The 127,686-nt window shown below is 39.3% G+C and overlaps 13 protein-coding genes and 1 long non-coding RNA gene across 18 annotated transcripts; 8 read left to right on the plus strand and 6 right to left on the minus strand.

Annotated features, from left to right (window-relative positions):
- The first annotated feature begins 48,315 nt into the window (after positions 1-48,315).
- Positions 48,316-50,579, plus strand: LOC143184100 (U11/U12 small nuclear ribonucleoprotein 48 kDa protein). 2 transcript variants are annotated; one of them, XM_076386093.1, is made up of 6 exons: positions 48,316-48,764; positions 48,892-49,035; positions 49,112-49,280; positions 49,380-49,442; positions 49,678-49,822; positions 49,900-50,579. In XM_076386093.1, the coding sequence occupies exons 1-6, from the start codon at positions 48,666-48,668 to the stop codon at positions 50,513-50,515; spliced, it is 1,236 nt and encodes a 411-aa protein (XP_076242208.1). In that variant the 5' UTR covers positions 48,316-48,665; the 3' UTR covers positions 50,516-50,579. The 2 variants fall into 2 exon arrangements, with proteins under 2 accessions (XP_076242208.1, XP_076242209.1); XM_076386094.1 differs by having other exon boundaries at positions 48,649-48,816.
- A 212-nt stretch (positions 50,580-50,791) lies between these two features.
- On the plus strand, positions 50,792-54,355 carry Fu (STKc_STK36 domain-containing protein fused). Of its 2 annotated transcripts, none has more exons than XM_076386091.1 (9): positions 50,792-51,393; positions 51,472-51,587; positions 51,708-51,821; positions 51,895-52,040; positions 52,136-52,315; positions 52,385-52,529; positions 52,610-53,579; positions 53,709-53,893; positions 53,977-54,355. In XM_076386091.1, the coding sequence occupies exons 2-9, from the start codon at positions 51,477-51,479 to the stop codon at positions 54,061-54,063; spliced, it is 1,938 nt and encodes a 645-aa protein (XP_076242206.1). In that variant the 5' UTR covers positions 50,792-51,393; positions 51,472-51,476; the 3' UTR covers positions 54,064-54,355. The 2 variants fall into 2 exon arrangements, with proteins under 2 accessions (XP_076242206.1, XP_076242205.1); XM_076386090.1 differs by having other exon boundaries at positions 51,475-51,587.
- On the minus strand, positions 54,227-55,676 carry LOC143184101 (seminal metalloprotease 1). The gene is made up of 5 exons (XM_076386096.1): positions 55,421-55,676; positions 55,141-55,320; positions 54,723-55,025; positions 54,484-54,617; positions 54,227-54,388 (listed from the first exon to the last, which is right to left on the minus strand). The coding sequence occupies exons 1-5, from the start codon at positions 55,605-55,607 to the stop codon at positions 54,227-54,229; spliced, it is 966 nt and encodes a 321-aa protein (XP_076242211.1). The 5' UTR covers positions 55,608-55,676.
- Positions 55,013-67,379, plus strand: Phtm (cytochrome P450 enzyme phantom). Its single transcript, XM_076386092.1, has 8 exons — positions 55,013-55,235; positions 63,850-64,311; positions 64,847-64,995; positions 65,175-65,377; positions 65,556-65,868; positions 66,457-66,612; positions 66,737-66,911; positions 67,007-67,379. Exons 2-8 carry the CDS (start codon positions 63,960-63,962, stop codon positions 67,213-67,215), a joined length of 1,557 nt encoding a protein of 518 aa, XP_076242207.1. The 5' UTR covers positions 55,013-55,235; positions 63,850-63,959; the 3' UTR covers positions 67,216-67,379.
- Positions 67,380-69,078: 1,699 nt separating this feature from the next.
- Cyp18a1 (Cytochrome P450 18a1) lies at positions 69,079-72,001 on the minus strand. The gene is made up of 5 exons (XM_076383996.1): positions 71,546-72,001; positions 71,090-71,211; positions 70,533-70,962; positions 70,162-70,426; positions 69,079-69,615 (listed from the first exon to the last, which is right to left on the minus strand). The coding sequence occupies exons 1-5, from the start codon at positions 71,916-71,918 to the stop codon at positions 69,186-69,188; spliced, it is 1,620 nt and encodes a 539-aa protein (XP_076240111.1). The 5' UTR covers positions 71,919-72,001; the 3' UTR covers positions 69,079-69,185.
- An 18,285-nt stretch (positions 72,002-90,286) lies between these two features.
- Positions 90,287-94,468, plus strand: LOC143184004 (uncharacterized). Its single transcript, XM_076385922.1, has 3 exons — positions 90,287-90,406; positions 91,526-93,075; positions 93,379-94,468. The coding sequence occupies exons 1-3, from the start codon at positions 90,404-90,406 to the stop codon at positions 93,590-93,592; spliced, it is 1,767 nt and encodes a 588-aa protein (XP_076242037.1). The 5' UTR covers positions 90,287-90,403; the 3' UTR covers positions 93,593-94,468.
- A 202-nt stretch (positions 94,469-94,670) lies between these two features.
- LOC143184011 (uncharacterized) lies at positions 94,671-95,376 on the plus strand. Its single transcript, XM_076385931.1, has 2 exons — positions 94,671-95,170; positions 95,244-95,376. The coding sequence occupies exons 1-2, from the start codon at positions 94,865-94,867 to the stop codon at positions 95,262-95,264; spliced, it is 327 nt and encodes a 108-aa protein (XP_076242046.1). The 5' UTR covers positions 94,671-94,864; the 3' UTR covers positions 95,265-95,376.
- LOC143184009 (glycolipid transfer protein) lies at positions 95,195-96,891 on the plus strand. The gene is made up of 5 exons (XM_076385927.1): positions 95,195-95,434; positions 95,527-95,582; positions 95,644-95,765; positions 96,071-96,221; positions 96,292-96,891. Exons 1-5 carry the CDS (start codon positions 95,326-95,328, stop codon positions 96,463-96,465), a joined length of 612 nt encoding a protein of 203 aa, XP_076242042.1. The 5' UTR covers positions 95,195-95,325; the 3' UTR covers positions 96,466-96,891.
- LOC143184010 (transmembrane protein 17B) lies at positions 96,609-97,558 on the minus strand. 2 transcript variants are annotated; one of them, XM_076385928.1, is made up of 5 exons: positions 97,476-97,558; positions 97,292-97,329; positions 97,118-97,221; positions 96,926-97,039; positions 96,609-96,862 (listed from the first exon to the last, which is right to left on the minus strand). In XM_076385928.1, the coding sequence occupies exons 2-5, from the start codon at positions 97,317-97,319 to the stop codon at positions 96,623-96,625; spliced, it is 486 nt and encodes a 161-aa protein (XP_076242043.1). In that variant the 5' UTR covers positions 97,320-97,329; positions 97,476-97,558; the 3' UTR covers positions 96,609-96,622. The 2 variants fall into 2 exon arrangements, with proteins under 2 accessions (XP_076242043.1, XP_076242044.1); XM_076385929.1 differs by lacking the exon at positions 97,476-97,558 and having other exon boundaries at positions 97,282-97,449.
- Positions 97,559-97,645: 87 nt separating this feature from the next.
- LOC143184012 (uncharacterized) lies at positions 97,646-98,083 on the minus strand. The gene is made up of 2 exons (XR_013002705.1): positions 97,879-98,083; positions 97,646-97,732 (listed from the first exon to the last, which is right to left on the minus strand). It is a non-coding gene; the product is annotated as an uncharacterized LOC143184012 (long non-coding RNA).
- A 98-nt stretch (positions 98,084-98,181) lies between these two features.
- Rpn6 (regulatory particle non-ATPase 6) lies at positions 98,182-100,267 on the plus strand. The gene is made up of 4 exons (XM_076385924.1): positions 98,182-98,755; positions 98,823-99,217; positions 99,298-99,622; positions 99,732-100,267. Exons 1-4 carry the CDS (start codon positions 98,435-98,437, stop codon positions 99,960-99,962), a joined length of 1,272 nt encoding a protein of 423 aa, XP_076242039.1. The 5' UTR covers positions 98,182-98,434; the 3' UTR covers positions 99,963-100,267.
- Positions 100,268-100,737: 470 nt separating this feature from the next.
- Positions 100,738-102,875, plus strand: Reg (proteasome regulator gamma). Of its 2 annotated transcripts, none has more exons than XM_076385925.1 (5): positions 100,738-101,167; positions 101,719-101,763; positions 101,865-102,185; positions 102,248-102,384; positions 102,486-102,875. In XM_076385925.1, the coding sequence occupies exons 1-5, from the start codon at positions 101,078-101,080 to the stop codon at positions 102,706-102,708; spliced, it is 816 nt and encodes a 271-aa protein (XP_076242040.1). In that variant the 5' UTR covers positions 100,738-101,077; the 3' UTR covers positions 102,709-102,875. The 2 variants fall into 2 exon arrangements, with proteins under 2 accessions (XP_076242040.1, XP_076242041.1); XM_076385926.1 differs by having other exon boundaries at positions 100,739-101,167; positions 101,731-101,763.
- Positions 102,876-104,011: 1,136 nt separating this feature from the next.
- Positions 104,012-106,035, minus strand: Dronc (Death regulator Nedd2-like caspase). Its single transcript, XM_076385923.1, has 6 exons — positions 105,694-106,035; positions 105,361-105,605; positions 105,000-105,282; positions 104,646-104,923; positions 104,233-104,497; positions 104,012-104,150 (listed from the first exon to the last, which is right to left on the minus strand). The coding sequence occupies exons 1-6, from the start codon at positions 105,829-105,831 to the stop codon at positions 104,031-104,033; spliced, it is 1,329 nt and encodes a 442-aa protein (XP_076242038.1). The 5' UTR covers positions 105,832-106,035; the 3' UTR covers positions 104,012-104,030.
- Positions 106,036-110,550: 4,515 nt separating this feature from the next.
- Exex (motor neuron and pancreas homeobox extra-extra) lies at positions 110,551-121,648 on the minus strand. Its single transcript, XM_076384975.1, has 3 exons — positions 120,142-121,648; positions 112,153-112,316; positions 110,551-110,926 (listed from the first exon to the last, which is right to left on the minus strand). Exons 1-3 carry the CDS (start codon positions 121,646-121,648, stop codon positions 110,681-110,683), a joined length of 1,917 nt encoding a protein of 638 aa, XP_076241090.1. The 3' UTR covers positions 110,551-110,680.
- Positions 121,649-127,686: the final 6,038 nt, after the last annotated feature.

Below are 127,686 nucleotides of genomic sequence, written 5' to 3' on the forward strand. Positions count from 1 at the left end.
GACTTCGTCTGTGTTCCGTCTTTCCCTACGTAGCTACACGTTTCCATCGCTATTGCCAATGTCTTCCATTCATCTCCCTCTCGCTTCCCCTTCCTTTCCCTCTTATTTTCCTGCTTTCTTTTCAACGATGACGCTCAAATCTACGAGTGTACAGTAATACTTTCATAAATAGATAGGTACTTACTTACATACTTTCCTCATTTCATCTGTTTTGCAAAGTACGATTCGAGGTATACAAGGCGTATTCGTAACGGAAAGACATCGAAATCGAGTAGCTTCTTCGTAAACTGAGAGTAAAATGGAGACGATGGCCGTGGGTCAAATATTAACGTCGAGCCCGATAATTGCGAAGTAGATTGTAGGAAGGGCGGATTTCGCAGCACGATCGGACAAACCCAGGGTCCTCATGCCCGATAACATCTCGCCCGCTCCATAAATATGTCGCAGCGAGCTTAACCCCCTCGCCTATCTACCGAGCACGAAGTAGGGGAGGCATTAACGTCAAACCGAGACGGGAGTTATGGCTCCCCCGTCAGTTCTCAATGAATCGAACGTTTTCGGTAGGAAATCCAGCCTGAAAACGAATTCCATCGATACGACTAGCGAAACGGCCCGCGATATCGCCTTTTGTTCTAAACCATTTTCTTTTTACGAAAACTCACCCATCATTCCCCGTATTGTCTAACGAAATATGTACTTTACAATATAACCCTTGACAAAGTTGAGGAAAGAGTTAGCTAACCAGAAGATAAGCGGTGAGATCGAAACGGCAAAATTTAAATACAGTTACCGCGAAGACGAATGTTGCCAATTACGAATAGTAGCGACGCAATCGCAAACGCGCTGTCGTCTGATCATTTCGTAGGTGGTACAAACAACGTAATCAGTATGCAAAAGGTTCATGCATATTTCAGAGGGGCTGCAAAGGTGGTCGGTGCTAAGAAGGGTATATGACGGGGGTTGATCCGAGGATCCCCATCAAACCGTGCTAGTCTGAATATCGAGCTAAACGACCAGGGAACAGCGAACAAAGCGAGAGTGAGTGTGTGAGACTCAGAGTGAGAGAGAGAGAGAGAGAGAGAGAGAGAGAGAGAGAGAGAGAGAGAAGAGAGAGAAGACAGGCCTCTTAACTCCTGCAAACTCATTACAATAAATCAAGCTTTGTTCTTCGAGCAAGCAAGGGTTGCTTGAATTTCGAAGCTGCCTGTTAACCCTTTTTGTTTCTTCTATTTATCAGATTTATAACTACATAGATTCCTACGACTTGCCAATTGTTTTCCACTTGCAAGCACCACTTGCTCACGAAATTTGACATTAGATCGTAATGACTTGTTACTTAGAATTATCAGATTGCTTCTATCATGGAATGTTTCAGGTTTCCGTAAATGCGATAATATTTCGATCCATTGATCGATTTTAATAATGATCTGCTTCAAAAGAGGATGTCCTCATCCTCCAGATCACATTGACGTATCTATACCTACGAGAAAGAGGAAAGTCGAGTGGAGGTTGACGGCAGGAAATCCGTAGCTCCGATTTGTAACAGAGATACAGGAAGATATCAAGCAGATGGTGCATTCTGTGGGACTCCACATACTACAAGCGCCGACATTGACTAATGACGGCACGGCATAGTGGAGAGAGAAGGCGAAAGTGAAGGAGAAGAGGAGGGAAGGAAAGAGGGGTGGTGTTGATAGTGGTGGTACAGAGAAGGACGGAGATAGCGGTGAATGTATGAGCTGGAGTAGGAGCATGAGAATAACGGTGACGGTGACGGTGACGGTGACGGTGACGGTGACGGTGACGTCGGCGATGGCAGTGGTAGCGGCTGTGCCGCTAGCGCAAGGGGGTTAGAAGAGAGGGGAAATGCAGGAGAGCCAGACTGCGCGCTCTGGAACAGAAAATTCACCCAAGTTCACGCGACCTGTTGCACCCCCTAGCTCACCGTTTAACCTATAACCTGCCCGCCAAACATGGGTTTAACCTCGCCTTATCGCGTTATCGAACTGCTCGGACCGCCTTCGCAGCTTTCACTTCATTTATCGCCTCTTCTTTTCTTTTCATTTTCGCGACATCTGCCTTCCATTGTCGAGCTTTGTAACTTTTGCATATTTCATACACACTTGGAACGATTCATGTACATATGTGTACCTATTGTCACTTCTCGCGGACCGAATGTATCTACTTACCCTACGACTGTCATTGTCAATAGAGAAAAGGCAAAAGGATGAAAAAAATATAATCGAGAGAACGATCAACAACATAGGTAGGGCGCACAGAATGTTAATGATAGACCAGGGGAAAAAATTCAACGCCATATTTGAAAATCTACAACTTACAAATTAAATTGACGGTTACATGTTTACCGTTGTGTAGACGATTACACGTAGGTACATAATGAAGAAAAAGTAAAAATACTGGCGAACGTTATACTTACTTAGAGTTAAACGATCGTAGTATTCAGATAATTGATGTATTTATATATTTAGATAATCACGATTGTGTCACGAACACCGAACACTTTTAAAAACTTTGAGATATTTGCAGAAAAGACTTTTCTTGATATTACTGTTCTTTCTTCTTGATTCCAGCACCGAATATGTACGTCCGAACATTCATTAGATTATCGCGGTAAGATATCAATCGACCGCGAAGGATCCGACAATGAGAACATTGGACACGCCTTCTACGTGCTCTTCCTTATTGGCCATCTTTCTCGATGGCTCCGAATTCACTTTGCCAATTATCCTGACGCTGTTTGAACCGCAAAGAAGCATTTCGTGATTTTCGTGCGACCAATAATTCGATCCTCAGGAAATCGATCATTTTAATCCGCCTGATGTTACCCGCCATTTTGACCAAGACCTCTTCTGGTTTTGGTCTTCGCATCGAACAGACTCAGTCAGTCGTAGGATAAGAGAAGAACCGGAGGTGAAACGTTTTAAAAGCAACTCGGCGTACTCGTGCCTTGATGAATATTCATGCCCTGCTACTATATAATAACATTTTTGAGCCACTGTTTAGCTAATCCTCCGGACTCATTTATCGCGGGAGGCAAGGACAGCAATAATTCTTGAAAACGTTCCAACGGCGTTACTATTATTATTATGCGAATAAATACCCTGGGATTAAGCGAGACAGGGAAGAGGGCGGAGGCGTTCAGCGAGAGGTAGATTTTATGAAAGCAAGCGTGGACTAGTTTTCGACGTACATACCTATGATTTTCCATTCCGGGGTTAAATCAGTTCCTATCAACATATATCGATCTCATGTGTCGCACACCCCATCACGCAGCTCGTTCGACGCAAATAGGTAAGTAGATACTTACGCTGTTTCTTCGTTCACAGAAATAGCAAAACGAGAAGACTGCTTGGTACTTATCAATTTTCGGGTTAAGGGACGTACGTTGGAGAAAGAAAAAAGAAAAGTTCAGTTTCCCGACTGCGATTAAAGTCCAAATCGCTTTCTCATCTTTACCCTTTTTCCTCTTCTTCTGGATTTTTCTGCTTCTCTCCCGCATACGTATACTATTTTTAGATTCTCCTGCGTCGCGTCCTACGTAATAATCTATACTCGTATAGAAACACAGAGAGCACGTCTACCCGTTTAATGTTACCGCAGTCGAGTCTCAAAGAGATTATAATAATCTCGGTTTACGTAGCATCTCTGGAGTCGGTTAATTTGAGAAGGAAACTTCTACAGTTCAAGAGCTTCGCGAACTTCGCTTCTCGTCGCGTCGCATCGCCCGTTCCTTCACAATTACATTCCACTGTGCTCCTTCGACTCTTTCCCTTCTCATGATTGTACCTATACTACTCGATCGCTACAGATCGAATTGATCAAAATATAATTGTACATAAGATACAAGTGTTACAGTAGCAGCTACGCATAAGATGAGATCAGAAGTTTCTTAGTTATAGATAATCTGACGTTATACTATTTTTGTGACTTCATTCCTCCCGAATATGTAGGTAATTATTATACGTTACCAATCGACAACGATGTATTCCATACGGCCAGAAAAATCATCGAACGACCACACATCTTGGATCGGTTTCTCTATAAAGATTCGAGGTATCGTGGATCACGTTATGTAACCTCGTGGAAAATTTCAAACAAGCTTAAGCTTGTGTCGCGAAACGATATGGCTAAGAACGAGGGAAGTCACGCAATCAAGTGATATGTGTCAAGTCCATGATATTCGGCCACCACTCTGCCAAGTAAATGTTGCATCCGCTCGTGCATAATTGTGAGTATGTAGCGAAGTACTATGGAGCACGGATGTGAACGTAATGACCGTCTAGAAGCGAATGTAGAATAGAAGATGCCTATCAGAAGGAAAATGCTTTCTTCGTTCATACATCAAAATCGAAACCATTTTCTACTTTTACTTTTTTTCCTTTTCTTTCTATTGCAACATCTTTGATTGCCGAAAGAAGCATTTAGCGACAGGTGAAGATCGAGAAACGTTCAGAATTAGATGTTGTATGAAAGTTACGAATCAGTGTTTATTTGATGCAGTGATTTTGAGGCGAAATGAAAACTGTAAAAGAAAAAGATTGGGTCTGGGGTGGATGAGCCTGTTTAGAACATCGAAGGGTAGCAAGTAATCATCCATGGATGAAAGAGCTGTCGGAATCGGTCGAAGCGAACGAAAGGTAGCAGAAGGGAACGGCACGAAACAGAGCCACTCTCTGCTTTGCCTGGTGCTCTTTCTCGTCAGCTACCTACAACCTATCTCGTTTCACTCGCATCCACTTTTGCTTTACCATCGAATGTTGGACCCCGCAGGCTGTCGTTTTCCCTTGTTCCTAGTTGATACATATATAGGTAGATACATATCTTCTCCCTCGATTCTCCACCGTTTCTCCATTTGGATCGCCACCGCGCCGCCACCGCGCCGCCACCGCGCCGCCGCCGCGCCGCCGCTGCGTACGTCGCCGTCATACCAAAGCCAACCCCATTCTTCGTATCATCGTCTTACAGCCCCTTTAACCGGTCAATCGGTCCTCGCCAACGTTTCCCCCTACAGCATCAAACATATGTCGTGCGCTACTTTATGGTAATTAATCGGTAAACTTCACACACTGTTTTCAATTTTATTCGGTTCTCGTTAATCACGTACTGCAGCTCTAACGCGGTTGTTTTGCAGAAAATCAAATTCTCAGAAACAATGAACGAACTCTTCAGTTAAGAAAGTCCATACTTCTTTTTTCCATAGTGTCAAAGGATCAAAGAGAGCAGTGCATCGCGTTAAATGCTGTCGGTGATCGATTATAACGGTAAAATCGAAGAAATTACCAACTGTGTATTGCGGTATTAAGACTTTGAAGTTCAGAATTCAGAACAGAATCTCTTAGGGCTTAAAGTCTTGGATGAAGACTGTTGTCAAGAGGAGAGAAGAGTAGGGTCACGCGTTTCGTGCGTGTTGGACGACGAGAGGTGGTCGGCGGTAGTCGTGCGGCATTCTAATTATTCAATGGCGTACAGCTTACTGTAGGTCCATGCACAAGGTACCTGCTAATAATGGCTGTCCGGCTTGCGGTTAACGTAGCTAGAACCCGGTACTCGAGAGGTTCGTGTAATCTCTCTGTGAGAGCTCACCCTTCTCTGTACCGGCCAAGTCGAGGGTGACAGTACACCTACCATAGCGCACAAGTCCCCGTGCTGCTTATGCTTCTGCTCTTTCGGCTGCTTCTACTTTCCGCTTTCGCCTTTACTTCCTCGAAACTGACTTCAAACGGAATTATCAAAGGCTCATCGGCTAACTAAGAGTAATATTATTCCCTCGTTACAGTACATGTAGATCTAATCTATACAATTGGGTATTCGCAAATTCTTTTAACGAAGAATATTATCAATCTCCAAAGAGTCAAACTGTAGGGGTGATACATATTCCTTTCATTTCCTTTCGTATTCAGTTGCATACTAATCGTTTAATAAAACTGTTACTGCCACCAGAAAAGTGAGGATACGACTACTCATATCGAACAATATTTGAAACAGGGGCGACTGGGGTTGAATAGGCGGAGAAGAACTGCAACCTTCTACGTTCTGACACTACAACTTCTTTCGTATAAGTACTTTTGTTTTCGTGTACTTTTCTTATTTGAAAAAGTGATGACAAAGCAACCCATCGTATCTGTAACTGGTCGAACGTTCGCATTGCAGATGGCAGCAGTGACTGCTAACCAGCAAAGTGTCCATCCCCTTCTCGCTCTCTCGATGACGCGAACCTTATACTTGATTAAAAAGGTATACCAATTTGTGAAAACCTACAGCTTTTCCTCCTCCTGAGAAATCGGCGTACGATGCGTTAACGAATCGTATTGTTTTCGAGCAAGAAACGACCTTATCGGAACGAAACGAACGATTGCGTCTGAATTGAGCGAATAGGGTTGTAGAAGGAGAGAGGGAAATTGCAGGACCGAAAGATCGCGTCAACCGTGGCCTCTCGTTTTGCTGGCTCATATATAACTTGAATGTTTTAATATCGTGTCAGCACGGCCATTCGAGCAACGTGGTGTCTAGATCGTTATCGATGCACTCTGCGCAATGTTACTCTCTTCCTTTCTTCCATTCGATTTCTCGTTAGCTGTTATCCACTATGCGGAGGTGTCGAAAGGAAAGCTGGAAGACAAATATGAAGAAGAGAATTAAGATGGCCGAGGAGGAAAAGAAATATTCTTCGGTTACGCGAAGCATTTAACGTTAGGAAATAAATGATTTGCGACTAGGTGTTAGGCTAGGAACGAATCGGAGGGTAGTCATATCGTTTTACCAATACATCTACGGATCGATGGCTATAGCGGTTCGTACATGCAGCAGTGGAAAAGAAAAAGTAGGTACGCGAATCACGAATTGTATTCTCGCGGCTCCTGGTTCGCGGACGATTTAACATGGGGCCGATAACGACCGGGATAAATCAGCGGCCGTCCGAACGAGGCGCGGTCCGAAATCAATAATAATGGGCAGGAGCCATTAGTAAAATTAATAAATTATGCCTCACATTATGTGCGCATTGTGAGTCGCGCCCGCTAGCACGTCGGGGTAATACGTCGTAAATCATATTAGTGAATAATCCGCATCACCATAACCAACCGCGCGAGCAACGAGCCACGAGTGCGTTTCGCCCAGAGGCAAAAGTCGCGTCGGATCCCTTTATACTCTCTGCTGACCTCGCGCTCCATTGCTCCACAACTCGCCGATTCCTCTCCGCTCCCCCCCCCCCCCGCCGCTGCTATTCGAATTCTCCGTAAAGTAGGAAACAAACACGACTGCTTTAGCAGTCTCTCGTATTTTTTTCGAATACGCAACAGAGAACGTAGGTTAGTGCGAAATTATCGTGAATCAGATCGTCTTCCAAGCGATCGTCGCGTTTACGAATTCAAATTGTCGACCAATCGACCAAGTCAATGGGGTTAGGTATATATATCGGTAAACGCATAGCTTCCTATTAACGGAGCATTTCCTACGAACGAGATCCTAGCCCGCTTCGGTTCTCGGGTTTCGCCTCACCTCTCCTAACCACCACCATCAGCAGCGATACTAACACCACCGGTACCACCACCACCGGTACCACCACCACCACCACCAGCAGCAGTAGTAGCTGCACCACCACCACCACTACCACCGCCACCACCACTACTATCACCACTACCACTACTTTCGTGTCTCTTCACCGTTTCGCGCCAAGCCGCGTCGCGTCGCGTCGCGTCGCGTCGCGTCGCGTCGCGTCGTGCAGTATCGCGCCGCCACGCCGTGCCGCGGCGCGCCGTGTCGCACCACACCGCCCGCACCCGTAGGCGATATCGTATAAATGTGTCGTTAATTACTTACCCCGCGGCCGCGACACCACCCTTCTCTCCTACCGCTGTTTCTCCTCCCTCTAACCATTTCTACCAACCTCCACTACCAGTACCTCCTCCACCATCACCCTTCTGCTCCACAAACCCGTCACCTCTACCGACCTACCTTCCGACTGCACCAACAGTCTTTCCCTTTCCCTCTCCCTCTCCCTCACCACCTTCGACGCTCCGCTCTGTCTCGCTCTGCTCCCTGCCACAACCCCGCGCCATCGACACCGACACCCTCGCTCGTCCTTCGTCCCTTTCGCTAACGTTCACCCGTTCTCCGTTGATTTCAACCTCCCTATCTTCTTTCTGCTATCGACTCTTCCTACTTCCCCCTCTTCTCATCCTCCTTCTCATCCTCCGTCTCCTTCTCTTCCTCGTTCCCGTTCTCATCCTCCGCCACGTTATGGCGCCGCGTGTTAAGGAAACTAATGTTTATTTGAAAAACTAATTGAACGGGACTCTCGCGTCTACAGCCGGCAATTAAACGAGATTACTGCAGTAGCGCTGGAGCTCCCGTGGGGATTAGATAGCACAGTAAGATATGGAACGCGTAATGTTTAACTACGGCTGCCGTCAGCCCTCTGAAGCGCCGCCAATAATTAATTGTTAGCTCGATACCCGTACCACCGTGAAAACCAACCGATATCAAAAAATCGGAATAACCGCTACCAACACCGCCTCCAACACCGCCACCACAGCCGGGACACTTTCTCTCTTACACTTCCTCCACCTTGCCTATCGTTCCCTTCTGTACCTCTCCGCGACGGCCGCGACTCCGTCCCTCCATCTCCCTTTCCCAATCCCTGATCCCTGCCGGCACACCACTTCCCTACCCCTATTCCTCTCCCATTCCCCTCGTTCCGCACCACCCACGTCGTTAGTATGCTTGGTTTCTTCGTTGTTTCGCTTTGATCACGATTCGAGTAATCTCCCAAGATGAAACTCTATGCGTGTATTGGTCGTTTCGCATTTTCAAAGCTCTGTGCGAGGACGACCACTAATTGCAAGCGAGACGTGACTATCGCGACATCGAATGCTATTCATTGCAGCGAAAGTCTGTTGCAAAATCGTTAAGGCTAATTTTCTATAGACTCACCTTCCTCTACCAATAATGAAGAAATGTTCAAACATTTGTCTATCTTCTTTCTCTCCGTTCATCCTTTTATTCCATAAGCAAGGACGTAGAATTACTGTATTCGTTATTCTAAATGTGCACCTGTTAGAGTTCTTTAAGGTATAATATGTACAATTATACAATTTATATTCAAGACTCCTGACATTAATCCATTGTCAAATGACAAAGACAATGTCTAATTTTATCCAACCCCAAAGTAGAAACAAAGTTAACCTTTCCTCTCTCCTATCAAGAGAAGCGATGCCGTAACCCACTCGAGGACCGGTGTCTGCCGATACTAGCTATACGGAGATTAATGCAACGTAGTAACGCGATAGTGTCCGCTCGTCGAGCCGCAACCAGCACTCTCCTCGCAACCTGTGCTATCATAGTCAACCCAGCTACCCCCTTCTTCTAAACCACGAAACGCCGACCCTCGCAAGTTCCTAACTTATAATTATTATCTGGCTGTACACGCTCGAGCTCGTCCGTAGCAGCATCTAAGGTTAAAGGAGTACGATACAATCCCCTCGCTAAATATTGCTTATTGTATGTACCTACCTACCTACTTACTACCTACTTACTACCTACTTACTACCTACTTATACCAGGAAGAGACATTTTTTCGAGTCACACAGTCACAATTACGTCTTCTTTTTCATTCTTTAATCGGGTAGGTACGTACGAACAAACATACCGAATGTTTGATCTTCACACCGTGTCTACATACGCATACCTGGTACTTTCTTACCGGCCATTGGACTTCTCTGCGCGGTCTGACCATGCACGCATCTGCATCACTGCGACCGGTTCAAAGTACGTACGTACGAGCCGACGTTGAATCAAGCTCAATAAAATGATCAAGTTATCGAGTTATCGAGTCCGCACGAGTTTCAACAAGAAAAAAGAATGCGGTTAATATTGCGGCTGACTACATGTCAACATATGTATAGGTATATACGCATTCGCATAGGTATATACGAATACTTAGGTACTGTATTTTTCCGCACAGTGCACGCCATGCTGAATCCAGACCGCTACATCCAACAGAAGAAGAGTGGGAAGCTCATTGACATAGCTTGAGTAGAGAACCCGGTATTATAGGCATAAAACAACAAGTGTCTAACCAACGTAACAACGACCCTGATAACGAATGGAAGCGACTCATTGGCCTGCGATTTATAATCTCTCGCACATAGTATACACACGCATGTGTCGCATGCGAACAAGCTTGCTAACCTAACTAGCCGGCTAGCTACTATAAACGAGAGAGCGAACGACACGTTCTCCTCTCACTCTTGCTCGCTCATTGTCTACCCTTACCCATGGATCTAGAGACGCTTCCGCCAACATCGACATTACATTCCACATTAACCAAATTATGATTTAAGGTCTGCATTGTCGTCCTGCCGATTGTTCACGTTCAAACAATCCTTGTTCAACGCCGCATATATAAACAATAATATGCGAGCGATTGCGTTGACTCCTGTTGAGGGTAGCGTTCGTGATTGGTATCGATGCGATATTATCATAGCGAAAATTGTCTCCAACAATGGAAGGGAGTTTCATATTGTTGTACGATTAGTATCTACTGATCGTACTGTACCTATGTACCTAAGTACGTAGCCTCATGCGTTGTCGTTTCTTTCAACAGCTTTTCTTTCGAATTGGCGATAGAGCGTCCCGATGCGACGTTTGGCACAATTGCCATTTTCGTTTATTGCGTTTATACTATATATCATTCACATTTATAGATGCACCAAAGACGCAGGTGTGTAGCGTTTATTCCGTAAACGTTGATTCGCCAAGCAGACCGTTCAATCGACTGTCTCCCTCCCTTTGTAATTAGCGAAAGTAGGCACGAAACAGAAGAAGAGAAACGGAAAAAAATGTCACGGAAAGGACCGCGAACTGGAAAAGTGGCGAGAAACAGTGAAAAAGGAAAAGAAGGTGATGGGGCTAGTGGTTTCGGAGGTTGGGGGTAGAAATAGGCAGTCGGTCGTTAGATGGGTAGTGCGAAACCTGGTCGGTAGAGAAGGAGGAGGAAAGTGGATGACGAGGAGAGGGTGTATGAGGGGGCGAGAGAAGGAGGAGGGTGGAGATGGGGGAGGGAGGAGGAGGTGGCAGTGGCGATGGAGGAGAAAGGGCGACGGTGGAAGGGTAGCCATAAAAGTTTATGCTCTCCATATGTTGTAATATAGTCGGTAGCAAGCGGCAGGGCGCGGGGATCGGTAAAATATGCGGGCAATAAGTATGGATTGTTATTAACACGGGGCGCGCGGTGTCCGCCGCGTTTCTGAATCCATTACCTCCGCATGGCGGCTGAAATACCGGCCGATATATCCGACCTGGTGTGTACATCGCCGCACCAATGGCGAGGGAAAGAGTGGAGGCAGGAGAGCTAGATAGCGAATGCGAGAATGAGAATGAGAATAGGAGAGTGAAAGAGAGAAGAGGACTCGGAGAGAGTATGAATGGATTAGCAGGTACGGCAGGCGCGGTGCGGCTAAAATTACGATCGGATTTCACGTGCCGTACACTCAGACCAGACGTATACGTATGTACGTTCCGGCATGCGTCGTGCAACATTCACCATACAGATACATGGCTAGGTATATCTACCTATCGTACATCCCCTCTAACGCCAAGAGAAACCCTTTGCTCCGTTCTTTCCGTCGAATCGCTCCCTTTTTTCAATTCATACCTATCTGTAAGAAGCCTCGTCCAGAAATTGCCTACCTAACGCACCCATACCTACTTCTTTAACCTTTACCGCTTTACCAGCTCTCACAATTTTCGACTTCGAGAACAGAGCAATCTCTTGTTCACGACCTTTACTCTCCTCTTTGGACTCTTAAAATGGAAAGACAAATAATCGTGGTGGAACGAACGCGGCAGGCGACTGATGGGTCTGGCGTGGCTCTAACTAGACGCAATCAAGCGAGGAGCCGTAGTTTGCGGCTGCTTACGAGAGAGATGGAGGGGAATGAAGACTAACAGCGCGTCGCTTGGAGGCTAACCAGAAGTAATGCTACCTCGGATCAATCTCCCCGGTCCAGAATCCACAGCTGGGAGACCAAGAAGAGATCAAGGAAGGTCTGATCTCGATGAGACCGCGAGTTACGAGATCGGTATCGACATCGATATCAACTTCGATGTCAACGCTCCAACTCTCGAACGAAACGTTTCTGTGTCTTTCTATTATTTTTATCGCGCACATCATCCGTTTCCGTCTGTCTTTGTGGAAACAACGCGGCTGAAAGCGAACGGAGAGATCAACGATAACGAGGGAAAAAGTGAAAAAACAGGACCTGTTCAACTACCTTTTATTTTTCGATTCGATTTTATTTAAGCTGCAAGCTAGATTTAAACTAGAACCAATCTGTTACGGAATTAGTCATTTTCTATTGGTGGTTATCCTACACCAACGTAGCAAATTAATCTAACGAGTATTTGAACTGACTGTTGCTCTATACAGATGAGACGCTGATAAGTAGAATGTGATTGAACGTGGATGGAATGTAAATTATTCCTGTATGAATCATTTTTACGACTGTTCCGTTTAATCGATAGAATGAAACTGAATGAAACTGAAAAAATCGTAAGTAAGGGTAGAAGGCTTTTAGAAATGTGATACTCTGTCTGAAGACATCTGTCGCACGCACTAAACAAACAAAATTTTGCCTTTTATCGACAGCGTCAGAGCTGTGAATCGAACAGTCTGACAACGTAAGTAAGACATTGTTCAGCAACGTAGCCACATTTTAACTGAGAAGAACTGTTGGTGTTTGCCGGTGACGACAAAACAGCGATCATGTGTACGTGGCTTTCTTTCAATAGAGCGAATGAGAAAACGATAAAACAGAAAATATTAAACTTACGGTGCGATCAGCTGTTCATTGAAGAGAGAATCGCGTAAAGGTTGGAGAGAAGTGGTGTAAAGGCGAGTAGGCGAGGGTTGCGCGACACAACCGAATCGACACGGTATTTATCGCTATCCGAAATACATTCATTTTCATTTCGAACATTACGCGCTAGTGGTGGAGAAGGGTGAGGTGTGTGTGGCGATCGAAGGGTAACGAGGAGGGAGAGAGGAGGGAGAGAGGAGAACGGTGGAAGAGTAGAGTGGGGTGGAGTAGGGTTGGGGAGCGAAGGGAAGCATCAGCAGCACCGCCAGCAGCCAGGGTATTACCAAGAGCCAATGATATAGTGACTATTACCGTCACTACATACCCGTGCACGGAGTGATGGCGGGTGACTGCGTGCTTCGATAGCGCTAAGCCTCGGGGCAGTAAAATACATTGGGCCGGTAGCTGTGATCCGGCCGTATCAATGCTGCTCGCCCGTTATGTGCGCGGCCCGCCGCCGCCGCTGCCACCACCACCACCACCGCCACCACCACCGCCACCACCGCCACCACCACCGCCACCACCGCCACCACCCTCGGCGCCTTCCACGAGGCCAGCGTGCATTTGTGCGGCCGTACAGTCTCACTGGCAGGTCCATCATGGGCCCGACGATTCATCGGCCCATCGAGCTACTGACCCAAACGGACTAGCTACTATCGATCTTTCTTTTAACCAAACTTCCACTAAGTAGTAATAGTCACCGGTTGGTCAGACACTTGAATCATTTTCAGGGAAACAGAGCTTCTCTTGGAAACCCATGGAAGGAAGAGCGAGGATCGCTTTTCGCGCGCGCGGTCTTGGCAACTTGTTAAATATGTATATTTCAAGAAGAGAGCCAGACAAGACTACAGCATGAACGAGGGAAAACCGAGAGAAGAGGATTTCTCTCGGACCGTCTTCCTTAATTATCACACGGTTGACGATCTAATCGCGCGTACACCACACCATCGCGGCTAAACGAAACCTTTGGAAATGGAAAAGCTTTGAAGCGTCTTCCTTTGTCTTAATACCACTGCCTTAATATGCCTCCATTCTGAATTTCATTCTACATGCTATTTCGTCAGAACGACTCGACCGCGAAAGGAGAAGATAAGAAAGGTCGGAGAAATGGCGTGTTCTACGACGCGATGCCACGCCGCGCCGTCGTCAGTCACGCTTGGGACAAACGTCAACGACGCTCTGCGTCGCGAATTTCTTGGGATCCTTCAAGAATCGTTTATCGGATTACATGTACCTGTTACTCGACGTTATTTGAATAATTCTCACTACGGTTACTTTTACATACGCGAGACGAATCGATTGCAACCATTCGAAGAAGCTGCGTCGCTTTTGTATGCAATTTCGCTGAAATTCCAGCATGGTTCTATTCTATATTCAACGTAACGACATCAAAGGAGGCAAGTAACGTTATCCGTCGAATGATCAATGTTGCCAAACTATTCGCCGCAATTCGCCGGTCACAGAATCATGAAATGTTGATGTCGATTTCCCAATGTTCACTCTAGCTTATGGTTCTCGGAAAACAAGCGCTACTGTTCAGTTTTTCAGTCACGTGCGTAAGACTGATTAGTTACATTTTGTAGAAAATCTTTGCAACGTGTCGTCCGAAAGAAAACAGTTTTTGCCGTTACTGAATTTTCATTATGCAATTGAACCGCGTCAATCGAATAGCGAACCGTACGTAATTGAATGAACGGTTGTTCTGCGTTAACCATAAACAGTTCTTCGTTAATAGCGCTATGGATCCTGCCGGTCAAGTGCACTGACTGGATTGGGTATGGATTGGGTATATCGTTAGGTAGGATGGGTGGCGAGTGCTGCGAGCCTCGTACATTCGTAGAACAGTGTAGTCGTACCAGTAAAATAGTAACAGCAGATGGTACAGTAGAGAGGAGAGGTGCCTCGTTGCGAGGGCGGCGTGCATAGAGGAGAAACAGCGAAAGAGAAGGGGGAGGAGTAGCTAGAAAGGGTTGCCGGTTGGCTACAACCTCGGTACCGAGGCGAAGCAAGTTGTATCTCACAGATCTGTCGCGTGATTAAGCTTATTAAACGCTTAACTCATCTTACCCTGCTCCCTCCCTTCCGTTTTACGCTCCCTTCAGCCCACTGCTATCTCTATCTCTCGATTATGCAGTCTCTCTTCTATACGGTTGATTATAACCTAATTTCAACTACCAATAGTTTCTGCACGTTTTGTCTTCCTCTTGCCCCCCACCCTCACCCCCACCTTCACCCCCACCCCGCCCACTGTCTCACACACTTCTCTCTTCTCCTAACAATCTCTCGCTTGCATCAATATGCGCACGATTTTATAAAATTCGTTGGATCTCTATGCTCCTTTTTTCCGTCTTATATAATCTGTAAATATATGTACATACATATACATATGCACATCTCTCTCTCTCTCTCTCTCTGTGTGTGTGTGTGTGTGTGTGTGTGTGTGTGTGTGTGTGCGCGCGCGTGCGTGCGTGCGTGCGTGCGTGCGTGCGTGCGTGCGTGCGTGCGTGCGTGCGTGCGTGCGTGCGTGCGTGCGTGCGTGCGTGTGTGTGTGTGTGTGTGTGTGTGTGTGTGTGTGTGTGTGTGTGTGTGTGTGTGTGTAAGTTACGGTGCGTATATATGCTTAAAATATAAAGCAACATGATAAAAATCAAAAGGTCAATATCGAGCAAGCTGTTTATTAAGAATTTCTGAAGGGACCGACAAAGGTACAAGACTAACAATAAGAAACAACGAGAATCGAGCGAATCGAAGCGTACGATTGTTTCATCGCGGTAACGGTGACTACAGATTAAACTGTGGATTTTGCGAACCGCAATGCTTGTTGCGAAATTAATCCACGCAGTTCGTTATTGCGACAGTTACATCGGTGGTACGTGTAATCTGACCGTGCTTTTGTTGCTGAGCACATCGAAACCACCGAACAATTCTTCTTTGTTAATGGCGTCTGTTTACGATATAAAACTGTTTGTCCGCGATAATGGCCGTCGCAATGCGCACCAATAATTATTTCGAATTACGAAATCGCGAAATGGGCTTTTACACGGAGTTACGAATTGCAATCATTCTCACGTGTATAAACGTCGATCGAACTGCATTGCAATTGCTCCGAGAACGATCGATTCGTTGAGGTAACCGCCAACCAATGAAAAAAACAAGATCATCCGATCTGATTTATACATGAGCGATTCTTCAAAAACTTTCCACCGTTAGCGTAATATAGCCGAAACTGGCAACGATTATGCAAATTTTTCGAACTTTAGCACGATTACGAGTATTCGAATAACTTTGCTGACATTACGCACCCAGCTGTCTCTCTTTTCATCCCGCGCCTACCTTCTTCCTCTTTTCACTAATAGCAACAGACGAATAACGGTTGAAAAACGTTCATTTTTACGCTCGGGTCGTATCGTAAGACCTGAGGTTTCCGGCACAGTTTTCGAGGATAAAACACGGACATGCTTTTGGAAAATTTGCTTCTACCAACAGTATCTGGATTTTCCATGGAATATAGCATCGATTAGTCGTGCCGCTACTCGATAAAATAATTTATCGAATATATTTCAATTTCACGCGTATTATGCCGCCCCGAAAGAGTAATTCAATGGAAAATATAAATATTCATTTGTGGGGATTTAAAGCGAACGGATGTTCCCTCTCTCTCCCCCCTCGCCGCCCCTTTGCCCCCCCCCCCCCTCTTCCCCCTCTCTCTCTCCTCCATACGCACCCCCACCTCCTATGTCCTGTCCATCCTCTTTCCTCTCCCGTACCCTGCCTCTGCCACTTCTGGATTCTGCTCTTGCTCGCTCATTTTCCTCCAGCCCTACCCTCTCTTTCCTATCCCCTCTTCTCCTCTCACTTTGCCCCTCATACTCATCGAACCGATGATTTATACCAGCAAAATAATAATTTAATTTCACCGCAGTTGGGCACGATACAAAATTGCACGACAAAAATAATAAATAAATTTTGTGCCGACCGGTCATGTCGATTTCAGCTCGCTACATTGGCCACCCTTATTCACCTACACCTGCACATAACGGCCACAGAGCAGTTTTGTACGTGCCTTTTTTCATTGGCACAAACGCCTGCAGGGTAGGACGGCGTTACGTAGATGTATGGAGGTGCATACGTGGTACCCACTGATTACATCAGCGGCCTCCAATGAACGATGCATCCGTTACTGGTTGTTACATAATAGAAATTCCAAAAAAGAAACAAAAAAAAAAGAAAGGTTGCGCTTAATATCCTCTTCATCAATAATGTCGCCGTCGATCATCTTGCATTATCCAGGAAGAAACCGAATGTAGGTACCTACTGATACAACTGTTCGGTGCATTGCAAACGAAAAACTCGGAATCCTGAGCATAATTGAAATCACCACCGTACGTTGCTCACCTAAAGACAACGACATTTTGGAAAGATGTCAACATTGTCTACGATTTCGTGTGTTGTTCTACCATCCTCTACGAGAGGAACGGGCATACTCATTCGAAGGTAGACCCCATATGCGTGAAATGGTTTTGTGCGACCCGGTTGGATGTACTGCTCCAAGCGAAGCGCTAATGGGCGTTGTACAAACATTCATTACAACCCCCTTCTACCTTCACTCTCAGCCCCACCATCGCCCCCTCTGTCCCTTACCATTTCCCTGTTCTTCTGATCGCTTGGTTCCGCTGAGAGAGGAGCGAGAAGAACGTTGGTGACGTGAGGATGCAATAAGGATTGCACGGTCGGCGCCGGTGGTAGCATAGGTGATAATAGCTATGCTACGTATTGTTGGTAACGTTAACAATGTCGTTTTGCCTGACATCAAAGTAGTTATATATTTAACATACACGTTTCATGAATATCTATTGTACATGTGGAAGTAAAAGTAAAATGCAATTAGTTATAAAAAGTGTAAATTGATGATTCGATAACAATAGATAACTACCAGTTAGTATCTTTCATCATGCACAAAAATTGGAATCAGTTTGCGAATAAAATGTAATAGGTTGTAATAGATTGTTTCAATTCGTTCCATCGCTTCTCAAGCGTACGATTTTAGTGTTCCTATCGTCACTTGCCCGAAGAGACCCGATTTAGTCGTCAGAGTATGTATTTCAAAATTTCGAAGGTGCACGTGCACGGTACTTAAAACGCTTGACGCTATTAATGACACCAATCTATCCAGTTGAAGGAATTTTTGTATTACTCTCCCTCTCCTTGTTTCATTCAAACGTACGTATTCCGACTTCCTCTACATCTATTTAACACACACTATTTCATACTTGTAGTACCACCTATTCTACATATTTGTCATCGAATTTTATCAAGTGTTTATCGTTAGATCGTTTCAAAAACTGATCCCCTTATGGGTCTTGGGCATGTATTAGTGTTTCACGTTGCAACATGGTAGTCATGTTTAAGCGCTGAAACGAATACGCACTATTAACGATTAAAAACTAAAAGGAAGTAACAACACAATGAAAGGGAAAAGGAAGAACAAGTAAACGGTAGAAAAAGACGAAATATGAGAGCAGTTAATAACACTTTGCGGGAAATAATACTGCGAGAAAGGCCGCTTACTGTGACAAATAACGAGTCTCTCGTTCTTCCCACCCCGAACCCTTTTTACCTCCCCCTTTCCGTATTCACGGCTCGGTACACCGAAACATTTACAGTATCTCGTCCACGCTTTTACAGAATGCTATCTGCCTTCATCCTTTCTCGCCCCCCACCCTCGTCGTCGTCGGAGGAGGCTCTTCCCTCTCCTCTCTTTCTGTTTCGATAAGTAGGTAATCGTCTATTCGTCCATTTGTCTGTGTTCAATCTTGAACATCATTCTAATTCTCGTGAATGCGTAATGACTAATTTTGTTTTCGTCACCGAAGAAAATTCAGCGTATATTATCATAGATGGAAACTCGTATAAGAGAAACGTTATGACATTATAGATACATGTTTAATCGCGAAAATCTTATGTGTTCATACCGTGATCCGTCACGTCGCGCCTACCTAAATCTCGTTTTCGTCTATTCACTTATAGATTACATACTTCTTTCTTTCTTTTCCTGTCAATCCAACGTCCGAGCTCACTAGGTCGCGCAGCAGTGTCAACTCGATAACAATGTCAAGCTAGATTCAACGGGCGCCACCCGTCACTACTCGAAACATTCACAGTTGACAGATGTCGCGTGCTGACCCGCGTCAGAACTGTCACCTGTCAACCACCGATCCGGACGAATTACGCGCTACAACGAGCACACGTTACGTCTCGAATAATGTGCGACGGAAAATTTCAGCGAGCCAGCATTATACATATACCATGGTACGTGGTTTCTGGTATCGCTGACAGAAAAATGATGGACGCGTAACGAGACAGAGTACGGTATCGTTCAAAATAAAAACAACCTTATTCGTTTCAAGTTTCTCGTGGATTTGCTTATTCTTCAAGTTAATTACGAAGCATCGACGACGACGACGACAATAACAGCATATTTCGATTTTTCTTCTGCCTTTTACTTGCTATGGACAGCTTTTAGGTGTAGGTATAGAACATATGCATATAACATTACGCGATGTATACTACTTATCAATTATACTCGCAAGTGAACCTAAAGAAACATTGAGGTTGTTTACTTGGAGGTAAAATTAAGACGATGAGAAGAGATTTGCGAAAATGAAGTCAAGTATTTAAGGAGAAAACATGAGAACGCTACTGGAATCGACTAAAATTGATTTGATTCGACAGAACTCGAACAAAGCTGATGCTAAGACTGAATAAAAGAGGACAAGGCGAGGTGGAAGCCTGTTTCGCGAATGGAAAAATATTTCTTCCGGCGTTTACGAGTCCGCCTACTTCGGACTTCCTCTATTCTTTCCCCTTCTTCTACTTGCCCTCTTCAACTGGCATTCTCTCCGGTGCTCGCGCTTTTCCTGACTTTATTTCACCGGCGAAAAATTATCGTCGTATTCGCACGCTTTGCTCCCGAGATTGCGCGCGTGTGCGCACGTACGTGTGCAAACGACGCAGGAACAATGGTACTGAATTGGCGTCTAACCGGTGAGCAATAGGTCCATCCCTTTCGTCCGAATAAAGGCGCGCCCGTTAATTAATGGCATCCATAAATCAGCACCCGGAATAATACCCAAGGAGACAACAGGAATAGTTTATAAAGCGGCTGTGGAGTGCCGATGCCTTTCCCGCGCATACATCCCGACGATCTTGTCTTTTAATGGCGCACAATCGAGTCCTAGGTGGAGGGAAGGAAAGCGAGAAAAAGATAAAACAACAAGCTTAAACCAAGTTCATAAGTTACACCTAACAATAAGACAAAAACTAAGGAAGTAGGAAGTTGGACATTATAGAGATGTATTAAGGGGTCAGTAGCTTTCGTCTATCATACAGTCCCTTTCCTTTTCATCAAGCGTTATAGGACACGCCCTAAATCGTCACTGGATCTCGACTTCCATGACAATTTCAATTCATATCATTATGCTCAGAATACCCAAATATTTCTTTATAAAGTGAAAAAGATCGCAAAATGCAAGAGAAACAGATACTTCGTAAAAAGGAAACGACGTGGTTGGTTTTTCCATTCGTTTTCCCTTCTAATTCGTTCCTTCGGGCAAACATCGAGAGAACGACGTCGAGGTGGGTGAATTTATCTTAAACGTAAAACGAACCAAACTCACTTGCTTGATATACGGTCGCGTAATGTCTATATTTTTATTATTTACGGGCTGCGAGATAAGTGAACAGGCTCCCTCTTTCACCGCTCCGTTTACCTCTCTGCTCTCTGCCAGCTGGAAGCAACCGCGCTATGTATGGAGTACAGTGATAGAGTCCATGCTGCAAGAAACACGGACGTTCGTTCTACTGGTTCGGTACACACGGCTAACTTCTCAACTCGAAACCACCCTCCTCTTACCCTATACCCTTCCTATCATACTTTTTTCTGTGTTCTATTTTTCTATGTTCACATTGCGTTATTCCCCTTCGTTATCTACATATATTTCGATACAACATTCCATATCTACTGTTATTTTAACTAAATATCAAAGGATTAGTCAATCCTGTTGAATCCTGAGTTTACATTTTTATTTAAGTTGTCCCACTGCTATTTGTCGGACATGAAATACAAGGTTACGGAAGGCATGTTCGTAACATGTTCGTCAATTCGTTTGTATAATGACAACAATAAGAATAAATGTGTAGACGTATCGAAAGGAAAGAAGCGACAACATAAAAACAATAGAGAAAAGAATCCGGGGCAGCGAGGGACAAGAGAGCAGTAGTGGAAAGCGTAGGGGAAACCGAAGAGTAGACAATAGCAGTACAATAGTGGTAGTAGTGGTTCTGACGATGGTGGTGGTGTTAGCGGTAGTGGTGGTGATGGTGATGGTGGTGGTGGTGGTGTCGGTGCCGGTGGTGACGATGGTGGCGGTGGTGGTGGTGGTGGTGGTGGTGGTGGTGGTGGTGGTGGTGGTGGTGGTGGTGGTGGTGGTGGTGGTGGTGGTGGTGGTGGTGGTGATGGTGGTGGTGGTGGTGGTGGTGGTGGTGGTGGTGGTGGTGGTGGTGGTGGTGGTGGTGGTGGTGGTGGTGGTGGTGGTAGTGGTGGCGGCGACGGCGACGGCGGTGGTGGCAGGAGTAGTGGTGGTAGCGGTAGCGGTAACGGTAGCGGTGGCAGTGACGGTGGCGATGACGGTGAATCAGGAAGAGGAGAAAGGGGATAGGAAGGGGTAAACGGCTGTCGACCCATCGCTCATACCACGTTTCTCGTACACACGCTGATCTAGTTGTATTTATGCCGGCAGTGAATCACGTCGAAGGTTTGATTTGTCGATGGCTTTTATGGACGGGAATTAACGCGTGCAGTGCTTCGCATTTTGTTACTGCAAATGCTGTTCCCTCGCTTCTCTACACCCCCAAGCCACGTCCCCCCTGTCTCCTGCCGTCCCGTCTATTCCCACCACTCTTGGATGGTTCAACATTTCCAAATAACCGGTAGTCGTTCGATGATTTGTACTTCCACTATAGCAATTTTTTAATGTAGAAACGACGATGACCACTACCCATCCTACTGTCGATGTCAGCACATCCGTATGAAACAAAAGAGACGGTAATTTGTTTACTACGAATGAATATGTATGTATCTGGTATGTGTACGTGTACCTACATGTATACATATGTATGTATATACATACTTTGACTTCAGCACATATCAGTCAGAGCACAAATATTTTTCGTAAAAAATACTGTTTCTTTCGTCGTTCAGTTACTCTTGTTCGTTCTGACTACCGCCGTACCTCTTCCCTCCCCGTTTTAACCGTCTTCTACAACAGGTTTGAAAATATTAAATCATGGTGCGGTTCGTTCACGCTTTTAACGATGCGTTCTTTTAAACAGATTTTAATCTTTTGAGAGGAAACGTTACTCTGACACGTGCGATTTAAGTTGTTAATTTCTCCGCGTTGGTAATTTGAGCAAGCGGATAAGGAAGGTAAGCGTGGTACCATCGACAACGTGGACCGTAATTGTTCGGGAAAGATGGCACTTTGCTCGGCATTTTGTCGCCTTGGACCCCTAATGGCCGGTGGTTGATAACGAGGTTAACAGGCTAGAGACAACGCTGCCCACTGAGAGATGTTGACAGCTGCTTTCAACCTTCCCGTCCTGAAGCTGGCTCAATCCGTAGCTGGTTCATACGCGTTACGATTTCTCGATTCTTCGGCCAAGCATTACAACTTGGAATTAGTTTATGTAGATACAGTTGTCGTTTCTAACCAACTAATTTATCCACAGCTGACAGGAAGTAAATAATAATGCAACTATTATATTACAGGCAACGAGAAAAAATGTATCTGTACACGTACATATGTATATGTATACATATACACATTTACTTAGTTTAGAAAGATATCATGTGGTAAACAGTTTGCCTACTGTACACCGTATATCGTGTACTGTAAACATGGTCAGACGCGTTAGGCGACACAAGAAGAAGGCTTTCCTGCTAATCCTCAGTGCGGCACTAAACGAGGTGGTGGATTTGTTGGAAAGAGCTTATACTTACCAAGCGACAGAGAAAATGTCCCTCTCCTACCTACTAGAATCCGAGAAACAGGAAATAGAAGGCAGGGAAAAGGTGCAGCAACGTGGCTTCTGCTCGTGAAACTACAAAGCTCCTATCCGCACGCAAGCTAACAACAATGAGATGATCCTGCAGGGATTACGCGATCCGACACGAAGGAGAGGCCGACGGCTTCCCGTTTTGTTACCGGTATTCAAGTGTAACCATACTCGTCGTACAGTTTAGCAACCCTAATACATACATACTATAGGATATTCCAGTTGTGTCCAGTTTCCGCGAATCGCAAACTCTCATTTTGAAACCCGTTCACGGTTTTTATTGTCAAGAAATCTGTGCCTCCTCTACATACCTTTACATTCTCCTAGTTATAACTTTAATTTTAGCCTCTTCTTCTCTGTATATATCCGACTTCTTTACTCTCGACTCTATAGTGTATCAAAAGATTCATCCATACGAGGCATTTGTATACTTAGTTTCATCTTTAGTCTCGTTTTGGTACTAGATACGTAATGGTACATATGCGCCAACGATTACAACAAACGCTAGCGTTTGAAATTACACTCATATATATTGACAATGAATGTAGATAAGTGATGCTACTGACAATCGGTAGTGCGTTCGACACGTAAGGACCAATGCATCATCTCGTTGCAATTATGTGTTTTTTTTCTCTTTTTTCTCAATTACAAACAGCGACTACAGACATATGATCGCAAAAATATTGCTCGTTTATTGCCTATACATAAACGGTACATAAACGAAGACTAACACTAAGCATGCTTGAGAAAAGAGATTGGAGGGGCAGAGAGAGAGAAAGAGAGAGAGAGAGAGAGAGAGAGAGAGAGAGAGAGAGAGAGAGAGAGAGAGAAGGGGGAGGGAGAGCTGGAGTGGTGACGTTGACTAATGATGGCGGTGAGAGAACACACTCTAGTCTAACCCAGACCTGTTGCACTTCCAATAAACCCCGTCAAACGACGGACCACTAAATAGGATCGTGCCGTGCATCTCGATCTTAAAGTTTGCTTTATTCTGACAATCTGAAAAGACATAGAACAACCTATTAAGTCTGTCATTACTTATGTTAAGATCTACATATACATGTATTATAGATATCGTTTTCATGCTTCGATCGAACTTTCTTCTTCTTCTTCTTCTCACATTTGTTGTGCTATTTAATCAAATATTGAAATTTTATTAAATATTTGTTGATAATGTATACCTATGTATTCATCTAAAGAGACCAACCTAGATAAATAAAATGCGTAGAGGGTGTTCAATCATAAGTGCAGGAAAGTTAATAGCGGATGATTCTAATCCTAAATTCTGATCGAATATCGTCGAGGAACTTGGAGGAAGTACTTCTTTACTCATTAGATAAATAGTTAAACGAATCGCTCTTAACAAGCTTAGGTACCTAAAAGTAGAATCGTGACTTGATTATGTTACTGAAGCTATGTAAACGTAAACCTTTTCGCTCGACCTGATCCGACTACACCAGAAAACAGAATACTTGAAGTCTGTTTAGACGCAACACGCATTCTGAATGATCCGATTGCTCTCTCTGCCTCTTACTTAACAGACATAGTTCGTTTTCCACGCGCTTTTACACGCTTTCGTTGCTTTATGACCGTCGCATTGTTCTGAAAATCAAGAAATATGTCACCGGCAGTGGTAAGAGGGTAAAAAGGTCGGGAACCAAGCGTCGTCGTGACAGTGTCACGGCCAGGAAAGCGTTACTCTCCTCGCTCTTTTGCGTCTCCCATCTCTCGTTTCTTCTCGAGCCTAGAAACTCACCTTCTTTCCTCTGCTTTCCATCTCTCTCTCTCCCTCCTCTCTCTCTCTCTCTCTCTCTCTCTCTCTCTCTCTCTCTCTCTCTCTCTCTCACCTCTTCCGCTTCGTCTTCTTTTAGATTCTAAACTCTAGTCCTCACGATTCGTCTGTTCGAATTAGGTACCGTGGAAACGCTCTAGATTGGAAAATCAAACAAACGTCGCATTAACATTTGATCGGTAATTTAGGTATCTTGAATAGTAGATAGAATTTACGGTACTCCACAGGGAGAACTTTTCAACGCTACATATGCAGGATCTTAAAAAAATGAAATATGAATTCTGATTCTTGGCTTATATACTTAAGTCCCTAACTGTTCAGAAAGAACTGTTACGAGTTCTGAAACACATTTGTGATTTATGTACATCACTTTGACTGGTTTCTTAAAAAAATATGTAAATACTAGCCATGTAAGATCGGTTGTGTGAAATGAAATGAAGTGAAAGCAAAGTGAGCCGAGTAGAAACGAAGCAAGGGAAAGCGACGCGAAGGGAGGCTGAGGCGAGTAAAGCCGAGAATCGGAAATTGATTTCACGGATGCCGGTACGGTCTTCAGTGAACAACCAACCATCGGACGTTCAACTTATTGGTAATCCGTGCAAGAGGATCCACATTCGATTTTATTTCACGGTTTCCTTTATGCGAGAGACGTAGAATTTCTATTAGCTTTGTACCCCGGTTAGATTGAATAGCCGCAGGCTGTTGGGGCATACGTTCATGACTGTTTCATTTACAAATGTATTTCCCTTTCAGACAAAACTTTCAATTTAGTCGAATGCCTCGTACGATAGCGGAGAACGCGTAACCTAACTCGTTCCATACACACGGTCTATCTGCTTAGGGCTTAGAACTTCTCTTCCGATAAACAAATCACGAAACGATGCGACGCATTGGACAAATTCTTATCTACGATTGGTATCCTGTGAAATCAACTTTGTTGGTTAATACCACAGGAACGCTCATTTCTTTACCCTATCGTAAGAAAGAACAACTAGAATTAGATATCTCACAGCCCACGGGTACCACACTCTCTCTCTCTCTCTCTCTCTCTCTCTCTCTCTCTCTCTCTCTCTCTCTCTCTCTCTCTCTCTCCATCCCTTCTTCATCGTCTGTAATCACTCCGACGACCTGTCGCGTCGATACGTTTCTTCTTTCTCCCACGACATGGTATTGTACGGCCGAAGAGATAAGAGAAGAAATTACGGTTACTAATTTCTGTATTTCCGATAACTTCTCCTGTTCCACGTATGATTGCACCTGTACCAGCTTTCGTAACCGCGTGCCTATGCGTACGCATATAAACGTACAAACGTATAAACGTGTAAACGTACAAACGAAGAGACAAACACAAAACGCAGTTGCTTGCATAAATGCACATATACATGTTCGCGTATCGAGTCAATAATTAACACCAGTTACAACTTGTGGGAATAGTAACGGCGTTTATGCTCCTGGGGACGTCGTATTTCAGGAAAATGTGCTCGTGCCGTCGCGCTGCGTTGGTCCGCAAGAGCACCGCACAGAGGATTTGTCGTCGGCGAGAGGCAAGTTCGAAACGTCGGAAGTCAAGCGAGAGTAAGATGCGAAATGCGAGAAGCAAGAACGAGAGCAGAAGGGGTTGCGAAGAGAGGAGAAAGAGAAAGCGGGAAGGCGCGACGCGGCGCGACGCGGCGCGACGCGGCGCGACTTGGATCGGCTCGGCTCGATTCAGCTCAGCTCAGCTCGGTGGATCAGAAGGGAAGCGGAGGGAGAGTGCTAGAAAGGAGAAGGTTGCGCTAAACGTTTCTACCGCCGGTTAGGTTGGTGGTAGCAGATGAACAGATACGGGTTATGGGAGGTAGAAATATAGATTTAGGCTAGAGGCGACCGCCACGCTGTTCCCCCTCGTACGTTCTGCTGGTTACACGAGAAAGCTAATACAGATTGCTAGGTATAGAATAGGATAGGTTTACACGAGTAGGTATATGTACGTGTATACGAGCGTAGAGAAGGAGAGAACTAGGAAGAGGATCAGAGATAGAAGAAGGATGGGGGTGGACTCGTATGTTGGTGAGGTTAAACGGACGGAAGTGTGTGTGTTTGCGTTTGCGTTTGCACGCGCGCGATAGAGAATCCGCGGTTCTAACCGCCTAAGTCCTTGGGTTTACGCCGATTACGGATTCGCGAACGATCTTACACCAACCACTACTGTCGGCATTGCTAGTACCACCCTCTACCAGACTCGTTCGTTCGTACGTTTGGCTTGAGTTTCGGGTTTGCCGCCATGGTGCCCGAGCCAGAGAATCCTGAACGGTAAAGCGTGAGAGAAGCAAGTGGTAAGGCGGATAGTCGGGCTGATTTACTGCCGGCTTATAGGGTGTGAGACAACGCCACGACGACGTTAGATCGCCTATGAGCAAGTTAATGGAGCAAGTGAGCCGCACTACTCACCAATTTTGACTCTCCTATCCTAACGACACAAAAGCTTTTTACCATTCAATTTATTCTCCTCTCAGTTTCATCGCCTCTCTATCAAATTATGCTACTCTTTCTTTCCCATTTTCCGTTTCTTTTCCTTTCAAGCATTTCGTCGTTTCTCATAATAACGATCAGTCTAATTAATAGATAGGTAGATATCTAATTAACGGCGAATGACCGAAACAATGATTGGAATGGTCATATCAAGTTGTTTATAATTAGGACGAATATTCCACTTTGTATCCAAAAACATGGATTGCGTCGCGTAGCGTCGCGTCGCGTCGCGTCGCGAGGGAGCAACAAGGAGGTTTGTGGTAAATCGGAACTATGCTCGTTAGCAGAAGATGCGGGGTCTAATTAAAATAAATCTTAGAAAGGAGTAATTATACGTGTATTAGCTGGTTCCGTTGCGGGTGTGATGGACGACGCAGCAGCAGGTGTACCCAAACGGCTCTTCATTCCTCGATTTCCCTTATTGCTAGACGGACGCGTTGCGACCAACGTCTGCTATTTCCAGACACGCACTCAGTTAGTCTCTATGAACGATGCACTTTGTGCTTCTCGGCCAAATAGTCGAGGAACCGTCCGACACCGTCACGGCTTGACTCGAGCTATGACCTACCTACTCTATACACGCGTCTAACGAACAGCTGCGGCTAGCCGATGCCTCGAGGCCCAGCAAAGATCGCGCACAGTCTGTGCATCGTTTCAAATTATCTGATATTGCTTCTACCAAAATCAATTCGACGAATTATGCCCGTCCCTGGCTTTTGAGCTCATCGACAATTAGTGTTTTGCCCGGCAGTCCAATTAGTTCCCTGATCAAAGTAGCATTTATCCACGGCTCTTTACTTCCGTTCCCATTAAGCTCATCAGTGCATCGGATGGGCACGTGTTCATGGCGCGATATTAATTTACCTTTGAAAGCAATCGAACAGACGCGATTCACAAATTCGAGCGGGAACTCACCGAAATTTCCAATAAAATAACCAACTTTAGCTACCCCTCTCGATACTGTCGCTACGATCGCCTCTGCCTCCGCTACCACCACAGCCTCCACCCCCCGCCCTCGAGCCAGCTAACGTTGCTATTCTCCTACACCTCTCTCCGTTGCTCTTTATCTGTCAGCTTACTCTCTATGCCATATACCAAGTGTACGTAGGTACACGTTTACCCTTCTATTTTTCTCGCACTCTACTCGTTACCGTGTAGAGACAACCCGTCGCGTTTGTTCGCGTCTGTTCGCGTCATTGTATACGAATCTCTTCCTCTGGGCCAAAAATCGCTGAACTCATTATTACGATAAACTCGTACACACATTTATCGCGATGCATTATTGCTCTTTGCCAACGGTCCGGTGCGGTCATCGATTGTGAATTTCATTTTGCAACTTAATGTACCGAATAGTAATGTCGCGTAGAGGTACTTTTCATTAACGCGCTTCCTGTTTACGGCATTAAGTCCAATTAAAATCCATACCTGATACAAACGTTAAAACCAAATCGTTATCTCGTTGCGCCTGCTACCATATACATACGTATTACTAACATTCTCAAACTGAGCAGTCCTCCACCTAACGATAATCTTCGTATCTAACGCAATCATACGCATACGCAATCGCGTATCGTCTTTCGAAAACGCATTTGTTCAATTCTGTTTCTGCCTTCCTATAAATGCCTGCCGTAGCTACGATCTAAATTCGGGTCCATTTGGTTAGCGCCAGCTGGACCGATCGTTACAGTTAATATCGATAAATTCACAGGTGCGCTGCGCAAATACCTAACATCCTATCCGCATCAATTTTCAAGAGCTTACCGTGGACGAGGACGTCCTCCTCCTGCGCAATTTCACTCGATTCAGCATAACACCTGCTTTGTCGCTTCATTTTCAATCAAAATTTTTCTGCTCGAACTCCTCACCGTCTTCATAGAGCTACACAAAGCATAATTTCACGAGACATTGCAAGTTCTACTCCGTTGATTCTCACAGTCAAAACGTTTTAACATCGTAAGAAGCCGTACAGAGCACTAATCATACCACAAAATTTGTGTTGGTACACTAACGACACGCATGCAACACGAACGAATGTGTATGTGTGTAGTACACGTGCGTCGAATGGTCGTCGAAGCACGCCGACTCGTAAACTGACATTAACGCTTACCGGACAAGCGGTCGCTTCGATCTGCGAGGTTGTGCTGTCGCATGGTTACGGTATGTACATAGGTATATTGAGGATACGAAGTGGACGAAAGGACATAGGGGCGAACACGGTCACTATGGCATCCGAAAAGAGAGATCAGAGAATAAGGGAATAGAAAAGAATGGGAGAAATAGGGAGAAGACAGAAGCAGTGGAAGCGAAGGGGAAGTAGAACAGGGAAATAGAGAGAAGTGAGGAGAGGAGAAAGCAGTAACGAGGGAAGGAGAGAGAGAGAGAGAGAGAGAGAGAGAGAGAGAGAGAGAGGGCGAAAGAGCGAAAGAGGAAGAGAGGGAGTGAGAAAGAGAGCAACGAACGAAGCTCAGAGGTGAGGGAGACGTTATTGTTATCTTAGATTTATAGTCATAACGGATGGTACTACCTCGCTAGCCAGCAACCCCGAGCGGTCTTATAATCACCCTCCCACCTCCACCTCCTTCTCCTCCTACTTCTGTTCCTCGTACGCCTTCTCCATCCTCTGCACCCTCGACTATCCACCATCACCACCCCCTTCCCACTCCCTTCCTTTCCGAGAGTCGAGCTTGCCCTCCACCAGCCGCAGTTTAAGTGATTTGCGACGCGGTAGAGCCGCCATGCAGATCCTTTTGCCTGTAGCTGCCCCCTCATACCCCTCTCCTTTACCACCGTCACCGTCACCGTTACCGCCACCGCCACCGCCACCGCCACCTCCTCTTCCACCTCCGTCTATTCTACAGCAATCCCACGAGCAAAACGAACATACCTAACCCCCGCAGCTTCAGCGCCCGCGAGGGATTAAGTCACTGCCTGAGAGAGACTCACAGCACCTACGCCGAGGAAAGAGAAAGTGTGAGGCTGCGACGGCAGGACGATCGCGGATCGCAGGGCCAGCTGAATGCGAGAGAAGGAAAACACGTCTACTGCATTGGCCAGCAAACAGGCCAACGAAAAAACATTTTCTTCTCAACTAAACAATTAGGATTATGCATAAACGGTCCTCCACTTACGACAGTTTATCGAATACCTACGAATTTCTTAATCTTATGCACGTGGCCGCGCCGCCATTCACGCGATGCCAGCCTTATTTGAACAGGACCAAATGCGACTAACTTGGCGGCTTATTCTACTTGCATCACTATATTGGATCTGACTATTTCATCTGCATTATATGTACCTGCATGCATGTAGATGTGTAATATATATATATATATATATATATATATATATATATATATATATATATATATCTACAACAATTAATAACTCTGAAACGAAACTTGAAGCGCAGTTTCGCCATTCTTCATTTTCATACATTTTCACTTGTAAAATCATCCCTTGAAATGAAAGATAAATGCGGGGGAGCAAAGATGAGAACTTGAAGAATAGAATATGTGGTGAAACGTAAGAAACTTTCGAGTAAACTGTTGTGACGAGCACGTAGGTCCGCAGATAGAGCCAATCAAGGAATCTTTGACTCAGCGAATTTTGCACGTGTCGCTCCTTGGTTGTTACACCCTTACCCTCCTTCAACGCTTCGCTGCACGACTGCTCTAACCTCCCGATCGGCCAAGTATCGCAGTCAATAATCGCTCCTTCCATCACTTTCCGCATCAAAATATTCCAAATCAATGAAATGACAAGAAAAGTGACAGACAAACGTTTCCAAAGCTACGGGTACGTTCCTTTAAAAGTCATTGCGGAACGCTTACTTTCTCAAAAAATGTAGAATAGTATATAGCATATATTCAACTCTAATCGAGGAGAAATTTTGTTAAAGCAAAGAGTCCGCAAAAACGTGGCTATCTTACTATCCTGAGTGACCCTTTTTCTTACGGAACAAAAGTAACCGCGAAAACGCGCTCTGTAGGAATACACAGAAAGAAAATAACGTGGGTCCGGGAACGCTTGGACGGAGACGCGACGACCCGGTTAGGACGATAAGGGATCCCGTAGAGCTTGATGGAATTCCATAGATCCACGTCGGCGTCGAGACAGAGTCGGCTAAGCAGCCATTTAAATGCAACCGATGTGTCTCGGGGAGCTATTACATCTGATGGACGGTTATTGACGCGCACTGGCTTATACTGAGCAGCACCGCCAGTGCCGGCAGCCACCCCCACACCTACACCCACACTCCCAACCCTCTCCAACCGTCGTCTCCCTGCACTCGACTCAACCACCGCTTCATTCCTACGTAAACTCTCTACACTAGCTCGTTGCTCCTGTATCCGTTTGCCTCTGTTCTCGCACGCCCTCACGTCCGTACGCGTATTTATTCTTTCTGCGGTTATGTGCGTGCTCGGTTGCTCACATGCTACCGTATACTTTCCTCTAGCTAGTAGCGTCTATATCTATTCAGCACTTGTATTTATTCGGTTGCGTACGAATGTAATCATAAGCACAATGCTACGATCAAGGGAATAGAAGAACTCTGTACTTATAGATTTAGTGAAGTAAATGAAATGCTATTGGAAACGAAACAAGAACCTAGAAGAAGGAGTTATCCGAATATATGTGTAGATGTAGATACCGCCATCTCTATTATTTCTTCGTTGAGAAGGTTATTTGACTAACACATAAGTAGATACTACAATAGATATTTACAAACAGAGGTTTCCAACTTTTGGATTTTGAATTAGTCGAGTCGATTCCTTTATTTAAAACGACCAAGAAAATGTTATGTTCATCGTCAACGATTGAAGGATAAGTAAACGTATGATGGAAGACTGAAGAAGAGGAACGAACGAGTAGACAAGTATATAGACGACAGGATAAGGAGCTTCTATTTTTGCAAAGAAACTGCCAGCGTTGGAAAATGCGACATTATCGTTGTAGAAATATTACTCAGAAAATTGCCAGTATGACTCCGAGTAGCCTCGTTAATTACCGTGAATTACCCATAATTATAAGGAGCATAAAAGTTTTTACTATCGCCTTGGGACAAACCAGGCGCATGGCTATGATGCAGTGTCGCAATGGGCCCACGTTGTCTGTAAATTCACCAAAATGTAACGTTTCCTAACTTACGTAAGTATGTATCTTTTACCTGTATGTATGTGTTTACATCCGTGCGTGCGTTGGTTTCCATCAACTGCTTTCCCTACCCACTCCCCCCTGCCCAAAGGTGTCGCGTTATCTCGTCTTACCTTTCCCTGTTACGTCAACACCGATCATACTTCTTGTCTCAACCGAGAGAATTCATTTCTGTTGGATTAAGAAATTTCAAACGCTTCTTTACAGAAAATACTTAATAAACAAATTATTGCGAGGTACAATTTATTTCGTGTGCATATATAGCAACACATGCTACGTGCTACTTGGACGCGCTTAGACTCCTATTACGTGTACTTTTTATAATTCGTCAACAACCACCGCACATATCGTGTTCAACCCTGTATTGATACGACTGAACCAACAAATACAAGTATCTAGGTAATGCATACATACCTACGTACGTATATGCAATCAATTAGAACATTGTTTTTTTTTTAAAAAACTACTCGCATTCTTAGGCACAAATACGTATGATGTACCAGTCTGTCGACAAGAGAAATCCAAACGATCCAATAGACACTGTCGCTCGTATTTAAAGTCGGTGCGTACAGACTGTGTGCGTCACCGTTACAATGAACCTGAACATCCATCAGTCAATGCGAATACACTCGTTCGTTCTTGATAAACGGACGTCCACGCTTTATGGGCCACCTGTTGCACCTATGCGCGTCTCCTCGTTCAACTTTTAGTCTTTGCATTCGGATACGCAAGAAAACATGGTCGACGACAGCATTCTGAACTCTCAGTTGTTGACGTTTCGTATAAAAACAGTATAAAACAAGTTAATCGAAGAAAAAAGAAGGAAACATGAAAAACGTTACATATCAATTATAGGTACCTATTTGCAATATCCTGTCTAAGTGACACAGAGAGAAACCATTGCTTGTAATCTCGGATAGAAATGTTCGTAACAATATTTACAATAATATCGAGGTACATACTACTAGGTAAGCTGACGAAACTCAGAACCGAAATTCGCTGAGACGTTAAACCACCATAAATTATTGACAATTTTGATTTACTCGTGTTTACCCATTGGTTTCTATCACTTCTACTTAATCTAGGACCAAACAATGGTAATAGTACAAGACCATCTGATACTTCAATAACCAAACAACCCTTGTGGTTTTATCGTTTTCAAATTATTGGATAACATATTTTCAAATCTCCTACCCTCACCTCAAACCCTTTTCTCTTTCCCAGCATTCCTGCTTTCCGATTATTGTCGATACATAACCATTTTTTCTATCTTCTGGAATCTACCTACTTTCTATACACTATACTGACTACCCGTTGGATTAATCGTTTATATCATCGAAAAAATAATGAAAAAAAGTATTTCATACTTGACAAAATACGTACGCGAATGAATATAGGTATAATAAACCTACTACAAACGACTATAACGCGGTCGGCGTAAGCAGCATTGTATAACGTTTCTATAAGTACAGAACGACTACCGTTACTAATGACTGAAAGTGCAATTTCTCTAACGATTTACAAACACTATTTGGCATTAATAAATTCTCCCAGTGAATACAGTATGCCATGTGACTTATTTCAACATGGATACGTCAAAAAGTGAGAAAGAAGGAAGTTCAATGACAGTGGGAGCGTTAGCAACAGAGACAATACAAAAGGATGATCACATTTATATGTGATACGTGAGAGAAAGAGAGCTTAGGTTAACAAAGAGGAAATATTTGAGCAAAATGAATAAGCTAAAGAGAGTCACAGATAGCCACGAGAGTGAGACAGACAGAGATACAGCGACAGAGAGAGGGAGAGAGAGAGAGAGAGAGAAGGGGATAGAGGGGCGGTTAGACAAGGGGTTGGGAAGAGGAAGAGAGAAAATACATGTATAGAGGGACAGCTCGACGCCACACGTCGCGGGCTACAAATCAACCGTTCCGAACAAATTATGAATGATATATACGTTGTGCCCGTTTGATATATGCGTATCTCCCGTCGGTGCCGCCTGACTGCAATGGTGGCAACGTTTCGAAAATTCGTCCGTATTTTTCAGGTAAATGCACGTTCAATGAAAAAATCACTTCGCTGCATAAGTCGATTCACTGATTGTCTCGTTACTCGTAATAAAGGAACTTTCTTCAACAAGGATCATCAGCATGCTGCTATCGCATAATAAAAGAAGTGGCATATACATACCTACAATAAAAGTCCGCTGGGGATTACTAATAAACGCAAACGTTAATACAAAACATAGGAAAATATTGAGAAAAACAATATCGAAAAATGAAATCTTTATCCGGAAAAGATAATTATGTAGTTAGAGAGATTATCGAGCGTTTCCTGTATCTAAGTTACTACATACACGCTTACGTATATTTGAGCTTGGTAAGTGATCCAGATCATCGAAGAAACAACGAAACCAATAAGGTGAACGTGTTTGAAACACTGTCAACATATATGTAGATACCGTACTGAATTTGTACCTAACGCGCATGCAATAACTTGCCGCTATAAAAGCCATCGACAAATCAAATTTTGACGTGATTCACTGACCGACATAAATTCTAGGATTCAGGCAGAAGAGACGACGCGACGGTGACACGGACATGTGTTCGTCTATCCTCCTCACATTCTCTTTCCAACGCAAAATTGCCGCCTTCCTCTTTTTTCTGTCTATCGCGTACATTGACGTGCGTGGCTATTTATCGTTTTATACACCCAACAAACAGACTTTGCTATCGCTGCATTCGAATTGTTCACGATCATTTCTCGTTGCTTTACTATGCACTACTATCTTTTCTGCTTTCTAATTAAGGCAGAACATTTTCTTCGCTAAGTTGAAAAAGATCTTTTCAATGTTATACTGCCGAAAGGCGTCCCAGGGGTTCTCCTGTAGAACGCATACACTTCTCTTTTCTTACTTTCGTCTTGTATACCCGCGGCAAAATCTCCAATTCGAGGAGTAAAAGAAAACAGAGGAAAAATCTAACTCGGCTCCCTCGATGACTTCTTCGAAGATACTGCACAAAGGATTGTTGCGTCTTTGACTCGCTCTTCCTTCTGAAGTTAATCAAAAGAACATGAATAGTACACCAGCTTCGTTTCGCAGCAAAACATACATACCTACATTTTCCGTTCGCTATTAAACAAAGAACATCCAAGACTTAGATAGCTCCTCAAACAATTTTCGAACTTTCCCAACTTCAAATCTATTATTATATTTTAACATATTTACTTCCAAAAGATCAGTAAGAGAAATATGAATGCGAAAAACATCGAAGAGATCTGGGTCTGTTAAATCAAGAATACGTAACTTTGGTCCGATATCATACTTCTTCATCGTACGATTCGTGCCGTCTACCTGCATGATATTTTACATAGGTGGATCCATATGTATACGTATAGCAAATCTATCTATACACATAGATGCTTCTACTTACTTTCTACCTACTTACTACTGCTAAATAGTATCGAAGGAACAGTGAACGAGAAGGAGGAGAAAGATGCGAAGGTGCTGTTGCCAGCATCAGCTTCGGCACAGCACTGCCGTTGTCGTTACTCTTACTTGTTAGCGTTGGTGCAGCGTGGTGCGGTACGATGTGATGTGATGCGATGCGATGCGGTGCCACTAAAGTTACCACCGCCGCTGCTCTGCTGCTGCTGCTGCTGCTGCTGCTGCTGCTGCTGCTGCTGCTGCTGCCACGTTGCTACTCTGTACCATGTGAAAATGAGAGAGGGAAAAGAGGAAAGAGGAGCAAGAGGCTGGCTGGCAAACGGCGGGCGAGGGTGAAACGTTCGGATTATCACGGGAACCCCGTAGAATCCGAGGCACCGTGGGGACGGAAAACGGGAGCGGACAGATAAGAACTGGTGCTGGTTTGTCACGTACTGCTTTGAGTGTGATGCCCGTGCTCTCCTGCTTCTCCGTCTCTGTATTCCGCTCTTTCCACGTTTTCCCTCTTCCTTCTCATCCTTTTAGCTCCAGTCCTACCCTCGCTCTTTCTCTGTGCCTGTATGTACATATATCATATACCTAATACGATACAAAGCGAACATCCTACAACACATGCTATGGGAATACGATTATTAACGCACGATCACGAACATTAAGTTCGTCAACTTTAATGATACGAAATTCTCTTAGCAATACTAGGCTTTTCACTATCCATTAAACAAAAATAAGTATTTTCTCTGACAAAGTTATCATTTTAAACAGTAGCCATACATTCAACCTTTACTTTATTCAATTGGCATTGTTTAGCAACCCTTTCCATCTGTTGTGTTTCTAATGCAAAATGCCAGATGAGCAAATTTTTTTCACTTCTTTGTTTATTCTCACTTCATTTCGTAGAGGATTAAGCGAAAATTCAACAGAAACTGGTAGTTTGCGCGCTTCGAGTACTGTAACTTAGCTTCGTTAACTTGGAATATCGTGGAAGGAGCGAGGAAGTGCGCTAGGGTTATGGCATTCGAGATAGTGAAGCAAAGCGAGGGTGGAACGGGGAAAGCAATCAGAACTTGCGCCATTGCTGGATATTACGAAGACGTGAGAGGTGTCTCCTCAATCATATTAATTGCCAAGATAAACGCTGCTTCGACGGTACCCACTAATATTCCTAGTTCACCTTACCAACCAGCTCTCTTCCACTATTATTCTTTTTATAATCTCTTTCCTAATCTATTTCTTTACTCCCTTCCTCCCTTCCTCCCTTCCTCCCTTCCTCCCTTCCTCCCTTCCTCCCTTCCTCCCTTCCTTCCTCTTACGACTTCCTCCTTCGGCTTCATTCTTCTTCTTTAGCTTGTTCACTTTGTTCATTAATAAATAACGCATTCCATTACCCTTCCTGATTATTTATTGTACCTTATTATACAAGTCCGAAGTACAACGCTTTCGAAGATTCTACTTACATGCTTGTAGTTTCATCGAGGAACGTAAAATCTTGCAAACTCTAACAATATTTTTTGCCTCGTGGCAAGAATCACTGACGTATGCAACAGGTATTGCTCTCTTTCGGTCGCAAATAACTGCTGAATCTTCGTATCAAGTCTAACAATAAGTACCATCGTCTGTAGAAGGATACGCGAGATCCTTGACGATCGTTGAATCATCGATAAAACGCGACAAGTCGTTACCCTTTAGTCACAAACCAACGGAGTGTGCGTCGTGTTACTTACGATCAGAAATCTGCTAAGCAAATTGATGAGGATATAGGTATAACCGAATATCAGCCTATACAATTTTTCTAAAACATTAACATTTCTTACTTTTACCCAGTTAGAATTAAATTCGTATAATTCCTGCTTTCGTTTAGCCATAAATATAGGTGCATATTGCCATTATTATTTTCATCATTATTGTTGCTGATACATAGATATGTCACCATTAATTGTATGCGTGAACACTTGTAGGTATCGATCGAACAATGTGAAATAATTTAAATACATATTGACATATGTACATGTTGAAGAAACAAGTCATCAATGGAAAAGTTATAGCCGAAAATTGTAGCACAATGAGTTGTATCAACGCAACAATTGAATCAATTTTATTTCCCAATAGTTAACTTCATGGATGACGGAGAAAAGGAATTGTAAAGATAATCGATACCGATGACAAAAAAAAAGAGTCGTTTGTTTTGTACAGAACAAGATGCCAATCAAAGCGGAAGAAAACGTTAGTGCGTCAGTAATGTTGGAAAATATGTATTTGCGTTTTATTAGGTCGATAGACGGAGGATAATCGGCGACAATCAAGTTTCACGGCGGTGATTGGACGGCCATAGTGTGATGCCAAATGCAGCTGCATATGCATGACGCAATCTCGTATCCACATCCGCAGGCTCGTGCGGGACAGAGAAATGAGAGAGAGTAGTGGCACGGGAGTCAGCAATGTTGAACGAGGAAGGTAAAAGAGAGTGTGAACAAGCGAGATGGCGTTAGAGAAACGAGAGGTTGCGAAACAAGGCGAACGGCGCGTTTGGTAGGTTACATCGATTCCCACCGTGGCGTGTCATTACTCGTCATTATCCACCCATCAAATCGCTCAGCAATAACTATCTGAGCGTTACCTGTTCTATAGCACAGAATAGCTTCGGTCCCGTGCCGCGAGCCGCGAGTCGCGAGCCGCGAGTTGCCAGCCATGATCCGTGAGCCACCACGGGCCACGAAACTCGAGCTTAGCTTGCGATTAGAGCAGCATTCAAAACGGTTACTATCTATTTGCAACTATCATTCTTTCATTATAAATAAATACAATAGCGTAGAAAACACATCCGAAAAGGAGTCGAGTGAAAGATGAAGCATCGCTAAGCCATACAAATTTCCGAGCGGAGCTGCATCTTTATGCCATTGAAATAATGTCATTGAAAGTAGAGTGAAATCATTAGTCGCGATGATGGATGTTTGACAACTCCTATTTTGGTTGCTTCTCTATTCTACCATTGACAGTTAGCAGTAAGAAATGGATTTGTTTCTGTATAATCGGTATACATCTGCATACGTATGCTCGCGTAAGTATGACGTAGGTACACAATGGGTATCTATACGTATAAATAACAACATTTTCTACTACTAACCCTCTACACATCTGTCAAACATCTCTCTTTTTTCACTGCTATCCATATCACATCCCCGTATACATGTTACCAAAGCTTCGCCCAAAGCCTCTCCCACTAACGTCTAATACTTTACTCGTTATCTCTATTCCATATACTTCTCTTTCGCACTCCTACCTTTACCTACTCCCAGATTCCCGTCCCCATCCCCATCTCTACCCCCAACCCCGTCCCTATCCCCATTGTCATCCTCATTCCCATTCTCGACCACATCCCGATCTCCATCTCCCTTTTCGTCCCCGTCCCCCTTCTCATCCCCGTCCGCGCCCCTGTCCCCGTCCCAACCTCGTTCCCGTCCCCACCTCCCTTAAATCATTGATTGTTGCATTATCTGTTATTGGCAATGCAATTAACCCCTTACGGTAAAACAACGCTAACTTGCTCGCCTGCTCTCGCCCCTATCCTCCCTCTCTTTCTCTCTCTTTCCCTCTGAGTACATCGTGCAGCTTGCATCGTGTAACTACTGCAACTGCGGCCGTGAGTACTATTACAATTGCAACTGTAACTAGATCCGATCATTGGTTTCGTTGCATACATTAGATATCTATATGCATGATATTGCGCATCAAGAAAATGTTATGTGAAAAGTAATGCGAACTGTTTTACTATATATTTTATTATAATTCGACAAAATCGACAAAATCGACAAAATCGACAAAATCGACAAAATCGACAAAATCGACAAAATCGACAAAATTCGACACAGGTAAATCAATGGCTCAGCTAAAAGGGGAGAAAAAGAGAAGCGTAGAGAGAGAGAAGACGCGGATGATAAATGGAATATGTGAGAAATAAAATATTTCTCGTCGTGCCTAGTCGATCATTGAATAACTCTGTTTTTATGTTGTAACTTGTAAGTAATTGCCGAACTTGACATGTCCCGTACTAGTAACCACTCTGCTTAGATCTCAATATTCCAGCACGAACCATCGAACCTATTCCATCTCGTATAGGTATGTATTCCGTCGTGACACGCGATCAACTGCAATCATCAACTTAATAATCGGTGCAGTTAACATGATTGCGTTATAAAGTTGGTACAACTACATTATGTTCATTAGAATCGGCGGAAAGTTTTTGTCGCACCTTGGTAAAGTAGTACCTACATATGTCCTACGTATATGTACACGTATTCCTATAAAGATACCCACACATAAATGTTAATTCTATAATCTAAGTAATGCAACAACATCGAGCTTCAGAAAAGAAATAGCGTTCGTAGTACTGTATCTGCATAATACTCCCCGTTCTTTTCCATCAGGCATGGTTGCGAAAAGGAGGAAGAAATACTTGAGGGGAGAATTAGCAGTACAGAGAGGAAAGCAAAGGGCCACGAGATACTCGCGGTCCGTGAAGACCGGCTTAAGGCGCGTTGAATCATAACGAGGACTTATGCCGAAAGCCTCCAACGAGAAGCCGCTGGGCTTTTCCAGTCTCTATTCTACTTCCTTCTTCCTTTTCTATGTATGTATCCATCTGTCTGTCTCTATTCGCATCCATTAACCTTCTATTCTGCACGGATGCTAAGGCAACCGCCTCGAGCATCCCGACTGTCCCGAACATTCCAACCCCTCGGGTACATCATCCTCTTCTCTCTCGCCCTCTTTGATTACGTCAAGTGCTTTTCTTTCTCAAACACTATCGGTATCTTTAACCGGGTCCACGTCTAGCGAACGACCGCGAATGTAATCTGTCATTAGTCGATGAACGTTTCCTTCTTTACATGTGTCTACGCCTTTGTCCACACTTGTTTCTACGCCTATATGTAGATAGAGACATATAGACTGAAAAGCCACGTACTTAGAGTATATGCGTGTGCCTGTTTCCTCTCACTCCGTCTGCGCTTCTTCACGAAGACTCTGGATCGCTGATTCGCTACGTGTATGTAGACGCTTACGATAGCGGTTGTATGGCTCGTAAACGGATTGAACGAGAGACAGACTGCAAGTTTCTTTAGAATCATGGTTAGGATAATGAAGCAGAAGAAAGCCCAAAAAGAAACGAAATGCAACAATAATAGATCGTACCTTCATCGGTACATTGCGAATACCTACCTAAACAAAAGAGGGAGAATAACATCAAAGATTGATCGTTGCTCGACTGGACTGTCTGTAATTGTGTTCGGATACGATTGAATAAACGTATTTAGCCTACGTATTAAGGGTGTTCTCGCTATCGGTGGACCTCTACATTTGTTTTAATGTGCGCGTAGATAATTGGCTCAACGCTGTTAGCTAGTTCCATTAGGAAACATCTTATTGGTCTTAAGGCGCTTATTACTGCTCTTAATTGCACGAACGCGCGCTTTTACTCTTATTAACTGTCGGCGACGAGTACCCTAATAGGATGGTGTTATAACGTGGATAATGGGTTTTCACGCAGATCTTTTCCACCGTTTCTTGTTCTCGTCCAGAGCATTTCGCTTGCGACAAGAACACACACACACACACACACACACACACACAAGCAAAACACAAGTAAGAATAGAGAAGAAAAGGAAAGAAAATGTTTATAATGTCATTTTTGTAAACTTTATAACATATTAATTGTGTACGTTGTTACTCGGTTTTACTAATTGTAAGTACTACATGCATGTAAGCACATAAGTATGTAGCTATGTATACCTTATCAGAAAACAATATTTTCGACATAGGGAATACATACGCAATTTCAGCTGTATGTACACATTTTACTGCGTTAAACACTAATGCATTTCAATAAAAATAAAAAGTGAAAGAAACAAAAGTAGAAACAGTTAGATAAGAATGCACATACAGTACGGAGCATATTGCTCACTTAGATTCCATGGAAACTAGAAGAAACGTATGCCACGCGACAAACATTATGCAAAAAAGGAAAGGTAAAGCGAATCGACTGAAACGGATGTACGAAAGATCGAGACTGGTTTCGGCTTCGACATTCGTTGTATATACCGAGGGGTATCCATTAGGGACAGAAGTATTCGCGCGCGAGATATATCGACGTCGCCCTGGAGGATTTATCGTGACAGCGGCGCTTGAAGGGATTGTAAATCCCCGTTTGAGGATCGCTGATACCAAGTTTTATGTGGGACATTAGTTGGGTGGGGCGTGGTTGAATGGTGCAGAGTCGAGAATAGCGCTAGAAAGACAAGAAGGGGCATAGAGAAAGAAAAGGAAAGAAAGACAGGGAGACCTGAACTGGGGTAGGTGGTGTAGAATGCAAGGAAGTAAGAAACGCTACGAGAAGACAGGGGGTGAGAAGGGGCGACAGCACGTTTGAGCAGGAGGGGTTAAGAGAGGGGAGAGCTGCTTGGGCGCAATAAATTAGCCCGAAATGAAAGACAAATCGCTTCGGAGCTGTCCGCCCGTTCGCCCAACGTGATAGAAGTGCGCGGACCTAGCTGATGCCGACTGCTACTACCTCCTCTTCCACCTTTCCACCAATTCTTCCTATGTCTCTTCTTTCTATACTTTTCTTTCTCTTCTTACTCTTTTGCCTCCCACCTTCTGCCTCACGCCTTCCACCTCCCATCCCCCACCTTCTGCCTTCCACCCCACCTCCCACCATCCACTCCTTTCGCTTATTCCTCTCCCCTTTGCCTTCAACTCTCGATAGACCAATTCTTGGAACGAAAAGAGAGAGTGACAATGAGAGATTTGCTTTCTCGGACCTTTTTCCCTTTTTCCCGTTCACGCTCCATGTGTCACCTAGTAACTTGACAGACGGCTGTCAATCCACAAGAGACCTACCTAGCCTTATCGTTCACTTAACGAGGATTTGATCAAAGTTCAGACCATTCTTGACTCTTTGTTATCCCATGTTTCTGCATTTTTTTGCAACTCTACCCAACAACCATATCCTCTTGCTATTTGAACGTGTCATGTTTGTCTGATCTCCTTCGTACTTTTATCATCGAACGAGATTGACGAGATTGAGTAAACAATTGAATAATTATCTTTGCAAATTGGATCAAAATAATAAATAATATACTCAACTGTGAGTGTGTACACATGTTTTTATAGATAATGTAAATACAATAGTGGACACAGAAAGATACGAATTTTCAACACAATCGAGATACTGTAATTTCCCAAAAAGCTCTCCCTTCTCTTTCGTCGTATCGTGCAAGGGTTGTCCAGAAAATAATTCACAGAGCAATCGCGGCAACAGCAGCAGTAGAAGTAGCAACAACACTAACAGAACGAGCACACTGTTGCCGAGTGTCTGCGGCGAAATGAACGTTTTAATTCCCCTCCATAAAAGCCAACGACAAATCAAACGACTTTGACATGATTAACTGGCGGGCATAAATATCGATATCAATGCACGTGCACGTGCAATGACGCGTTGCACTGTGCCTCCCTCTTTCTTTCTCTTTTACTGGCTATTTATCTATCTACCTATCTATCTGCATATCTGGCTATCTGTAGCCCACTATTTAACTATTCGTTTGTCCACTCCTCTGTCTCTGTAATCCATTTGCATTTTCTTTTATTTCTTAACTTCTTTATTCTACTTATGAAGTCATACGTACAAGCGTCTTTTGTATTTAGGTATATATACCTACATATAATATTTTTAATTTTCTTCTATTCGGATTTCCTATACACAGATAGACTATACAGAAGCATGTCTTTGATTTTATAAACAACGAAACACATGAAATAACTGACACTTTGTTTCACGTGCAACTTCGTTAAAACTCTAAGAACTCGAGGTGTGCACGGAATCATCGTCAGAGCATGTCTGAATGTCTGTCGTGGGGAATTTCGGGGTCGGCTCATTCAGCTAAACAGTGGCAGTACCCATAACTGCACTGATATATAGGTATATACACGTGTGAATTAACGCTATTCATATGTATATTAAAGATTTAATCTGAAACACTTCAAAATTGAACAGGTCTACAAATTTATCAACGTATCACAAGATCTTGCACGTACTTAGTCGCCAAAGTTTCGAAAATAGAACCTTTACTGCACCGTTGCGTCATCTTCTGTTAACTCACTGAATCTTTTACCATTCACGCCACTCTACCGTGTACCCCAAAGTAAATTTCACCAGATAAGGTGAATTCTGACAAAATTGAATAAAAATTTATTCTAAAAAAATATAATAAGGATTCATCACGTTCAAAATGGAGTAATTTCGTGTAACGTTTCTTTCATTTAATGTCTTGTTAAAGGTAAGGTGTAGCACGTGTTGTCCGCAAAATTATACGTACGAGTTACACTATTTCTGGAATATCATGTGAATATGTTACATCCTATATGATATCATAATATCACTTTTCTAAACGGATTCTAAACAGTGAAATTGTATCTATTTAATACAATTACAGTAATCAAACAATGATTCTATGTATAGGTACACCGTTTATTCATTCTAAATTTTGTTAATGATTCTTGACTATAAATGCTTTACACTTAGACGCACTGTATGGCATCGTATTCCGTATGTTACATGTCTCAACAATTACTTTTCTAGATTTATCATTGATAATACTAGTGAAAACATATTCGCTTTGATAATTTTTCATTTCGCGTGTGCATACTTCTTGTTCGAATGCGCTAATACGCGAATGCTACCAGTCGAACGATATTTTTCACGAATGTATACATCACAGAAGTCAGGAATTCCTGAAAAGTTGAAAAACTTTCCGGTTGGTATACATAAGAAACTGGGTTACGGCAACAGGTGGTTACTAAGGTAAATATCTATACGCACATTACATCTACTTCTTAGGACTGCAAAGAAATTTTTGTGTTTCGATTTTTTACATCGATACATACAAAATACACTATTAAACTCACTTCAGAGAACCTTCTCCTGTTTTCAGATTTATCATCTACATATGTACACATGAAAGAGAAGGGTGTCGCTCGTTGTGGCGCACGCTGTTCAAATTTTCGTTTACTGCTTCTCGTTTTATTTAATACTCTTACATTGCACGTAAATACGAAACATGAAAGTGAAAATAATAGTAGTAAATTTAATGCGGCAGATTTTGTAGATACCTATGAAAATAAACATGGAAACATCCATCATTAGCCGTGACAAATTGACTCGTTCTGTAACGGCAATTCAGAACTATTTCACTCACATCCCACATCACTCGTTTCTTTCCTCTTTCCTCTTACCTTTTCCACGCAGATACTCAGCTACACAGCAAATATTGTCGTAAATAAGATTACTATTACAAACGTACGACAATCTTTCACCTTGTTAAAGAATTATAGGCACATTGGAGTTGTATCTATAAATAAGTATCTACCTTTATGAGATTGTCGCAAATTGCCTCTTAAGGCACGCTGCAGACGAGTATTTTTTCCTGCCGCCGCGCCGTGCGTTGTAACAACAAGGTCAGTTCCCAATTTTCAATTATTGAAAACAAGGAAAAACATACGAATACTGCAACTTGGCGGTACGTTTGCGTATTTTCAAAAGAACGCAAATTCAGTTTCACCGCCTTGCGTGAATTTGCTGCTAAATCTTGTCGCAAACGTACCGGCAAATTGTCGCGTTCATGACTTTCGTTGTTTACCATAATTGAAAATTAAGAATTGTCCTTGTTGCTACAACGCGCGGTAGCGACAAAAATACGTTAGCTGCAGCGGACCTAACTTTACCAGCACTTTTGTAATATTATAAAATGTTGTTCCCAAGTTTTGACATGCCGGATTTAACTCTTCGAATATACTCATTGACTCTTAATTAACTCTTCTCCATTGCATAAATTCATACATGATATGCAGCCATAATTTCTATTTCAATTGAAGAATGAAGAAATAGATACAAACTATCCATAAATAAAATAGACACAATCGATTTCGATCATTCTCATGTTTCTGAATCATTGATATAATATCGATAACGAAAGAACACCGATCTCGTAATGAGGTTTAACAATTTCAGAGTTTTTATTTCAATTAGGCATCAGATGAAAATCAAAATAAGCCCGCCGTCTCATGAAACTTTGTAATACGTAATTTGAAATATGTATCAAACTAAACAAAATCACTGGAGCATTATTGCGCCATCTATGCATTTACGAACGGTGCCTCTGAGAAGCACGACAGATGAGTCATTGACAAAATAAAAGCAGTGGCTATAGATGGCTCCAATCTACCCAACTGCCTGTTTTCGAGGCAGTCATGAATTTCGGGAGTCCCAGAGACCCCCGTGTAAAGGTAGGTCTCTACCCACAGAAAACTGCGATATCGACAGTCGTGCCTGTTTTATCAATCATATTTGCAACGCAACTGCATTATCCAATGTGGTGAAGAAACGTATATATAGTTTTACCACAAGGAAGTTACTACGAGAGCAGGTACGCAGAGAAATAGATGAAATCAATATTCCACAGATCTCCCTTTAAAAACATATTAAAAAAATCTTCTAAGAAGGAAACACTGATATCCCTCGGCGGATGCGATCAGCGATCTTCAGATAAAGAGTAAAGAGAAAACCATCGAAATATCCCAAGAGTATCAAAAGAAATACACCAATAATTGAGGGAGCTTCCCCAAAAACTAACAAGAAATGATAGATCACCAACAAAAGAAACAAGTTACAACACTATGCCTATCTTTAGATCTAGTACAAAATACACAGCCATTAGCACGGACAGAGCCGCCCCAGGTCTCACCACGAGGAGGTTGCTGTGCTGGAGACCCACAGGGAGATAGAGGGAATCAAAGTTCCATGGATCGCCCTTTACAAAAATTTAAAAATTCAAACTTATGACTCGTAAGACAAAGAGATGATTGAAAGACAAGTATACGAAGTAGAAATAGTAACTGGATTACATTGAATCGAAAATTTAACAGTAATATATAGATAAAGCGCAACACTTCACCCGGAAGGGGGCAGGGTACACAAAAAAAAAAAAAAAGGAGGAACCAGAAAAGAGGGGCAACAGTAGAAATAAATTCAAAATTTGAGCAAAAACTCACCATTTGTCCAAGATGACCACTGGTCAGGGGTGTCCAGGGGTCCAGAGTGGTCCAAGGCCCAGGAGTCCCTCCAGGATCCCCAGGGAGGTCCTCACCCGCCGGAGGATCCGCGACGAGTGAGACACTCGTTCTTCTGCAGAAGATGAGAAGATGAGAAACCAATCAGAGGAGTGCTTCGGTTCATTAGAATTTCGAGACCGTTCTAACGAATAATATTTGACGAGAAATTGATATTTTTCATAAAATACTCACCCGACCAACAATTTCTGGCACACATGTTGTTAATAACAATCACACACAGTGTGTATTTGTGTCTTCTTAGTTAACAAATGTGGAAATTATTAACTTTTCGTATATTATTTATCGTTCGATTAATCTCTCAATTCTTGGAAACTGCTTAATATTTCTTTAACTAACAATTATAAATGTTAATAACTTGCATCAGTCACTGCTTGCGATTGTTATTAACTCTTGGACGACAAATGCTGGGTCAAAAGTGACCCTGAGACCGCTGACTCTGTATATGAATGTAAAACAATCTACTGTCCGAGGGATAACAATCTTCTGGTCAGTCGCTTCGAAGTTTCCAGCGGTGTGAATCGTCCTGGCGATCCTCTGGAAGAACTTCCTGGATTATCATGGACTACCTTGGGTTACTCTCAAACACTCTGTCCACTAACAGCTTGACCGTTGATCAGATGTCTTTGGCTTACCAGTTTAGACTTCAGAATTCAAGATTTTTGCGAATAAAGATCGATGGGCCCTCAATTTTGTCTATCTCCCCATAAGCCTCCGTGGTTCGTGTACTATCTACCTTTAAAGTTTTCAATCATTTTTCTTTGCCACTTTTACTAAGCCATTCGTATTCTTTGCTGGAATTTCGTATTTCTTGGGTGTACCAAGTAATCCGAAGCATAACTTGATTAATATAACATAGATGCAACTATTTCGGAATCAGTGAATGCTTCTTAGTACTTTTACATAAAATTCCTTATTCCACTGAATTTAGCCATAAAAAAATAAGCATCTTATTTAGAATAAATATCATCACTCTGGTATATATTTTCTGCAACAACATATTTTTTGTAAATAGCATTTTCGCTTATTATTGAAATTATAGGGATAAATAAGCAGCATAGTTTAATGGGACACCTTATATATTGGGTGGTATGGTAGGAATATTTTCTCGTTTGCTACATCCACCGCTCAAAAATCGCAGAGGACGCTCGAAAACCAGTGGTTTCTCGAGCCGTCGGTATTTCAGAAGGTGAGACACGCAAGTCCATTGAATGTCCAGTCCATCCAGTCTATCCTGTACACTCGTTTGTGGCTGTATACATACTTTTTCACCAGAGAGGATAATGTAGTTTTTCTACATACAAAGGTAAAAGATGGACTGATAAAACAGGCACTTTTCTTTTACTGTCAAGCTATATTCGATTGCTACGATGCGAAGTGTTTCATTCTTTTATACTGGAATGGATCAGATGACGCTTGTTCTCGAAGCATAGATTCATGACCCCTCGAAAACACGGCGATGGGGAGTTTTAAAAACATCTATAGTCACTGATAAAAGGATATTATACTTAGTCAATGGACGAGTATACACGATAGACTGGAAAGTTAATGGAGTTTCGTCATAGTTAAGTATACAGGATAAACAGGACATTTAATGGACTTTTGTGTCTCACGTTCTGAAATACCGACTTCTCGAAAAATCACTGATTTTCGAGCGCCCTCTAGGATTGTCGAATGGCGGATGAGAAATTACGTTTGTATGGACACATAATACAAGCATACACATATACGTATAAACATACAATGTGTGTATATGTAGCATATTTGCCTATATGTAGCTTAGAAATTGAATTCTTTTCTCCTTGTAAATCTATTTTCAGTATCAACTAAACATGTTAAACTATACATTAAACCAACGTGAATATCGATATCAAAAATTAAACGACTTTACAAAAAATGTTCGTCAAGAAATTATAGACATTACGTGTAATCTAGGTTGGACGGTACGAAGTATAGAAATCGATGTAAGTACTCATAAACTCGTAACTCGTAAGGTTGTTTCGTACACGTATGGATAAAATGATTTTACTATTTATCTAGAACGATAACCATCTCGTTTGTCTTTACAATTCATCTCATCGAATTGGTAAAAAAATGTTGGACCATCATCTAGAATCCTGTCAGTGGAAAAAGGAGGGTTACAATGAATTTGATATACCATTATCAGATCCAAGTTTACCTGTATGTTCACCTTCATCTATAAAATTGGGTAATTCTTACATTTTCTTCAAAATGAAACTTTCATTCAAATATATATAAATACATGTTATATTTAATATACAATAGATAATAAATTTTTATATTGCAGATGTGTCACTACAAAACAATATCTTACAAGAAGCAAACAATATAAATTCAACTATGAAATTCGGTTAGTATAGTGAAACAAAACTAATAACCATGTCTCAACACATTTTAAATTGTTTAATTTTTTCCAGAAAATTACAAATCTTATACTTGGCACAAGCTCTATATATCCTTTTACATGTACTTTGTCAAATAATTCATATAATGTGAACATAATATATCATTTTTTATTTTTATAATTAATATAATTTAAGCTTTTTAATTACTTTCAAAGCATGAATTCTTAACACTGATAATAGGTATGGGTGAGCGATTAATTCCACGAACATCTGACAGAATCTTCGCAGATTTTACTCAAGATGAAAGAAAGACTTTATATGAATACGTTGTTTCTAATACAGTTAATAGAAACGTTAGATATGATATAACGGACACTCACAAACTGTAAGTTCGAACAGGTGATGTTTAATACTTTCAACTTCACATCTGGAACATTATGTGATATCTGTTTGTTGTTTCAGAATACATTCAGATGGAAAAGAGGATAAGAAGTTATCTTTCATTGAACTACTTGTACAAGAACGTAATTTGAAGAGACGTAGGGCTAAGCACAGAGGTGTCCATACAAATAAAAAGTCTCACACAGAAATTCTTAGAGAACTTATAAATCAACAGATGGAGTTATACACTGATTGTGTGACAGAAACATGTGCAATTAATCACGGTACAAAGACTGTGAACAAACACCTTGATGACACAACACAAAATTCATCAATATCATTTGGTGATTCTTCATTAAAAAGTCAAAATTTCTGTTCTGAAGATTCGCAAGAATACCGCAAAAATTCAAAAGCTCAAAGTAACGAGAAGTACAAACAATTTAGAACAACTAAAACTCTAGATTCGAAAGATCGAGAAAAGCAAGATAAATTTTCCCAATCTACTACAACGAAACCGATGGATTTATGGGAAACTCAAGAACTGCGTAAGCGGAAAACGTCTCGTTCGAAAGAACACAACACCCATAAAAGAAATAAGCATTGCACTATGCAACAAAATTGTAAAAAAGATAGTATAAAATTTCGTGAATCATTTGATAGTAACTATTATTCCAAGTATACCTCTAATCGCCGATGAAATGGAGACATTAGTGTCAAACATCAAAATATAATGAATGATGAATAAATTAATATTGAACAGCTTTCTCGTGTAAAATTGTTACCTGTGTTTCCTACATTTTCCACATTGTAAAACAACGTATTAATCTTATAAAAATTACACTGAAGTTATAATTAATATCTTACGATTACAGTTAATATAACCACTTCCATTTTCATCCATTGCATAATTTAACTAGAACGTATTGTATATTGCTTAACTATTATGAAAGGGGGCAGTTTGAAAATTTATCAAATTTCTTTTTATTGATAATGTAAGACAAATTATACATGTAAATTCTCAAATTTTTAAATATAAGCTGATAAAACTAAAATGATTTACGCATATATCATGTTCGCTACCTAAGCGAAGTAGGTGGTACTAAGTTTTTCCATTAACATGTATACTTCTAATACTATTTGTATTCTATAGCTAATTTTTTTTGCAAAGTAGTAGTGCACGTGGTGTATAGCTAAAAATTTTCATTGATTTGTAATTCCTGTTTCGTATTTTTTACTATGTAGGTATTATAAATTATACGACGGAATGAGCATTACTGTAAATCGAGATACTTCAATTTAGTATCATCTACCTCGCACAGGCAGCGCATATGATTTGTTCTTAAAGATGGTGGAGTTTAAACCATGGATCCATGGTATAAAGTATAAAAGTATAAACGGTCACTGCTCGGATAAGCTGTATCCGCATCGTGCACATGCATGATTCTGTATAGGTATGAATACACAACAGCCAGTTAGTCAAACGAGTTCAATGGTAGATGGTAGCTGAAAGCAGCTGAAAGGTTGAAGCTGAAACTAACCTTACGTTACCTGAAAGAAGTGCCTTATCATTTTCAAGTACGTATCTATTTATTATTCTATATATTATATTGTGATTATTTTAATTTTTTATTTGTGGTCTATACATTCGGTAAGAAGCTATGGAAAAATACGAGGTTTTAAAAAAAGTAGGCGAAGGCTCTTATGGACAAGTGTACAAAGCTAAGAAACGATGCGATGGTGAAATTGTAGCTTATAAAGTAATTCAAAAGGTAAATAAATAATCATAAACGTAATTACTTTTAGTAATAGCTATTTTGTTCACCATTATAATTTCATTTCATTTTCGTCTATGGTGATTATTATATAATAATAAATATGTAACGATTTAGCGTGGTAGATCGTTAGCAGAGTTGAAAAGTTTACGTCAGGAATATGAAATTCTGTGTCGTCTTCATCATCCGAACATAATACAAATGTTCGATTCATTTGAAACAGAAAATGAGGTACTAACATACGTTTATAAGAATATTTGAGTTTTTAATACTTTACACTGCATATAAGTAATTCTTTGATTAGATAGTTGTTGTGACTGAGTATGCAGGTATGGAACTGTACAAAATATTAGCCAAAGCAGGTCGTTTATCTGAAGAAGCAGCGCAAGCTATAGCTAGTGATCTTGTATCTGCACTCTATTACTTACATTGTCATAATGTGTTACACAGGTTGGAAAAATGATGCTATTTTATGCTATATATATTATATATACTATTATATGCTATATATATATATATATACGCACTAATTGTTCTTCCTTTAGGGATCTTAAACCACAAAATGTACTTCTTAAAAGTAATGGAGTGGCAAAGTTGGGTGATTTTGGATTTGCTCGTACCATAAGAGCGGGGGCAACAGTATTACTTTCCGTAAAAGGAACGCCATTGTATATGGCACCAGAAATTTTCGACGAGGAGGTTTACGATCATAAGGCAGACTTGTGGTGTGTTAGCATTATAAGGAAAACATTTCAAATATGACATATATAGTATATAAAAGTTTGAATTTTCAGGTCCCTTGGTTGTATAATTTATGAACTAGTCGTAGGTTCTCCACCTTTTAAGACAGATTCTATTCTACGTTTGGTCAGATTATTGAGATCTGAAGAGATAAAATGGCCAGATTTTGTTTCTCAGACTTGTAAAAGTTTTCTACAGGTCTTAATACACTTAATATTCTTTGAATTTTATATTTCCAATCAGATGTATCCATTAATAATAGATATATTTATAAATAGGGATTGCTACAAAAGGATTGTAAAAAGAGGTTAACTTGGCCTGCCCTTTTAAATCATGATTTTGTTAAAGATAGGGTTACTAAAATAGGTAAAGCTAGGAAAGGTAAAACCAAAAAAGAAAAACATGATCAATTGCAAGATTCAACAGGATGTCATAGAGACAAACCTCTGAATAAACAGCTGATTAATGATAGATCTAACTTGAAACAGCGAACCATTTCATGGAAACGTGAATCTAAAGTGATTCATTGTAAGAAAAAACAAATAAATATGAAAGGGAACGACTCGGGAAACAATAGTGTACCATACAATTATGAATTACCTGGTTCGGGAAATGCAATCGAAAATGAAGAATGGATTGCATTCTTACAGCGAACTATGAAGGAAATTATGAATGGCGAAGTAGACATGTTGCTTACGCCGCATTGTATCTCAATATTCATGTCCCCTCTAAAAGGCTTAAGTATTAACCATTTCGTCTTAAAACATATTGCATATGTATTGTCTTTATCGTTCGTCGTTCCAGCGACCACTGATCTCCTTGATGAGATTCACCGTTTATACTTTGATCTGAAGGTCATAACACATCTTGTGAACGCTGTAAATATTTTGATGACGATGCCGCCGTCTAAACTTCTCGAAATGGATAGGAAACCTAATAATGTGGACCAGGCAAACACGATTATTAGATTACCGTCTACGTTAACCCCAGACGAACTTGATACTCTAGAATACACAATGCTCATACTTTGCAGATTGGTTCATTGGAATCATAGTTCTGCTATTGAGTTCTGCCACGCTATTTACGTCACAAATGGAGTGGCAGTTTTACAACAGTTGTTGACTCTAGAAAATATGAAGGCACGAATAGTCGCAGATCTTGTTGCAATTTTAAATTACATATTAACTGTCTATACTGCCTTTACAGCTCGTTTTGTAGAGAAGGTTATTTCGTTTTCATATTTATCAGGTAAGTCAGTCAACACGAATATTTGACTTATCTTTTCCATTAACAAGACATACCCTCTTTGCTTTTTCTCACATTCTCAATAAGATTTTATCAATGACACAAGAATAATGTTGTTTCGTTATATGGAAGGGTATCCAATAGAACAGTTCCGTAGACTACTTACACATGAAAAGGGAGTGATTAGAGCAAGAACCTGTCGTCTGATCGGGGTGCTAGCAACACACTCTAGCAAAAGTTTAGAACAAGTGGGATTTGAATCTTTGACAAATTTAATAGAAGACTTAACCAGTGATGATGATCAGACTGTAAAGTTCGTAAGTAATGAAATATTTGATGAAACTAAAAATTACTATAAAAGATATCAACAAGTACATATATCGAGCATTTATAATTTTAGGCAGCTGACGATACAATCAACATATTAAAGCAATTGATATACCATAATCATCAAAATTCTGCCATCGAACGCACCTTCTTAGAATAGTTTTAAGATTTTATCATGTATGACATCCAACCACATGAAATCATTACTTTTCATCCAGAAAACGTTCTCATGATATTGTTGATGCAAAAGCAAAAGCGATATACTTCCAAAAATATTATAAATTAAAACTCGAATCGAATTAATTTTATGATAAATTAACTATTCAATCAATAGATATACTGTTGTCCAATGTATCAAACAAATCATTGCTTACACTTTTTTCAGGTTTGGGTGCATTATAACACTCTTCTTTGTACATTTCTTGTAGCTTTAATATATCCTTTTCGCTGAGTCCTTTTCGTTGTCCAATTGTTACTTTCTTTTTCTATGTAAATGCAAACATTTAACATGTTGTAATTTACACAATCGTATATACAAATTGTTTGAAACACCCTATACATTCTATGTGTAGATACTTACTTTCGGTGTGATAGTCGGTTCGTCATTTTTTGAAAATGCGTGAGAACTGTAGTGCATTATGCTTCCATAATCATAGCCGATCCCATAATCAGTGACAGTACGATTATCGTATTTGTTGAAATTGTGTTCCTTCCCTGTGATAAGTGACAAGTGTCGTCCGAATATTGTTAATATGTTGATGTTAAAGAATTGAAGAATTTGCCTATTGATTTATCGTTCGAAAATGGTTAACCATTTACCTGGTTTTATATTGTTCCAATTTATGGTAACCCACTGATCGCGATTTGCGGCACTTTGTTGGTGATAAAACCCTAAGGCGTGCATGAACTCGTGAACGATCACACCATGTTGTATGCATCCTGGATTTTGTAAATTTATTACCTGTCCTTGGTTATGTCGACCAACTAAAGACCAGCAACCCGACCTTTTACCCTCTATAGTAATATAGTCACTATCCGTTTTCTCGTAACGACGAAAACGTAAACATGTATTTTCATGATACTCCTTCATTGCATTTTTGATTAGCTGAATGTCCTCTTCGTCTACGATTGTGAATATGAAAGTAATAATTATGACGTAACTATTATTTTTTGTTACTCTAGACCTTGTCCGTCCGTTTTTGTACATGAGTGTACAACTATGTACATAATAACGTACCGAAATCTTCTTCCTGTATGTAATAAGGTATAATCCCTCTGGGCCAACGGGACGCAATTTTCACTAAACCATTTTTGGAGCTATCTTTCTCTTCGGTAAGCATTATATCTCCTTCGTACAATCCGCTTAGTTCCCAGATATTCTGTTTATCTTCATCGGTCCAAGATTTTATACGATTTGCTGTCAGTGTTAGATGAAGATAAATATTCAGCAAAATTTTGATAACTGTATAGTTTATTCATTTTTCTCCACTCGATCAATTTTAAAAGATTATTCCTACCTATGGTTTCGTGTAGATGAGTTTCGTGAAATTTGCCTTGGAATTTGGGTGGCGGTGGCACGATTATTCTCTGATTAAAATTATGATTAACTGTTTCTGAATTTGTTCCGGTTGCCATTACAGCTAACACAATTCTAATTATCCGTGTTAATATAATATTTGTTTTCTTACTCTTGTATTGCATCATTATATACAATAAGCAACAATTTAAGTTTTTATTAGCCTTTCCTAAGGAATACTGGGAACGTTGAAACAACATAACATTTCATGGCTTCTTATATATATATATATATGTGTGTGTATGGAGTCATTATAATTACTAATTGTAAGTGTATTTTACATTTATCTCACGTATCTTATTATCAAGCTGCGTTTCGAGCCTAAATTCGCTTGTAACTGATATGCACAATTATTTCCGTCGAACCTGCATCTAATTTTCTTTCCGCCGTATAATTTAAGCGTACATACAATGCATGAATGTGAATTATCGCCCTATGTGCACCATTTTTCTGTATTAATTTATTTGAGATATTAAGTCGAACAAGTTTTCTACCTTCAGATTTGGGGACGTTTTTTATCTCTTGCATATTAACATGCACATTAACATGCATATTAACCGACAAAAAAAGGCGTGTCAAATATTTCCGGTTATTATGCAAACCTACAAAATTTCATGAAAGTTGGAGGTCAATACTTCGGCATGATCCCCTGTAAGAACTATTATGTAGTCTATTACCATGAGGCTATTTTGTAACGTGTGGTAATAATTATTGGCGCAATGCATAAACGAAAATGATATACATAGACGAGCATGTTATGTACTTTCGAATTGAATTTTTCATACACCGAAAGTTTCAGATGCTCGAGTCAACGTCGGGTTGATCACTGTTAATGTCGTATGTAGGTCAAAATAATTCAGTAGTTGGTAGTCAGCCTGTAATTCGATACATCATTTTGGTAACATTCATCTCGTTCATTTCAACCTTTTAGCCTTTATTTTTTATATAAATTTTATATTTTATTAGATTATTTGTTACTTGTTAAGTCGGTGGTTATCTTCTATTATTACTATCGTCATCATAATTGTTACATAACACGTAAGTATTTTTCTGCATTTATGTAGAGAATAAGTGTTTGTCTGTACTATCAATATACTATAGATGATGACGAAAATAAAACTGAATAGTTATGTACATTTAAACTTACCAAAAGAAATGTTTTTATCCCGAATGCGAGACACAAAATTGTTCCAGCATTTTTATTTAATACTTCGCGACTGCTGTGATATGCAATCATTGACACGTTTATAATGGCACGCTTGGAAATGTCACGAATAAGTATCGAAGGTAAGGTCGATGACCAGCCTGTTCCAGATTCAAGTAGGGTCTCCGCGTAGCCTAAATTCTAACCGGACACTTCTTGGTACCGCAAAGAAACAGAATGGTCACTTCACGTTATGGTCGACAAAGTTTGCGCAAGTACCTACATGTCTAAGTCCTACCTGCGTGACTAAGTCGTTAGAGTGATTCGAGATGGGAACTATCGTTATTACTAAATAATCATTTAGTTATCAATTTAACTTAATGAAATGTTTCCTTGTCAACATAGTCTTGTTTCGGGTATGTATATTATCGTAATACTGCGATTACAAGACAATCAATGTATATACTTGAACTTATAATTGAACATATGAAATCTTTTTTTCTGAACGGCGAACAACAAGACTTATGATCAGTTTGTATTATCAAGAGATCGAGCACGAATTGATACTGAATTTGCTTGTTCAATCCTTTTTACACATTCCGTCTTGGCAATATTTTTTTTATTGTCATATAATTACGATTACGTAAATGCATTGGGATGATCTTGTAGGAAGCAGTGTTACATACATTAATTAAGTACATACCAATGCGTATATACAATATGTGCGTACTTATTGGTAAAATGATGATGCATTTTTACGATTTACGGTACATTGTGTTGTAGTACCTTTCTTCCTACCCATCTCCTTAACCAACCGCTATCGCTACTTCCGTGTTCATTCCAGAGCACACTGCATATTTATCTCTTTTCTTTATCTTTACCATTTCCTCCTTGTCTTTTTTTCAGTAGACATACCTATTCGTTCCAGTACTCGTTCCAAAAAATGGATATATTATATCAACTACTTGAACAACTTTATTCACTTTATAAATGTAAGTGACTTAGTTAATTATTGTTTAAAATCAAACGTCGTAGTATTTAAAATAATGACAGTATACATACATAATACAATTGCTGCTTACGAGTACACAAACGTTAGACAATTGTAAATAACGAACCAAATATATCTAGAAATGGCATTATTGTCATTCTACATTCCACACCGAATTTGTTGCAATCTTTCTATCTTTGTATTTTGATTTTTTCTCTTCTCTTCTTTTTTCTTCTCTTCTCTTTCTGTCTTTCTTGCTCGTTTTCAGTATCCCCTTTTTCTTCATATCTGCCACTCAACCTCTCCCTCTTCCTCTTATCCAGTGCAACTTCTTTCATTCTGGTAACAAACAGTTACGAGCTCTCGACTCGGTCACACACCTGTGAGAGTGAAAGTGTCTTCCATCCCCACCAAATTTGATATCGCTTAGCATGGCTCGCAGATGCCAATATCAGCATCAGTACCGAATTGATAGCAATATTGGTATCAGTGTCAACAATGATTACCATTGCTGTAGTCATCGCCATGTTATCGTAACCGAGCTACACTTCCCATTATTTCTACCGTCATTGTCACTGTCGCTACAATGTTAACAACACTTATCCTTCGCAAGTTGGCTACCAACATTTTTTGTTTGTTTTATCATCGTTATCCTAATTTTTCTTTATTTCTCGAGAAAAGTTCAGAGTATTTGTTATAAGATAAATGAGAATATGTACTTTTTAATAAAATTTCAAACCCTACCATGGCAACATTTCTAAATAGTCATGAATTCGTATTAGAAGTTTGAAGTATTCAATACTGTGAGGAATTCATATGCAAATGAGACGAGAAAGTTTGAACTTTCGAGTATCATGTTGACCCATGATGATCCGTACTACCTATCAAACGTCTCTTACTCTTTCGTATCCGTTCGCTCATAATTTTTAATAAATAACCTTTGTCATATAGAAGAGTTCATACATGTACCTAATCATTGAAAATAGATACAAGGTATCTTACAAATTTAATTTCTAGAAAGTACATATTGACAAAAGTTGAGTGTGATTTTATTTTATTTGTATCGAGTACTAACAGTATTGTAATCAAAGTAACGCAAATTCGGGAAAAAAGGTATGAGAAAAGTTAAGATAAAGAAAAGTCTCAAGTTGTAAGCATTCAGTATATGTATTTATGCGGGAAGGTAAATACATTTAAAAAAATATAATTCGGGTTTGATGAATACATCCAAATTCTTTTATTGGTAGAATAATATTAACAGGAAGAGTGGTAAAAATTCGAAAGGCAAATTTCGTGAAATTACGACGTACCGTACTTTTCTACTGATGACCACGTTCAAAAAGGTACAGACCACTTACGCAGTACCAACTCGTGGTTATTTGCGATCAGGGAGAGGTTGTAAACCCAGAAACACCAGTCGGGGCCAATACACCCGCCTCCTTTTAGAGGGCAACGAACTCTGTTCTCACACTGTATTAAAAGTAGTGTCACTGCGTGTAGCATTTGTTCACGTTCATGTTGTTTTGGAGAAACCAATTGACCGACCAAGCAGCCGATCGACCGACCGACCGACCGACCGACCGACAAACAAGCCATTCGACTATTAAAATTCGGTAGTTGATTCTATTATGATTTTTCGATTTATTTGAGTGACGAATTAGCATGTACATTTAGTTTCACTGCTATATCGTATAATAAATTGTAACACTAATACGTGTACATAAATGGATTGCTTCATTTCGATTAAGTATAATCGCTCGTTTGAAGTGGTAGTTATAGTACCATTGAAATATTCGTCTGACCGTTTTACATATTTTAATTTCACGTAATCTTATAAGAAAAAACAATTTCTTACGTTCGCTGAGGACATTACTTTTCTTCACCGTCTCGCATATCCGACAGCAAACGGTAAAATGGCACGTCTGCAAGGTACAGGAGTCGTGAAAATAGTGTATTAACGAAATTAACATAAGAGGAGAAAGTCGCGGTCGTCGACCGCTCGACCACGTTCGATTCAACTGCCGAATCTGCAAATTCTCGTGTGAACGATTCTCCCAACAGGAGAATAGTGGTACATATAACACAGGACGTAACTGAGCAGACGATCGAGTGACTTCGTCCACAGATCAATGATATATAAATGACGATGAAATAAGATACAATATACATGTATGTAAGGTAAATGTCCCAATACCTAAACGCTTAAGATGTCAAATGTCCGAGTAAGTAAACAACCTAAAACTGTATGTCCTGATATTTTAACTACGAGGTTCCAGAAGCTATGGATGTCATATTATGACAATAGTTTTGATTTTTAATTAGACTACGTTAGACATTAGGTTTTAAGCCTAAAATTGGATAAAATTAACGTTAGTGTTCAGGTATTGGGACATGGTCAACTACTAGGACATTTACCTTATGTTCGCGAAGAGAATAAGTAGAAAAAACATGTTCAAGGTAGAGGATGGAAAATCAAAAAAATTGATTTGTAGTAAATAAATCATCAAATATTTTCACTCGGGGGAATAAATTATCAGTGCTGGCGAGCATTGATGCAGTAACTATTCTTTGCTGGTTTATACTTTCTTGAATATAGCAGTCTTGCTTTCTTCGCTCTATTTCTCCTTTCTCTGTCTCTCTGTTTGCCTGTCTGTTTTATTCTACAATTACAATTATTCTAAAGGATTAAAAGATTACTTACAAAGACACATAAATGTACGGTACAATTAGCAAGGTCCAAGGGGAACGATAATGCTTGTGACTCAAGAAAAGGATTCTAACCTTGGTACCTGGATTGAGCCAATGACCTTAAGCAATCATTACTCCTTTGACTGTTATCTAAGTACCTGTTTGGCACAACGATTAGAGGAATAATGTGATTGATACATGTACGCAAATCTGTAGATATAAATAGGTATCTAAATATATGATACCCCAGTGTGACATAATTATATAGATATAAACATCGCCAGTAACGAAATTGTATAATATGTGGATGATAAAATTGCGTAAATTGAATAACCAGCCCAAGTAAATTGTGCAAGATGGAACAACTCAACTTGTTAATTACGGCGATTTCATTCCTTCTTGCTCATCCTCAATCCCTTTCACTTTTTTCGTTTTCGGTAAACGTAGTTCGATCACAATTGCGCTTATTTCTAAAATATTTTAAAAACATCAAGGATATGACTTGCATTAATTACATATTTAGTTTTATTTACGATTGATTTACATAAGTACGTATGTACATATGTTGTTATACTTATCATTATGTTCGAGCTGTTTTTAAAGACGAATCGTTTATGATTTATAAATATGTATTATATTCCTTTTTGTTATGTAGATTGTACAAGTGCAATTTGATCCTGTGTAGAATTGTTATATGTATCTTCTATTTTCAAGAAATTACTCTAACTTGTGCGATACAACGGAAAAGTTAGACTAATTTCTTTAAATATTACTTTATCTTAGTTAATTATTGTCTAAATATCTAATAGTTTACATCCTTTCAAACTGTAATACCTATAGTAGATTTGTTTGTATGCACATGTGCTCGTATGTCTGTGTATGAACGATAGAGGAACAAGTGTAAATAAAGAATATCGAATTATTGGAATATAAGAAGTATTAAGTAAAAAGGAAGAAAGTAAAATGTCGAGTTCGATTCGACAAGTCATAAAAGATGAAAGAGGAAAGAAATAAGTACAGAATGGATGAAAGGTCGTGAAGAGAAATCACATCATTTGTCCATGAGGATCAACGTGCCACAGAGTTCATTAGACTTGAAAGGGGATCGACAAAAAGTCACCGTCACCAGCGATCCACTCGCTGTTCGAAAACCGGCGGTCCTTGAAGAAAAATTCGTTTCATCGAACCCGAAGTGGTTGTCCTTAAGTTGAATGAAAAATAATTTCATTACCCCGCAGGACGTTGCACGCCTTCTTATAGGCACTGATTTAGCTTGAGCGAGATAGTATACGTATACATATACATACTTCGTTCATCAATACAAGTCCGACTGCATCGGCGGGTATAGGTTAAATCGAAATAAATCCATGCAAAGTACATATGTAGGTACAGCCTACCTATTGTGCTTTTAAAACCACACGAAAAAACACAGTTTCTATCTTTTTTCATATTGCATTCTTTAGTTTCATCTTCTTCTATTATATTTCTTTCTGTTCCTCACGTAGTTTTCTGCATTTCGTTCTCCTGCCTGTCCTCTTGTCTTTATTACCTTCCTTTCCTTTCAGCTTTGTTTAAGGTCCGTTGCAACAACCTGTGCTGCAATCATGAATGAAGAAATAAGTAGATAACAAGTAAACAAGTGAATAATGCTGCGTACGCAAAGATAGCAAACGAATAGATATTCAAGCTAACATAAGAGTGACCTTTCTCGGTCGTTGCACGTCTCAAAGGATAGAGGCGGAGGCACGTTGTGCCGCGCTGCACCGCAACGTCGACACGTTTCGTATTCATTACCGTTTCTCGTTTAGTCAATGTCTGCAACGATAACGATAGCTACTGTTGTCAAGGCTGCATCAGAAACGCATATTTCGATTGATAGATTTGGCAGTGCGCACAATATACAACCGGAGGCTGAACTAATAGACTTCACCTGCTGTGCAATAAATATTTACCCCCCACGGGAATCTTTTCAATACTTGCAATTGTAAGTTCTTTATTTTGCAACTACATTCATATCTCTATATCGGTTTAAAGGCCGCTTTATGCATCCATTCTCAACAAACTAAACAAAGTTACCAACGAATTTTCTTTCGTATGCATTGAATTACAAAAACTTCATAAACGTTATGTTTCTAACGACTGGCTACTAATGGAAAATTCGTAACACAATAAATACCACATTCCCAGATCTTTTCAGCGACCCCTTTCCTATATCTCTTTCTGTCTTCTCAACTTTTTCTTCCAGTTTTATCTTTCGTTCTTTTTTACGTTGCCTCTTCACTATTCGATTCTGTCGTCATTTTTTGCACAAATTTGAGCGTACCTACTCATTTAACGCTTTTGAATATCAGTGACCGAATCTACAAATTATTCTCTGTTGAGAAATTTGAATTCAGCGTAGACAACATTTTAGTAACACTTTGTCTTTTTATTGATATTTCAACACGTTATAGTCTGAATCAGTTGAAAAGAAAACATGAAATTTAATTTTATATGTACCTATCTGTACATATGTATGTAGCATATTCTACGTTATAAAAGTTAACAAATAAACCAGTGCTATAAAAGATAAATGAGAATAATATCGCTTTTACTTACTCTCTTTGGTTAAAACTGTCTATCGTTAAAAAAACTTCCATCAAGAAAAAAGAGGTCAGACGGGTTTCGAAATAAACATAGATGTATCGAAAGGTGAAAACGAATCGAGAGATTTCGGCCAGGTAGCAGGTAGACAAGTTGCTAGGTGGGTGGGTGGATGAGTAGATAGGTGTAGTAGCTAAGTTGGTACTTAAGTAGGTAGAATAGGTATACAGATAGGTACCTAGATATGTAAACACGTAGATAGGCACCGGGTATCTGTGTAGAAACCTGGATTCGGTAGATTTACGATTTGAAATGTTCAGAATAAATAAATTTTAGTCGTGTTGGTCGTATCGATCGTATCACTGGTACGTTCTGCTTGTAATACAGCTGATCAACGATTTAACAGATCACCCAACAGTTTCTTCATTGCCGTCGCGTCGCTTGAACCAGACGATATTTTCTCTTTCGGTATCAAATCTATCCTGTAGAAAAACAGAAAATACGTTTCATTTTGACATTTCCGTAAAAATATAGGCGCTACATTTATTAGGTAAGTCAATTTAAGTTGTCGATGTCAAAATGATTTCTGAATAACACAATATCGTTTGAGATGAATTCTTTGGTAAAAATAAATTCATTATATCTTTATCATTTATTTCTAATTTTTGTACTTCTCTCTTCGATTTTTTTCTCTCTCGTTTTATCATTTATGTAGGCGGCTTTCATTGTCTGATAAATTACAAATTTCTCGGTTGTTACTTCTAAAATGCAAATACATGTTCTTCGGCCACCGTCACGAAAAAAAAAAAATATATATATATATAAAATAGACATTTATATATATATAAATATGTATATTGCTATAGCGAAGGTCTATTTTTCATTTTTCCCCGTAATGTACATGTTATCTTATCATATTATAAACAGACTGTAATATAAGATTTTGGGTTGTTTCTGTTTATAGCAAAAAGAATCTGCAAACGTCACGAAACGCTACTTCGGGATACCATTTTGGGAAAAAGATATAAGACATAAGAAGAAGCATACGATCCAGTATTACAGCCTGTGTCGAAAATGCTGTGTTGGAGTGAACTAGGATTCGCAACGAAACTTCTCTACATAGTATTTTTTGCGTTCCTTTTCTGCTTGATATATGTCTTGAAGAAAAATCTTAAGCTGCGTCATTTCCCTCCTGGACCCTGGCAACTTCCAATCCTTGGCTATCTACCATGGATCGATGAGGAGAAGCCACACGAAAGTCTCACGAAACTAAGTAGAACTTACGGTCCTATATGTGGAATTCGTATGGGTTCCGTTTACACTGTTCTACTCTCAGATGCACAGTTGATAAAACAGGCTTTCGCAAAGGATGCGCTTACCGGCAGAGCACCACTTTATCTTACTCATGGAATTATGCAAGGATACGGTAAGGTCAACATTATAAATTAGTATTTATAAACTATCAAACAATATTAATATCAAGAAGGATAATGTAAAGTAGGTACCAAATATGTATTATTAAGAAGGTATATCGTTGGAATGTGAAATATTGTTAATTTTAATGTTATTAGATATCTGTTAGAATAAATGAAAGAACGCGAAGAACTATGCGAATCGAAAAATCGTGCAGCATTCAACGTGTTAATGAACTCGACTTTGCTATAAAGTAGAAAATAATATCAATAAGTGATTCCATTTCTAATATTTCAGAAAGTTGAATAAACATTCATGCCATAATGTGTTTCTAATGTAACACATGGTTTTTCTACAATTCTTCAATTTTGCATTTTCAACAGTCGAATCGAATGTGTCATTGTTCAACAATAAGCTCGAATACGTTGAAAATGTTTGAAGAAAACACCAGAAAATGTGGGGTTGGAGCGACGAATGAGCCCGATATTAAAATCATATATGCATAGATATAAGTAATAGGTACGATATTCCACTATTCTTTTGCGTAGGCTTAATTTGTGCCGAAGGCGAACGATGGAAAAATCAAAGAAAATTCGTTAGTAGCTGTTTAAGAAATTTCGGTATGGTAAAACACGAAGGGCCAAAAAGAAACAAGATGGAGAAAAGGATACTCGATGCTGCGAACGAATGCGTATCGGTACACTGAACATTTATTATTACATACTTGCTCTTCTACTGCAAAGTTACAATCGAATCCACTCTAGTAATCTGACACCTGACACCATATCTACTATATATTCTCTTTGCTTAAAAATCTAGAGGAAATTTTGACTCTTTGTGAACATGAAAACGACTTTTTGTACATTGATATGATAGAAACTCGGACAGCGATCAATGAACGGGCCATTCGATCCATTGGATACACTTCATCATTGTATGGGGAATTTTGTGAACAGCATTGTATTTGGGAAAACATACGAGGAGAACGAACAAGTTTGGATTTGGTTGAGACATTTACAAGAAGAAGGAGTAAAGCAAATTGGTATTGCAGGACCGCTAAACTTCTTTCCTTTTCTTAGGTAGTTGATGCTCTTTATTCTATTTCATGAATTGCATTGAAATTATACTGTCAATAACTGAGGATCAAAGATGAAATCTAAATATTTTTTTATACGATCCTCGAACTTAGTTCAACAGTCAGGTATTACTCTGAAACATAGATATCTATAACAAAAATAAATAATAAATGCTCATTAGATTCCTACCGCAATTCGGGCGTATGATACGATCGATCGTTGATGGAAAGAGAAAGACGCATCGGATATATCGCGAGATACTCGAAGAATATCGTGCTCAAATCGCTGGACCATTGAAAACTACAGAAACCAACGAAAGTTTCTTAGCTGTATTCGACGAACAGATGAGAGAAGATAATAACACCGATACAAGTTATTTTACGGAACCACAGCTATATCATCTTTTAGCAGACCTTTTTGGCGCTGGAACTGATACTACTTTGACGACGTTTCGCTGGTTCCTCCTGTTCATGGCCACACATCCAGAAGAGCAGGCACGTTAAGAATACGAGTTCGAAAATACATACCATTTAGTACATCTTAATCGTATAGGCCAAGCCATAGACTCTAGGTTAATTCCGGGAGGGATGACCTTATGAGTGAAATGACTCAATTTTAGATTTTATTGATATATTCGAATTTTACGCTATGTACTGTGATCTTAGTTAACACTGATTACAAGTCAACAATTGTTCCTTTTCTTGTTTAAAATCGAGAAATTAGGTAAGTTATTTATAATACAATAATTGACTACTCCCAACAATTTTCTTTACGAGATATTGTTGGTATCATTATACAATAAACTCTATTAACTAATAGATTATCAAAAGAGTCATCTTACTCGGACAGTCTGGGTGAGATGACATTTTGCATATATTGTAACTTCTTTTTTTTCTTAAACCAAAAATTATTTTTCATTTGTACATGCATATTCTAATTCTACACGTATTGTCCTTTAGAAATATATTTTTGTATTTATTATATAGCACAACACTGAAAAAAAGTGGGTCATCTTACCCAGTATTACCCTACCTACACAGTAAATAGAATACGAGATTTAAGTTGTGTCTCATAATTTTTAGAAAAAGCTTCAATTAGAAATGGATCAATGCTTGAAAGAAGAGGAGGAACCAACTTTAAAGGATCGGGAATGTATGCCTCGTCTTGAAGCTGCTTTAGCTGAAGTGCAAAGGATCAGGAGCGTTACACCACTTGGAATTCCTCACGGAACGCTAAAGGTAAGCATAGTATACCTATGTATATTATGTAGATATCTTCCTATTTTACTCAGAATCTTTACAAAACGATGAACAGATATAGATAATTAAAAATGAAACGACACCATTGATGAAATTTATTCAGGACATGCGAATAGGTGATTACGACGTACCGAAAGGTGCAATGATCATACCAATGCAATGGGCCGTTCACACCGATCCTGCACATTGGTCAGATCCCCTCGAATTTCAACCTGATAGATTTTTAACCGCAGATGGAAGATTTTTTAAGCCAGAATCTTTTCTACCCTTTCAAACCGGTAATTCAATTTCCAACTTTCTCTTTCGTTCAATTATTCTGCCTACTTGTTTATACTCGATGTAGTACTATTTCAAGAATTTTGTTCGTTTAAAGGGAAACGCGTTTGCATTGGAGAAGAACTGGCTAAAATGATACTGTTCCTCTTCGCCGGCAGAATACTACGTAAATATGAAGTGTCCGTGGCTTCGGACGAAACTGTTGATCTTGACGGAGAATGCGGTATTACGCTCGTACCAAAACCTCACCGCATGGTATTCGCTGCTCGACGACCGAATTGCTTCTCTCTTCCTAGTTCATCTTAACATGAACGGTTTCATCTTAGTGTATTTAATGCAAAAGCCGTTTCTCATTTAATTCTTTAAATAAATACCTATATATCGCTATAAAAACTATTCGCAATACTTTCATGAAAAGGGTTGATCATTTAGATTTTAAAGAATGTATATGATCTAATAATAAATGTTAATTACTCTTTCATATTGTATTTCTACGTTTTATCTTTGAACAATTCATTTATATACTGTGTACTTTTGTTCAATTTAGCTTATAACGGATGAACATACGCACACACACCTTCTAGAATACCGACTTCCATCCGCGTCTACTTTTTCTTCCTACACTCTCAAGCCAAAATGCATCATACATAGAACAGTTTAATGGAGGTATACGAAAATGATAGCTTACGCTATTCAAAGCAAAACTCGTAAGAAAAAAGGTACACAAGCTTTAATCGTCTTTCGATTATAGGTTGAATGAAGAACGGTATACTTAATCATTAAAAAAAGGACAACATTAAATACGTAACACAGATCCGCAATCGGCGGGTGAACATATTGCGGTATTCCGCAGTTCAAGCACGTCACACATGATTCTCTTACTATCGAACAGCACAGGCGAAACATCGATCCTATATTCTTTGAAACAAATATACCTACTTATAATTAGGTAGATATATTATATAGGTGAATTGAAATTGACGATAAAGAGAATAAAAAAAAAAGCATAAAGTCGACAAATATTGCGAAAAACTGTGCCGATGCTTCGTCAATGTGCTTAGATACGCAATACAAAGTCTTTGGAAATGATTTTATGATCGCGATATCACAGGGATACTGAAAATCCCACGTCCTAAATTCGAAGTTCACAGCCTTAATCTTTGCCCTCGCCTAACGGATCAAATTCTATGCGCTACAGAGCTAAATAGGTACGTTGTAAAATCGCAAAGATTTCGTTCTAACTTTCACGAAAATCGTAATTTTAGGCTAAAAATAGTATTCGCTCAACCTACAACCTTAATATCTAATTGATACCGATTCAATTCGATCAACACTTCCAAACGACATACTTCCAAAAGACATTGTTGTACCATGATTATTATACGTATTAAATCGAATTATATCATCCAATCATACTTCGTACATACACGCATTTACAAATTTGTTACGCACCTTTTATCAATTCGTTCAGCTGTCTAAGCAATACTTATCCTATTATCACTATTAGGTATACTATAGCTAATACTCTTACTCTTTCTCTGATCTCTATTAATATCGTTCTCCTCGTTACCGTTGCAATTAATAATACTACTATTGTTAGTACCGTTTCTATCTCTGTTGTCGTTATTACAACTGTCATTGATATTGTTCTTTTTTGTGGCTATACTGTTGTCATCATTGTCGTCGTCGTCGTCGTTCGTCGTCGTCGTCGTCGTTGTCGTCGTCGTCGTCGTCATTACCATCGCTTTAATCGTTATTTATAATTCTTGTCTTCTGTTGTATTAGAAACAGCGTCATAATTGTGCTCTTCGAAATCGTTACGTATTACCTTCACTCAACAATCGTGGAAAATAAATTTCGGACCAACGTTAAAAAGTTTTTCCGCGAAATAGGCATGAAATCTAATATTGTTCAACTCAAGTTAATAATTGAATAAGTACAAATACCGAGTACAGTAAGCATACTTACGAGTATCAATAACGAACGGTGCTGAAAGGTAGGTAATACATATTTTTAGAGAAATAGCGCCGAACAAGATGCAAGTTAGTATACGAAGATGAGGGTAAGAATCAAGTTTCGAGAATATCTTTCGATATAAAACACAATTAAGTAAATAGAATTAAAATTGGTCGTTACATATAGACGAAATGAATGGAAAATTGAATGGATTTGCAAGTATCGTGTCACGTCGGCGTTGGGTCGCGGTATTAGGAACGACTACCGTGCTCCGTTGGTCGTTTTGGAGCGTTAAAAGAAAAAAAAAACACCGTGAATTTTCAGTGACTGCCAATGTTCCGCAAAATGGCACCTGAGGAGGTTGCATCGTTACTCGCATCTTCGATGAGGTCTAGATTTCTCGGCAATAAACAAACATCGAATGGATCGGGTGTGACGGTGATACCTGCATTACCGCGTAAGCTCGGCAGAGACGCACCCTCCGGCAATCTTAATTCGAATGTGTGCATCAACGAGCTAAAGAACAGGAATAATTCCATGCGTGCCAACACATCGCCCAGGCACATACGTCTACCAACACCGAAAGGCATAAAGTATTCCGGTTTCTGGACTTTACCTTCGGCCGAGAGAAATCGACTCGGTCGAAACTCTTCAGGCTTCTCCCAAAGTTCCGGATCCATGTGTACCGCGTGCAGTAACGGCACCACCTGTGACCCAGCCGGTATCCTATAGCCATGTAACGTCACATCCCTGAAATAACCGTAAGATTTCCAAAACCATTACCTAGCCATTCTTCTTGTTTCCTTCCCTTTCATTATCACCGTCTCTACTCCATCGTCGTCGATCCCCCACCAGTCCCTTTTCCCCCGCCTTTCCACCTTCATCCACTTATTTCTTTCTCGATTCAACGTTGTTACATACACATTCACTTTTCGTCAGAACGTATAGATACGTATCATACAGAAATATGTAAAAACAATTTGAGAAGGGGCAACTATTTCTTTGCCAAAAGACATGTTTTCAGCGAGCAAATAGAAATGTGAATAGACAACTGCTTTCACTTTTACCGCTGTATTTATCACCGCCTATTCGAATGCCATGGGTTTCGACATAAAATTTGATCAAAACCACGGTTACTAAATTGATTTTAGTTTTCCGTCTATCACCAGTAAACAAGAAGTTGGCGAAATGAGAAGGGAAAGGAATAAATTGTACTTACAAATACCAAATAAAAGAATCGTCAAAATCGATCATGAATTGCGTTGCATGAAAATGCATAAGAGTAAAGCCCATTACCGTGTGGTTGCGTGAGTGGTTCCCAAGGGTACTATGCTCGACCTTCGAAGAACTTCGAGTATAGTAGCTTCTGTAACTGGAAGAAATGGGAGATCTTCTAGGCCGGGCATCCTTGACTTTCCAACTATCTGATCCAACTCTTCTCGTACCGCAATTGCAGCTTCCGGATGATGAAGCATTAAGATTATCGCCCATTCTAACGTAGTCTTCACAGTTTCCATGCCAGCCGAGAACAAATCCCCAAGAATTTGTTGCATTTGACGATCTGGTGATGTAAAAACAGGATGAATTGTAGGATAGATGCTACAGATGATAAACTTGTACAATTCCGTTGTGTTATGATTCAAATTTTCTCAAAGAAAATTGCTCACCGTGATTTTTTCCTTGAAAAAGCATCGCCGCGCGATCTTCTCCCTTCGCTTTCTCGATCTCGAGTAAATACGCGTCAACTAGGTCTCGCACAATATTTTCATCAAAAGTTGCTCTATGTTGATCGACTGTCTCCTGAAAGAAATCTGCCATTTCCGCACGATTCTCTGATATTTTGTTTCGAATCTTTTGGAGACAAGGCAAGTAACGCATCACGGGTATGAAATTCACTGCAGCCATGCTGCCAAACAGCTTAAACCCTTCCTCGATCAAATCCATAAACCTCTTGAATCTATTATCCCCATGTTGAAAGCGAACTCCCATTATAATGGAGCAAATTACATTGCTAATCGACATTCCAAGAGAGGCTGAAACATCGATCGGTGCACCCCGCTGGGACGTTAGTCCTCGAAGAAATGTCTTAACTTCACGCTAAAAATGAACGTATGAGATAATGGTTAACGATTTGTGCACGAAATCAGTTGTATAGAAAGAACAGATAAAAGAGGAGAAGTTAGAAAAGTGGAGGAGTATTAATTTGTCAACGTAAATCGCTCACCATGATTTTCGATTCCATAATTTTCTTTCCACTGCCCATATAGGTCATACCGAAGCTTCTGAGCTTATCGTGAAGAAATTTTCTTTGTTCTTTCCACATAGCACCTTCCGTGTTGATAATACCTACAAGAGAGAAAACCTCTTGAATTCTAAAAGATCAAAATCATGAATAATTGAAAATGAGCACATGATAAGGTATTCTAAAGATGACTAATGTGTACCTAGCATTACTCATGTTAAATTTTTTTGCAAATAATCACGGAATCGAAAAAGTCGGTGATACGATAGAAAGTTGCACGAAAAGGAGAGATAGAGAAGAAGAAGGAGATAGATAGATAATATATATTTTGTTGTTCGTATGAAGAAAAGGAAGCAAGTAAGCGAAATGACGAAACGACCAAGTTCCGATAAAGCAAGTTATAAAAAAGGGGAATATAATATGTAGATAAACACTTACCATATCCACCGAGGATATTGATGAACTCGGTATGCGGCCTTCCAGTAAACTCCTCTCGACGAAATGTATCACGAATAGTACGATGATCGCTAAGCACGACCACCAGTTGTGTTCCTAATCGAGCACTGAACATCGAACCGTACCTTTTTGCAAGTTCACTGTATTGTAGGTGAACGTCACCTTTTAGAAAGGGCAAATAACCAAACACAGGTACGCCCCAAGGACCTGGAGGCAAGGAACGCACGTACTTAAGCCATTGTAAGCACCTTGCCACTAATAATACAACGAGGAATACGAGAAACGTGCAAAGGACCTCGATTCTTGTACCACCCATAGCTTGCCAGGTCCACTGCACCGCGTGTTCCACTAGCATTGCAATACGTATCTAATAACAATTCGCAAATTTTATGTTTCACGAACCTGACTGTGTCAGGTCTTAACTTCAATATGCTGTCTTCTTTTCTAGCTTCGATCGTCTCGTATTTGTCCCCTTCTTTCTCACTTTTCTAGCTTCCCCTCTTCTTCATTCTTCTCCTCTATCCCTTCTTTCACACCTTTTTCCTTCTGCCGTTTTTCTATCTTCTTTCCCTCCTTTTATCGTAATAACCACTTTATCTACTCTTTTCAACGTCTAAACTTGTAAAAGATCGTTTCGTTCTCTTTTCCTTTCTTCCTCTTTTCCTTCTCAATCTCTTTCTTTATTCCTCTCTATCTCCTTTTTCTTTTCTTCCCTTTTCCTTTGCGTTATATTCGTCCGTTTTGATAAAAATTCAAATAAATGAGAAGAATGTGCGTAGTAATATTGCCTCAATATTAATTTGAATTTTACTTCACAGTAATACGAGTTTCTTCTTAAAAATTATACTTTCAAAATTTTCGGCTTCAAACATTAAACCAAACGGGGTAGGTGGAGTATAATTTGGAGGGAAGAATTCGGGAGGAATGTATACCTAGGTATATGCTTGCATGTATACGGCAACCGTGAGATTGGAACAACTTAGATACTTGGTAAGATGTACTGAAAGAAATCTTATACGAAAAGATTTCGTTGATATTATATACGAGTTCTGTGTAAACGAATTTACTGTTCTATAAAGGGAAGAAAATTACGAACAACAAAGACAATTATTAAATCAACTATAATAGGCAATTATAAAAACTGATGAAGATTTGAATTGATGTGAAAGGAGGTAAAACTAATGCAGGAAACTGAGAGAAATACAGTATATAGATTTACTGTACGAATAGGTAATTTAGCTTAACACTTATATAGATAGGTAGATGTATACGTAGACAGGAGGGAGTTATTAATTGATTTGTCCATAAATAGGTAAACTGGTATTTCTTCTCAGAGAAAGAGGAAGTGGAAGAGAAAGTGATAGATAAAAGGAGGTGGAGGAGCAAAAAGAGCAGCAGGTTGAGAAGAGGAGGAGCAGGAAGAAGAGGGAAAGAAGGAGGAGAAAGAAGCAGAAGGAGAAGGAGAGAGGGAGAAGGAGGAGGGGGAGGAGGAGGAGAAGGAGGAGGAGGAGGAGGAGGAGGAGGAAGAGAAGATGGAGAAGATAATAGAAAAGAAGGAAAAGGAGTAGAAGGGATAGAATGAAAGAAAGAAAAAAAGTCGGTCACCGCCGCAGCCGAATTTGCCGGCTCGCTCGCTATGTCGTGAATCCTGCGAGCCACGGGAAGATTGAATGTATACTAACATACACCTTCTTGTCCTTGCCCGTCTTATATAGTGAGTCATCGAGTATCGGCCCCCCAGCGAGTCTAAACGGTCCCCCGGATGCCACTCAAGTGCCCCCGGCAGTCTCTGGACATGGTGGGGCAGCGGCATAAAGAGGAGCAGAGACGAACGCAAAAGAACGGAAGGAGCCAAGAAAGACGGTGGACCGTTGAACAAGTTACCGTGAAATCAAACTCGGTGGGGGAAAAGCGTGGGTTTTACCTTCAGGGTGGTGGATACTTCCGCCAAGGGTGCGAGGGCGGGCTCTCTTGTTCCTTGGTCTTGTTGGTCAGAAACCACGAGGTCTCCTCTCTTGCCGGATTGGTGGGGGATTCGGGCCCCCTGCAGGGATTCGAAACCATTGCTCTGTAGTAGGGATATCACCACCACCGACCCCAACAGTGCAAATGCCCCTTCATTTTACACGCAAAGAATCTTTAGGTCAATTAAGAATTAAGTAGTCCCATACTCTTTTTCCTCCCTTCTCTTTACTCTACAAATTTTCCATTTTTCCTCTGTATCAAGCGAAATGCATATTATATAGGTACATGTCTATGGAATACGGAGAACAGCAAGAGACTACGGCGGAAATAGGAACGGAGTCATCGAGAAAGGGCAGACCATAACTATGATATTATGCTGTACTCAATATCAAAGGAAACAATTGGTTTGAACGATATTCAAATTCCTAATCCGTTACGGTGCGTAGATGTCGTCAAATTCACATCGGCTCACCAGATACAACGCGCCTTCTTTCATTGAAATTTAAAAAAGTGTAAGTAAGTAATTATACAATATTACTACAAGAATCATGTATATAATGCGACAGAATCTTGTAAGAAAAAGTTACAGATGATCAAGCAGAACATTTTTTATGTTTGAACGAGACTCATTTAACGGCCCAAGCTGACCCAGACCTGGCCTCCGCAGAGCAGTCGCGGTTCTTCAGTGGCTGGGTCATTGACCCAGTTCGTATTCTTTCTCGATAGCCACGTCCGGTTTTCACCAGGGACGGTACCAGAAATATCCCTTTTGCTGTCGGGGACGAGCATTCTCCGGATCAACGCCCTCGAACTCGAAGGAAAACGCGTCTCATTCGTACGATACGTAAATACGTACCTTACCTATAGTAATTTGCCGTGATTCGTAAAAAATATCATAAGCACCATTTACCAATTCATCAAACTGTCATACACTTATACACAGTTCACAGTTGATTGACTTATCGATAATATTCATATAGTTGAACGTTTTACGCTATACACAGTGAAAAATTTTGATGTTCTCATCGATGTAAAAATGATGAAGATTTGAGAATGAAGGAGTATAAGTAGGTACTACATGAAGATAAATTATTACCTACTTTTCCAGGTTTTCTTTTTTCTAGAAAAATGTACAAAAATATGGACGAATGACTGAACGAATGAATGAACGGGCAAATTCGAAATCGAAATCGTTTGGTAAAATTCGATTCCAACAAATTATCAATAATCGAAATTTTTTTTTAAAGATTGCTATTCACAACAATTTTACGTTGAACAATCGGATGCAGTGTTAAATACATATGTATATGTATGGATATTGAATTGTAATTATTATGCGACGAAAAGAAAATGATTCATCGATTGCTGGTAGTAGGCCAAATTAACAGGCGGTTTCTCCGAAGGAAAAACCACCACGCCAAGATTAAATGCTTGTGAACGGAACTGATATGTTGTAACATCGCGTGAGCCTTAAGATAACGTTTGACCTTCGAAGGCTACAAAATACGTACATACATGTACATGTACTTACATGGCATATAAAACTGCAGTTGCTAGCCCTCGCTACATGTATAGGGTTACCAAATTTTCTAAAATAAATAATATCGATATAACAACTAAAATCTGAAATTAAAGTACTAACTGTACATCTATAAAATGATTTATGGACATTCAGATATTTTTACTACTTACGTAAAAACACGCAGGTCATGCACCTGTCAATTTCACATTTTTCTTTCGAAATGCGTTCTGTCCTTTTCAGGAATAGACTTACAAGGCCTATAGGTGTTAAAATACTCACAGATAACTTTCACAGATTATAACTACTCGTTATAACGTTAAATAGGAGATAACATTCTATTCTGTTAAGCAAAAGAGCACTACAGCGTCGCTCAATGTCGTTGTGAATAATATCTGTGTAGACGAAAGTATAACTGTATCATACTCCATACGTATGAATGTATGTATGTATGTATGTATGTATGAATGTATGTATGTATGTATGTATGTATGTATGTATGTATGTATGTATGTATGTATGAATGTATGTATGTATGTATTTATCTACGTATGTATGTATCTCAGTGTTCGCAACGAAATTCGCAGTTCCATCACTGATCAATGAATTCTGCAGTCACGTTAAAGGATCACCGTTCCTTGCGATGGAATTCGATTCCAACTAAAATAGTATGCTTTTTGCACTATCTATTGGTACATACGTGTCATCATCTACTTCCGATCCCGCATAGATATTTCGCCCATGTGTATGCATATTTCGATCCTGTTTTAGACGTAATATGTACATACATATATGTACGTAAGTATACACACATATAGGTATATCCATATCGTAGAAAACAGCGTAATGCTTGCGGTTCGTATTATAATCCACTGTACAATCCGTCATAATTGAATTAACGACGCTACTTGTTATTCGAAACAACTAGAGCAACTTCACTTAGGCACGGCCTAGTCACACGCTAAAATGCAGAATAAAAAATTGTAGTAAGTACATAGATAAATTCGTCTGCGCTTTACATATACCTACTTCAAGACGTACTCTTTAAAGATCCTAAAAAATAAAATCGATATCTATTTCTCATCAATACCGTTACTAATATTTCAGGCGCTTCGGAAACTATTCTCATGCACATAATATATACCTACATAACATATATGTATCCAGTTACTAGCTTCTAAATTAACAATATTCGATGCAAATCAAATGAAAATTTAGTAAATATGTAACCATTGGTTAATAGGTTAATATACATGCAGGATGTATAAAGAGTGTTCGACATACTCGTGTTATTGTAAGTAGTATTATAACCGTTACGTTAGGTGTACCTAATAGTGGGTACGCGTGCATGCAAACGTGATATCAATTTTCTAAATGTATGCATACGCAAGAAATAACTTACTCGCGTAATCAAGCCTGCAATTTCTGATTGTTTACATGCGAGGGCATTGCCCAGATGCCGTTTACCTTACGTACATTCCAGGTGTTACCACTCCCTCCTTCACCACCTCGCGATTCCAAGCTCCAACCGCTTTCAACGAGCATACGACGGCGACGCGCGACGCGTGTACGGATCACACGCGATCCGCGCGTACACGTTCGCTCTCTCACGCCTATCAGCAGGAGCAAGCCACGAGACGCATGGTTACAAAGTGTACGCAAGATTGTGTAGGAGTACAGCTAACTATGTACATAGGTACAAGCTGCGTAGGTACCGATTCGGATAGTAATGTTCTATTCATTCTACTATTAGATTCAACGTGAACTGTGACGGTGATTATGTTGCGCCTTATCCATATATATTATACATAATAACTACATTAACGGATCAAATCTCTATTGGGTATATGTATGTACATAGTATGTATAGTTGAGATTAGATTGAAACAACTTAAACACTATAACCGAGTTCAAAATCACAGCGTAGATAATCAGAATTTGCCTCAACATAGATATATGTAGGTACATGCATGAACCGATTGCCCATTACTTTACAATTACCCATTCTACTACATACGCACTATATACTATATGTATGTATCCTTCTGACACACATGTATGTATGTCTACATGTAGTTACTTACATGGACCTGCGTAGTTTGTCCATGCTAAATATGTACGACAAAGTAGGTGACATAGATGGTTAAACCGAGACGGTGAGAGTTAGAAAGGTCGAAGAGCACGTAAAAATCAAAGTTTAAAAATATTTTCAAATATTGCGATAGAGTAAAGAGATTTAATAAGAACGTGAACCGATCGATACAAGTTGAACAACCGGCAGATCGCCATTTTAATTATTCTTGATACAAAACAGATCAACTAGCACTAATGAAGAATAAAGAAGGAGAAGGAGAAACCAGGAATGTCAGAGAATTTTTAGCGAGCTTAACGCGATATACTGCGCGTGTACTATTCATCTTCGAACGGGTTTCCTTTCTAACGGCTAATAACGGGGCCTGACCAGTCAGGTAGCATAAGGCCGTTTTTGACAGTCCGTTATTCTTCATTCGGACCGTTTCTCGAATTTTCTGTAGAAGCCCCCACCCCTTCCTGTGCCCTTTTCTGATCCGTTAGAACCCACGACGACGACGAGCATTAACTGTGCAGCAAATCATATACATGGATATGTATGGATATCCGAATTAGAAATTCAGATTGACACGCGAATTTGCGAAGGAGCACTCAGCAATACGTATTTAGATATCATCGTGTGTTTCCGCAATTCGTTTAGTCAAATTTACTTCTTCCTTCATCTTCTTACTCTAATTCATTCACTCTACAACACTTCTGAGTTTGTTATCATTTCGTTACTCGTACCATACACCTTGCAGGCACTTCTCGAAGCTCGAATTTTTTCGTCGCAGGCTTCTTCGAAAAACAATGAACGGCGCGGAATCAGAAAAACGGGAGTCGAAGTCGAGAACGCGTAGATGCCACAGCCGTAGATGAAGAGTGTGAAAAAGTGCGTGCGACGCGTATTGCAAGCACGTGCAATACGTGCGAGTGCGTAACAGTGAGGATAATGTCAGGTGAAGGACCGAACGATGCGTCGAACGGATCAACTGGTTGTTTGATTGCCCGGTTGCTCGGTTGTCCGGTTGGTCGCATGCTCGGTTCCTCGATCGCTCGCCCGTTACCATCACTGACCACTGCCAACGGGTCGATAACCCGAGACCTCTTTCGCAGCCGAATTTTCGAAGCTCGTTCTAGCGTGTCGAATTCAATACCTACACCGCACAATCTCTCGCTCTTTCGATCTCGCCTACCCTTACCCACCCTCATCTACCCTCTCACCGCTCTCCCTCCATTTCGTTTCATCTCTTTTCTCCGAATACAAAAATTTAGGCTGACACTAAACCAATAACTCTTATCGAGTCTCGTGAAACTGAAAGGTGTAACCACCAATTCCTACTGCATCAATCATCGACAAAACCCTACGTAAGAACGACAAAACGGAACAACTCAAACAACTATATGTATAGCACCTCCGAGTTTGAGCTCGAAGGAGCGCGAAGGTGAACGACCGGCAGAGTGGTATAAGGTATAAGTGCCGTACAGTAATACACAAACGCTGTCTCAACCTATAGTTATCTCTCTCAATTCGGTCCTTCTTTTTCGAACGATTCGTTTCACCTTGTAACTGACCAAAAATTCCATATCCGCTTAGCAGGGTATCAGGCAGCACTGCGTAACCATGATCATCTCAATCGATGACACGGTGAGGTCTGTATTTTCCATACATATATATGCGGTGATATCTATGTATCTGTATCTGCAGGTACATATACAATGTGTCAAGCTCAACGTCGACCTACCAGGTGTAATTGATAATAATTTACTTGAAGAAACCAATGAGCAACCATCTGAAAGTTTTCGGCAATTACTTCTCAATTATAACTTTCTAACTTACCTTACGTACTTAACTTACCAGCACGATGCGATGTGACCCAACGCGGTGTCAGAGAAACAAATCTTACAAGAACGCACTGCGTTCTCGTGCCTTCTCGTTTTCCTTTATGCAGACGAAAGGGAGAGCGATAAAAGGCAAAAAGACCACAAAGAGTTAGTCAAAGAGGCCAAAAGAAAAAAAATGCATTATAGTAGAAACAACAAGAAAGAAAAAAAAATCAAATAAGTGACATTTTTTTCGTACGTCATACATTATTCTGCAAGTAGAAATGCACGTGTGAATTAAAGCGAGGAACGGTCAATGCTCGACTGACCTCAACAACAGTAAAAGTGACAAACGACTCGACTTCTCGTTCAAGTTAGCCGCGGAACTTGATTTCTCGATTCTCTTGCCCCATAACTTACTGATTGTGAGACAATCTAGTCGACCGCACATTAGCCTTCGATCTACTTTCCGTGCGAAATTCATTCTTGCATATCTTAAAGAGGGAAATGTTGACGCCGTTCTGGTGTGATCATTTCCAAATACGACACACCACAAGAACGTCAAATTTCTGTTCATTTTTTGTAAAGTCATAGTAAAAGGCATTCAAAGGAGAAGGAAAAGGCTAAATTTCATGAGGAAACAACTTGTGAAACGATAATGTCGTGATCGATATACGTACAAACAGCACCAAGAAGAATTGCAAATGTGACTGCGGGGTGATTGGTTGGGAATGGCTTGAAACGAGATCGAAATATCAACGCAAGTCTCTCAAACAGGAAACCTCGTTGGTATCTCTCGAGGAAACATTCGTGTTCTCCGAGTCAGGGCCGTATTAAGTCGAATGATTCGTCAATGGTAGGGAAACACCTTTATTTCTTCTTATTTTTTTGTTTTACTGTTATTTTATCGACGACGTCACGTCTCATCAGGAACGAATCTAACAATAACATGTTACATTCTCTCGTTTTTCTGAACGGATCGCTGTCGTCGCATTGTTTACCCGACATAGGTAGGACAAATTGAAAAGCGCCACACGCGTATTTCTTATTCACAAATACTACCTACATCCTTACGATTCGTTATCGATCGCTACTTCAATAGCTGACACCTACACGAAATTTTTTATTCTTATAAAAGTACTTGAAATTTTCTTTTTCTTTGACAAGGTTAAAGTTAGTTGATTTCGAACCCTCATCAATCCGTTCCTGTGAGACCAGTCGTTTACATCGATCGATCGGTATGCGTCGTACTGCGCACTCGCTCTTACCTTTCGGATCGCATGATCCAAACCTTCGAAAGGACGTTGACCGGTGGTCTACCAAGATCGTAACAAGTGTATCAAATGCTATCGCAGCCGTATGCGAGATTATGTTCGATGTGTGTTCTATATACCTACCGTGATTTCATGGACTAGAGGAAAACGTAATACCAGTCGAACAACAGAGAGAAAGGGAGGGCGGGGGAGAGAGAGAGAGAGGAAGTACACATAACAATAATGAAGGAACGTTTCTTTCAAAGGAGAAGGCTAGACTAAAAGCGAGGTATAAAGAGAGAATTAAACTCCTGCTTCGTTTGTCCAAAGTTAGGTGTAACTATCTACGTACCTACATACATACTTTTATTCATAAAATGTTTTATTTGCTTCACAGTTGTTAGATGCGTTAGAAATGGAATAAAAGAGTACGAACAAACGAAATTTGAAACGAATAAAAGCCGAGGAAATATGGTGTCTGACTGCACGATACACCCGCGTCGAACGGTCGAAAGACGCCATCGATGCATCGTCGTCGTCTCATTATAATCTTCGTCAGCTTAATACGAGCTCCTCCGTTACACTGTTCGTTTCTTAAACACCTTAAAGTCGTAAGCTGAAAATTAACACTGACTAACAACGATGTATGTAAGTACGTCAATGGTATCGTCTACCTACATTCTACGTGACAGAAACAACCTTTTCGTCCAAAACGATAAGAATTACTAACACTTTCTGTTTATCGGTCATTTACGTATATCGTAACGTTGCATCTCTCGTACTCGCTCGAGAACTAAATTACTTCCATGATCCACCATTTCTACTAACAATAAGTTATCGGTAAGTCAAACTCTAATACTTGCTTAAAATCTCAATTCTATACGATCAAGAGATTCATTCTTTTGGAATTAAACCAATACAATTGAATAAAATTCCATTCAAGAGAAATACTGTACCGATCGACCATGAGAAGCCAATCGTAATTACGTCATGCTGGCAACAAATATAGAATCACTGTCACTCTCAATGTAAACTGTAATATGAACATGGGTCATAGGCCTCATCTTCTCGCTCTTACGTTTCATTGCACAATTACTTAGGTACATAGGCTCCCGATTTTTTTCAAATCTACTACAACCTCGATCTCAACTGCGACATACAGCCTCAATACCGTTATTTTTTTATACTCGAATTTTCAACTCACTTACATTCTTCTCAAGTATTCCTCTTTTTGTTCACAAACGATACCAGTATAGTTGCCATTAATTCCAAGCAAAGGAAAAAACTAAGATCTACCGAGTACTTACCTAAATACGCAAATGACGGAGGGAATACAAAAAAGAAGAAACAACTAAGAGTAAGGAAATAAGGCGGTAAGGGACGAGAGAAGTACGTAGAAGGAAAAAGCGAAAACAAGAGGAACAAGAAGATGAAGTGCAAAGATTCGAACGAAGTGAACGGATAACATTTTTACTCTTCTTTCCATCCGTGACGCATTTACGTTAAACGTACAAGTTAAGAATTCTTGTCGCTGCTGCACCCGTATAATTCCAGGGTCAAGCTTTATCTTACAGAACCGTTTGTTTCTCAAGCTTAATGCGGAAAGAATATCTATAGTTTCTTAATAAGAATACCTACTCGTGTCTTGTGTCAAATACAGTACAAATAGGTAATACATTCCTATTTTTAACATTTACGGAAAAGTGGATAGTATTCTAAATAGAAAGTTGGAAGAAGATGAGGATTTATTACATTTTGCCAAACGAGATTTTTCTTCATTCTTTTTCTAATTCCTGCAATCCTTCTTTTCGCTAAGTTTTCGAGACACTTGAATCGTTTGTCACAATATTCGATTCGGTAGTGTACAGAGATGACTTCGAAATATCGTTTCGAGAGCTTCCCGAACACAGTGTCAGGTAAAAATGGTCGAATAAAAATAAGCGGCCCGCCATAATCGTATGTATCTGGGTATTTGGGTAGTCTCCGTTTGGTAACCTTGGTTATAACCTCGTTTCGAGAGTATGGCGCACGCATTTGGCTGTTTGACCACGAATCACGAACAGCATTTATTCGGGACTTGAGGTTCGGTACCCGATTTTTGTTATTTCCGAAATCGAAACCGTCGTCCCTGAATAACGAAATTGGTCAGTGCTTTCGTACCGATTAACGGTCTTACACGCGCGCGCGCGCGCACACACACACACGCACACACACACATATCTATTCATGCTTTCGAAATTTATTGCTTCTCCCTTACGCAATCTTCCTTCAACTTGCTTTTTCTTTCGTTATCGTTACTAGTGTTACTTTCGATCGTTTCGTTCTCACGAACTAAACCAACAAACTTCTTCAAACTTTCGTAAACGCACGTGCATCTTTCATTTCCTTCGTTACAATTTTCATCGAAAAATGTGAAGAAAAAAAAATTAAAAATCAGGTTCTTCTACAAGATCGCAACAATAACTCGATAAAAAGGAAAAGACAAAAAAGAAAAGATAGATGTTAGCAACTTCCGTACGAATACATATATAATCGAAATCATGCAGTTTGGTTAACTCACGTCTCACGTCCAACCTTCGATCGCGAAATCATAAATTTCCTATAATAATATTGACTAATTTACGATTGATGGTGAAAAAAGATAGTATTTAGTTACCAGAGCATCCGACAATCGCGCAATTCTTTCTAAAATAAATCTATTTTGTTAAAAAGGTAACGCATTAACCTATTTTATTAATAGAAAATACTCCACGCATTGCCAGTAATTCTCTAGTTGATTCCATAGTGTTTAATCAGCGGTGAGAAAGAAAAGACTAATGTCGAACTGCTGGCAGTTATTTAGTAACTGTGGCGGTGGATACTGTATTAGTACCAATGCCGATGCAAACGGTTACGACTGCAACATTCAACAACCAACATCTTCCGAAAACGTCTGTCCCGCGAGGTCTCCCCGAACAATTTGCATCGTACCACCTTTTCCTCAGAGACCTACATGGAAGCCTTGCTGCATTCGGAAATTTAATTACCCGTGCACAACGCATGCAAGACCTCGAACCTTCATACGCTTCAATGATTTTGATTTGGCTTCACAGTACTAAAGATACCGTTGTGTTTCTAGTAAGTACATAGCCTATGGAATATTCTATTCTCAATCATATATTTTCAACCGTTACGTTTCAAAACGTAAACTTAAATATGGTTGTAGTTACTAGTGAAAATGTTTTAATAGCATTGGAAACAATTTTACGCGTTACCGTTATGATTGGTAGCCGAAGAATACTACTTTTTGTACAGCTTCGCTAAAAGTCTATAAAAAGCAACGAATAAAAATGACTGTTCAAGATAGTATGCATTTGTATGTACGTTCAAATTTTATCGTCTAACTGTGATATTGTCGCATTTGTATGCACTCGCAAATTATGAACTGGCGTGACCTAACCAAAATTATTCGATTGTCCTATACATACAGAAAAGATTTTTAAAACTGACTATCGCTGTGCTTGTCGCAGTTTTATCTTTGTGAAAGCAGAGACGTTAGACGCAGCTACTATCTTGAAAATCGTCGGGAAGATCGAGTTTACCCGACATATGAAACGTCTTTTCCTCTCTGATATGAACGAACCGTGTATAATATTGTATAACAGACACGGACGTTTTGCTGCGTACAAATCCGGAGATCACAAATTAGCGGCAACGCGCGGACACAAATCATCTACTACTACTTGTTAATGTTTGCCACAGGGTTGATGCCTATCCGTCATATTAGAAACTGCTTTCAAATCTCAATCAACGATTCGTCACTAATTTCTAATAGAAATTTTTTTCTACTATGATAATATTTTGCAATGATTTTCTTTTTTCTCCTTCATTTTTTTTATTTGCCTATTTCATTCAAAAATTTGGAATAAAATAATTAAGACACTTCTTTCCTAACAACAATTACGCCACATGCATTTCATTACGTTTGAATGATTCTGAAACCTTTTCGTTGCTTTCTCCAGCAATATGTTCATTGTCAAGGGAAAGTCCGAAATGGATAACTTGGGAAACAACACGAGAAGAAACATTTAGGAAATATATGTATAGAAACAACAGCGGACGATGTTCTCCAGTTAACCTCGACAAACCACTTTCCCTTTCCTGAGCCGCATTTTCGAACGGCCGCCGCTTAGTTAGTGCGGAAGCTTTATGCCAGTACTTAACAGTAGTAATTCATCTCGAACAGATTCTTTTCACCTGGTTGGTTCTCTATAAATTATTTTGAACATTTCTAACGAATGAAGAAACATTTCACAGAAAACCGGATAATTAAATAGCTAAATCAATTTTGTATTTCAGATACAAATTGTATTTCAGATTCATAAGTAATTTTTGGAAATCCAATCGCATATTGTATTCTTGTCTATCATACACAAATATACATACATACCTACACCGTTTTTTATCGTTAGTTTCATGCGTTTCTCTACTTTCTCAAAATATTGACATAAATGATCTACAATATTCAAGACTAAAGCAATGACGAAAAGATCTGATCGCACGATAAAATATTTTTCTGTTCTTGGGAATAAGCAGCAACTAAAAAACATATGCATATGTATGCATGTGTACGATGACGTACACGCAATCCTCTTGCTTAGCTTCTCTCTTCGCATCGGTTTATCTTTAACTGTAAAGAATTTTACCAAAAATCTAACTATATAGCTGTTTAGCGCCTAGAGAGTTCGCTTTCACGCCCTCCAGGCTTTTGCGTCATTAATGCGACGAATTTGTCGATGGTAATTCATAATTAGCTAAGAAACTACTTCAGAAATATAAGTTAAACCTGTTCATACGTATTGCGAGACTTTGTCGAAGCCTCGAACGTAATCGCTTTCGTTCGTCACACGCAATACAAATCAAGAAAAAACGAAATTTTTCCATAAGCGTGCAGAACGTTGACCGATGAAAATCATGAATTATCAAACAGGAATTACATACTCACTGTACCTTTCAGAATAAAATCGATGATTACAATTTGATAACATTTATTCATTTTTATCTGACCAAGCTACATTTAAACTCTAATCTATAAGCATTTACTACCTACCCTTCAACCATTATAAGAATAATAACAAGAGTCGTTACGTACATAGGTACCGAAACAATTGAATTCTGTATAAAAACGCTGTAAGGTGAAAATACCTGCAGTCCAAGGGTCGAAACGGCTGGCGCCAACAACTTATCGAACGGTTGGATGCCGCCGCGCCGTACGATGTTCGTACTACCTACCCCATCAACCATGGTCGTATCCTTAGAAACTCGGGCAAATGGCCAAATACAGTTCCGTTTCGTTCACTGAAAATCTCTGCATGATCAAATCTTTGTCAGCAAAATATGTCCTTACCACTTCGTACATACTACCGCAATACGCAGCCGAATTTGTAAACGGCTTTTTTACAAATTAATTTAGACTGCAACACTCAGCTGATAAACAAGTGATAAATATACAGGTACGATCGACCTGTTAAAGTAGAGAAAAGGAAAGTGTCGAGTACACCGAAATCAAACCATGGGAACGAGAGAACAAATTCTTTCTTTGGTATCTTCTATAATACCTAGGTACTTATTATGTACATATATACATGTATGTATAAGTAGTGTACAAGGTAGTAGGGTACATGTACATACAGAAACGAAAGTTAGGAACACGCATTTTCTACTGATTTCTTTTCGCACCCTTACCGCAACCATTCCGTATGGTTACCTACATCTTTAAGATCACTAAGAGACTTTATTTACAGATTATATTTTATTTCTGTTTAATCATGTTCAGTCACATTGAGTCAACCCCATTAAAAATTACTACCGACATTGATGTTTACGAATATAACTAAATGATGTCGATAATGACTATGACGACGATGACAAGGATATGCACTACTGTACCCGTACCAATGCTGATGTGAGTTTTGGTGTTCACGATGATACACCTACGACCGATTGCGTAAGACGTTAAAGTTAGCACGCGCGGGCTGGGTCTCACTTTCAGCGTGTCAAGGACATCAGCGACAGACCCAGTCGGCCTAATTCCGCAAAATCGTTACCAAGACATCAAACAGATATCAGAGGATCTTGCAGTAAAACGATACTGTTTCCTCCACTTTTCCAATTTACTTTATAACATTTTTGCGTCATACCTTTTAGTGTTCCTTATCATCGCTACCTTTGCCCAACTGGCTATTTGTTTTTTTTTTCACAAGTACAGCACGATCGCAGTGAAACTATTAAATCATATCATCGCCTAATCAAATTAGATAATTAGCGGTGGGAAGAAGAGAAGGGAAGCGTGTGGAGGTTGACGACGGATAGTAAAATGCTCGGGGAAGCTCAGAATGGCGTTTACCGCAATGTTTGCATCACATACATATGTCAGAAAAGGAGACAATTTTTCTGGTTCTCAGATAAGTAAGTAAGTAAGTAAGTACGGGATGATAGACGGGTTGTCCTTGACACATGGGTATGTTGCTGTTCGCTGTTGTCGTTGTCTCCAGTACTCGAAAGAATTTTACTCTTCGGTCGCCGAAAGTGAAACACAGGCTATTTAGAGACTCAACGTGACTGGAACAAAATTTCCAGTAAAACAATTTATCGATCAATCTGCAGTTACAATAAGAGAGACATTTTCTCTTACATAAAACACACCTCATTATTCTTCTTCGTATTTTATCGTATTAATCCAACGGTAGATGCTTTCCAACCATCAAAAACAGTTGTATCTGGACTTACAACTCACAAATGATTTACCTACTTCGATGAAAACTTTTTTGTCCGCATCCTTTCATTTACTACGTACGCATTTAAAAAGTATTTTACGCCATAACTTTGAATCTTCTTATGCATAATGCGTTTCTTCATCGATTCTACGTGTCGCACGATTCAATGCCAAAATCATTTCAAAACTATTTATTCGAATGTCGCAAGTCGCGTCACTTCTCTCGATCTTGAATTCGATGCACGACGTTCTCGCGTGTGAGCTGATTTTCTTCCTTTTACCTACTCATTACCGATTAACGTCCCGCGAACTCTCTGTATGAGACTATTTAATATGCATGCACTGTGTGTCACATCGAACTTTCTCTATTCCACACATATTTCATATGTATTCATGTTATTTATCATATACATGTTCGACAAGTATGAACACAAGATCACAATTATTTGTTACAGTTTTTTCCACTTAGGATAAGTAAATGTGAACAATTTTTAGGAAAAAGAATATGAAGAAAGGAATGATCCAATGAAGGAGAATTTTACCTTCATCTCCCTCAGTTATTTATCATTTTTTCATTCTACTAATGATTATTTGGATTAGAATCATCCTTTATTCAGCATCAACAACACATCGTCATCCCGCAGTTCCACCGTTGCATATTTATCGTCAATTGCGCATGGCATTGATCCACATAATCCGACTGCAGGTCATTGACATTTGCATCATTTCATTAGCATACTATCCATGAATGAACAATGACTTTTAAGAAAGTAATGTAATCGATATAGCTAATCGAAGGCAGTAGTAGTTTCGATGGATTGCAAAAAAAATATAGTAATAAACAAAACTATTATCTGTAACATGAGGCTACGATCTTTAACCGTGAGATATCGAATCCAAAGTCCGATGAATTTCGTTCTTCGAAATTAAAGCTTGACAAAAGAAGGAAATGAGAATGAGTTAAAAGAAATGAACACTTAAACGAATCAGAGGAGACAAATTGGTAATCGGTGCAACTTGTTTCTCTGTTTTCACAATCAGGTTTGCTTACTAGCCGTGTCGCTGACACTGGCATTGGCCTACTCTCTCCGATGTGGTTCGCTCTCCTGGCTTACCTTCGTAGTCTCGCTTTCTTTCGTATGTCTTCGTCTTATCCTCAGATGCTATCCCTTCTCTTTATACGCAAAGAAACAAATATCGTTAGAAATTGAAACTAAAGATGTTATACTACTTCCGTAGCAGTATTACTGTAGTAACAGGAAGAAAAGGAATACAGTGAGGTAACCGAGGAGAAAGAGCGCTGAGAAGAGCGCTAATACCAATAATAATAATTGTGACAAGTGTAAAACTAACGTTAATTACATACAAGTCGATAATAATGCAGTTCTGCATCAATCAAAAGAAAGTAGTTACTCTATAAAAAACCCTACAGAAACAATCAAGAGTAGGTACCCGAGTACGTGAACGAACTCGGCAATCGAATGAGCAGAAGCATGAGTTTACACGATATAGAAGAGTGTATAAATGTAAACGTAATTCACTTGTACACGATTACAAATATCCCCTATATGCCATAGCAAAGATCCTCTTTCTCTTTAAACTCACACTTACAGTCTATCTTTTCGAGCTCTATATTACGAAAGTACCGCATCGTAAGTAGAGCGTGAAATAAACCCGCTTAAATAAAACTATATCTTTGTTCACGCGATGCATGGCATCGTATCGTATCGTATCGTATCGTATCGTATCGTATCGTATCGTATCGTATCGTATCGTATCGTATCGTATCGTATCGTATCGTATCGTATCGTATCGTATCGTATCGTATCGTATCGTATCGTATCGTATCGTATCGTATCGTATCGTATCGTATCGTATCGTATCGTATCGTATCGTACTGAGAAAAATAAAAAGCACAAATTAACGCTGTGCTTATGCATTTGTTAGTATAGTACTTCGCTCCGTATTAGTACGTATTCGGCACGAGAATACATACATACATATGTAACGAACATTAAACATTGGTTATTGATCATATTGATCAATTTTGATGCTTGGCAAAAAGAGACTGATATTATCTTCTTTCGTGACACACCTTAATGTCCGAAGAGGATTAAAAGTCTAAAATGGTCGAAGAAACCGATATGCAGTGCAACGACCGATCATCAAGTAGGTCGGTTGTGGGCGCACGCAATCGTCGCAACGATTTTGAAAAACTGTCGTTCTACTTTTACATGAAAGCACTTTCACGGTCGCTTACCACAAGGCAATAAATCGATGTACATATCTACCATGTACTTACTCATCAGAATACATGTAAGTATGCATTTTGTATCTTATTGTATCACAAGAAATGCATAGGTAGGTACATATTATGGTCTACTACGACCATAATAGATCGATCTACCATGACTTAGTTAACGAACTATATTACCTATAGCAATAGTAATAACACCATCATATTTGCCCTCTCTTTTTTCACCCTTCCATTAACACTTTTTCTTATTACTGTATCTCTGAACTATGCTTCATTTAAATTAAATCAGATCATACAATCAACTGTGAAACGTAAATTGTATACCTACACATACCTATGTACGCACTAGTTCGCTATCGTACTGGAAACTTATAAAAATGCAAACTGTTTCCCGAGTAACCTTCGCGAAAAAGTAGGTCATCGAGGCTATCGACGACGGTTTTCCCGCTCAGTGACGAACTTACACACATCTGCATAGTATATTTGCATTCTACGCAAAATAAGAGCAGGTGAGTCATACAACTGAACTCAATTCGATTCGATTTAATTCGATTGATTGCTCGAAAAGTTTTCGATATTTTTCCTTGAAAGATTTCCAATTTCTGCGAGTGTTTCTCGTGTCTTAAAACAAAGATCGTGTAGTGATTATCACATGCTGATTTAACTACAATAAAGCTATAGCAATTATTGTTATACACTCGCGTATCATGTAGCTGTACACGTGTATATACTAAGTAAGTGCATATCACACGTATTACCAGACACATTCATCGTATTATAATTATGTAATAAATTGAATCAAACCCGTCATTTGGCGATATAGTACGATTATAGTACTATAGTACAGTAAAATATAGAAGATTAGTGAATGAGCTGAATAAGGTACAACAGAAAATTGTTCGAAAATGGAAGGTCAAGAGAGGAAATGGGGAATGCGAAGGATGGACGCTTATATAAAGGGTAGAAGAAAGTCGGAGAAGTCTTTAAGAGAAAGGAAGAGGGAAGAATAGCACAAGTGCGGGTGCGCGACTGCATGCGTCGCTGCAGCGACGCCATAGTACCGCAACCCGCCGTCCACCACCGTCTCGGCGCCACAGTCTCTCCGCATGCACAGAGCCGGCTGAAACATCGTTCATCGTAGCTTCTTCTTTTCCTCCCTTCTTTCGAACATCTATCACTTCGGCAGGCTTCTTTTACGATGGTAAGTCAAGTAATTCAGATTAAAACTGTGAATTTTTGTATCCACCTTTTGTCTGTACTCTTCCCAACATGTACGTACTTACACTCTCGTCGGTTCAACAAAACCATTCGAATCGTTATTTATTATGTGAAATGACACTTAAACATTATATTCATTTGGAACATGTTGTCTACCATTTTGCATTAACCATAAAATACGTACCTAAATATTGTAGTCTTAAAACTTGATTGATTTTCTTCGATATTTTATTCCATCATACTTCACGCTCCACACAAATACCTATCTTTCCAATTGCGTTTATTATTCTTATTTCATGAGAAGTCTATGCGTGTAGACACAACAAATGCAAGCATATATGTATGTATGTTGTACCTGCATATGCAGAAACAAAACATCGGAAATATGGAAATTCTATTCGATCAGAGTTTTTATAAATCGCCACGAGATTGCAGCACCTCTTGGAGTAATCACTTAGCATCGACAGAACCATCCTTGTGCGAAATAATTATCCACTAATTTTCTACCTTTCCAAAAACATATCTTACATTTTCGACTACATGCATTGCATTTGACCAGTTGCTTCGATCAAGACGATACATTTCTGTTAGAGAACAAATTTTCTCTTATTCAAATTATTCCATTACAGAATAGGTACACACGTGTGTACATTCCAATTATAAAAAAAGTTAAACAGAATTGTTCTTATTGCGGTAACAATCGTCTCCATCCTTGTTTTGTCATTTAACTATCGTATCTTCAATACCACTGTCCTAGTTATCACAGTTGTCCTAGTCGGTATTATTATCATCTTTATTAACATTTATTATCATCACCGTCACCATCGCTATCGTCATTATATCCCACTGCTCATTATTATCGGCATCGCCACCAATATTGCCATTGCCATTGCCATTGCTATTGCCATTGCCATTGCCATTGCCATTGCCATTGCCATTGCCATTGCCATTGCTATTGCCATTGCCACTGCCACTGCCACTGCCCCTGCCCCTACCCCTGCTAGTATTATCGTCATAATCACTATTGACGTTATCGACGTCGTACCTACGATTACTTTACAATAATCTCCAAACACTGCCTAAAGGCACGAAAATTTCATAGGTACTTGCAGATACAAATCTATCAAATGTTCGCCACGGACAAGAGCAGCAACAGCAACGACAGCAACGACAGCAACAACTTCAACAGAAATATCAACATGAAAATAACAGGCAATTGTCGCAGGATGGAGAGCAGGAAAGAGAGAAACCGAGACAGAAATCGATGGGAAATGGAAATCCGGAAGAGATATCGGTGTCAAATTTAGCGGATGGAGAAAGTTTATGTTATAGCTTAGCGTTACTACGGGGTCATGCTCCAACAATATGCAACTTTGTTACGGTGCGAAATCAGAGAAACTACAGCTCCGAATGGCCTGTCGTTGGAGGTGAATTTCGAGCCGTAGTAGAGCTAATACGAGGCCCGAACAAATTGGAGATAGAAGCAAATGGGAAAAGAAAAGACCTACTTGTGATCTATGAACCGAGAACGACAAGATTGCGCGTAACGCCAGTCTACGTAATTTGTTCCGGTCATGATGGTTACTTTCAAGGTCCACGAGGAGAAGATAGATCACCGGAAAGCGCCGCGACAAGAATAGGTCTCGGTGCTCGGCTCTTGCAAGCACTCACCGCGGAAAAACTCGAAGAAGCAGGTTACGGAAGGAAAACGTTTCAATTGGAACGAGATTTGGATGGACCAGAATGCCTGGTGATGCACAGTATGCTCGACGTTGATAGAGCACGAGCGATGAATCAACGAGAACTTTGGGAATTGATCGGCCGAGAATTGATGACTGGCCCTTTAGCTTCAAAAGATCGTAAATACCTTGCATTTCTCTCTTGCACAAGGTATCGTGGAGCACCGAATCCACGTACTCATGAGGACACCCTCGCAAGAACGCAAGGCCATGCTGCGCTTGGCGGTGGTGGATTAGCACTGTTTGGCTCGGCTTGCCTTCACACCTGGCCTACTTGTATACCTCAAATACTACCGAGGTTCCTCGACACCACTCCCATTGATACCGAACATCTTATGGACGACAGCAATTATCGTGGTACGCACGCTGGGTGTTTTGCCACCACTCTCGGCTCGGTTCTCCATGAGCTAGGTCATACTTTTGATCTTGGTCACACTCACGAAGGTATAATGGGCCGTGGATTTGACTATGTAGACCGAGTGTTTGTCGGCGCAGCCGGTGTTGACTTTAATCGTAATCCTGTTTTGCGAAGAGATCCGCAGCATACGACGATTGCGTTGAGCAGACCGCTCAGTGTAACGGTCACAGTGCAGGAACCGTTCACACTTTTAACTAGTCCCAGAAGAAGTCGTCTGCTTTCCGAAACATCACGGCCTTCACCATCGCAAAGTCCTCCACGATTACTCGGGAGACTATCTGCACCAGCTAGTCCAGAACTCAATAGATCCTTTTCTAAGAGTCTTCTGCAATCCGCCTCAGCACAACCAGAACAGACTCTCTTCATCTCGCAAACTGACCGAACATTTTGGACACCGTCTTCCGCGGCCTTTCTCGCCTACCATCGATGGTTCAACAGTGAAATGAACAACGTTTCCAGTCGGCATTTTCACGACATCGAATACGATGCTAAAAGGTAATAACCATCAGATAACGACACTTTTTCTTCTTCCTTCTTCATTCTTCCTTCCTCCTTCTTCCTTCTTTCTTCTTTCTTCTTTCTTCTTTCTTCTTTCTTCTTTCTTCTTTCTTCTTTCTTCTTTCTTCTTTCTTCTTTCTTCTTTCTTCTTTCTTCTTTCTTGTTTCTTCCTTCTTCTTTCTTCCTTCTTTTCTCATACTACAATCTTTCTCCTTATGTATTTTCTTCTTCTATTTTCTTTTTACTTACAATAGGTCTTTCACTTTCTGTCTATTATTCTTAATATTTATTTAACAACAGGAACGTTGTGCGATCTCATTTCGGAGTACGAGTAATAGAGCTTAGGGAAACATCGGGTGGAATGGTAGTTGGTTCTCGACAATTCCCGGGCTCTCGACCACCTCTGGAAACGCTAGTTCCACCAGCACCGTCTCATTCTCTTGCTGCGTTAACTCTCGTTGCCGAAGACTCGGCTGGCAATCTACTCAAGTATCCACTTCCAACATCATTCTAAAACTCCATTATCGTCGTATTCCATGTCTTCGGATGGATACACAACCAGTGCCAAACGATGCGAATTGATACCAGTGCAACAGTTCCTTGTTTTCTCGTCACTGTACTTGTATATAAACAATTGATAACTAGCCTCAGCCTGAACGAAGCTAATATTCAGTATGTACTAATCTCATAATCTACAAATAGTCCTTGGAAATTCATTTCACCAACATGCCATATTTGAAAGCGATCTTTCCAATTTTTATCAATTTGTGCGAATATTGCTACATTAGAGCTTTTTACATAGAATACAGGGACCTTTCGATCGTGTTTAAACAAGATCTTTATATAACAATAAAGCACCATAGTGCGCGCGCGCGCGATAGAGAGAGAGAGAGAGAGAGAGAGAGAGAGAGAGAGAGAGAGAGAGAGAGAGAGAGAGAGAGAGAGAGAGAGAGAGAGAGAGAGAAATTTTATACAATATTGCGAAATCAGTATCTCAGAAATTATTATGATATTCTTTGTAAATATCATTCCATTTAAGCAATTTTCTGATGCAAACTCGAGTGTACTTGTCATGAATTAAATCAAATATGAACGTACGAATGATGTATGTATAAATGTATTTACTTAGATATATGTATACATACAAGAACAAGTGCTTCAGTTTAGTTCCTTATATAGAATTTATAAAAATACATGTACAGTTTAGTTTAATCGCAGAATTACTTTAGTGAACCTTTTAGTTGGTGATATATTAATTTACAAGATACTATTGATTTGTGACATAAAAGGGAAGTCATAATATAACTAGGATGCCTTATCGGTGATAATAATATGTATTACAATAATAATATAAATACAATTTATCTAATAAATATAGCACTTCGCATTACGATCTACTACTAATTTTGCTCTAAAGGTACGAATACACTAATCTTCGTGAACAGTACGGAAATTAAATTTCCTAGAAATCGTCTGTTCACGTACTGTCGCATACCTGTCGCGTATCTATCGCGTATCTGTTCGCATACTTTTCTTGGTATTCGCGGAAAAATCGAGTAAGGGCGATAAAAAGTTTGCAAATTGTTTGCAAACGTTGTCCGCAAACAGTATTCGCAAATTATTGACTGGTGTAAACCCAGTTTCAAATGCCACACATTAAGTGGTAGAGAACACACATATATAGATATTCATTATTGATTGCCAGCAACTCATGGAGCTGCGTCATTCATAGATACTACAGCTTTAAAATGCGTCAACAGCTGTGTGACATTACGCACATACATGCATGCATGCATGCATGCATACATACATACATACATACATACATACATACATACATACATACCATTCATACATCATGCATAGATACATACATACATACATACATACATACATACATACATCATGCATACAGACGATATACATACATATTATTATCGTAATACTCGACGAATCAATATCACACGAATATTTATTATACACCGTTAGTTATCGATCTCAAAAATTAACTATACTTCGTAATAGTGTAATAATAATAGTGCATTCTGTAATATACATACACATATTACGAACAAGTGCAAAGAAAACATTTGTAAGATTATTCGCGATCAAAATAATTATTCCAAATGTCTATAAATCTCAAGGTCAAAATATTTTGGTCATAGATCACTTGTAGACAACACTGAAATGTCACTCATTTCCAAATAGAATACCATACCGTTTCTCACTTCGAGTAACTAAGAACCCATGGATACGTGTCAAAACGAAATTAAGGTTCTATTTCCAGAAATCATTGACGGTAAAATAAACACTGCGGAATTTCTAACTGCAGCTCGTGGTATTGTGAGAATTGTAGGTAGGTATATTAATCTTTATTTACGTAAATATAACCTAGAAAAATATAATGTCGATTATATCCAGACCAAAAATTGTGGGACAATCTTTCAGATAAACTAGGCAAAGTTTTTGCTCCTGTTAAATATGACATTCAGGGTAATATTAACGTAAGTATTCCGAAATATTTGAAACAATATAGAATAAGTAACTATTCACGACCAATTATAGAAAATCGCCACGAAATATGCAACAAACGTAGAAAGATATGCGATGCTCCAAGATATGATTTTAATGGAGAAAGCTACCGAAACTGATTTAATTACTACAGATGCTTTAATGTGGTTAATCAGGTAGGCTTATTAGATTCTTTGCTACTGTTTTATTCAGAATTGTCTCGTTTCTACGCATTCAATGCAATTCGACTCGATTCGATTCGATTCGATTCGATTCGATTCGATTCGATTCGATTCGATTCGATTCGATTCGATTCAATTCGATTCGATTCAATTCGATTCGATTGGAATCCACACAATTTAGTTTTTTTTATTCAATCCATTGTATCATTTGTATGCATCCATAATATAACTTGTATTATTTGTTTCTTTATGAATAATTTTTATAAAACAGTCTACATTGTAAAATGTGCCAATTACAGAGGATTACACATGATTTTATTATTTTTTGAGAAAATTGTTGAAGATAGCAAAACGAGTACACCAACAGAGGATTTAGTGGCATTTTTAAAAAAATCTTATAAAGAAGCTTTGGAACGATATCACGGATGGATGGCACAACAACTTTTCGATGTATGTGCACATTAATTAAAGATACAAGCTTATATAGTTATTATATTTTTAATAAACTTTTTATTAACAGCTTCTCTCGCGTATGGTTCCTACACGTACTCAACTTTTACAAGCACTTACCAATGAACAATCTGATAAGAATGACATTATAAATGACATAGAAATTTACTTAATCAATCTGCGACAAAATGTTTTTACAATACAATTGTTTTACAAAAACCATAATCTTTATAGCATAACGTAGAATGTTAATTACTGTCATTAATCTGCATTGTTTATCATGTAAGTTTTATTAAAAATTTGCATTTAAACACTGTCAATACATATAAACATTAGCTGAAAATTTAAGGTAAACATTATATGTATATTCTAATAATAAAATATGGATGATTTTATTGTCTTTAAGATTTATTGCGTATACCGTATAGTTGGACCATATAAAATGTTTTAGCACGTTGATCTGACAAATTTTTGAGAGCATGCATACCCATAATGACTTCAATAAAAAGGAGACAAATCATGAAAGAATTGATGATTATATCGCTGTAATGCAATAATATCCCATGATCAGAAAGAAAAAATACTTCCAGTGGAAACTGTATCAATATGGAAATTAACCAAAAACTGGCCAACTCTGGAATCTAATAAAAACTTTCTTTTATTACATGCAGTCAATGACTGAACTATATACAAAGTACAATTACCTTTCCGCCAAGATTTCCAACATATCCCAAATATAATCTTAAACATTCCAACATTGAAAATATCAGAAATGTTGCTACTATTATTACTTTGTAAACACTGGTTAAATTATGATACTGTAAGATCAGAAAATAAAATTAACTAGTCTTCTAAAAATTATATCAAAAGTATATAGTAAAAAGTAATACATTTACTTTGATATCTAAATTTACTGTAGTGATCAGTAGCCATACTGGAAAAAGCCAAAGATTAATGTATAAAGCCATTTGGAACGGCAAACTAGATTTCGTTTTATTTCCTGTAAATTTTCTTTTATTATAAAAAACTAGAAGGCCTTCAATAAGTAAAATGCACTAACTTTAACTTACGATCGTAGTAAATCGGTTCATTAACCATTTCATTAAACCTATTTTTTAAAGAGAATCAATACTGATTTATTTATCTTAGAGTTGTAAACATTAGAATTATTTAAACTGTTAAAACAGTTCATACAAACAATTATTTATTATGTATAAATACACATAATTGAAATATTTAAAATTTTATCCTTACTTTCAATTAATTTTGAATAGAATTTATAAATTAATGTTATTCTTTCGAATTGTGTTCTAACGCAAATACATTACTAGTAACATAACCTATGATTGGTTCTATACATTTCTTCCGAATCCATGATTGGTCAAATTAATAATGTACCTGTCTAAAGATTAGAGAAAGAAGGGGGGGTATTCTTTGACCAGGTGCAATATGCACCAGCATGTAGGTGCATATGTATGTATGTTCATACATATATAGGTATTATACAGTGTCTAAAAAAAAAAGTATTTTTTTCCTCAAAATTATATTTCTACCTATATCATATACATAGTAATATATAAATGCGTTTAGAGAGCATACAATATTAATTGTACTTGACATTAGGTATGTATATATTGTATACACAACCCATACATACTTCTTGTACTTTCCAATGCATTGCTATAGCAATAGCAAATAGTAATACACCCTACGATTGATCCTACACATTTTTGGCAGCATATATATACACATACATATATACAAGTGTAATACATGCAGTTGATCAACTTGACAATGCATTTATATCTAAACCTAGAATATTTTTTTGTCGATTTGTAGGTAGGTGATATGCGCATACTCATTAACTTTGAAATTTACTACAAAAAATTAGTAAGTGAATTGACTCACGTAGAAACGTGACAAGAGTTTTGTCGTTTCATAGCCAACCGGTTAAAGAAGAGGGTGACAGCGTATACCACAGCTGCATTCTCCAATACAGTAATCGTGAAATCTAATTCTACCTCTGTGTGCAAGTTCATTTGACATAAAATACAGTGAACAAGTTGTTTACTCATAACTTTTAATCGAACGTTAAAACACTTTAAATACTTGATAACTTCGTCCAACGACAAATTTTCACATTCTTTAAGGAAGAAAAAAGAGGTTATACATTCTCTAATCTCGAACCTGTTAAAATAGTATAAACATTCGAAATGGCCGGTACGATGTTGTTCGAGCGAGCACAAGCCGTTTCAATGACAAATCGTAGCGAAGGTATTTCGCTTTTAAATGAAATTGTTTCGGATCCAAATATCGGTACCACAGAGGATGACGAAGACAATATTCGGGTAAAGGAACAAGGTATTCTGCACCTTGGTGAACTTTACAAGAAAGAAGGCAAAGCAAAAGAACTGGCTGAATTGATTAAAGCCACCAGACCATTTCTTAGTTTAATTAGTAAAGCCAAAGCTGCCAAACTTGTACGATCATTGGTGGACTTTTTCTTGGATCTAGAAGCTGGTATCGGCATAGAGGTATTAAGACCTCCACTTATTATCATATATTTGTTTTCAATTTTATTACAATCCTTTCTTTGTATAGGTCCAATTATGCAAAGAATGTATAGAATGGGCAAAAGAGGAACGTAGAACATTTTTAAGGCAATCATTGGAAGCACGTTTGATAGCACTATATTTTGATACTGGTATGTACAGCGAAGCACTGCAATTAGGATCTGCTTTGCTCAAGGAACTGAAGAAGTTAGATGACAAACAACTATTAGTGGAAGTGCAATTGTTGGAGAGCAAAACTTACCATGCGTTAAGTAATTTAGCAAAAGCTAGGGCAGCGCTTACTAGCGCTAGAACAACTGCTAATGCAATTTATTGTCCACCTAAAATGCAGGCTGCATTAGATTTACAATCTGGGATTTTGCATGCTGCAGATGAGCGAGACTTTAAAACAGCTTATTCATATTTCTACGAAGCATTTGAAGGGTAAGTTATTTTTTGGGTAAATCATGACTTTGGAATCAATTGTTATTTGTTTAATTTTATTCATTCATTGTTGCATTCAGATATGACAGTGTTGAAAGCCCAAAAGCTTTAATAGCTCTGAAATATATGTTACTATCAAAGATTATGTTACGTACTCCTGAAGATGTTCAATCAATAATGTCTGGAAAATTAGCTGTTAAATATGCTGGACGGGATTTAGATGCGATGAAAGCGGTTGCTGAAGCGAGTCATCGACGTTCCTTAGCCGACTTTCAGACTGCTGTTAAAAAGTATCGCGAGGAACTTGAAGACGATGTAATTGTACGTGCTCATCTTGGGTCTCTTTATGACGCGATGCTCGAACAAAACTTGTGTCGCTTGGTTGAACCTTATTCGCGTGTACAGGTATATGACAATCTACGTTAAATCAACTTAAGCAGTCTAACTGATTACACTTTATATCTCTACTTGATCATTAATACTATTTTCTTTTTCTATTTATGTTTTAACATAGGTCAGCCATATTGCAAGTAGTATATCATTACCACTCACACAAGTGGAAAAGAAACTCTCACAAATGATATTGGATAAAAAATTAAAAGGTGTCCTGGATCAAGGTGAAGGTGTCTTAATCGTTTTTGAAGATACTCCTCGCGACAAGACTTACGAACTTGCATTGGATACAATACACAGTATGGGAAAAGTCGTTGATACACTTTATCAAAAAGCGAAAAAGCTTACTTAGCCTTGTTTCATATATACGTATTTCTGCCAGTAAATTTTGTTACAATTATTCTTACCATTAACTGCGTTCCATATCGTTAAAGAACAAATTAAATTACATTTTTCGATGTTCAGCCTCAAACATTTTTACCTTCCTTATAACGATACTACTATAAGAAGATACTTCTTTCATTGCATTCATGCGCTTATTCAAAACATTTCTCTTTTTAATCCTTGAACTTACGCGTAATAAATCCTTATTTGAAAACGATTTTGAAAGATAACATAATGTATATTTGAAATATGAAATACAACCATATAAAGCAATATCCTAATTCATTTTATTCAGTCATATATCCTAAGCAACAAACATTTCCAAAAAATAATATCTATGTACATGTAATACACGATCTTGACTACAAATTTCTTATTTCACCTACTTTTTTGTTACTCATACATGTAAGTACATACACATGCACGTCGATATCAAATTTTCTGATTAAATGCACGTATGATGTATGTATACACGCAACACACACGTTCCAACAGATGTATCGCTTTTATGCGATACAAATGATACATTTCGAAAAAATACGTTTACCAAAATATACCTCATATTAAACTGCTTTATGTTTACTATTTGTAAATCACGTTCCCACAATTGTATCACTTTTATGCTATATCAGCGATATGCACTCTACCATTGTTATTATTTAATTATGCGTATGTGTATGTCGTGTAAGTAACAATCGGTAATAACTTATTTAACATAGTTCTTAATTTTACATGCCCTTTAGACTTCATTCTAATTATATTGTATAAGCACTTATTATAAAACCTACTCCATTGTAAAATTCATTATATGTAGGTAGTATCTCATAGTCAGCCATTCGATGCATAGGGAAGACGTATAGTTGACGTAACATTTAGCATCGTTATATTGGCTTTGCGGGAAATATTTTCAAAGTTAATATATGTTTACGATTTTAAATTTGACTCTAAAACAAGGCGTAACTTCAAATTATTTATAATAAAAAATTCGAATTAAAACAAAATTTTCGCGACTACGTTAACGTTACAGATTCTGATTTGATGGCGTGGTAGGAATATGCATCGTTACTTCCTGTTTGAAGTTGTATGTACGTTACAACAAAGAGACAGTGTAGTTATATTTCAAAAAGCTTTTTTTTTATGGAGTGTATAATGGCGGATATTACAGCACAGAAGGTAAAATGTTTTACGGTATGATTTTAGCTGCAGTCAATAGAAATGCTAGATTAACTTGTTCGCGTTATTTCTTTGAGTAATTCTTAGTAGAAAATGTTTAGGTTAACGTAGCGTTTAACATGGACCGGCGACACTTTCATTAACATCGGATTTAGTTTTCTTTTAGTAACCAATTCCGACAAATTCGTAATCGTACCGTTATATGTAACAAATGCAGCAATCGTATAATTGGTTTAGATTTTTAATCATTATGCTTCGTTAATGATCTGATCTGAATACTTGTGCATAAGCTATATCTATGTATGTGCATATATACGCATGTATGTATAAGTAGTATTATGGGATGTGTGATCTAATTTTTGATTCGAAATTATAAACTATTTGTTACATGTACTTACCTAATGTTCAAATTATTATTGTAATCCTACAGATAAAGTTTGCTGATTAATTTAGAATAATTTACTAAATCTTGCTAATAGCAATTAAGTAGTAATTAGATACAGATTTTCAATTAAATATGACCATCTTACTTAATGTATTTACCTTTCAAGTTTGTCTTACAGGTTCAGGAATATAAGGATTCTCTTAAGACTAAGGTAATTGTTCAAACAATGTTTGACCATTCATTTATATGTATGCAAAGTTATCTTGTATTTTGTATCAACTATCGTAGAATACATGATATGTATAAATTTAGGCCGAGCAATTATTATTGAAAGGGTTTCCTGAGAAGATTGTCAAGTTAAATGAATTACTCGAAACACCTGGGTTCTGTAACAGAAAATTATCAGATGTTCATCAAGACTTAAATGTGCCCATTCCAGACCCCATAGTTTTAAATCATTCCGAAGATGGACCGACTATAAAGAAACAAAAAATAGATAATAGCATAGATAATACTAGTGGAACCAAAGTAATGGTATTGCCAAATGGACCTGTACCTTGTAATAAGCCATTGTGCGATCTTATTCACATAGTTAAACCATACATACGACAACTTTTAGAGGATTCTAACTTGGTACGTATCTATGTATAAAGAATGTATGTTCATGTCATGTATATTAATTTTTATACGTTTAGCTGAAAATGTGGGTTTCCTTTTTAATTCCAAAAATTGAGGATGGAAATAATTTTGGTGTATCTATTCAAGAAGATACACTGGCTGAGATACAGTCCGTTGAAAGTGAAGCTGCTGCATATTTTGATCAAATATCTAGGTATGGGGTGTGGAATTCCGTTTGTTTTTAATACTTTATACTTTTCGTAAGTAAAAAATATATCACATTCATTTTAATAACCCTGCTCTTTTACTTGACAGGTACTTCATCTCTAGGGGAAAAATCGTTAGCAAAGTTGCTAAATATCCACATATTAGTGACTATAGAAGAGCAGTTCAAGAATTAGATGAGAAAGAATATATAAGTTTGTGGCTAGTTATGTGCGAAGTCCGTAATCGCTATTGTTCTCTGCACGATTTGGTAATCAAGAATTTGGAGAAGATCAAAAAGCCACGCTCTTCCAATACACAATCTTTGTATTAAACACTATACATGTGTAGACAAATACATGTGTTGTGTGTGTGCTTGCGCGCGCACACAAGAGTGCGTGTTTATACATATACGGAGTATTCATTCTAAAGCGCCACATGTTCTTTCAATCATTTGCGATCATATAACAAAGAAGAGTAATAAACCGAAACTGATGTATATCGAGTGCGTAAGAAATACCGATAAAACTTTCAAATATAGTTTGTTCGCGTGGCGAACTCAAGGTTTTCTTGAGTATTTTTATGGAATGACATTTTTTTCATCATTACATTCTACATTCAGCTTTTTTTGTTACTTTTTCAACGTGAACAGAATCGAAAAGTCAAGTACTTACTACTATTCCCAGATTTTCATCAGTTCACCGTGAACTTAGTATTGTATAAACAAAAATTCTTTATGATACGATTAAAAGAAAGAAAAAAGAAATTCTATCTACAAAACTCCAACTGACCTTTGATTTGCTACGTCAATAAACTGTTTTCGGAGTTTTTATTATCGCCACCTGTTATGCACTGAAGATAAATTTTCATTTATATTTCGCGTTATAGTGAATACTCTGTACATATATGTATATATATACACATTTGGTAATGTACAGGATGATAACAACAAACAAAAAGAGCATGTACAATGGGGAGAATGTTATTCTCTATCCTTCTAGTGGACAAATAGAATTGTTATTACTTTTCTTAATCTGATCACCTTGATAGTAATTAATTTAACTAGTATTCAAAATAACACGAAGTAATAATGTAAAAATTGAATCATACTTTAAGTTGAATTTGAATTACACCAAAAATGTTTTCCCTATTTTATTACGAAACACTTACGAAAAACATTAATGAGTATGAAAGTGTTGAGATACTTATCCTATTATCTAATTAAAATTAGAGTGTAGTTAAGCATGTAATTTGTAATTTACAGCCCTAAGATCATTAGATTGTAAATCAAGATACAACACAGATGGTATTTAAAACGTCCTCTTTCTTTCTATACGATACATAAAAAAGAAAAAAAAAAAAGACGTAACTTTATCGTTATGACAATATTTGATTTTTGTCACATGTTGGAAACTGTACGGAGCACGAAACGCTTACATTAAAATAAAATAAACTTGTAAGAATCTTCTACTCAATACCATACATCGACAACATACATTGTGCTTTTTAATGAATTTCATATAAAAGTATTAAATAAAAAACATCAAAACAATTTGAATTTATCAAATAAAAATTCATCCAATTTTTTCAATAAATCATATATAAATATTTATGATAAAAGTATTTTAAGAGCTACTATGTAGTTAATCATTTGAATTACGTCTCTTCAAATAGACCGGGATTGAGGTAACAATGTTTATTAAATCCAATCGATGTTACTGTTAAAGTTTGACACTCTTCCTTTATCGTTCTTTGTATTTTCAAGCGTTCGTCAACCTGTAAAACGTCACTTAACAATACATGTTTTAACTTGTTTACAAAGCAGCACAAGCCTAATGTTTTCATAACATTTATTTACCATATTTAACAAGTCTTGAAGATGAGTCTTGTATGCATAGTTCATAAATACTTCGCAAAGAATCTGTATGAACCAACTGCCAGTTATTTTATCTCGGAAAGCAACATGTCCAGGGAGAGTAGCATAAGCAACAAACATGTCTTCATAATTCCTCAGTGTTTCATTTCCATTTCCCATAACACTGATCATTTCATCAGACGAATGAAAATTACATGTATCCGTCACGTGTCTTGGTTCTTTTATCGATTTTTGTTTTCTATCTCCTCTGAAAGACATTTTAACTAAATGTTACAAAACAGTTCAAGCATTCTAAATATATATATATGTATGTATACACACACATTTAATATTTATGTATATTCAGTATCTAGACTTGGTTTACAGAAATATACTTTAGACATTGCTATACTTGCCTACATAATTGAAAAATGAAAATTTTTGGTTTTCCCGCAAGATGGGGGCAAGCTTCTGCAGTAAAACACTCTAATATATCTGCACATAAAACAGTTTTATAATTTGGTATTTTAGAATTACTTTTTGAGGTACCTCCAGAATTATAATCTACACTTTCTATTTCTGTGACTTGATACTGAGCATTTCTTGTACCATGACTGCTGATGATAACAAAGCACGAATCAACCGTCCGTAAATCTTTAGATTGAGAAAATTCTCTTACTTTCTCTATTAATTCCTTGTGGAATGAAAATTGTTACAATTGAAATTTTTATACTTCTTGGATATTAAAAAAATGTCATAATGTTGTGTACCTGCCCTGTTAGATTAATATGAGAAATAACTCGGAAACCCATTTGTTCAAAAAGTTCTCTTAAATTTTGTTCATCATGTGCAGCTGAACTTCTAGGCACATCATCTGAGTTCTTATAACAAATATTTGTAATTATTAAAACTAGTCCACGAGGTTTGCTTCGCATTGGGTACCTTTGAACATTTTCGTAAATAGGTCCATCCAAAAATTTTGTAGCCTTTCGTACTTGGATTTGTAAAGGTACCTCTGACAGTTGCATATTGTGAAAGAAGTTATCTTCTGCCCTATTCAAAAAGGAAACAACGGTGAATGAGATAGAAGCATAATCGCAAAATTATTAGTTGTAACATTTTGAACATTACTCTTCTTCCTTGGTCGCAATCAAATTTGTTTCTCCTAAAATGACCTTGTTCGTGGCATTATCTTGACTAAGATGCATTTGTACTTCATTGGTAAAATATTGAACATTTTTCCCCTGCAGAGTATCAGCTAAATCTTCATGTCCACTTTGTCTTAAGCTCGCGAGGAAACGATTGAAAGCCAACGGTCCCCGTGTTTTTATGGTAAAATATATGTCTTGTGCGGTTGCTTCGTCCGTGAGCGCTTTCTACATAAACCAGTTTTAGAAATATAAATCACTCAGTCCAATATATGATTCTGTTAAATTATTAAAGATTGACATAAAATATCATTACCTTCCATCGCGGAATATTTACGTCGTCTCTGTTGAATACTTTGTTTTCTAATAATTTTGGCCATAATTTGATAACATTTAATCTAGGTACAATATTCTCGTAACATGAGTCTATCGCTTCTCGATGTTTTTGATTCATGTTAAATAAAAATGAATGGGATCCATTCCCTCCAACGAAATAATGCTTACTGTTCCCAAAACTGACGTGAGTGCTCTTTTGTACCAGTTTAGTTTACGCCATGTTTTCAAACGACTGTCACAGATCCTGGTACACTTATATACATACTAAATTGCTATAAAATGATTCAGTACGCATTGCATTCTTAAGCGTGGTTCTTTGTTACATGCAATTCACGTACAGCACATACAACACACATTCATATATACATACAAATAATTCCAAGCCGTTTTAAGTAACGTTTACAATAAGCCACGGTTACATTAGGCAATTTTTGATTGGATGACTTAAGCCGAAATCACACAAGCGTTGAAAATATGAACGTTAACACGACGGCGACGGACGTCGAATATATATATATTGATATTAAGAATCGATAAAACGTTTGAAATAATCAATTAATTGAATATAGATACTTATTGTTAATTTAAAGAATATTGATCGTCAACGGATAAATACGGAATCTACGTGTTCGACAAAAAAGGAACTAAATAACTAACAAAATACATATGTACGTGCGTGCGTTGTTTCATAGAAGTCTCCAATAAAATATTTAACGTTACTTATCATTTAAAAGTAAATGGTTATTAATAGAAAGTATTCTTTACGTCATTTCTTTATGTTTAAATTGTAAAATATTGTTCCGATAATTGTTTGCCAAGTCAGGCGGTTATTGTTCGCCAGAGGTAAGTATGTATGTACATGAAAGAACTTGCCTGACATAATGGACGCTGTGATCGTTTCCAGTAGACTGTTGATTAAATTTTCGTTTTTGAATGCGTACTCCATTGATTGTGATGCACCAAAAATCGAGTCTATCACAGAATAAGCAGGTACCAAATGACTACATAAGTACGTAGAAATAATAGGAACAGCTATTTGCATATAGCGTAAAGATATTTTAATTGTAGAGACCAGTGTTTCACTTTCCTAGGAGGTAATATCTACATGTAAGGGAATATCATATGAAGACCAGAATGATCAACGATGGTAGCATAACTTTATCACGCTACTGCATTCTCTGTTCTACGTTTCCGACGCCAATTCACGTTGATTACGATGTGGTTACCTCCTTCCCATTTTCCTACCGTCTTACCTGTGTCTCGTTTGAAATTCACTCTCTTGAGAACTGTATCTCTATTTGGTGTTTCATGCTTTCCTATCATATTACGTTGTGCCCCCCCCCCCCCTTTTCTTTCTCCTTTCTTACCTCTTTCTTTCTATCTGTTCTTTTCGTGATAAATTTTTCGGCTTTTCAAATTTCCAAGAAAATTTTTCTTTTTTACTATTCTAGGATGTATTACGAAAGAAAAGTAGAAAACCAAAAGTGGAAATTTTAGTCAATAGAGTTATGTATATAGGTACTGGTAGTGGGCGAGGACGAGCAGATAAAGATGTGGACATAACGTGGTGGACGTCGCGTCGCCTGAAAGCTCGTCCTATAGGTTGCATCGTAGCGTTCTCTCAACATTGTCCTTGGAGCTGATTGTCGTAGATCTTATTATCCCCTCTTGTTCCAAGGAAGAGCTGAATTTCAGTTGGGGAGTGTATACGCGTACATATTCCGTATGTTCATTCGTGCACGTGCTTCAGCGCGAACGCGTGTATACCTAGAGGTTAGTTCGACGAAGGGTGAGGTCCCTGTTGTAGCCTGGGGACAACCTTGTTAGCGCTAATGATAGAATTTGTTGTGAGATGCACGGACGAAATAAGTTGAGCGTCGAACCTCCAGACTTTGTTTTCCATTAAGTACCTAATTATTATACCAACGATAAATGACATATTAGCTTTGTTCTGTTCCTTGGTGCCATGGACTAATATCAATTGGCGATAATTAGACCTAGAAATTTCAAAAATTACAATTGTATTCCGAGATGATAATTCATATGCAGTCATATATGTAAATACAATCATGTTATAATCGTGTTTATTGAGGCATGGTTTTGAACAATTCAATCAGAAAATGATGCATTTACGTGTCATAGTAGTAGTGCTACTGATTACCTATTTATTGTCCTGTCTTGGGCAAACAAAATAAAGATAGTTAGAGAAAAAAAGTAAGGAATATGAAGTAGGGGATAAAGAAAAAGTAAATAAGAATAGGGATGAGAAATTCGGAGCAACCTCAGTCTCCGTTAGTCTTGAAAAGCCATTAGACCGGAAAACGAGGTAGAATCGTAGAACGCAATGGCGTCTAGAAACAAACGACAGCCGATAGGAGCGAACAAGCAGTGAATCACCTAAGCACTTGTTTACCAAGGGAATCAAGAATTCAGGGATGCTGTTCCATCCTCGGAATCCGGCCCCATTGGTTTTCCACCTCTCCCCTCCCACTACTACATAGCGGCACCACCTAGTAGCTAACTCCGTTTTCTCGTCTGTGAGTTCGTAGTAGGAGAACAGTAACCACCACGATAACATCCACGCGTCGCGTCGCACAGAGTGAAAGGACGAAGCGGAGAATTGAAGGTTTGGAGTTGGAAGTTTGTAGTCGGGAGTGAAAAGCGCGTGAGGGGAGGTGACGATGGTAGCAGTAGCAATAGCAGCGACGGCGGCGGCAATGGCAGCAGCAGCAGCAGCGGCCGATGGTAGACTCAGGAAGGGAGAGTCGGGAAAGCGGCACTAGAATCGCTAAATGTAATTCGGTTAAAAGGGTTTTAGCAATACAATGCATATAAACATGAGTACCCCGCCTCTGTGTTCGTCTACACGCTTCCACTCCTGCGCCACCCCCTAGTCAGCTTCGCTAAACATCCCGCGACCGTTGTACTCTTCAACTTGCATCAAGCAAGATTTTCACTAGCTACGTTCTTTAATGTGATCAAATCTAGCTACGCTACGCATTCGTATAATTACAAATATCATCTAAAGCAAATAACTGTCCTTCTTTCAAGGTGTATTTACCTACATATCTACATATCTAGAGATCTAACTAGATACCCATACATAGATCAACCTATATGTATGTAACATGTATGTACATAGGTACATTATGCAGGTAAAACGAAAAATATGTAACGGAATATTAGGTACCTATAATTTGTGGAAATGGTAACTTCAAGGAGAAGTATTTTGACTGGTTGTATTTTTTTCTCTTGACATGTATTTTCTTACATCGTATATTTATTCGCGAGGAAACGTTTCGGAGGGTATGCTGAAACAAACTCATAAATTTCTTGGCACGGAGCCAGTGGTCCTCTTATGCTCGTTGCAATGTGGCTGAATACGATTCCCTAAAATCAGTGAATTTTCGTAATGTTTCGTCGAACGTCGGTAAAGTAGCCATTAAGCGAATCACACTTTCGCCGTTACTTTTTATTGACATAGGTATTATGTATACAAATCGTGTACCTAGGCGAACGTTAATCAATGAAGAAGTCATAAACCTATAAGAAAGCAGAATCTCTATTTAATAGTTTCTGTTTCTAGATGTATCCCAATGCAAAATCTATCGAATCTCGTTGTTAGATTAACGATCACGCCTACCGTCGTTTAAGCATAGCATAGTAAACGATCTTTTGGACCGATTCAACCGTATTTGCTGAATACAATTTTTCCTCTTCTTTTCGTTTCCATGCCTTCGCTGGCGTCTGGTTTTCCAAACGGGTGCCTTTCACTGGCTGCAGCTCGTAGAAGCATTCATCCGTGAAACATCGCGGAATTTGTAACGGGGAATTAGCATATCATAAATACTGATGGTCCTACTCGTGCACGGTAAACGGTAGAAAGCTTATGATCGCGTCCCCTTTACCACGATACCAATAAAGGTTTTCAAATGCAACGATTCGTTTGCGAGCAACACATAAGTACATAAATTTTGTATAATTAACTACATACTTAGATGATCGTATCGAATTAAGATTGTAAAGATGACTTGAAAATCTAATAATATCTGTTTGAAGTATAGGATAGGAAATGGACTTCAGAGGTTCTCCTTTATCTATAATTTATTTTAGGAACTTGTTGCGACATGTAGGTAATATGACGTTTTCCTCGCATCACATTTCACTACCTTAGACGTACAGGAATAGAATATTTACAGTTACCCATCGTTTATCATAAATAGGTACGTATCTTTAATTTAAGTAGCTTAGATCTAACAACGTTGCGACAAAGTTGTAATCGTTATCTAATTGTAATACAGAATCCGTGACGCATTTCTTCTTACTTCTTTTTATACAATTTTCATCACTTGTCATACGCATGATTTCCCTGCTTTTTTCTTAAATAAGTATAAATCGTAACATTCTTGTAACATGAAATAGAAATGTATTGCATGTATTGCATGCGTAGTTGACAGTCCGATCGCAAACATCTCAGGCTAGTTGAAGAAAAGAATCCTCGTCGATAACACCGTTTTGTTCCCTATATTTACATGCAAGTTCCGCAACGTTACATCGGTGTACATACTATGCATTTAACGTAGTAAGTTTGTACATGCACGTGACTCGAATTTCGAATTAGGTACCTATGTATTTAGGTACATATCTACTGTGTATGTAGATATTTTCACACTAACCGATCATGGTGGGGTTTAATTTAATATTTCGTATGATAGATATGCATATCTCTCTGCATCTTCATATGCATATCTCTCATATCATCAGATATGCATATATATAGGTAGTAATTCTCGCGTGATATATGTTCGGGTGATGATCTATTTTTTTTTGAGAATGATCAAATGGTTTTGATAAATATTAGGTACATGCGGCAAGTCATTAAACAGGAGTTACGTGCAATAACAACTTACAATATCGCCAATTCTTGTTTGTTATGGCCTTACTTGGTAATTATTTTGACTAGGAATTTATACCACATAAGGTCGGTAAAGCGGTTCCTGAAGTTCGGTTGAGCTTCGCTGCGTTTCTTGCAATGTTGCAATTTTCGCATCATCCTGTGGACTGGGCGAATTTGTATTTGTATCACCTCCAGTTTCTCTCTCGCTGCTTCTCGTACTTCCTCCTTCTTCCACTTTATTATTTGTGCGTGCTTCTTGTTGCGCTTTCTTACTTCGCTTCCACTTCATTCTTCGATTTTGAAACCAAATTTTCACCTAAATCCAAATAAATCGATCATCTGTCGGTTCATTTGTTATGACCAGCAAGTTACATACTAGGTACCTATTCATAGGCACAATGGGAGATTAGGGAGAAGAAAGGAAAAATGGAACACCTACTTAATATTTCGCTTCGTCAGAATAGAAAAACTGTTTCGATGATGTAAACGTTCCATTCGAATCGTTCTTAACGAATATAGAGACTCGATGTTTCTTTCCCCAATCTCATAAGAAAACGATGTAAATCTTTCGGGCAACATATCATACGCTTGAACCAACCCGCCTCACTCCCGACCCGATTACATACATCTTCACCCTTCGGGGGAACGAACCTCCTTTTCGCGGTAAGAAAAACATACACATGTAAGTATCTACATACAGTATGAGTCTCGGAATCTCGAAATATTGAAAAAACCACTGGTTCGAGTGGAAAATACGAGTTATCGAATAAACTGTTAAGAAAATTGGACAAATTTTTGAAATGTTATTATACGCTGCACCTCTATTTAGGTATTAAGGTACCTATGCACATGCACTTACTTATAATAGGTAGTTACTTTGCCATTCTTAAGCGTATATCGATGGAGTCTATAAATAATTAGGTATTCAAATGAATAATCTATACTCTTGAACCTTTCTGTTCCACGAATAGATGTAAGAGAAGAAGATGAAATGAAATGGTAGGTATAAGGCGTATGGCGTCCTGAAGCATAGCGTTTTAACATTTTAAAGGTACAATTTCTAAGTAAAATCGGTTAAATATCGGAACAAATCAAGGATTCAGCCTGCCATAACTCAGACTTTTGTCGGTATTTGCCAAGCGATCCGTCAGAATACGTAAGCTTCAAAGTTATGTTTAAGTTGTTGAACTACGCGAGACATTCGTTTGTTCAGATTTCACCTGACAAAAGAAAAAGGTATAGGACTCTTGTTCCATGGGTTTCTTTTCATTTCGCTTCCGCTCTCCATTATTTTTTCACCGCGATCGTGTTTGCGATCGCCTTCGCAATCAAATGAAATCATTATCGAAACAACTGTTGACGATAAATTCTTCTTTGTTTAAAAAACACAATTCTAGTATATATAGGTATAACATACCTATCACAGACACATGTTATTCATCTTTGAATACCTACATCTATGATAGACATATAGGCATGAATATGGAGCTAGTTGAAATAGCTAGTATCTATCTAAGTACCTATGTAGCGTGAATGCTTTACCTGTGTTTCCGTGAGCATCAACGATGTGGCCACTTCGAACCTTTTCGGCCTACTAAGATACTTGTTCTGCCTAAATTGTTTCTCCAATTCAAGAAGCTGCTGAGAGGTGAACGCAGTTCTTGGTCTTCTGGTTTTTCCAAGAAGAGCGTGCTGAGCAGCGCAACCTTCAAGTAGAGGAAATGATTAATGATTTATACTGTTGCACAGATATTGTAGGTAGGTAAAACTATAGTGCTGGATAGTCAACAAATTCTTATCAATAAAAGGAAACATACGAAACAAATATAATAATGAATGTTATCAATATGTGTTATTCATAATTTAGTCTTATTGTATTATCTAACAGCAATGGTGGAACCAATAAAAATCATCGAATGCTAATGCAATTATCGCGCGTGTAAATCCCTATGGGTTGCGATAGGATGATTTGGGGTTGGGTATGAGGGTCGAGAGGACTAGGGCGGCCGCCCTAGCGATTAGCTCGATCAACGACTCTTGGTCACATTCGAATTTCTCCCCTTATGACTCTACAGGCAGAAATTGTTTTTAATTGTATCGAAAAACGTTCGAGAATGTGATTAATATGATTTCGGTTCGTCCATTAGCCATTATGCATCATGGCCATTAGCCACAGAAACAAAAATTACACTGAATATGTACATATACGTATAGCTAATTCTAAATAGGTTATAGCATCTCTAATTAACAATAAATACCTATCTAATAAGAGGTAATAAAGCGCGATAATATCACGATAAAACAGTTAGTTGGGTTTCTTCATTACCATGCAAGCACTGATTTAATCGAAATAGGTTCTCAGTCGGGCTTAATTGATTAGAAAACAAAGTCAGCATTAAAATCTACAAAGCGTTAACAGAGAATATTCTGCGATTTATCATATCTTTTTCTACGGTTGTTTTTAGCGTACCTACGTACAATGCACCCCACCGACTTAACTAGCAAGTGTGTGACCGGCTGTCAATGTTTGTACACATGGCAATGTTTAGCCGCGCGTACACTCCGATTAATCTGGCACGCGCGATACCCTTATGTCACCCTTAATCAGCCGCTTAATCAAACGTCGACACCAAGCCTGTATTTTACTTTTTCCGTTTTGTTTATTAGGAAAGTAGCTACCTACATAGCTTATGCATCGTTGTCGAGGCAATCGTATTGCTCGTCTTAGGCGAAATGCAACAATAGATACCTACCTATGCATTTCCGTAAAGAATATCTGAAAGTTTAGTTTAACGGACATATGTACATTGTGTGTCGTATCATTTCTCTGTACGAACAATTGACAGTTTCGCTTCCGTTGCTTACGCTTACGCTATACATACATAGGTATTAATCGTCTCCCCAAAGGGTGGTTTGCCACCCGCTGTGCACATATGGTCCATTCGGCGATTTCCTCCCCGTCGCCGCGTCGCGCGTCGCGCACGTCGGGTCGCGTCGTTTCATGACAATTACTATTTGGACGATTGCCTTTATTATCTACATATCGGTTCGCTATGATTTACCACTATATGTATAGCATATTTTACGTTAGATATACCTGCATATACATATCTATATAATCTATCATAAGCATATTGTTACTAAATAATTATTTGTCTACTATAAATTTATTATTTTGCTGAATTTTATGTACAATGCGTAATTCAACGACAGCTAATAGCAAAACATTTTGAAACGAAACTTTTACTAATCGTAACAGCCTCATTTTCTATCCTGTAACATACGCTCGATTCATTTTGAAATATCGCAAGAAAATGAAATCGAAGAACGTTAGCCAAAAGGAGAAAAGAAACGGCTATAGGTAGCTCTTCGAACTACACGCGCGTAAGTATGTATTAGGGAGAAATGATGCAAGTTATGACAGATGTCGGTAAACAAGAAGGGCGGCACCATCGAGTGGACAATCACCACTTTCGTATTCGTCTATGTGGAGTAAAGCAATGGGGTGCCGTTAAGGTTACCGCCGTTTTCACCCTGCCCCCTACACTTTTATCATGATAATTTAATTTATTTGGGGTCCTATTAGCCGTTTCACGCCAGATCACCCTTAAATCATGCTGATCACCGTGCCGGTAAACACTAAGTATTATCTGTACTTAACGCTACTTTCGATTCTCCGCCTTTATTTCTCTCTTTTCCTCTTTACTCCTGCTTCATCTTCCTGATTTCTTGCGATACAAATTGTTGCGACAAAAATAATGGCGAAAAAATAAATATTCTAGGATAATAGTTACTGTGCATCTACGTATAGACCTATTATGTAGACTAAGTTCTGAGCAATATACAGGTGCTACCTATAAGAACATCTAAATAAGTACTGCCTACTATGTAAGTATGTACTAGTAACTGAATACTTGTATTTATAAATATCTACATAATATACATAAAATTAATAGCGTGGAGAACTGTTTTCATGAACTAAATCTAATCTAAAACCGTATTTAAATAGTTGCGGCTAATGAAATATATTTTATTAATTCAAATGTATATCGATTGATTCTCGTGATCGGGATCAAGCACAATTACAAGTAATTCTATATCTTTCTATTCTTACACTTTTCCTTCCTTCTTTATATTTCACTATAATCTCTTACTTTCTTCCTTATTCACTTAAGCCTACTTTACACAATGAGATTTGCCTCAAAACATGTTTCGCGACTAGCGATGGGAACGGATTACTTCGATTATTCTGGTTCTTATTCGATCTTGGAAAAGGCAAAGAGATTCGAAATAATTTCAAACGGTTTCAAACTCATGACTTGTCTCGAGACATGTCGCGAGGTAAACCTCATCGAGTAGTGTAGGGAATACTTTAACTTCTATCTCGACTGTCTTTGGTGTATAGATTTTGAGGTTTGACACTCTTATTTCTACTCTTAATTTCTCATTCTCATTCTCATTCTCATTCTTATTCTCGTTCTCGGTCTCAGTCTCAGTCTCGGTCTTGATTTCGGTCTCGATCTCGGTCTCGGTCTCGGTCTCGGTCTCGGTCTCGGTCTCGGTCTTGCGTTTTCATTCTCTTCCTCAACTTCCATCGATGGGTGTGAGCGAACGCGTGCGCGTGGGCTTTCACGCGAAATCCTTCTCCCTCTCCTTGCATGGACATAGTGGTGGAAGCTCCGCCTGTTACCCCCGAGTGTTTGAAATGACCCGCCTCCAAATTCTCAACCCCCCGTACAGAAAGCCAACGAAGGTAAGCGAGGGTAACGTTGGTACTATCCCACCATCTCTCTACACCCTCGATCTGTGAGACGTCATCGACTCCTCTTTCTCTGCACCAACACGGTTGCGGGTCCGTGGCAGCAAAGGGGCGGGCAAGCAGAAAAAAGTTGGCTAACTTTCGTCAGAGATTATTTTCTCTACCCGAAATGGTTGGATTTAATTTCATACTCGCTTCGCGAACTCGCCACAAATCACGCCATAAACATCCAGAACATTACCATTTACTTTTGCTATTGGACTGCTAACTGGCATCGTTTCACATTTTCTTTCCTTCTTACCCTACCATTTACTGCCAAAGATGCGGCATTGCTTCTTTTCTCGTGCATAATCGTCGAACGAGTGATAATCATCATGTATGTAATCTGGTTTATGAAATATCTATTTCAAATATCTAGTTATATCTATGTATATTTAGTCGGTATATGTGTGATCTATAGAAACATTAGAGAGCCCTCGGTTTAGATCTATGAAAGATGCATAAATATGTACCTATGTATTTTATCATATTTTATCATTCAACAGTAATCTGTATCCATAATATCTATGTACGATACAAACAACGCATGAAATGTAATCGCATTCACGCACGATACCATTCATACCGTCACGTGCAGTTATGTTTCCATGCATCGTCGTGTGCGTGGGTCCATGGTTACGTTGCGATCAAACCAAATCATACAGGTATAGGATACTGCGTTTGGGCGAACGTGGAATGTTACACATTGGGTAACCAAGATCTGTTTGCTTGCGGCCGGCCAAACTAGCTGCCAGCTAATTCAGAAACACCATTACCGCCTATATGCCTATAGATAGGTAGACTGATGCGACCGCCACTCTGCTACCGACATGGCACCATCACTGCCACACACACATCGCCTGCATCACCTGCAACGCCACCGTTGCTGCATCGACAACTCATCTTCAATACGTTTATTCATCTATCAACATTTGTTTGTCTATTTATATACGTATGTATTCCTAAATTCAAACAAATACCTACATGTTACAGATTTCTTTTTTTCTACTTTCAAATGATTACACTTTGTGTCAAAACAAAGAAATATCTCTGAATTGTTACTATTTTTTAGAACTATATAGTTATGGTATAGTTGTTTAGACATTAGACCAAACTTTATGTAGATACGTTTCCACGTTGCTGACTTTTTAGTAACTTTCAACAATACATTTTGATATGATTACCTTTTACTTCGATAACTACTGCGTACATAGATATTTCGAATGAATTATAATATTCGCAAAAAAACTACTTGTAGTTATTTCCTTTTGCTGTTTCACTTTGTTCGATGATTTTTTCGCAAATACATACAATTTACATACGTATATACATACTTCTACTCGATCGTAAGCAAGATAAAATCTCCTTGTTTCGAAACCGAAGCAATTTGTGTTCTTAGATTCCTCCAAGGATGAACAAAATTAATCGTTGGAATCGTCTGAAAGTTCGTGGAGTTTCCATGGCAACTCTAGAACTCGGTACCAACGCTTTACTACCATCGAGAGAAGGGCGAAGGGGATGAATAGACGGATGAATGACGCACAATTAACTAATTAAATCATCCACCAACCCTTCGCGTGCTTCATCTCTCGGGTATCATCCCCTTTTGTTGGTAGATCTCTCCTACCATAGCTTCGACATCTTTCGACATCATCAGTTTTCCACGGTATCTTACAAACTGAAGGTGTAGGGGAAAGTAATGAAATCGAAAAGTAAAAAAAAATCGGGATGGGTAATAAAGGAATGATAAAATACGTTTAGCAGAACACTGTAAAGAGAGAAATTCTTTCAGAGAAGTAGCAGAAAATAAAATAAAACGTAAGCACCTTAAGTAGATACCTACATTGGTACCTAATAATTTAGTTACGCGGTTTACGTTTCTTATTTCGTAAGGGAAAAAACTTTGCTTATCTTGGAAAATACCTAATACTTTAACTACGCAATTTGATTAAGTTAATATGATATTAAAATATATACCTACATTTGTAACGTGTTGGCTTTACAGGTCGAGATCGAATATGCTCGAATGGGAAAAGTTAAAAACGTTATTTCGGTCAATTTCGATTGATCCGAATGCAAACTGTCACCGCGTGAGATGCACTCGCGGTGATACGAGGAACAGTTTTCAGTGTACACGGGGCAGAGATATCTGGATTCGGGATACACCGAGATCTAAAGGTCGCGAAGTACGCATGGTCACACTAGTTAAATTTCGATACAGTAAAAGCTCGACTCGAAATAGATGAAACATGGTGTTGTCGCAGCGTTGCCACGATCATAACGTGCGACAAATATTCCGCAAATAAAAGCTCGCATCCCTTGCTTTCACCCTATCCCTCTGTCAGCTCACTGTGTTGAGCTGGTGAGTCGCGCACTCACCATTATTTACATAACGTCGAGGGCATGCGAGAATGCAAGGGTATGAGAGGGGGGGGGGGGGGGGGGGGGGGAAGATTGTTGAAAAGGAGAGGCGTAGAGTGAGAGTATAGGTGCCAGAGTGCGACGAGGGGAGGGGCGGGGGAGATAAAGAGTAAAAAAAAGTCAAACAGGACAGCGCTTCCAACGAGCAATTTTTTAACAAGTCCAGTCCGTGTTCTCTACCGATGGGATAACAGCCGCTTCAGGTGAGGCTGGATGCAACTGTTTTATTTTATTCCGCGAGACCGCTCTTTTTGTACTCGTTGCTCGTTTTACGCTATCGGGTTTCGCCTTTTTCGTCGACGTTGGATTGCTCGGCAACTACCAATCAGGATCATCTGACAGAAGGTACCCCGCACTCCACCCCGAGCATCACTCTCCTTTCTCATCTCTTTTTCTCTCTCATCTCTCTCTCATATATATAGCAGCATTTACCCCCTTCCCCGCCCCTCGACACTCTCCCTCTTCCTCTTCCTCCCCCTCTCCCTCTCCCTCTCCCTCTCCCTCTCATTCTCCTCCTATACTTCCCTCTCTCTCAATCCTGTCTGTCTCTCTATCTGTCTCCATTTCCCACTCCCTTTTTCTCCCTCTGCACCTCCGTTCCCCTTTATTCGAATTCGGTCCATCTCGGCAACCTGGACTGCTACGTTCACCAACCAATTTGTTCGATAAAAGCTCTCGACTGATTGGCTGGACAACGCGGCCACGGCACTTTTCCCAAGCGTGAAATTTACCGTGGTAACCGACTCTTCTTCTTCTATCATGCTTGCATCTATTCTCTAGCTAGGTTAATCCCTCCGTTTTTCCCCTGACTTTTTGCTCCATTTCGTTACACATGTTTTTACATTAGGAATTTTTATGGTAGGTAGGTACGTAGAACTATGTATATGATGATTAGCCGCTTGCGCGTACCTACCTATGCGTCTTTCGTTTGAAACTTTACCTTCAATATAGATACTTCCATAACAAATACCTAAATAAATAGTAGGTACATAAATACAGTCGAGGTAGAATTCCTTGTGTTTTGATAAAATAAGTTCATATTACGTATAGGTAAGCTATATATCGGTGTATCAACATTACCTATATTTCAAAACAATCTATCGAACATATGAGAAATTTTCTGTCTGACTTTAGAATGCTGAACAGCCGACCGAAAATCTGGAGTAGAAGGTCAATATAGTGCGTTAAAATACTGCATTAATCGTGTAAACACTTGCTATCTGGCCATCATACGTCCAATCTGTCGATCCGTTTCACGACGATGCTTCAACTTGGACAATCAAAGACAGATATTATATGTATAGCACACAAGAGCTATGTACATATAGCTATGTCTACGTATACCTACGTGTACCTATTCCGTTAACCCTTTGACATCGAAATCATATACTTTGCACTGGCTTAGCGTGTTCAAAGTGTGTTATTTAGAAAGTGACAAAGTCCATTAATCTGCCTATACTCAACACGTACATAGCTGTTCCTTATTGAATAGAATGTTATAAAAATAGAAGTTGAAACACCGCTACTTAAATTACCTACAATTGGATACTATATAGGTATAAATTACCTAGTGATATCATTAAACAATTACATGTCGTCGAATTGTTCCGTAGTGTTTTCGGTTTTCTTTGTTTCTAGTAGTTTTTTCAATGAAAGGGTAAAAATATGGCATGTCTCTGTAGTTCGTGTCTACGAATTCGAGAACAGTGATTGTGGCAATGAAGAATTTCGCAAACAGTAGGCGTATTGAATCGTACAAACGTGTTTTATGGCTAAACTTTGTTCGAACGTAGAGAAAATGATCGGATCGAGTTCCGTGTCAATCAGAATCGCTATCGCATCGAACGATGATGGTTATCGCGCGAGCTGAATTACTTGGCGAATCGTCTTCGAATTATTAATTTATCTAAAAACAAGTACATACCTAGGTAGTGCGAGAGAGTGAAGACTAAAGTGACAAGGGAGTGAGAAAACAAATTAAACAAAGGAGGAAGAATATAAAAAGGTAACGGAGCAAGACGAGGAGGAGAATAATGAAAGAGTGCCTACCAATATTAATAAATGGTAGATACGTAAGTAAGGAAAGTCTTTTAGATAACTCACGTCGCACAATAATTTCGAAATTTCACCGCAAAAGTGAAAAGACTATTGAATAATGTTGGTCGGAAAATACCTAGACAGCGGTTTATTTGATGGTATACGGACAGGCATTTAACCGATGAAATAGGACAATTGAGCAATCAGTTTATCGCGATAATTATTAGGAAAAAAAGAACATTCGTTTCGAAAGTTAAAATAATTTTAGAACTCACCAGCCAAATCGGCAGGTAATCTGGGATATAGCATTCCAGTCCTAGCTAACCACTCGAGCTGGAGTGGATGAATATGATGTTGTTGAGGATGAGGTCCGGCTGTTTGCGAGTGTCCGACGGGTTGGCCTTCTTTGTGTATCGAATGAAACGCGCTACCACCAGCAGGGTGATAATACAATCCACCAGGGTGAATAAGAGGGCCGCTCGGATGTAAGAGAAGAGCTTGATTCTGTCGAGTTACTCCCGCACTAGCCAAAGCACCATAATGGCCGCTCGGTAAGTTCGAATTGACTGCAACACCGTTGCTACTAGGTTCTTCTGATCCCGGAGAAATCGGAGGACTCGAAACAGGACTATGACTGGCATTACTGCCAGAACTGGCGCTTCCCGTTCTTGTCGCCTCTACCTCCACTGAACCATCGTCTTCGATGTTTTCTAATCGATCTACTCGAAATCCTCCATTTCCTATTCCGATGCTTTCAGCCTGTCCTCTGAAAATTCCTTTTCCACGTTGGATCGACATCGTATTCCTTTGTTCTACGGATTCCACGCGAATGTCCATCAAACGAGTATCTGGCGCAGATTTATCGCGACAATTTTGTCGATCGCTTTCATCGCGAACCAATTCGAAACCAGGTGACTCCGGTCCATGCTGGACAGATCTATCGAATGAATTTAAAAGGGTTCCGGAACACGAGGTCCTTTGCTCTTCTGTTCCACCTGTTCCAACTGTTCCTCCTATTATTGCTGCAGCTTCTATTCCATTTCCACTGCCACCGCCACATCCAGTTCCAGTCCCAGTTCCACTCCCAGATCCAGTTCCAAGACTACAAGGGGATTCTCGCTCGTGTACGCGAACAAAAGAATTTCCTACGGAATGGTTTCCGTCTCCAGCGAGATTCCTAGTGGGAAATAATAGTCTTTCGTTACGTTCCGATCTATCGTGATCGAGTTTTTCCTGCTTTCCTGTCGCACGACCGAGAAGGGCATCGATACAGAAGGATGTTTTGCCGAAGGATGCGTTTCGTCTATCGGACGAATGAACGGGATATACTTGCGGAGAAGTTTGGTCAGGCGAATTGTTCGAACCTCTGTAATGATTTGCTACCACGGACACCATATCCTCGGGAAAACACTTTACATCGGTCTTATCCGAATCTCGAAAGAAACTAGTTGGCTCGTACTCTTGCTTCGAGAATGAAGATCGTTTTGTATCGAGTTCCTCGCGATACCTCGACATTCGCAGTTCGTTCTCGAACTCCGACGGGGAATCGTTTCCTGCAAAACACACTTCTTCCAATGATCCGATCGTTTCGTTTCCCGTCTCGACCGCCGCAGATATCGTTTCTTCCGATGTCGTCGGACAACTCTGATCTTCACCTTTTTGCCGAACGTTCTGCGTGTACACAACTATATGCTGACCCGTTTGCTGTACACGTTGCTGATGATCTTGTTGTCGTTGCCCTGTGTATGAGTTTTCCAAGACACCTTGCGCCTCGTAATGCATACCTGATCCGTGGGAACGCAATCGCGCTCGTTTATAAGCCGTTTACAAACTGTTAACGCATGCTTAATCACTCCGACATTCCTCTATAACCACTGACTATTTAACCCCGTGTCAATTACGGCACATGAAAGTTGAAATCAGTTCACCGACCGCGACCGCTCGAAATTCGAGCATCCACGTAGGTATAGATGTTTTCAAATAGGTGCCAGCAGATATCCAATCAGTGATCGATCAATGGCGGATCGATGGTCGATCGACTTCCGATCGGCGTACGGGACCTGATCGAGTTACGACCGCCCGAACGACCGACCGATCGACCGTTTCAAACGGCTCACAACTGTTTAGCTACCGATCAAACTATTCGCGCAATCGTTTCCTTGATTGCGATCTCTGTCCCGACCGATCAACGTATTTTTAAGCCGAACGATCAAACGTCAAGATTCCGATTTCGCGGTAACACGAGCGATTAAGCTGACGCTGGCCTGCAAAGTGACGTCGCGAGGAACCGCGTGTCTGTAACGAGAAAATCGCTCCCCTCTGCTGCTGCGTTTCCGCGGTCAGTCGATTCTGCCACGCCTATCGCGGCAAACCTTGCGATTCCGCCACGCCTACGGCATCCCCCTTCTGCCCCTCTTTCTCCGAGCCCGTCGCCTGAATACCGACTCCGGAGTTCCGATTTCCGATTCCCGATTCTCGATTTCGAGACCTGAGTGTCGAAGCTCCGGTGGCTCCGAGTCTCGCGAGTCCCTAGACCCAAGCCCAGAACCTCGAGCCCCGGCCGACGGATTTGTGCAGTTTCAAACCAGAATTTAGGAGAGGGAGCATCGAACCTATACCACTCCGTATGGACAAATTATTCGAGTAAGTGGGACGGGGAGGGGGGATGGGCGGAAGGTATGAGAGAAATAGAGTGAGGAATACGGGGGAGGGGAGGAGAAAGCAGACAAATAGAGTCGCGACATGGAGACGGTAGGAGAGTAATCGAGCAAAGGAGAAAGTACGGAACGAAAAGAATATCAAAGGATTGGATTGGCAGTGATGTTACATATTAGCAACTGCAACTGAAATGAACAAAGAAGAACAAGATTATTTCTTTCATCGTGAATGAGAATCGTTTGACCCTACTACGAATGCGGAATGCGCGCTCAGAAGAACAGATACGTAGTACCTACCTATTGAAGCAGTTGATGTGACATAATAAGTCAGGAAAAACAGAGATGGTGAAACATTTGCAAGCTTCATTGTAATGTTATTACATATTTAGATACACGTATCCATCTATCTAGGAATTTATCTGATGATAAGGTAATTGAATCATTTTCGCGAATTGGTAAAAGCACCTACTTGTCTACTTAAGTAAAAGAAGTTCAGTACTACTTACTTACTTACTTACTTACTTACTTACTATCCCCTTCGTCTCTGATATCATAAAAGAGAGCCAAATAGCGCTACATAGTATCTCTTAAAAATAATAACAACTCGGTCTTCTTTTCGGTGCTTAGAAAGAATTCAACAATCAAAGCATATCGTCGCGTTAATGAGAAATTGTAAGAAGATGTCACAAACTATAAGAATGAATATATAAATACTACGTTCTATTTTTGCATCATCATCAGATACTATAATTCCTTTTAGTTACATTCGCATCGCCAAACATTATTGTCGGTACTTTTAAATAAGTCACAACACGATCTTGTTCTTACTATATTGGTAGGTATTTAGTATATGTAGCTATTTCAATCGATCGTAACCCTCCTTAATGAAAGATTTCTGATATCTGTAGCTTTATCGAGCAGTTAATAGTCGCGTAATAGGTATCACGCCTAGTTTTCGAGTAATCGACCTGCTATCAATTGTCGCGGACGATATTTTATAAGTATTTATCCTACGTCGCATTTGCTTATCTAGCAGATAAAGTCTTCCCGCTTTCTAGTTTCACGTTTTAGGTTTTCTCAAATATCGTTTCTTATCGGAAAAATCATTTCATTTTTTATCGGATTTGTGAACGTGAAAAGCGAGGAGAAAGAAAAACACAAACATAACAGGAAAAGAGTGGGTGAAGAGTAGAGAAAACGAGAGGGGGGAAGAGTGGAAGAGGGGAGAGGTGTTGGGAGAGAGAACATTGTATAACGTTTCTGGAAACGATGGAATTATAAAAGAGATCCCCCTCCCCAAGTGAATTTGATTTCATCAAAGGGACCGCAAGAATATCTAAGCTACTTCGAGTGCAGCTTCGATTGCAATTTTTCTCTGTCCGTATAAAATTTTGGATATAGGTACCTATGACATGACAGCATGAGTTGAAGGCAAACGGTACAAGTCCGTTGGTCACCGCTTTTTAACCAAATAAGATAGAGGGAACTGTATTTACTTAAGGTTCGAAGCACGTCCAGTATACATACACATAAACGGGAGAAAAATTTCTAACGATTTCTACAATTCATCCTCGTATATTTTTACGTACTTAGTAATATTAAAATGATGTAGTGCGATTTTGAGTTATAATTTGTATCTACTATGTAACTATCTATTAGTGTAGGCTTTCCTATGATAATCCGCTTACTTGGAGGAAAAAAAATAATTCAAGACGTATCATATTTTTGACTTTTATCGTTGATCGAAATTTCATTATTGATTTGAAACACGATCAAGTTTTCAGTTTGTTGTATAGAAGGTATGAAGGTATCTGTGCCAGGTAGCATACCTTCATTTTGACAATCGAGTAAATATAAAAGACTTTCAACTTCAGTGATTATGCTCCGTCACGATAAGTCAAGCTTGTTTCCTCGTTGCTTCTATACAGACTTTACAGACTGTGCCATTACATTAGTACAATGCCATTTTTTAGCATCATAGGTGTAATTCGCATGTATAAGTAGTAAATAATGTTTTATATATAGACCTACAAAAAGTTTATTGTAATAAATCATACAATGCGCGCAAGCCATTTCGTTTTGCCACGAGTAGGTAATCAAATTCTCAGCTACATTATTTACGTAAGTTTTATTTCAACAGTTGCCGCGGGATTAAAGTCTAGTTTATTAAACTTCTATGATCGATAACATTACTTGGGAAACAAATCAACTTTTACAATTACCCTGATAACAATTTAACACAAATACTGCTTAAACTCTTATTATACACACTGAAAAGCAATTAACGATTTGATGGTTAATTCATACGTTCTTATCTCAAGGATAAGACTGTTTGATCATGGCCACGATTAGGTATCACCGCCCGTAGATAAATCGTAATTGGTGTCATGTATCGACTTAGCGTTGCTTCATGTATATGTAAATACCATTAATCACATGTTATCGATGTCCTCTCCGCTTAACTTGATGCGACTCAATTTAATTTAATGGTCCAAAGTATTGGAAAACGCGCGAAAGACGAGAAGTGATAATAGTCCGATAATGTAGAATAACATCTATAATAAACATTTCTATCGATTTAATTATTACAAAGTTTATGAAAATATGTATAAGTAGGTAAAAACAGATACATCGAGCTCACGTCGATAGGTATTATTTAATTTCTCTCGCTCATCACTTTACCTTTCGCTTCGTTTCGTTTCGTTTCGTATCTTGTGTGTAATCTATTACTTCACACATTTTTTGTAGTAGGATGAGTAACATTGTTTCTCCGAACAATAATGTGCGCAAATAAACACAATACGTTTCAAAAATCTTCTGTTCTCTTCATTCCCTTTCACTTTTGAGATCATTTATTCAACAATTTTTGCTTTCGAACGTCTTTGTCCTTTGATTCTCACTTTGAGTTCTTCGGTATAATTAGAATCTCCCAGCCCCTATGTGGCCGCACTGTCGAGTTTGGCCCTCATCGACCATTACTTTTAATGGCGTTGTTAATGAAACTAGGTGTCGCCAAATTAACCTTTCGTTTCAGCAATGCTCAACCGAAATCGAAAGCAGTAGAGTTTCGACAACGTAAATTATTTATTTAGTATACATCCAACGTTGTTGGGTATATTGGCGTACGATGTTGCATGTACTTTGTATCTATTCACACAATTATCATCTACCTATTATTTTCACCATCTGCGGACAGAAAATATTAAAGCTGATACCGAATAATCCAAATATGTACATATCTACATATAGGTACATACCTATGTACATATTTCGTTTGGAGTCGCTTTGTCACGAAAATTCTATACATAGACTGTAACTTGTTTATTTCTTCGATACAATTGCATTGAAACGATAACATTATTCAATATGGTTTAAAAAGATGCAGAGACAAGAAAGAAGACACAAGACAAATTTATAGACCAAAGAACAAGTAAAACTTAAAAGAAGTTAATGAAATGTCAGTGTACAATCAAAGAACGACGAATAAAAAATAACAAGGGACGCGAATTTAAAAAGGAGAATTGTAATGTAGCAAATATCCCAAGTTTGAAAACCACTGGCACCGGCTGATTACCGCGGTAACCACCCCCCGAGCGCCAATTAATCTTAACTTTTACGGGGCAAACACTTTTCATTAAGCCCGGTCCTACCTCCAACCGGAGTCGAGTTATCCCCTCTCTCTTCTAACTTTAGCCACCCTTGCTTACTTGCCTTTTTTCCTCCCCTACCCTCCTAGAGTTTAGCTCTGGCTTCGTACTCATCCTCTTCCGAGTACGGCGAGGAACGGCAAGGAAAATGGTTCCCCAGACAAGCGTTTAATCTGGCTCTAATTAGCAACTTACCCTCCGCCTCCGTTTCAACGTTTCACCTAAATAGTCCTCCCCTTTACTTCCCACAATCCCCCCCACCCTCCTTCTCCCTTCTTTTTCTCTCCGTGTCTCCTCTCACCTTGTGGGTGTATCTATATGTATAAGCGCGTGCGCATGTAATCGTTGCCAAGTGAAATAAAGAGTGGGGGACCTATGCTTTGGACGCTTGCTGAATGTTTGTAATCTGTTTAGTTCAATTATTGAAATTCATTTAGTTGTAATTACATTATTATTGACTCTTCGACTTAGATAGGTTGCGATCGATTATCACAAAAACACAACTATCTTATGAGTTTTATGGACGAGCATGTGCATGCTCGTACGTATATTACCAACACATGGTTCAAATGTATATATGCACATAAATTGCATCTCTCAGTTTGCGATGAGTATTTAGTATTTATGTATTTAATTACTACCTTACGAGTGCTTGCCTATTTTTTCTGTTTTTAACCAACGTACTTCTTTCTTCTTCTTTCCATTATAATGTAATATGTTAATATGTTTCTCAAACATACATTACAAAATTATTCATTTACAAGAATTTGTAGTAACTGTCAAAATATGCTACTGCAATTAAAAATTTGAATCTTGTTCATTTTTGAAAATTTTTAAATTTCATACATTTATTTATACTAATTGAGTTCATAAGTTTGTTATCGCGTGACTATTGTGTTTCTAGGTTCATATGTTAATCAATTTTGATGCTACTCAAAATACAATGGATTAACAATATTCTTTTATGTAACATTACATAAAATGAAATGCAATAAATGTAGACTGGCACAGATTCTTTTCATATACATATAAATGCTAATACTAATAAAGAAGTCATTCAATAGGACAGTAAAAAGTTGGTCAATCTTTGTGCTTGTGCCAGATGACCAGTTGCATTTCAGGAAGTAGTGACGTTACGTTAAGATTATATTCCTGATTAAATGGTTTAATGGTTCTGGGTTTGCCTCCTCTCATAATTTTTCATTACGTCAAGGAGACAAGCGTTTGAGATGTTTCTTCTAATATCTAAATTTGATTCTTACCACTTGTAGCGCTGTAATCTTCTTTGAAATCGAATTGATAATGTCGGATGTAAAAAGAAAATGGTAAGGGAGCTCGCACTCGCGAGCATGTGTTAGGAAAATACATTGGACGATACCTAGGCCTATCAGGGCTATTCAGGATAGATCTATTGGCGCCTACACACATGCACGCATACATATATATTTACGTATTTCTGAATTTGCATTCGAAATCTTACAACAAGATCATTTGCAGAACTACTTAGTGATGTAGG

This window comes from Calliopsis andreniformis, chromosome 9 (genome assembly GCF_051401765.1).
Source record: "Calliopsis andreniformis isolate RMS-2024a chromosome 9, iyCalAndr_principal, whole genome shotgun sequence".
NCBI classification, from domain to species: Eukaryota; Metazoa; Arthropoda; class Insecta; order Hymenoptera; family Andrenidae; genus Calliopsis; species Calliopsis andreniformis.

What these genes read in the sequence shown, in the direction of transcription:
- LOC143184100 (XM_076386093.1), top strand. Translation starts at nt 48,666, where the DNA reads ATGGACTTTTGTGTCTCACGTTCTGAAATACCGACTTCTCGAAAAATC. An exon ending in ACCTTCATCTATAAAATTGG is followed by an intron (nt 49,281 to 49,379) that starts GTAATTCTTACA and finishes TTTATATTGCAG; the next exon opens with ATGTGTCACTACAAAACAAT. An exon ending in ATAACGGACACTCACAAACT is followed by an intron (nt 49,823 to 49,899) that starts GTAAGTTCGAAC and finishes TTGTTGTTTCAG; the next exon opens with AATACATTCAGATGGAAAAG.
- Fu (XM_076386091.1), top strand. Translation starts at nt 51,477, where the DNA reads ATGGAAAAATACGAGGTTTTAAAAAAAGTAGGCGAAGGCTCTTATGGA. An exon ending in CTTGTAAAAGTTTTCTACAG is followed by an intron (nt 52,530 to 52,609) that starts GTCTTAATACAC and finishes ATTTATAAATAG; the next exon opens with GGATTGCTACAAAAGGATTG. An exon ending in TTCGTTTTCATATTTATCAG is followed by an intron (nt 53,580 to 53,708) that starts GTAAGTCAGTCA and finishes GTTATATGGAAG; the next exon opens with GGTATCCAATAGAACAGTTC.
- LOC143184101 (XM_076386096.1), bottom strand. Translation starts at nt 55,607, where the DNA reads ATGATGCAATACAAGAGTAAGAAAACAAATATTATATTAACACGGATA. An exon ending in CATACAGGAAGAAGATTTCG is followed by an intron (nt 55,026 to 55,140) that starts GTACGTTATTAT and finishes TCACAATCGTAG; the next exon opens with ACGAAGAGGACATTCAGCTA. An exon ending in AACCGACTATCACACCGAAA is followed by an intron (nt 54,389 to 54,483) that starts GTAAGTATCTAC and finishes GCATTTACATAG; the next exon opens with AAAAAGAAAGTAACAATTGG.
- Phtm (XM_076386092.1), top strand. Translation starts at nt 63,960, where the DNA reads ATGCTGTGTTGGAGTGAACTAGGATTCGCAACGAAACTTCTCTACATA. An exon ending in CTGCGAACGAATGCGTATCG is followed by an intron (nt 64,996 to 65,174) that starts GTACACTGAACA and finishes TTGATATGATAG; the next exon opens with AAACTCGGACAGCGATCAAT. An exon ending in CCACACATCCAGAAGAGCAG is followed by an intron (nt 65,869 to 66,456) that starts GCACGTTAAGAA and finishes CATAATTTTTAG; the next exon opens with AAAAAGCTTCAATTAGAAAT.
- Cyp18a1 (XM_076383996.1), bottom strand. Translation starts at nt 71,918, where the DNA reads ATGCTAGTGGAACACGCGGTGCAGTGGACCTGGCAAGCTATGGGTGGT. An exon ending in TTTTCAAGGAAAAAATCACG is followed by an intron (nt 70,427 to 70,532) that starts GTGAGCAATTTT and finishes TTACATCACCAG; the next exon opens with ATCGTCAAATGCAACAAATT. An exon ending in ACCACTCACGCAACCACACG is followed by an intron (nt 69,616 to 70,161) that starts GTAATGGGCTTT and finishes CGGTTATTTCAG; the next exon opens with GGATGTGACGTTACATGGCT.
- LOC143184004 (XM_076385922.1), top strand. An exon ending in ATCGAATACGATGCTAAAAG is followed by an intron (nt 93,076 to 93,378) that starts GTAATAACCATC and finishes ATTTAACAACAG; the next exon opens with GAACGTTGTGCGATCTCATT.
- LOC143184011 (XM_076385931.1), top strand. Translation starts at nt 94,865, where the DNA reads ATGCATGCATGCATGCATACATACATACATACATACATACATACATAC. An exon ending in CAAGTGCAAAGAAAACATTT is followed by an intron (nt 95,171 to 95,243) that starts GTAAGATTATTC and finishes TTTTGGTCATAG; the next exon opens with ATCACTTGTAGACAACACTG.
- LOC143184009 (XM_076385927.1), top strand. Translation starts at nt 95,326, where the DNA reads ATGGATACGTGTCAAAACGAAATTAAGGTTCTATTTCCAGAAATCATT. An exon ending in TGGTATTGTGAGAATTGTAG is followed by an intron (nt 95,435 to 95,526) that starts GTAGGTATATTA and finishes ACAATCTTTCAG; the next exon opens with ATAAACTAGGCAAAGTTTTT. An exon ending in TGGCACAACAACTTTTCGAT is followed by an intron (nt 96,222 to 96,291) that starts GTATGTGCACAT and finishes TTTTATTAACAG; the next exon opens with CTTCTCTCGCGTATGGTTCC.
- LOC143184010 (XM_076385928.1), bottom strand. Translation starts at nt 97,319, where the DNA reads ATGGTTAATGAACCGATTTACTACGATC. An exon ending in TGAACCGATTTACTACGATC is followed by an intron (nt 97,222 to 97,291) that starts GTAAGTTAAAGT and finishes GAAAATTTACAG; the next exon opens with GAAATAAAACGAAATCTAGT. An exon ending in TTGGAAATCTTGGCGGAAAG is followed by an intron (nt 96,863 to 96,925) that starts GTAATTGTACTT and finishes AGTTTTTATTAG; the next exon opens with ATTCCAGAGTTGGCCAGTTT.
- Rpn6 (XM_076385924.1), top strand. Translation starts at nt 98,435, where the DNA reads ATGGCCGGTACGATGTTGTTCGAGCGAGCACAAGCCGTTTCAATGACA. An exon ending in AAGCTGGTATCGGCATAGAG is followed by an intron (nt 98,756 to 98,822) that starts GTATTAAGACCT and finishes TTCTTTGTATAG; the next exon opens with GTCCAATTATGCAAAGAATG. An exon ending in TTCTACGAAGCATTTGAAGG is followed by an intron (nt 99,218 to 99,297) that starts GTAAGTTATTTT and finishes TGTTGCATTCAG; the next exon opens with ATATGACAGTGTTGAAAGCC.
- Reg (XM_076385925.1), top strand. Translation starts at nt 101,078, where the DNA reads ATGTACGTTACAACAAAGAGACAGTGTAGTTATATTTCAAAAAGCTTT. An exon ending in CGGATATTACAGCACAGAAG is followed by an intron (nt 101,168 to 101,718) that starts GTAAAATGTTTT and finishes TTACCTTTCAAG; the next exon opens with TTTGTCTTACAGGTTCAGGA. An exon ending in TATTTTGATCAAATATCTAG is followed by an intron (nt 102,385 to 102,485) that starts GTATGGGGTGTG and finishes TTTACTTGACAG; the next exon opens with GTACTTCATCTCTAGGGGAA.
- Dronc (XM_076385923.1), bottom strand. Translation starts at nt 105,831, where the DNA reads ATGAATCAAAAACATCGAGAAGCGATAGACTCATGTTACGAGAATATT. An exon ending in TAAATATTCCGCGATGGAAG is followed by an intron (nt 105,606 to 105,693) that starts GTAATGATATTT and finishes TGGTTTATGTAG; the next exon opens with AAAGCGCTCACGGACGAAGC. An exon ending in TTCATTTTTCAATTATGTAG is followed by an intron (nt 104,498 to 104,645) that starts GCAAGTATAGCA and finishes AATGTCTTTCAG; the next exon opens with AGGAGATAGAAAACAAAAAT.
- Exex (XM_076384975.1), bottom strand. Translation starts at nt 121,648, where the DNA reads ATGCATTACGAGGCGCAAGGTGTCTTGGAAAACTCATACACAGGGCAA. An exon ending in ATTACCTGCCGATTTGGCTG is followed by an intron (nt 112,317 to 120,141) that starts GTGAGTTCTAAA and finishes CTCTACTTGAAG; the next exon opens with GTTGCGCTGCTCAGCACGCT. An exon ending in TGATGCTCACGGAAACACAG is followed by an intron (nt 110,927 to 112,152) that starts GTAAAGCATTCA and finishes ATTTGGATTTAG; the next exon opens with GTGAAAATTTGGTTTCAAAA.